The sequence below is a fragment of the Cryptomeria japonica genome, chromosome 8, assembly GCF_030272615.1.
Source record: "Cryptomeria japonica chromosome 8, Sugi_1.0, whole genome shotgun sequence".
Taxonomy (NCBI): Eukaryota; Viridiplantae; Streptophyta; class Pinopsida; order Cupressales; family Cupressaceae; genus Cryptomeria; species Cryptomeria japonica.
The window spans coordinates 702,827,567-702,971,745 of NC_081412.1; the positions used below are offsets into that span (position 1 = coordinate 702,827,567).

Here is a 144,179-nt window from a genome sequence, read left to right on the forward strand (position 1 = left end):
TAAAAATTAAATATATAACATTTAACTATATAATATTATAATATCAAAATTTATTTAAAAAAAATAGAGCATGCTTATATCATATTATTTTATTTTATAATATTATAATAATTAATTAAATTATATTTCCGAATCTAAATTTAAATATTGAAAAGTATAAGAATATAAAATAGTGGTATTACAAACAATATTAACATTAATTGAAATATAAATTCAATATTAACAAATAATTTTTCAATTATAAAATTGAACATAAATATAGTTAATTCTTAAATAAAATAAATTAAAAAAATTAAAATTATAATTCAAATAAAAGATTAAAAATAAAATAAAATAAAATAAACAATATAAAAATTGATACAATTTACATTTTAGCTTTTACATTTAAAGTTATAAGTAATATCATAGTAAAAAAGTTAAAAAAAACATATTAATTTTTTTTAAAAAAAGTGCATGAGAAAATATTGGTTCATTTTGATTTATAGTAATAAAAATAGCCTCTAATGTTATCCAAAGCAAAAATAATTGAAAAAAGTGGGGAGACAGAAACATTAGTCTCGTAGGTGGGACTAATAATAATTTAAAATAAAGAATAAGCTAATAGTATAAAATTTGAAAATATAAGTTATTGTTATATTATTTCTATAAAATCCATTTTATCTCAAGGATAAAGATAAGAATGAATATAAAATAAAAATCAACATCATAATCTACAAAACATTAGAAAACCATCCTAATATTTTCCTTACTCACAATTGATTGACCACTCCTTTTTTTAAATGAAAAAAAAAACCACCAAAAAAAATATGGACTAATCAAAATAATAAAAAAAAGAGATAAATAATTTTAATATAAAATCAAAATCAAATAAGAAATGCATTGCATCATGTTTGACATATACTTACATAGTTAATCTTTGCAAAGTATGTTGTGGACGATTTAAGCTTTAACCAAATTACACTAGACGAGAGGATTTCTCCTCAAATTTTTTTAATAAAAAATTAAAAGATTCCATCTTTCACATCATACTAATAATATTATTCATAGTTATTATCTAATAAATAAAAAAATTTAATATTTAAAAAAACTTAAACAATATACATTAATAAAAAAATTGGTTAAACTTTTTAATTCTAATATCTAGAAAGAATATTTTTTAAAAAACATTAAAATAACTTAAAAAATATACATTTTTTTAATTCTAATATCAAGAAAGAAGACGTTTGAAAAAACTATTATAATTCCAAATCAGGAAAGTTCTTTTAATTGAGATAAATATTATCTTATTACAATCATTAAAATAATAAAAAGTATCATAGGACTGCATCGGCGGCATAACCATGCTGAGCATCTTAAACGCACAAATTGTTTGAATTTCCAAATCATTCTGAGAAATATTAGAACTGTTAAAATGAGTTGGTTGAGGAGGACAGGTCCCTCTGGGTTTTCATTTTATTCAACAGCTGAGGAAGTTACAGAAGGAATAGATGCCACAGGCTTAACAGCAATTGTTACAGGTATTTATTTTATTCTGTTTTTTGATCTTTAATACAACCTAGCAGTAATGAACCTATTAATTTAGGTCAATACTAAATAGTGTAATTTGGTTAAAGCTTAAATCAATAGTCCACAACTTTCCATGGACTTTCAAGTCTGACATCTCGGCTTAAATGAGATTGAGCTACTAAGCTTTGTCCACCGTGAGATCGTAAAATCAATCGACATCCATGAATCTTCTCAGCCATTAAAGCTCTATTAGCCTATTTGACAAAGTTTAATCCAGCTAAAGATTTTCTACCTCTATATCATGAGCATGATTAAGGATCTAAACCCCCTTGACTATTAGGAGAAAGCTTTTCCACCATTTCTTGGAAATCAGATTGAACGACTAAGGAAATTTCTGAGTTTTTTAAAGCCTAACTCTATAAAAGCTTAAGCTAATTAAAGCTAATTACATGACGCTTTATAAACAAGGGAAAAAGCTTTTATTTATAGTTATATTATCTTGGAAGCTCGTAATTTAAGGGAATTCTTATTTTTAATCTTTCAGCTTTACAGAAAAAGAAATACATGCCACCGAATTTTGGTACTCAAAAAGCTTATAAAAGTAGCACATAAGAAACAAAGGAGGTCTTCTAGGAGTCTTTCGAATGAAAGGTTTTTTTTGGTTAAGAGATTGATATGCTAAGGTTCTTGGATTCCTCGCTTGCTGTTTTGTTCTATATTTTCCCACTAACCCTCACTATACCTTATTTTGCATTCAAGTTTTTCAAGGCCTATTGTCGAAGCCATTTATTCTGTTTGGATTAAAATTTGATGATTGTGAATTTTTGCCTTCATATTTGTATTTCCTGAGTATTTGTGGCCAAAGTGGCGCATATTGTAAAACTTGATGCCCTTTTAAGGCTTTATTGTATTCAAAATTCCCCTTTTACTGATGAACAATGCAGGCATAAATATTGTAGAAACAAGTCATTTTGTTCACTAGAGTAACTGCAAAATGTAAAATAAATTATTAATGTTCTTTATTGGGTCTCTTACAATGTATTATGCAAATGCTTATAAAGCATTGCATTCCCGTACAATTTCCCCAAACTACCTCATAGGAAATTGTTAGCCCCATTTTTAAACTTGCAAAATTTTAAACTTTCATGCCAAACTCCTCATATAATGGAGATTATTGTCATATATTTTCATGGATATGTCATGCATAAGCATTTTTAAGGAGGCTCTCAAACATATAACAACAAGTACCAAATGAAGCGGTTCTTAAAACTTGCCTCTGCCACTTCGCATAATTACCCAAGCCGTCCAAGTTGCCAATGAAATAAAGAAGTTAAAGATGATTGATGTCTTCATAGTGATTATTGGTAAGTAGTTGAAGGTAGAACTTTTCGTCAAATTGCATATCAAAATGATATTTATCGGTTAGTTCACAAAGTTTCCAAAGTATTTAAGACTGATTCACTCCGCTTAGTTCTTCACTTGTCCGTGAGTTGTTTCAGTTTTGAAAGAGCCCGATAAGGATGCCAAAAGAGTCCACCATTGGCAACTTGCAGCACTTTCACAAACGGCCGATAAGCTAAAAACCAATCCAAAATCTAAGTCACTCCATCATTGGCATTTATCGGCAACTTATCTTTTTCTTTCTCATCAGTAAGTTGTGGCTTTGGACCAAGTCACCGATACAAGGATGTATATAAAAAAAAGATCATTTAAAGCCTTCATGATGATTCAGTGAGTTGTTCGTGATTGCAAAACACCGACGCCTCTTCTTAGAGTTAGTTGCTATAACTAATTCTTGAACCGTTTGTAAACTCCATACACATGGTTCTTATTAGCATCCTCTCATTGCATACACACTTTCAGGTTAGGTGATGCAAATCAGTTAGAAAGGCTTGAGAAACTTTTGAGGCAAATGCATGCATTTGGCGGGTGTAAAGTCAAATTCCACAACCACTGCTGGCATTCTCCTTGCCCGCACAAAAATGGAAGATTCAAAACGGTGTATGGACATGCATCAAGATATATTGGTATCGAGATTTTTGTCAGATTATATGGTTGGAAATGATATCATAGACATGTATGCAAAATGTGTAACCGTGGACAAGGCACCAAGGTTATCATCAAATGTTTTAGTCGCTATTACCCTGACCAACATGAATGCAAAATGTGGAATGATATACGTGCAGCTAAAGTGATTGGCCGAGCTCCTCAAAGGGATGTGATTTCAAGGAATGAAATAAAAAGGTTGCAGAACGTGTATACAGAATGTGTCAAGAATTGTGGTCTCACAAAATGTACGATTTCATCTTACGCATGACAGATTTAGTGAGATAGATTTGAAAATTTTTGTTTGCCAGCATTCTTCATTCATGCATCAAAGTTCTTGAGGATATTATTAAGAGGTTTGATCAGACTTGTGGTGGTTGTGTGGACATAATCTTCTTTTATTCCCAACAACACTATGGTATGCAGTTGGAACATCATACACGAAGAGAACTATTAGCAATAAAGACTTGACATCTTGATGGATTGGAATTCATTACTCAAAGGTGCAAGTGTGGGAAAGTTTATGATAGTCAAACAATATCCTAACAATTGGATCATCTCATGATACAAGCTCCAATGTGCTAGCTTTCAAATGTGTAGCTTATGGTGCTTTCAAAGGAAGAAAAAAGAGGATTGAAGGTTGTGGACGTATTGGTATTGTTGGCTTGGATGTTTCAATATGTGAAGACACTTTGTAGTGCAATCAAAGAGCTTTTTCATTCTTATGAAAAGGTTCAAGATTATTTGCTCATAGAGTTGATGATGAAATGGTTATAAAGACAAAAGTTGCAGATGAAGACATGGAGGCCACCTCGACAAAATCGATATCGAGTTCTTTTTTCAATGTAATGGGTTTCAAATTGCCTTTTGAAAAAAGTGATTTATGTCACCAATTGTAATTAAAGTTAGCTTTTTGGCTTACTTTTGTAAAAGTTAGGTAAATCCTAACTTGTCTTCAAAGGTAGTTATTCTAAGTGTTGATTTAGGTAGTTTTCCTAAGTTGGTTGTCCTAAGTCTTTATCCTAAGTGGCTATTTAGGAAGTTATTCTAAGTAGTTACACAAAGTGGTTAGATTAAGTGGTTACAAGGTAGTTATTCTCTCAAGCCTATAAATACAAGGCTTTGGCATTGTAAAAGGGAAGACTTTTTATAGAGGGGAAACTTTGCTGAAATTTTAGGAGAAACTTGTAATGACATTTTGATTTGCACTATGTATAGAAAGGATTTTGGACTTGTATATTTCCAAAAGGATAATGAAGAATACATCTTAGTTTGTGTGTTCTAAATGTATTCATGTGTTATCATTGTTGATTTCTCGTATTTCAAATTGTTAGTCTTTTTATGCATATGTGATTTGTACAATTGATGTGATGATACACAAGCAACCTTTGGTATCTTAGTTTGAATGTGTTGAAGTATCTTATCTCTGCGTATGTCAAGATTTGTCATTCTTCTTTGTCGTCATCTCATGGCTAAACATATTATGTTATAAACTCCCCTTGTAATTTGTTACAAATGTTGAGAAATCTCAGTTGATGTTCGTATGTCTATTTTTTGGGTTTCTATCTTTAATTTCTCTTTAGTTTTATGTTTTCTCCTTTATGTACTTTCAAGTTAAAAGTACACAAAAATCCCCAAAACCCCCCATCATACGATGGAGCTGCCCCTCTCAAACGCAAAGGAAGATTGCAGTTTGATTGCAATCTCTCCAACTATTGGAACGGTTGTCACTGTTCTTTGGGCAAACAGGGTCAATTTTGAAGGAGAATTCACAGTGACAAATCTGTTTACCAACAGAAATTAACTCCTAACAAATAACATAAAAATATTCAAACATTTAACACTAAGTCACTAAGTGACTTTATTACAAAATGTAAACCTTAATTTTCCAACATCCTCCCTAAAGTTTACATTAAAAAGCAAAAATAAAATAAAATAAAGAATGGAAAAACTACACAGACCCACTGTAGCAGTCCATTTGGAAATCTGCGGAAGTCTTTTTAGATAGACTGGTTGTGGTGGTGGTGCTTGAGAAAGAGGCACTCCTGGATGAAGTACTAACAGGTTTGTAGGAGTTGGAACTGGATTCATGACTGGGGTGTGATGTGCCAACACATGATGGATTCCTTGAATTTGATTCGGCATAACAGCATGTCCCAAGTGGTTAAGTGGTTGCATGTCCCAAGTGGTTGAGTGGTCCAACAGTGTTCATTCCCAAATCAGTGTTTACCTCGACTGCTTCCACAAATGCAGCTTTCTAAATCAGTTGGGGCTGGGTTAGCCCTCTTCACGAACATGGATGTGAGACTATCCAAAGCTGCATAATAAACATTTCTTGCCACAACATCATTTAAATGTAAACCTTAATTTTTCAACATCTTCCCTAAGTTTACATTAAAAAAGCAAAAAACAAAAATAAAGAATGGAAAAACTACACAAATCCACTGTAGCAGTCCATTTGGAAATCTGTGGAAGTCTTTGTAGATGCTGTTGCATTTTGAAGATAGACTGGTTATGGTGGTGGTGCTTGAGAAAGACACACTCCTGAATGAAGTACTAACTGGTTTGTAGGAGTTGGAACTGGATTCAACACATGATTGATTCCTTGAATTTGATTTGGCATAACAACATGTCCCAAGTGGTTGAGTGGTTGCATGTTTGTTGATGTGTATTTTGTACACGACCTAACACAGAATAAAATACCCATAGGTATCTTATCCTCTCTTGAATAAAGCCTCCGAATGCTGAAGATGTCGCGAAAAGGATCAATCGGGATGACTTCAAGGTTCTTCGTTGTAGGATCTGTACGTGTGGATAAGCACCAGTGGTCGTTGCGTATGCTGTTTCTTCAAGGGGCCTTATGTACTTTCAGAGAAAGCTTGTTCGTATTACTCTCTTTTCAACTGCAGGAACATGATTTTCCTAACACTAATAGATTTTCAAAAAATGTCAAAAGATAAGGGTTTCAAGGAAGGAATGCCAATCTAATCCTAAGAATGACTCAATGAAGACTCGGTTGGGTAAGATTCTACCAATTTCAGTATCGCCAAGAAATTACAACTCTACTGGAATTGATGCGATCTTCTAAGGGGATTCAATAGTTTAAATCATCAAGGATATAGATACTATCATAGAGATACATATCAATACTTCTAGGAATGATTGAATTCTTAATCAATCTCAAGGTTTCCAGTTGACCACACAAGGCGTCCTTACAATCAATAAGAAGCTAGTGGTTTGGAATGTGAATCTTACCAAAGATCAAGCACAACACTTAGTCTTTCAAACTTAAACTTAAATTCTATTTCAATTGAGAGTGATTCAAGACGATAAACAATCATGAAGATAGCCACAAGTATTGCAATAAAACATCATAACTTCAATATTTTATTGCTCTCAAAGCCAAATGGACAACAATTGTTCAAAATTCTTTCTTCACTACTCAATCTTGCTACACAATAACTTTTTCTCTAAGCTCTCTCTCTTTCTCTAACTTTTCTAACTGTTCAAAATGAAATGAGTGAGGGTATATATAGCATCCTCAAATACAATGAATGGCCCAGATCAAAAAAAGATCAATGGTTGAGATTTTGACACCCAAACCCTAATTAGGGTTTGTTACAAAAAAGTCCCCATTTAGATAAACATCACTAATCCATAGCCAATAAAGAATTGGCACAAAAATCGAGGAGACATAGACCAATAGGAATTAAGCTGCCACATCATCTTATAACAACTTTTCATCTAGAATGTCGTTCCCTTTCCTATGCTCTTTCTTAACATATTCAATGAATCTTGACACAATTCCCTCAATCTCAGCAATGGGAATCTTAGGAAGATTCTTCATTTGTTCTTCCAAGTGAAGGACTTGATCAAAAGCAGTGAGAAGAGCTGTCTACCATCCAGGTTCAAGTTCTTTGGTCTTCTCAATCAGGAACATAGTAGTGTACATCTGATCTCGTTGCTTATCTGTGATGATGTTCTCCTCTTTGCAAAAGATGACCTTGACTCTCTCCTCCAATTCTTGGATGTCCACATCTGTCTCAATCTCGATCCGCCTGTCAAGAATGGTACACAATACCTCAAACACCTTATCTTGAATTGGATGAATGATACTTTCAACTTGATTGCATCTGGTGTTGATGTCTTCAAAAAGGACCTCTTTCATCTGGAGCAGAGCTGACCACTGTAGGAGGTTATGGGTTCCTCCATCCGTTATCTTTTCTTGTGCCAGAATCCGCCTTGGTGTTTGTCTTATCACTTGTAGGACAGGAATGATAACATCTCTAGTGTGAGTGAATGTAGCTACAGTTATCATTAGATTATGGATAATCTCAAGGACCTGGATAGCTCGATGAACTATCTTCATCATTCTTGTTGCAAATTCAACGGCTACCGTGTGGGATTTATCAATCCAAGAGCTCATAAGCTGAACCAAGCTCTTCACCCTTTCTGCCTCGCCTACTGATTCAAGAGGGAGTGCTTGTAAAGGAGATACTGCTGGATCCTGACGTCTCAAGGGCTGATTAAGGTGACTAAAATAGTTCCTCCAAGCACTGACCTCCCTTTCAAGCTTCTTATTCTTTTCCATTTCTTCCTTGAGTTTATCTTTAAGTGCTTCAAATGAATCAGTTGCTTCTTCCATCGCTTGTTCAGAGGTAAGTGGACCAAGCTCAAATGTGTCTAAGTCATACTCATCTGCAAGAATTTCATCCTCATATTTATCCACCACTGGTGTAGCTACCTGCACTTTCCTGGATCCCGTCTCATCTCTAATTACCTTAGACATCTTTGTGGCCTTCCTCTTCTCCATTACCTCATGAGAACTTCCTATAAGGCTTTCCAAGTCAAACACATCTTCCTCCTCTTCAACCACAACTACCCTTGTCAACCTCCCTTTCAGCCAATCAGGAATGGCAGATCTTGTTTCCCTCACTTGTATTTCTTTAGGTAGTGGCCTGTCTTCTCGGAAAGGAGATGTTGCTTCATCATCATTCTTTTCTTCGTGTTGCTCATTAGCATCAACTTGGGGAGATTGACTTGATGATTGTTGAGGTGTCTGTCCTTTCTCTTGCTTATCATTCTGTACCATGGATTCCATAGACTCATCGACTTCATATACTATCTGCCTCTGATCTTCCCCTTGACTCACCTCCTTTTCATGCCTGGAAGATGTGCTTGGTGGGTGGTCAGGGTTTGTTTTCTGCTTCTTCTTGGAAGGTTCTTTCTTTCCTCTTTGAGCCTTTGGAATGAGAAGTATTCTCACTCACACTTGATTCTCCTTCTTCTGGTCTTGCCTCCAAAGTAAATGTCATTGATACATTCTGCTCCTTCAACTTTTGATGCTGTACATCCACCCATCTGCGAGTGCAAGATAAAATGGGAGCCATCAAAGCTCTCAAGTCTAAAACCTCGGGCTCATTCCAATCTATCTTCACTTCTTTGTCTTCTTTCTCATAGGACGACTGGAGGTATCTACCATTATCTTGGGCTTGATCGGCTACTCTATAAACTTTGCATTTCTTGATGAGATCTAAGGGTAGCCTGGAATGCATCTTCCTTTTAACTTCTAAATCACCTGGGAGATTCATCCAAAAGTCCTCCACCTGAAACTCATGCTTGTACTTCCTGCCGACAGTCTCTTCCATATAACCATGAGGATCAAAATTCTCTCGCGAGGCAAAGGATGTGAATGAGTATAAGGATAATTACTTCTCTGCATCTTCCGCGGCTTGAGTATTAGGACACACCTCAACTGAGTTCCCTAGTATGATGGGCACGGGAATCCCATTTCCATGCTTGTGTCTGGATGCCTTCGCATAAGCTGCCAACTGTCTAGTCACCTCAAGTAGTACTATCCTGTCTGTTGGATATCTTGGCAACATGTAAGGTGGTGAAGGACACCCGTGAACTCTGATGTATGTGAACTTTTGAAACTGGATGAACCAAGCGCCATACTTCCTCACAAGGTCTTGTGCATCCAGAGACAGTCGATTGTGAATTCCTCCTTGCAATATCCTGGTAATGTTCATTGTGAAGGTGTTATTGACTAACTTGTAGTCACTCCTAGGGGGATGATGCAGATGAACATAAGAATCCCAAACCCTTATTTCTTCGGGTCCTCTTCCAATCACTCCTCTGTGAGGTAGCCCTACATATTCGAAACTCCTGATCAAGGCATATATAACATATGAGCTCATGTGGAATGATTTGGTGGGTCTTAGCCTTCTCAACTGTACGTCTAGACAATTGCTAATGATTCTGGCCCAATGAAGCATTCCTTTTCCTTGAACTATCACTTGTATGAAGAAGGACATCCACTTTTCGAAGAAAAAGGTTTGAGAAGCACCTGTAACCCGATTGAGCAAAGTTATCAAGTCTCTGTATTCTTCCTGAAAGTCGATCCTATTTGGTGTATTGGGAATCTTGTTCAGACGAGGCCGACTTTTGAGCAACCAATTCTTATTAATGAAGTTCAAACAAGACTCAGGATCATCTTCATAGATCGACCTTGCTCCTTCTAAGCTTTTGTAAATCATGTCTTTATGGTCCGGAAGATGAAGAGCTTCGCCTATAGCTTCCTCTGAAAGGTAGGCTAAGATGTTCCCGTCCTTGGTTACAATCGTCCTTGACTGTGAGTCATAGTGGCGGGCACACTCGATCATCAGCTCATGACACTTGACCGCGGGAGGGAAACCTGCCGCCTTGATGATGCCACTCTCGATTATCCTCCTTGCAACAGGTGATGGCTTGCCAATGTAGGGGGCCTCTCAAAACTTCTTCACATTGAAGTTTCCTAAGTTGGTGTCTCCGACATTATTCCACTTGGACACGATCCTGGTCTCCAATTTGTCACTCCTCTTATCTTCCTTGATGAGAGCCTGCCGACTGGTGGATCCTCCGGCTTTGGGAGTTGTCATTCGATGCCTACACAAAAGATTAAAGTTATTCTTTGAGCATCATACCTTAAAGCATAGAACTTAAGACCTTCCAAGGGAATAGTTCAAAACATTAATTTGAAAATGACATGATAACTCAAGAATTATGAATTTTCAAATTATGAATGAAAATCAGATTGCACAAGACTTAGATTTTCAAAGGATTGCTATGAAATCAAAATAAGTCTTGAATAGAAACTTCAAAAGGATTCTTCATACCTTCTCCTTTGAAAGCCTAACTATGAACCTTGAAAAATGAAGAAAGAAGATCAGACTTTGCTGGATGAGGATTGAATTGCTGGCCTTCTTGGATGAATTATGTCTTGATCAACCTTCAAAAGGACGTCACCTTCACTAGCCTTCAACACTTAGTAAATTCTGGAAATTTAGCCTCCAACACTTAGCAAATTCTGGAAATTTAGCCTCCAATCTGCTGGGATTCGCTCGTCTAATCTGCTCCTCAAAATTCGCATAAGAGGTAATGAATGAATGATTTGAATTTTAAAACAACACTCCTCCTTTATATAGGGCGCTCACCCTAATTAAGCATAAGGCCGACCTAGCAAATAAGTGATAAAATGAGATAAAATCCCTTTTAAAAGGGGACTGACTTGCTTGTAAAAGCAAATAAATGTATTTGAGCGCTCACCTTTATTTTTTCATTTTTGAATTAATTTCAAAGCTTTAAGGGTGGATTTTTACATTTATTTTAACGCTTGAAAATTAATCAATTCAATTACAAAGGCCTCAAATTATGCGAACTTAATTTAACCTCCCCAAATGACTTAATTTTAGCAAATTTGGTGAAAATTTGGGAATATGGAGGTTTGATTGAGGCTTAATGGAGTTTCCTTTCTCCGTGGGCTTTGAAATATTCAATAGTGATGAAGGTCTAGGTTCACTTCAAGACCTGTTTGAACCCATCTAGGCTTGTTCACTCGATCAAATTGAAATTTTCTCATCCTACATTTTTGCAAATTTCCATGACTTTGTCTTCACAATTTTGCAATCTGCCTTAGACTTAATCAACCAAGGTTGAATGATAGGCTTTTGATGATTTCGCCCTGGACCCTCTGGAAGGGTCAGGAGCGATTTTTCAATTTAAGACTTGAATACCTCATTCCCTTCACTTCAAAATCTCCCGGAAGGCAAGCTTATGTTTGTTTTGGCCTAATCAAGGTCTTGCATTTCAATTTTTTATCATTTCTTATGAGTAATTAGGTGAAAATGTAAATTTCGCCCTGGACCCTCTGGAAGGGTCAGGAGCGATTTTTACATTTTAGGCCAAAATTCAGTTTAATTTGATCGTTAAACTCCTCCAAGGTAATCTCTAGAGTTTATTTCTCTCCATCAGTGGGTTAGCTCATCAAAATTTTGAAGGAAATATTGCATTTTCAAGAATTTCGCCCTGGACCCTCTGGAAGGGTCAGGAGCGAAATTCTCTCCTGGGCTCAAAATTCTCATTATTATAAGTCCAAAACCTCACCAAGGCATTCCAAATGGCATCTTTCACTGAGGTCCAGGCTTAGTCTCACTCAAATCTTGGAGAAAAGGATGGATTTAGGGTTTTTCGCCCTGGACCCTCTGGAAGGGTCAGGAGCGATTTTTCTTGTTTAGGCTTACTCCTTCATCATTTTAACTCCAATCCACCTCACAAGGTTAGGCAATGATCCTCTTCATTCACTTCATGCATGCTTGGTTTGTTATTGCAAGGCAAAATAGGTGTTTGGAGGATTTTCGCCCTGGACCCTCTGGAAGGGTCAGGAGCGACTTTCCCTCTCTGACCTAGAATCATCAACTTTTGAAACAAACAATTACTCATCAATGGTCTTAAAGGTCATTTCCACCTTGGTGTATCCTTGCCTTAGCACAAACTTAAAAGGAATGTGTTGATTTTATGATTTTTGCCCTGGACCCTCTGGAAGGGTCAGGAGCAAATTTTGAGTTTTAGGCCTATTCCTTCATGCTTTTTAACTTCAAATCACTTCTAAGGCATAGAACATCATGCCTCTCTCCCATCCAAGTCCTGAAAACCAAAATTTTATCTTGAAATGCAAGGAAAATAGGAGGAATTGGAAATTTCGCCCTGGACCCTCTGGAAGGGTCAAGAGCAATTTTTTGTCTTGGCATCGAAATTCTCATCCTTAGCAATCCAATTCGACTTTAAGGCAATTCAAACGTCTTCTTATACCCATGCCTAAGCTTAGCTTTGCCCAAACTTTGGAAGAAAAGACAGGTTTTAGGATTTTCGCCCTGGACCCTCTGGAAGGGTTAGGAGCGAAAATCCTTTTCTAGGCTTGGTTGCTTCCTCTTGACCATCTCAATTATCTTCAAAGGGCAAAACATACCTTCTCACACCCATTCAAGCCATAAAATCTAAAAAGTTGCCTTGTCTTTGCAAGAACACAGGGGTTTTTAGGAATTTCGCTCTGGACCCTTTGGAAGGGTCAGGAGCGAAATTCACCTTTGGGCTCAATTCCTTCACCTTTTGACGATTTCTTCCAATCTCAACTTAATCCCAGGGGCAATTCCTTCTATATTTCATCTTATCCCCTACTTGACTTAGCAAAATTTGATAGCAAAAAGTGTTTTTGAGAAAATTCGCTCTGGACCCTTTGGAAGGGTCAGGAGTGATTTTCACCATTTTGACCAAAATCCTTCATCTTTTCACCTTAAAACTTCTTTGCTTAGTGGGATTTCATCTTTTATTGCCTTAAGAACAAGGTTTCCATGTCCAAGAAAGGTTAAAAATGAGTTTATAAGGAATTTCGCTTTGGACCCTTTGGAAGGGTCAGGAGTGAAATTGCCTTTCTTGGCTAAAATCTCCATCACTCAATGCTATCGAACACTTCTCAAAGCAAGATCATGCCCATTCCTCTTTTCAACATGCTTTGGCCATCAGAATTTGGTCAAGTAAGGAAAGAAATGAGGTCTAGGAGGATTTTCGCCCTAGACCCTCTGAAAGGGTCAGGAGCGATTTTCACCTTCTTGGCTAAAATCCTTCATTTTCATCACTTCTAAACACGCCTAAGGGTTCCAACATGCTCATTCTTCCTTTCATCATGCCCTTTGACACTTCAATTCAACCAAACCAAGCAAGAAATACCTCCTATAAAGTTTTTCGCCCTGGACCCTCTGGAAGGGTCAGGAGCGAATTCCTCAATTTAGGCTCAATCCAATCATCATTTCAAGTTGATTTTACCTCTCAGGAAAAAGACACCACTCCTCCTTCATCCATGCCAAGCTTGACTAGATTTTTGCAAAAAATAGAAGGATTTGATAATTTTCACCCTGGACCCTCTGGAAGGGTCAGGAGCGAATTCCCTCTTTTGGGCAAAATCCTTCATTCTTCAAAGTTGAAACTTCTTCAGGAGGCAAAAGGGAGTTGTTCTTGTTTCACTCATGCCCAAAACTTGACCTTTTTCATTGCAACATGGGAGCTATTGAGAATTTCGCTCTGGACCCTTTGGAAGGTTCAGGAGCGAAATTCACCTTTCTTGTCCAAAAATCTTCATTTTGCACGCTTCCAAATCTTCAAATGTATCAAATGATGTCCAATCTTTCCCCCAAGATACCCTGCACACCACAATTTAGCCAAAGTCAGTGAAAATAAGCTCAAATAAAATTTTCGCCCTGGACCCTTTGGAAGGGTCAGGGGCAAAATCTCCATTCCAAGCCAAATTGCTCAATTTTCAAGATTGAAACCATCTCACAAGGCAAAGTTAGATCGTTTTCTAGGCTAGGAACATGATTACAAGTCTACTCAAAGCAAGGAATAGTATTTAGGATGAAATTCGCTCTAGACCCTTTGGAAGGGTCAGGAGCGAAAATCCTCTTTCAGGCATCATCTTGCTTTCCAAAATCAATCAAATCCCTCTCCAGGCAAAGTTATTTCAATTCATCCTCAAACATGCAAAAACTTAGCCAAAATTGTGAAGGAAATCCAGTCTTCAAAGATTTTCGCTCTGGACCCTCTGGAAGGGTCAGGAGCGAATTTGACATTTCTAGGCTAGATATTACCTTAATTTGCTTCACCCTTCATCTAACTTGATCAACCCAATTCCTTATCCTCACTAGCTTAGCTCAGCTGACTTAGATAGGTAAACAAACAGGACCTTGACAAGCAAAACCCTCTTTCAATCTAGACCCGACCTGACATGAGACCTACTCACCCTGAAAGGCATGTTTCATTCTGGCGATCTTGAGGCTTCAGGCAGACGACTAACAACCTCCTAAACTAGACTAGACTTAGCTTGAAAGAAACCCTAAAACGAGCTTCCAAGGTTTAGCCCTAATCTAGCCAGCCCAGGTAGACCACTCACTCACTCAAAATCCTAAAAGCAGAGAGAAAACAAGCAAAGAGAAAACAAAACCAAAGGCAAAAAGAGGGGCTCCCCTTTCTAATGGGGCGATGTGTGAAATGGTCACAACAATGTCCCAAGTGGTTGAGTGGTCCAACGCTGTTCATTCCCAAATCAATGTTAACCTTGATTGCTTCTGCAAATGCAGTTTTCTAAATCAGTTGGGGCTGGTTAGCCCTCTTCACGAACATGGATGTGAGACTATCCAAAGCTGCATAATAAACATGTCTTGCCACAACATCGTTTAAGTTGTATGGGTCACACAATCTCGTATAGGCCTTTTTATGGGTCACCTTTAGAAACCTATTGTTGAAGGTGTTGATTGGTTCATGCTTTTGTCTTTTTACCTCAACAAATTGTTTGTACAATTCCGACAGGATGATTGCAATTCTGAATTTCATCAAGAAGGTGTCCTTTAATTCTTGCGAATTGTGGATTGAGTTGACTGGCAAATTGATGAACCAGTAAAATGCTTCTTCCCCCAAAGAATATGGAAATAGCCTGCAACCTACATCCTCATGCTCAATCCTCCTATTTTGAAGAGTGTCCTCAAAATTTTTGATGTGCTCATCTGCAGTCCGATTCACATCATTGAGTTGAAACTTGGAGCAGAAATGCTCTGGATTGTTGGACATGTCATGATAATCAGTAAATGTAACCAGAGGAGAGGCATTATTGGGGCGCCAATTTTGAGCCATTGCGACATTTGCTTGATTTGGTACAACTGCTTGAACTGGATTTTGTTGAATACTTGGCTGGACTGCCACTTGAATTGGATTTTGGGGTGGTGGAGTTTGGAACAAACTTGAGTTATCTTCTCCACTTGACGATTCTTCGATTGATATTTCTTTACTTGATGAGGCTTCTTTCTTGTTGCGCCTTGGCTTGGAAGAAAACTCTAATTCCACAAGTTCTTTTGATGGTCTTGGAGTGGATCTTAGAATTCTGTGATGCTTTTCCGGCGAAAATGAAATGATATTATCCAACACGGCCCTCCTTCTAGTACTAATTCTGTTGATGTGTGTTTTGTGCCACTCTCCAACACAGAATAAAATACTAAGTATTCTATCTTCTCTTGAATAAGGAAATCTCAAATGCTAAAGATATGATCAAATAAGGTTACACCAAGGTTCCTATTGTTAGGTCTTGGCGATGCAAATTGACTCAGTGAAATGATATGATTTGCTGCTCTCACAAAGGGACTTACACAATTGTTTGGGATTTTATCAATTCTCTCCCATGGATAACTTTAGCAAATTCTTGACCTCAAGACCTTTAAGAATGTAAGATTTTGCAATGGTGTTCTTCAAACTAATCCTAAGAAAGACTTTGAAACAAAATACAAAATGATAAGGGTTTAGGAATCTAATCTACTTATAACAATGCAAGAAATGATTGTTGACTTAGTGAAACCAAACCAAACTTTGCTTCGCCATGAGGAAACAACTACACAAAGATGATGCAATCTCTAAAGGTATGCAAATGATTTTCAAATCACTTATACACATCAACACCATAACATGCGAATCAATGAGCATAAAGCAATTGAAGTTAACCTTCTAAAGTGAGTTCGGACTAACCATGCATTGCAATTTGCAATCAACAAACTGCAAATGGCATGAACATAAAGGGTTTCACCATGAATCAACAACAATGTTTTCTATTCAATTATTTAACTCAATTCAACTAATCTAAACTAATGAGAAGTAGGAAACCATGCTAACATTCAAAACAACACAAGTTCTCACCAAACTTCAATGAGTTCGTATTTATTTTGGCAGTATTTCGGCAACAATGTCACAAAAGTCTCTCTTACAAATGAAATGAGCAAGCCTTATATAGACTTCTTATTACAAACCAAGGGCCCAGATTGATTCTAAATCAATGGCCAAGACTAAACAATAAAACCCTAAGGTGGGGTTAGTTATAACTAACACCTCGACTACCACCTTTTTATAACTTTTGACCAATGAAAAATAAGATATCCTTAATGACACAATGAGCAAGGAACAAGAGAAAACAAGAAAATTCCATGTCTTCTAGGATTGTAACAAATCATCCTCTAGGATTGCATGCCCATTGTTTCTTTCTTTGATAGCAAATTCAATGAACCTAGACATTATGATTTTAAGTTCATCCATTGGTGGACTTGGCGTAGCCTCCACCTTGTATTCAATGATCGCCAAGTTAGGTATACATGTTGTAAAATTCTTTTCCCATTCTGATCCTTGTTCTTGAAAATTAATCATGAACAATAAATGAGGCAGCATCTTCCAAATGATTCTCTGAAATGGAACCTACGGCTTTGAAGAAGACACTTTTCATTTTATCTTTCAGAAGGTCCTCATTCATATCTCCATCATCATTCACTTGTCCAAACATTACTTTCATGGAAATAAGGATTCTATCTTGGATGTCCTTGACCATTCTCCTTAGTTGAACACAATCATCCTTTTCCTTCTCAATGATTTGTTTATACAAAATTAATGGACAATACCAATGGTGGAAGTTGAATGCTTGATTCATCTCTATCACATTTCCATCCACCAAAGTTTTCTTGGGAATTTTCATTAACGCATGCAAACGTGGAATGGACTTTTCTTGAACAACCTGAAATTCTTTACATAATGCAATTATAACTTGAATTTTGTCAAGGATAGTTACAACTCTTTCATATATTTGTACCAGTTCTTCCATGAACTAATTTGCTCTACTCAAAACACTTCCAATCCATCCTTTTGCTGCTTGAGCTGTCAACTTCCTTCCTTCCAAGTCTTCAACTGATTCCTTTGAAAGTACAACATCAATTGTTTCTTCAGCTTGCTGAATTGGATTCATCAAGTGCTGTATGTATTTTTTCAATCCCTTTACTTCTGCTTGTAGCTGATTCTTCTTCTCTTCTTCCTTTCTCAATCTTTGCTTGATTGCCTTGATGAAATCCTCTAATTCTTCAACCTTCTGTTCTTTTGTTGTTGGTCCCAAATCAAATGTCATTACTTCATATTCTTCTAGAGTAATATTTTCTTTTGCTTTATCAACCTTTGGAATTGCAACTTGCATTGTGCGAAATCCAGAACTTTCCTTTGTAATCTTGGAGTATTTCTTTGCTTTCTTCTTTTCTATGGATTTACTTCCATAGTTTAAAAACTCGTGGACTCGCCACGGACTCGCGAGTCCAATGGCGCCATGAGTTGACTCGCCATGGACTCGTGAGGCGAGTCTTGGCGATTCTTTTAGAAAGACTTGCGCGAGTCTTTCGCTTGGACTCGCGAGTCTTTTGGCTAGACTCGTGCAACCCAGAAAACACTTCAAAAAATTATCTAAATTTTTTTTTTCCAAGTGAGTCTCATTCTCCTCATCAGAGTATATACATGAAATATAACATTTAAGTATAAGTGGCATTTCTCTTATACTTTAAGTTATATTTCATGTATATATTGGCAGGATGTTTGAGAGTGGTTTCAGATCTCTAGGAATTATAATGCAAATTCTAGGTTTTAGATCATCTTTTAAATTTTCAGACTTAGTCAAATTTCAGTAATCAGTAGGCTCCTATTAGCATTCTCTCGCCCTCTCTATCTCACTCACTTTATTTGCCCCGAATTTTAGACCTATCTATCTCCCTATCACTCTTTCTCTATCCCCTCTCTCTACCACTCTCTATCTCAGTCTCTCCTCTCTCGCCCAAGATCTAGACCTATCATTATATGTAATTTTGTAAACATTTATAAACTTATGCTGCTATTATACATTTTAAAGTTTGAAACTATGAGTATGAATGATGAAATTTCAAATATTGAGTGTTTGGAGATCATATGACATGTGTAATGTTTCAATTATGGCTCTTCTGTTCTCTAAATGCATTAATTTTTTATGTTTTTTTGTAAAACTACGGTTTTTTTTTTGCTGAGTCCTTGCTGCGTCTTTCGCGAGTCTTTCACGAGTCCGAGTCCGAGTCCAATTTTTTGGTTTGCCAAGTCCGTGGCGAGTCTGAGTTTTAAAACTTTGGATTTACCTATCCAACCTAGAAAATCCTCCAAGTCATTAGTTGGATCATTTTCTACTGTAGACTTCTTCTTCATTTGATTCTTCAACCATGTAGGAGCTCGACATCTTCATCTAACTCTTCATGTTCTTGGAATCCTTGAAGTGCTGATATTATCCCATCATTGAGCCCTTTATTGGAAAAACCCATGTCCGGATCTCCTATGACATCCTCAATCAGTATTGTGCCTGGTTTCATAGACTGATTATCAAGAAGACTCTCCATGCCTTGAGAAGGATTTGCCTTTTGGTTCCTTTGTTGTATAGACTCCAAGGATTCGCTTGCATTGACCATTTTGAATACTTGGATCTAATCTGATTTCTTTTGGCGGCTCATTCTCAGCAATGGATATTACATTCTTGTCCATGGAGAAGGCAACTTCCTGCACTGGAGAAGTAGTAGTTGATGAGTGAGTCATGCTTGACTTATGCCTCTTAGGTTGTGTCTCTTCATTAGGAACTTCCTTTCTTTTTGTCTTCTTGGCTTGTGAACTCTCAGATGTGTTCTTCCCTTTCTTGTGACTTTCACCTTCTTGTCCACTCCTATCTTCCTTGATCCTGATTTCTTGTTGTTCTGCAGTCATTTCATCATCAAAAGACAATGACTCCAAATTTCCCATCAAGTCATAAGTTAAAGGGATATTCCATTCTTTCAACTTACTAACTTGTTGATCCATCCATCTTCTTGTATTTGTCATGACTGGTCTCATTAACACATTAAGATCTGCTATTTCAGCTTCAGTCCAATTAGGTAAGGGAAGAGGTTTACCCTTTTCTTCTTGAAAGTGACGTTGAACATAACTTCCATCATTGTCAACCTGATCCGGCCCAGAGAATGACTGACAAAATCTATTCGTCATTGATAGTTTGGAACACATTTTCTTTCTGATCTCAAAATCATCTACCACATTTGCCCAATAATCTTCAAGGTGTACCTGTTGTGACCATTTTACAACATGACCCCATCAAAATGGGGACCCCCTCTTTGCTTCGAGTCCTAGAGTCCTTTAGCATGTCATCTCTTGCAAATTTGAGTGAGTAGGGTCGATGTCGTCATCAATCTGATTGATCGGGACTTATGGTGGCAACATATCAAATAGATGGTGTCAAGTGAGGTGTCAATTGAGCATGACAAGCGAGGAGGTGTGATAGATGCATCCCTTGGATGAAGTTTCACCGATTATACAAGAATTCCTTGTCATCCAAGAGGGTTGATTGCACTTTGTTGAAAGGCAGGTCACATAGGGCAAAATTTGACAAGTATATGAAAATTTCCTTTGCTCCCTGGCAGGAGTGATGTGACTTCCTTTTCTCCCTCATTGGAGCAAACTTCCTTCCCTTGCCACCTAGGGGGCCCAAGATGCCTTGAATTGCAATATAGAACCTTGGTCAAGCAATGATTTGATTTTCAACCAGCAACCTGAAAATTTGGCTAAGTATGTGCAAATTTCCTTTGCTCCTCCAAGGGAGCGAACTTGCTTCCTTTGCCAATGGAAGGGAGCGGTATGACTTCCATGACATGCTTCAAGGCGATTTGATGGACATGAACGAATGGAGGAACAAATCTAAAGCCTTCACCTTGCATGCAACCTCGTTTTTGCTCATTGAAAGGATCAAATTGATGAAGAACAGCTAGAGATAGCAAACTTAATGCACTTCCATTGCTCCCTTGAAGGGAGCGATTTCACTTCCTTTGCCAATGGAAGGGAGCGATTTCACTTCCTTTGCCAATGGAAAGGAGCGAAATGACCTCTAAGGCATTCTTTGAGGATAATTTGATGAATTTACATGCATGGAGAGCAAAACCTAAAGGCATGAATTGATTGAAAGGGGCAAATTGATGAAAAGTTACTAAAAGCAAGCTGGATGGCGAATTCAATACACTTCCCTTGCCATTGGAAGGGAGCGAACTTGCTTCCTTTGCCATTGGAAGGGAGAGAACTTGCTTCCCTTTCCAATGGAAGGGAGCGAACATCCTATGATCACGCCCAGCAGCATAAACAAACACACTTTGGCGCCAAAATTGGAATTTCAAAGGGAAAATGTCTAAATACCAATCAAGTCGGCCATCTTGAAAAGATAACATCAATTTTATTTTGAAATAATGAAGTCGGCCTTTAACCCAAGAGACACATCTTTTCTTTCCAAGGCCTATAAAGGTTAAGTCAAAATCACTCATTTAATCACAATTACAAAGCAAATTCTCCTTTTAAATAGCAGAGCAGTGAGTTTTAAGAGCAGAAGCAGTGATATAATCAGCAAAAGCGAACTTCATCACAAAGATAGTGAATTCAGTCACCAAAAGGAGCAAATTTTATCAAAGCAACAGTGAATTTCATCAGAAGTAGAACGAATTTCACCAAGTGGAAAGCAAATTCATTCATCTACCTTCAACATCAGTCAAGTTCACAAGCATTATCAGACATATTTTTGGATTAGGAGCATCAAATCAAGGTCAGAATTGTCCAGAACAGAGGTAAGTATAATGTGCAGATTGATAAAAAGTGATTTGCAGATCTGATCTATGTTGAGTTTTGATCATTTCATGTCGTAAATTCAGTAGGAAAAGTGTAGACAAGCATACTGAAAATAAGGAAAGTAGTAATACTAAATCATTCATTTTCAGATTTGCCTAGGTTTGGCATAGATCTTAGTCAATGTTAAAGACATTAATTATCATCCCTAAATACACATAGGCATTGAATCAATAGTTTGCATGCACTTCACCATAACCCTAACTTAGACAATTCTCTTAGGTGAAGAATGGCAGCGCCAAAAACTAGTGGATCCTACACACGTCAAGCACTTATCAAGGAAGATCAAAAGGGTGAAGTGCTGGAGATTAAGATCACCTCTTGTTGGAGCAACATGGGGGATACCAATCTTGGAAAATTTGATTTCAAGAGATTATGAAGCTCATCATATACAAGCAAGGCCACAACGACAACAAAGAAGATGATGGACAGTGGAATCATCAAAGCGGCTGGCTTCCCTCCTGCCGTCCTATGTTATGAATTGATGGTCGAATGTGCCAAGCACTATGATTTCCACACAAGGACTATAGTGGCACTCGATGGAAGAGTGCTTGCCTACCTTTCAGAAGCAGCTATCTGTGAAGCTTTCCACCTACCTGAGCCAAAAGACATGATCTAGAGAAGCTGTAATATCCCTTGTCTAATCTGACCCTGTTTTGCTTATTTGAACCCCAAGGAGTATTGTCAAACACTTGGCATACAATGTTTGAAGCCGCTGTAGTGAATTCTTTATTTGTCTTCTTTGGGTTTGTAGGCTGCAAATGAAGTTATGGAAAGCTTCTAACAATGCAAAGTTGTTATAGAAATGATATACTAGCTGTTTTAGACCTTTACACACACATGTAATGACTGAAATTAACTAGTACAGCTAGTTGACATTAAGACAAACACTTGTCATGCATCCCAATGTATACCTACAGCCATTAGGCATTTAAGCAAACAATTGGCATGAAAGCTAAGTGGCTGATCAATGTTGAATGTTACCATGAATGTGGAATATGCAACTTATATCTCCATTAAACATATGCAACCTCCAAGTATTTCATGATATAATCATAATAGAAAATGATGCAATGAAGTAATGATTTTCTAATACAATGACCATAGATAGAAAACTTGGAATTTCAATGGCTGCCTTGATATATTGGTTTGATTCTCCTCATACGCAAAGCCCTTGTCAAATATATATAGCTGTTCAACCTTTCTAAATCCCCTTCTATAGAATTCAAACTACTGTAGCGCACTGTTCATGGCACTGTAGCGCACTGTTCATGCGCACTGTAGTCTCTTTCAATTTGCAAACAAAATCTGAAATAAACCCTCCAATCAGCTCAATATTAACTTCTGAATGAAGCCAACTCTCACAAGCATAATCAGATGATATTGCACACCCTCTATATGTTGTTACAATGAAGAAGCCACGCTCTCCAATGCCGACAAGCCTTGAATCCTGCAGAAAATCCTGCAGAAACCCTTGGTATTCTACACTTCAATGCTCTAGAGAAACTTCAATCAAAAACTCCAATCACACATAATCAATCCCCTTCTCTTCTTTTCAAAAGCCTTATATATATTTCCCATGAAGGTTCAATTTTCTCCAATAAGGCATTAAATCAATGAATGATATTAAATGACATTTAATGATATAATATTTTCACTTTGTCATTTAATATTTCACCTTGGTAAAATAGCCACAATTAATTAATTAAATGGTCCCCTTTAATGATACTTGGACCCTTACTTAAGTTATAATATAAAATTATATTATAACTTAATAATATAAGCTCAAAACTTTAATGTTTATTTAAACTAAATAAACATTAATATCTCCATTAATACTCAACATTTTTAAACGCCGTCTGAGCTGGGAGCTGACATGATGAAGCTGCATATGACCATACCCTTTACTAAAAATAGAAGGGGTCCATCTCTAACATCTCAAACTTACTATAAATAGTAAGTATAGCAAATGAAGTCCAAATGATACCAAACGAAAGCCAGATCGAAACACACTAAACTTTGGAGCTGATACAAGCCTCAAGAGACCCTCTATCCATACTCATTAGCCTAAGAGGGTCAGAATGATAGGCTAATCACCAAAATACCATGTCCGCTAAAATGGGGACATTACATAGAAGTAGCTAAGGCAGTTTATGAGGATGATCTGGAAACATGTCTGAGAATCATCAACAAGTATTGGCTATTGAAGAGTAGAGTCGGCAAGAGCAAGATGCCGGGAAGGTTACATAGAGTTGATTTCAAGGACGAATTCAGAGATTTCATCACTCTACTCAATCGAATCGTAGGTGCACCTCAAGCATTCTACTTTGAGAATTGGATGTTCTTCTTCATAGAGACAATCACCCATGGCAAGGATACAATCAATTGGGCAAGACTTATTAGCAATAGCCTAGATGTACAATTGAGAAGGCTCATCCGTAGTAGGACATTCTAATTTCTATATGAGCTCCTATGTCATATACTCTTTTGCTAGGAATTATGAGTATGCCGGATTGGTGTATAGGGGCATAGTTGGAAGGGGACCAAGAGAAATAAGAGCTTGTGAGTCATATACACAGCTATACCATCCAACTAAGCAACAATATAGAAGAGTCAATGATGCCTTCACTATGCATATCACAAGGACTTTACAAGGTGGAATTCATCAATGGTTGTCTTCGGAAGCACAAGCATTGATCAAGCAATTTGGTGCCTGGTTCATTCAATTTCCGAAGTTTACCTACATAAGGATGCCCTTCCCTCCTTATATGTTGCCATGCTATCCGACAGATAGGTTAGTGCTACTTGAGATGGAAAGGCAGTTGGCGGCATATGTCGAGGCACAAAGGCATAAACATGGGCCCACCATTGCTTTCCCCATTTCACTTGGAAATTCAATAGAAGTTTGCCCTTTTCTACTTGCAGTTGACAATGCCGAAGAAGAATTATCTCTCTATTCGCTCACACCATTTGATCCTAGGGATAACTTTAATCCTTACGATAATATAAAGGGGAGTTGCTAGGAAGAAATACAAGCATATATGGTAGTTGGAGGACTTTTGGATGAATGCTCAAAATGATTTTGAAGTGAAAAGAAGGATGCACTATAGGCTACCTCTTGACTTCATTCGGAAGTGCAAAGTCTTTAGTGTTGCTGATCAAGCGCAAGATAGCGGCAAGTGTCTCCAACCCACCTACGAAAAGGAAGACAAGGAAATAAAGATCAATTGGGTTGAGATGGAGGTCATAGATTTGAAAGACGATGAAGCAAGTCTTGGCCTATACACGCTAGTGGGTAGATGTCCAGCATTAGAAGTTGAAAGAACAAAATGTACAATTAACATTCAACTTAGAAGGAAATGTAGAACCGTTAGAAGATAATGAAGAAGATGCAAGTGCAAGAAGAAGCGCTTCTCGATCAACCCACTCCAAAGGTTCCAAAAGAAAGGAAGATCATGAAGAAAGAGAGTCATCAAGAAAGAAACACAAGTCAAATTCCGGTCATCCTTCTACTAGTACTTCTTCTAGGCATGAGGAACAGATGAATCCAAATGAAGGCCATGAGAACCAAGGACTTGATAAGGACTTGAGTCATGAGGTGAATGAATCCATGGGATCCACAGTTCAGAATGACAAAAGTGAAAGGCGAGATAAAGGAAAGCTATCACAAGGTCAAGAAGATCTTGCTCCTCACATACACATAGGTGATGAAGATGAAGGAGCAGATAGCGATGAGACAACTTCCCCTCCTAGAGATGAGCAATTGCTTGAGGAAATACAAGTGGGAGAAGGAAGATCATCTATCCATGCATGGCTTAGATAGAGGCTTGCCAGAGAAGTGATAGCAGTGGATGAAGAACCAGTAGGTGACTTGGGTAGTCTCCTAAACTGGACTCAAGAAATCACTGAGAGGAAGAAAGCAACCCGAATGTCTTAAGTGATAAGGGGTGATACAGGTTCTCAAAAGATACAAATCGCCACTCCCATGGTTGATAAATTTGAAGGTGATATCACAACAGAGGAGTATGATGTGGAAACTATTGATTTGGGTCAGCCTACCACTGAGCAAGCATTGGGTGATATGAATGACTCAATAAAAACAGTTCACGACATGCTTAAGATGGAAGTAGAAAAGAATAAGAAACTGGAAAAAGAAATAAGTGCATGGAGAAATTACTTCCAGCAATTCAAGGAACCATTGAGGCAACATTATCCATCAGTTAGACCACCACCATTGCTTCCTTTAGAATCAATGGATCATGTGGAGAAGATAAAGAATTCAACACAACTAATGGATACATGGATAGACAAATCTTTCAAGATAGCTAACAGATTTGTAAGAGACATGATGAAGACACTTGATAGAGTTACAAAGGTTCTTGGGAAAACTCAAGCTCTCATGGAAGCATTTGATACGTTTGTCTACACTAGAGACATCACTATCCCAGCCTTGCAAGAAATGAGGAAGACATCTAGGCAAGTTTTGGTGCAAGAAGGGATAATGAAGGATGGGCCATCACTGAGCTTTCTACACTGGGGAAGCTTGCTTCGTATGAGGAAGGTCATTTTTGGAGATATCAACAATGGATGCAGTCAAGTTGATGAAGCTATCCACCTCATTCATGATAAGATTGTGGAACTGGTACAGATCATTCTTGAAAAGAAGATAGATGCTGGGATGCACATAGACACTAGTGAGTTGGAGGAAAGAATAAAGGTCATCTTCCATGGAATGGATGGGTTGATCACATAGAAACAATTAGATGCTATACATGCACTCATGGTACTTCTTAGCAAGACAAGAGCTCTTGAGCCTGGATGGGATACTACCATCGCTACAATGTTTGAAGAAGTCATCCATGTAGAAGAACAATTGAAGAACTTGCCAACAGCTCCAACAATTGAGATTGAATGTATAATGACCAAGTTCATTGAATATGCTAGAAAGGAAAAGGAAAAAGGGAACAAAATTGTAGATGACAGCTGGATGTGATCCTATGTGGCAATTCATTTTCTTATTGGGGGATGTGTCTTTTGTACATGACCAAACACAGAATAAAATACCTAAAGGGTACCTTATCCTCTCTTGAACAAAGTTTCCCGACTGCTGAAGATCTCGCCGAAGGATCAGTCGGAGTAACTCCAAGGTTCTAATATGTTGGTTCTCTACGTGTGGATAAGCTCTTTGCGGTACGATGTGATTTTGCTGGAATCACAAGGGGACTTACATTCGATGACATGAACGTCTGATTTGCTGGAATCACAAGTCCTATTTACTAACTGGAAGATAAAGAAATGGCAAAAGATACAAGGTTCAGGAAGTCTACTCTACGACCTAGAATGCGAGAAGATGAATGAATGACTAGGTAGAGTCCTACTGGGTTGGGTCTCACCATTAGGTTGAACAATTCAACACCAACTTAGTGCGATCTTCTAAGGGATGTTTCAAATATGTCCAAATCGTACACCATCAGATATTGATGACCATTCAAGATAATGTGTGAACAACAGAGGTGTTATGACTCGGGATTAAGCTCGTTCTATGCCAGTTGACCACACAAGGTGCTCTTACAGTCAGCAAAAGGCTAGTGGTTTGGACTAGGTGGATTCCATGCGAGTGCATTCAATAACTTCTTTCATTCAATTTAATTATCTATCATCTAAAATGAAGATTCAACAAGAGACCATGCATATTGCAAAGAAACAACACACTTCACCACAACTTCAATGAAAATGGAGTTTATTTACAATCAATTGCAACAATTTCTTGCCTTGTCCTCCTAATCTACTCTAATTGCTATTCTATCAGTTGACTACTCACTATTTCTAACTATTCCCCGACTATTAACCTTTACAAATGAGGAGCCAGGACTTTATATAGAGAGCCCTTTACAAATTGACGGCTCTGATTGACTTAGAACCAATGGCTAGGATTGCAAGATAGAAACCCTAATTAGGGTTTGTTACAACAAACTTCCTCTAGCCAATTAGAAAATTACATTCCCGGAGCGAGGACCAATAAGAAGCAAGGGTAGGTACACCGAAGTTTGTGCCGCCTATGATAAATTAGGTACATTGAATCTGGTCATGCTGAGGTGGACCAATCCGACCGGAGGAATGATGACTAGAATGCCACCTTGTCTAATGCTTGTGACTTGGTTGATCCTTTTCTGTCTCTGACGTGATGAATGATGTACTTCATTTGCTTGATGAGGCTTCCTTATTGTCATGTCTTCCTTCTCCAGTAGCATATCTCGCCTTGAAGTGCTGGCAAAGCCTTTCTTTGTCATCTTGTGGTAGAATGAGGTCTTGAGGCTAACTTGAATTCCTTGAACACCCCTAGTCTTCCAACGCTTCAAAGCACCTTGAATCCTCCCTTTTTGTATGTGGAACATCTTTGATGATGATGGATTGGAAGAGGTCGTCCTTGTCCTGGCCTGGTCTTCTTTCATCTACAAAACAAACCATAAGATGATTAAGGACACATAATAAATTCATTCTAACATAGCATTTTCTACCTTAAATCATCAACAAGAAGACATCAAAATGAAGTTTGCTCAGGATTCTCCCCAAGGACAAGCCCTATAAGAATTTCGCTCTGGACCCTTTGGAAGGGTCAAGAGCGGAATTTGCATTCCTGGCCGATTTAGACATCATTTGATCATTTCATAATCTTAGGCCTAGCCTTCAAACTTCTTCTCATCATAATCTCACAACTAGCCCATTGCCTAGCTCAAACAAGGTGAAAAATAGGAGTTTCAAAGGATTTCGCCCTGGACCCTCTGGAAGGGTCAGGAACCAAATTTGCATTTTAGGACAAAATCTTCACAACTTGCTCAAATGCATGTCTAAGGATCCCTTTAATCTCAACCAACATCAAGCTTGATGCAAAATTGGAGAAAAATGGAGTTTTTGACGATTTCGCTCTGGACCCTTTGGAAGGGTCAGGAGCGAATTCATTCTTTAGCTCAAAATCCTTACCTCTTGGACTCATAACCTATTCATACACATGCCTATGGCCATCTTTAAGTCCAATTCACCTTGATCACTGTCCTGGCCTAGCACAAACTTGAAGGAAAAAATGACATTTTGAGAATTTCGCTTTGGACCCTTTGGAAGGGTCAGGAGCGAAATTCAAATTTTAAGCTTGATCCTTCATTTCCTTTTCTTCAATTCATCTTGCAAGGCAAGAATACCTCACTCCACCTTCAACCATGCCACAAGAATCAATGTTTGGCTTCACCCAATGAGAAAATGGTGGATTTGAAGAATTTCGCTCTGGACCCTTTGGAAGGGTCAGGAGCGAAATTCATGTTTTGCTTGTCTTCTCCTACCTAGCTCCATTCTTTTCACTTTGTTTTCCCTTGACTGCCTCATTTGAATTCATTTCTCAACCTGACAACATTTGCTTGATCTCCAAAAGGCTTGAAAAGGAAAATTCGCTCAAAATCATGGCCAGGGACAGGACCTATCCAGGATTTCGCTCTGGACCCTTTGGAAGGGTCAGGAGAGAAATCCTTGTCCTAGCTTAGAATCTTCATTTTTGGAGGCAAGAATCTATTCAAAGGCAATCCTAAGGGCTTCTCTCACCTTGGTCTAGGCCTGGCTTGGCACAAAATCTGGAGGATAAGATGGTTTTTAGTATTTTCGCTTTGGACCCTTTGGAAGGGTTAGGAGCGAAAATCTTGTTTTGAGCTTATTTCCTCATTCTTTCAACCTTAATCAACTTCAAAAGGCAAGGACACACCTTCTCACTTCCATCCATGCCATAAAAACCAAAGACTTGACTTGCTTTGAAGGGAAAAAAGGTGATTTTAAGAATTTTGCTCTGGACCCTTTGGAAGGGTCAGGAGCGAAATTCATGTTTTTGCTCAATTCCTTCAAGTTTATTGATCACTAGCAACTCCAAGTTATTCCTCAGGACATATCCAATCCTATCTCACCTTGACCCACACTTGACTTGGCACAAAATTGAGGGAAAAGAGTGGTTTTGGGAAATTTCGCTCTGGACCCTTTGGAAGGGTTAGGAGTGAAATTTCAACTCTAGGCTTGACTCTTCATCTTTTCAACTCCAATCTGACTCTTCATCTTTTCAACTCCAATCTTCTTTGCAAGGTAAAAATACGCCACTCTTCGCTCAAGGAACAAGGTTTGTGGCGTAAACATGGAAGCAAAAGAGGTTTATCAAGAATTTCGCTCTGGACCCTTTGGAAGGGTCAGGAGCGAAATTCTTGTTCTAGGCAAAATCTTCATCTTTCAATGTGTCCAACTACCTCTCAAGGCAAGAACATACCAATCTACCCTCCAACATGCCTTGGACTCCAACGCCTAGCCAAAACAAGGAAGCAAATGAGAGTTATAAGGATTTTCGCTCTGGACCCTTTGGAAGGGTCAAGAGCGAAATTCCAGTTTTAGGACAAAATCCTTCACATTTTTACATCCCATCACTTCAAAAGGCAAAGACATGTTAATCCACTTCCAAATATGTCCAAGGAACTAGAATGTCGGTCTAAACAAGGAGGAAAATGAGGTTTATGGGGAATTTCGCTCTGGACCCTTTGGAAGGGTTAGGAGCTAAAATTTCCATTCTTGGACAAAACCCTCACTTTTCAATACTTTCAATCACTTCCATAGGCAAGAACATGACCAATTTACCAAGCTTGGTGAGTGAATATCCTCTTTGAAGGTCCGAGTTAGGTCAAGTTGGTGAGTGATGAAGTCTGGAATGTCATCCTGATCTTCAAATGCCCTGAAATTTGGCTGTCTGGAAGGGTTAGGAGCGAAATTTGACATTTTGGTCTCTCCGTTAGGATTCATATATGGAATATAACATTTAAGTATAAGAAAGACTTATACTTTAAGTTATATTCCATATATACTGTCAGGATGTTTGAGAGTGGTTTCGGACCTCCAGGAGTTATAATGTGAAATCTAGTTTTTGGAGGATTCTTCAATTTTCCAGACTTTGTCAAATTTCAGGATCAGGAAGACATTCCAGACAGCCAAATTTCAGGGCATTTGAAGATCAGGATGACATTCCAGACTTCATCTCTCACCAACTTGACCTAACTCGGACCTTCAAAGAGGATATTCACTCACCAAGCTTCATTGAAGGGTCAGGAGCGAAATTTGACATTTTGGTCTCTCCGTTAGGATTCATATATGGAATATAACATTTAAGTATAAGTGACATTTCCTTATATATCTTTCTTCTTTCTTATATTTTAAGTTATATTCCATAAATATTGTCAGGATGTTTGAGAGTGGTTTCGGACCTCCAGGAGTTATAATGCAAAATCTAGTTTTCGGAGGATTCTTCAATTTTCCAGACTTAGTCAAATTTCAGGATCAGGATGACATTCCAGACAACCAAATTTCAGGACATTTGGAGATCAGGATGACATTCCAGACTTCATCACTCACCAATTTGACTTAACTCAGATCTTCAAGGATGATATTCACTCACCAAGCCTCATTGACCTCCTCAAACAAGACACAATTAGCAACAAGAGCAAAACTTTGTCCTAAGGAAGACTTTCAAAGAAACCCTAATTTTGGGGCCCTGCGGACTCACCCTGGCTCAAGCAGAGCCTGCTATCTTAGTGATCCCCCTGGCGACACTCAAAATGCAAAGGCTAACAAACAAAACCCTAAAAACCTAGAAAGCAAACCCCAGAAAGCAAAAAAAAGTAGGGGTCCCCATTTGCAATGGGGCGATGTGTGAATACGTCACAACATGATGCTTCCTCGTTATTTGTGCCAATTGATGTCACTTCCTCATTGTCTGATATTTTTGATGATGTTTATCTAGATAGGTTTTTTGAGTGAATTAAACCCTAATTAGGGTTTAGGTGGTGAAAACTTGGCCCTTGATCCTCATTCAATCTTGGCCAGTCATTGTATTTGGGAGTGCTATATAAACTCCACTCATTTTGTTTGTAGTTTGTACTCATTAGAGATATAGAGAATAATAGATGATAAGAGGACTTGAAGAATTGTTGCTATTTTACTATTCAATTAATAAAGACATTGAATTTGTGGTGTTTCTATTCAATCCTTGAAGCTTTTTTCATGGTTATTCATCTTCTCAAATCAAGCTTAGAAGTGACTTTAAGTATTTAAGTTGAATGGTAGCATGTCGTGTTGATTTATGGTGAAACTCCTAATCCATACCACTAGCAGTTTGTTGATTGCAAATTCGCCTTGTGTGGTCAACAGGAATCCTTGAAAGCACTTTAGTTCAATTGTTACTCAATCATTGAAATGCGTTTGATTAATGGTGTCTATGTTTGGTAATGAACAGAAAATCATCCAATATCCTTAGAAGATTTCATAAGCCTTTGTGGAGTTGTTGTTGAATGTCTAAGCAAAGACTAATTGAGTTTCACTAAAGTCATCCTTCATTCTGGCATTCTTAGGTGTAGCGTAGCATTTCTCAACCCTCATATTTTGCACTTTTTTTATCAAAGCAATAGAAGTAATAGTAAGTAAAAGAGCTTCATTGCACATCACTTGAATATCATTTCTTGAAAGCTAGACATTCATCCCTAAGAAGTACGTAAGGCCCCTTGAAGTAACAACAATCACAACGACCAACTGTGCTTATCAACAAGTCGTGACTTGACATTAGGAACTATTATCACAAAAGCTCGCACCCTTGCTAAGCTATCAACTCAGCAACCTTGTGAAACATGGAAACAACCCCGAAGTGTGGGACCTTGCGCGAGGGGGTTGAATCTCCGGAGAAGGCCGACTTTTTTCTCAATCCGATGCAGGTGTTGAACCAACTCAACACTTCAAAACTTACTCCTAGGCCTATCCTAACAATTTTGCAGAGGTAAAGGGAAGAGAGAATTGCTTGAATTAAAAGGAGGTGATGCACCAAGAAGAGATTGTTTCTCTCCCTACCGAAATGGCACAAAGAACCAACTAAAAAACCCAAGAGATGCACAACTTCAATTGCATAAGTGACCCAAATGCATGCATAGAGGTTAGAATTTGCTAAGTGTCAAGAGGGTAGAAGGATTCCCACAAGTCACACTCAGAAAACAAGTTAACACAGCTTAGATGGAGAGAAAAGCCACAAGACATACACCTATAATGAAGGTAAGAAATCATAAACAACATACATAGGTTAGGAGGCAAGAATGGTGATTTTCAATTAATCATAAGGCCAAAAGCCAATCTTACAGTTGCAGAAATGCAAAAAATAATTACAAGTCTTTAAGAGAAGAGAAGAGCATAAGAAAGCTCAAGCCAACAGGGAGAGAACCCTTTACAATGAGGCTTAACAACCTTTATATAGAAAAATGGGTTACAATGGTGATCATGACCCCTGCATGTCAGTCTGGAAGTGCAGGGAAGTGCATGCACTTGACTTGTACATGCAAGCAAACTAGCCATACCCATAAAGAGCAATCCTGAGAAGGTGGATTGACTAACCTTCCAAAGTTAGACATGACATAAGTCACCAAGCATGGCCTCGTACCTCCTTGATGGAAATCCTGCCAAAAACACTTAATGCTCCCTTGTGGCTCCACAAAAGAAAGTGCACAAGTCACCAAAACTATCGGAGCATTTAAAGCCTTGAGTGCTGATCATGCCATCCGGAAGTGTCGCTAGTCGGAAGGAAGCCCAGAGACTTCGGAAGCTCGGACTCCCAAAGTGAGGAAGACAAGGGAAGGAGCAAGGAACTTTCGAACCTTGGGGTTCCAAAGTTCCGGCGAGCTTCAGGAGGCTAAGGAAAGAACTCTAGAACCTTGGGGTTCCAGAGTTCCGGGAAAACTAGAGAGAGAAGGCAAAAGGAGAAGGAACTTCGGAACCTTGGGGTTCCGAAGTTCCAGAGAGAAGAAGGGAAAGCGAGGAAGGGGACTTCGGAACCTTGGGGTTCCGGAGTTCCGAAGAAAGGAAGGAAGAAGGGCTAGGAGGGAACTTCGGAACATCGGGGTTCCGAAGTTTCGGGGAATTGCATCAAAGGAGCTTCCGAACCTCGGGGTTCCGGAGTTCCGAAGAGGGAAGGAGAAAAGAGACAAGGAACTTCGTAACCTCGGGGTTCCCGAGAACTGGAGAAAAGATAAGGGAAGGAAGGGAACTTCGAAACCTCGGGGTTCTGGAGTTCCGGAGAAGGAAAGAAAGCGGCTAAGGCAAAGAACTTCGGAACCTCGGGGTTTCGGAGTTCCGGGGAAGAAGAAAAGGCCAAGGGAGGAACTTCCTCCGAACAAGGCAACACTTCACACTTCATGATTCTTCTCTCCCTGATCAATTGGGGCCGTGCTGGTCCATGGAACATATCTCTGATCAGTTCTCACTGATGGACCAAGGGTGTCATAGAATGACAAGAGGAACCTTGGAGTCTTCCACTTGATCACATAGTTTAGCATTTGGGAGGACTTTATTCAAGAGAGGATAAGATACTTTTGGGTATTTTGTTCTGTGTTTGATTGTTCCTAAAAAACACATCAACAATACCTTGTGCTTGTATTTTCTTCTATTGACTCTCCTAATATTGTGATAAGGATCTGTTGACGTGTTTTTTATGATGGCGTCCAACACAAAATAAAGTTGCCCAACGCTCACTTCACTCTCTCTTGATCAAAGTACGATTGCATGCTGATATTGTAGGAAGATCAGACAAATCGACTCCAAGGTTCCTTTATGCTACGGGTGTGACTCAGTTGGCGGATGTGATTGCTGGTAATCCAAGGGGCCTTACGTATGTTGGAGAAATTTATGTAAGCTCAAGACTTTGTTGACACAGATGATTTGCAATGAAGTTCTAAGTTTTAGATTTTCGGATTATGAAATATGCCGAAAGTAAATAGGAATAAGGTAGAGGGGAACTAAACTAAAGGTAATCTAATCCTAGAAACAAGGAGACAGGACAAACTTGTGCAAAATCCAACCGCGCTTCGCTTCGCCAACAAAGCACAACTTACACGAAGGCGGTGCAATCTTCAGGGGGAGTGCTAAAGATTTTCAAATCGTCAAAAGAAACCATTAGATAGAACAATCTCTTCTAACAATCGAAGTTGAACATACACTTATAACGAGGCTCAGACTAACTTTGCACGGTATGCAACAATCAGCTGCACACCAAAAGTATGAGCACGAATTTGGCAACAAGCGATCCTATCAAATCTAGTTCATTTAATTGCATGAAAACAAATCTAATCTATGAAGAGAACGAGACCATGCGAGTTCCAAAACAACACAAGAACACACCAACAATTGAACAATGTATTGTGTTTGCTTCAAAAACTCTTAGCAACAATCTCTGACGATAGTCTCTCCTGATTACAAATGAGGGGGTCACCCCCTTATATAGGCCTCAAGCCCAGATTACATGCAAAACCCTAATTAGGGTTTGCCCAAAAGATTCTCCACACATGATGCAACAAGGTGGGAATCTGCATTAAATAACCTATTATGCTCACTTACAATAAATTTAAAAGGGCTTAAAATAGCGCCCATGATGATGATCATGCCCGGAATATAACTAACATCGTCATAAATGCCCATCACTCTCCAAGCGACGGCGGCATGCAAGAAGAATTCGTCATAAAACCATTATGAGAGGACGACATGCAAGAAGATTCCCTTATCCTGTGGTGGCTTGCGTTGACCGGTCCCGCGCCTAGTCAATGTTCTCTTCAGCCATAAATAGGCCATCATGGTTCAGTCAAAAGACTTTCGTCCAAAAACAGACAACCATTATCTCGCTCATTAATGGCGTAAGTAATGAACCTACCGACGACGGCTTCCAATTCTCCGATGGAGACACTTGGCACATTCTCGATGTTGAATTTCATCAAGGCAATCTCCTCTTTGCTTCTGGAAAAGAAACCTTCCCAATCTGCCATGGCCTCCTGTGTTTTCTTCATCATACCGGAGAATGAAGAAACATTTGCAAAATGTTCCTTGGGAAACGAACCGACGAAGAAGAAATCATGTAACTGGTGTTAGATTTTGCCAAGATCAAGAGCTCAATGAAATGTACAAAATAGAGACACAATATAGGACAAGAATAAACTGTATTCTCATCAATAGAAAATGATCAATAATAATGATTCAATAGTTACATACAATGAATAGAGGCCTGCTTATATAGGCAAGGCCATATGGATGTATGAGCACACAAATATGACATGTGGCTCAATGAGAAACAAGGGTAGGTAGGAAATAGGTGTGGGTAGGTAGGAGAAATAATATAATATTCCACATGAGGTGGATCACCCACCGAAGGTGGAATTATCACTCCACTATAAGTGGATATGATAGTGTAATAACAAGATCAACACCATAAAAGGTGGAATTTCTCCTACACACACTATCCCAATGTGGCACAAACACCCAAGTGTCTCATATCCAAACTACTATGAAATGCATTATCCTAAGTAAACTTAAGTAAGTGTAATAATATCCATGATGAATAATTATTTACACCAACAACTGGGATTTCAAGGAATTCACTGTTGTTCCCCCATCGCTGAGTTTCCTTGAAAATAAAGCTTCCATGGCACTGAGGATTTCTTCCTGTATCCCTCTGATGGATTCCTTCAAGGTGATGGAATCAATGCTGAATTTGTCAAGGGTGTTCTTCCCTGAACAGATGGCGTAGAACCATCGGGGAAAGTCGTAGGCTTCATTCTCCTGGATTACTTCCCTGTCTACTAGTGTTTGCCTTGGAGTCCTCATCAGAGCCCTGAGTCGAGAAATGGTTAAGTCTTGGTAGACATCAACATCTTCCCATAGTCCTTCCGCCGTTTCCAACCTACTTAGGAGGGCCACGAACCTCGAATGGAGCTGAGCTAGATCTTCTACAAATTTCCTTGCCTCAGCATAAACATCCTCTACCCATTCTCGGGAATTCTGTGCCATTGCCTTTGTAAGTTCCGCATCATCAATTACTTCCTTGGGAAGGAAGGGAGGGGGAGTGGATGAAGGACTTGCTTCCCAGAGGGGTTTCTTGAAACTCCTGACATACTCGCATAGAAGTTCATTTTCCTCCTTCAACCGCTTACACTGTGCTTTTGACTTCAGCAATTTCTCCTTCATGGCAAAGGAAGAATCGTCGGAATCTCCCATTACTTGACCGGTGGAAGCATGGCCAAGATCCACCTGTCTGATGACGTAATCTTCTTGCCTGATCTCACTCCTATCCTTATCCACTGTAGGTTCAGCAATGTGCAAGGTCCGGGCTCCGGATTCTTCCCTGACTACCTTGGAAAACTTCTGGGGGGCCTTTCTTTCCGGTGGCTGATCCATCCTCTTCAATAATTCTTCTAATTCCTGAGCAGGATTGGGCTCCCCTCCTGCTTCATTTCCCAATCTGCTATCAACCAATCCGGCGCGGGGATGGAATGGCTGTAATCCTCTGCATGCTCCCGTTCTTGAGATTCCTCTTCCATTTCGCCAAGGATAGTCTCTATGAAATTATCCTGACGAACTTCTTCCAGGTGCAGGGAAACCTCTTGCCTCTGACTTCTTGGCTGATGACGGCCCTGTGAAGCATTGATACATATCAGGTGCTGGAACGTTTCCTGGAAGTGGGCCTGCAGGATGTGGGAACATTTCTACTTCTTGTTCGCTCGCGGAGCTGACTGGTGAATGTTCCCTTCCTGTCCTCGTTCTCTTTTGTGGAGGCTCCTCCTGCTGGGCTTCCTGCTGAACCTCACGCGAGATTTCCTGTTGGGCATCCTTCGTCTTTGTTATCCTTGGCCTCTTTGGGGCACTTTTTCCTTTGTCTATCCGGGCCTCTCTTCTTGCCTGACCCTGTGAAGAGTCTTCAGTTGGCTCGCTGTGAGAATCCAGATTTCCCATCAGCTGGTATGTCAGAGGGACATGGTTTTCAACCAACTTTCTTGTCTGCCTGTCAATCCAATGCTTAGTGAATTTTAGCACTGGCCTAGCCAAAATGTTCAGATCATCTACCTCAGGCTCTGACCAATTTGGCAACAGGATAGGTTGATCTTCTATCCTCTTGAATTCGGGCTGCATCAAATCTGAGTCTTCCTTCACCTGGTCTGGCACCTGATGGATCTCACTTATTCTGATGGTGTTGAGGGGTAGTCTGGAGTGCATTCTTCTTTGGATCTCAAAGTCATCCTCGACACCGACCAAATAATCCTCCAAGTGAAATCTATGTATGAATTTGACACTGGCAACCTTCCTGATCTGGCTGTAAGGATCATATTGGGCCTTGGAAGTGTAAAATGGTAGTCGGTAGAATGCCAACCCGCTTGCTGCACTTTCAGGGGCCTCCAATCCTAGGCATATCTCCATGAAATCCCCCAAGACAACTGGAAATTCAATAGATTGCTTCTTCTTCTTCTTCTACAGCTGATCGTAGGCAGTTGATTGCCTCATGAGCTCGAGCAATATAAGCTTATCTGACGGATATCTAGGCAATTTGTAAGATTGGAAGGAGAAACCCTGTGTCCTGATGTAGGTGAACTTGGGGAACTGCAGGAACGCGGCGCCATACTTTTGGACCAAAGCACTTGCTTGCAGAGACAACCTCATGTGCAACTTATTTTGCATAAGTCGTGTCAGGTACATGGTGAAGGTGTCATTCGCCAACTTGTAAGAATTCACGTTGTGGAGATGTAGCTAAGGATAACATTCATGCACCTTTAGCTGAGTTGGCCCGCTGCCCATGATTCCTCTTGCTGGCAGCCCATCGAATCCACCCGTTCGTGCCAGCATATAGAATAGGTAGGAACTCATGAAAAAGGACTGAGACTTTTTCTCCTGCAGGTTCTTCAATTGTTCGTGCAAGTAGTGGCTGATCAATCTAGCCTAGTCAATCAATGTATTATAATTCACGATCTCGCCAATGTAGAAGAACATCCAAGGCTCGAAGTTCACCGTGTGTGAGCATCCCATTACTCTGCTCAGCATTTTTATCATGTCCACATATTCCTGCTTGAACTCGAAGATTGTGAGAGTTTTGGGCATCTTGGAAACGTGTACTCTAGGTTTCAGCAACCATTGCTTGTTGATCAAATCAGCACACCTGGTGGGGCCTGCTTCATAGACTGCTTGGGCTCCACTGCTGGTCCTGTATGTCATGGAGTAATGTGAAGGGATTCCGAAGGCTTCACCAATCGCCTCTGGAGTCAATGTTGCCAGTAACTTGCCGTCTGTCGTTGAGATCATCTTCTGCTCCAGATTGTAACGTGCTGCACATTCCAAGACTAGATCTGGGCATTGAATGGCGGGAGGAAAGGCAGCTGCTGCAACTATTCCACTTCTCACAATCTTGACAGCTGTTGGAGATGGATTGTGTGCTGCAGTTCGGAACATTCTTATCTTGAATGCAGCCCAGTTGAACATGCCGAAGTTGGTATCACTGATCTCTTCCCATCTTGAATTCAATCGAGAATGGGGAAGAAAACCCTTCGTCTCTGCTTTGATCATTGCCTGCCTGGAGATAGTAGCTGTCCTGCTAGGTTCCGTCATCTTGGGAATACTTCAAAATGATGAAATAGAGACTAAGTATAAAAAACTTTTCACTTCTTCACTCTTCCTTTCCTGAATCTCGCACGTGAAAAATGAAATGTTTTTTCCAACTTATATAGAATTCTCAAGAGGCATCAAATTAGTAACTGTATTTATGGCGTGTCATACTTTCCTTAATCACTACGACATGGAAGGTAGTTTCCCATGCATGTGAGTTCCAATTTAGAACCTTCCTTAAATGCTCCCAGTCATTCGTCATACTTGGAAGATTCCTCCTGCCAACTCGTTGATTCCATACTTTCCAATTTTGGAGGGAGATTGCAAGATTTTTCTCGGGATTTGCTCAATTCCACTTCAACTTGTCATCTCGTGCCGTCGAAGGAACTTTCCCGGCTTTTCTCCATATCCCTATTTTTTAGGGATCTTCCTCAATTTTAGGAGTCAGGTTCATTGGATGGGGAATTTCGTCCCGATTTGGAATCTATAAAAATTTCCATATTTGGCTGGGATTTGATGTCTAAAAATAGCATAATTGAAAATTTGCCCGAGGGGAATTTTTGCTTTTTATTCTTCCTTGACTCCTTGGAATCCGTGCCTTAGGCAAAATTTCAAATTTTCTATTTGGGTGAAATTTTACCATGCCAAGGATTCATGAATTTTCCACTTGTGAATGCCTTCATGGATTCAACGCCCCAGATCAGACCTGGGCGCATTTTGGCTCTGTCCATGGAGAGGCGGAAAATTGTACTTATTAATGCCGTCTTGATTTCAGCGCCCCAGGTCTAACCTGGGCACATTTTTGCCATGTCCATGGAGAGGCGGAAAATTGCTCTTGTGAATGACTCCTTGGTTTCAGCGCCCCAGGCTTGACCTGGGCGCATTTTTGCCATGTCCATGGAGAGGCGGAAAATTGCTCTTGTGAATGACTCCTTGGTTTCAGCGCCCCAGACTTGGCTTGGGCGCATTTTCACCCTGTCCATGGAGAGGCAGAAAATTGTACTTATGAATGCCTTCTTGATTTCAGCGCCCCAGGGCTGACCTGGGCGCATTTTCACCCTGTCCGTGGAGAGGTGGATTTTCTCGCTTGTGAATGACTTCTAGACTTGGCCTATTTTGACCTTCTGTGCTTTTGGAGTGTTTTCCTGAGCTTTCCATTTTAAGCATGGATTTCCAGCACTTGACCCATTTCTGGCCACCTTTGTCTGCTATCTGACTTTCCGGAAATAGAAATGCTTGTGAATGCCTGATCCTTGTCGCTCTGGCTGATTGACCCTGCCTGTAATAACTTTCCAAAAATAGAAACTTTCTAGGTGTCAGCGTTAGATCCTTGAACCGGGTGCAATAATGACTTACTATAAATAGAAACTTACTAAAAATAGAAATTGCTAAAAATATTAAGTTTGATTTTTGGCAAAATGGCGACATTCTGGGACTCGAAAAAATCCCTAAAATCTAGGGACTTTCAAAAAATAGAAAGTTGTTCCGTTTGTGCTCAAATTTTGCTGGGAGGTGCCTTGAAGGGTCCTGACTCTAGTCTAATGCTCAGTTTTCCCGAAACCCTAACAGGAACCCCTAAAATCTAGGACAAAAGGCAAAACCCTAGAAAAAGAACAAAACAGGCTTTAGACCTCACAGAACTCGCTTGACATAGAAGCAAATTAGCACTAACTGACCCCGAATATCCCAGTAGGAGGGATTGAAGAGATTGCCACTAACACACACAAAAACAGAAGCCAAACGACCAAAAGGGCCTAAAAGCAAAGGGGGGGTCCCTATCTGGGATGGGGTGATGTGTGATTAGGTCACAACAGGATCAAAATTCATTCTTGACGTGCAGGTCTCAAGAGAGTAAAATTGCAACTCCTCATCTGATTTTTCGACTACCTGAATTGAAGGACACATTTCAATTGAATTTCCAAGAGTGATTGGAAAGGTTACCCCAGCCTTGTGCTTGTTCTTCATAATCTTGCTATACATGGAAACCTGCCTTGTAACTTCTAACAATACCATCTTGTCGGTTGGATACCTTGGAAGCTTATAAGGATGGGATAAAAATCCTTGCAATTTGATGTAAGTGAACTTGGGAAACTGGATAAACCATGAACCATACCTTTTCACCAACTCCTTGGCTTCTTGTTACAATCTCTTATGGGTGCCCCCTTGTAGGATTCTAACAATGTACATTGAGAAGGCATCATTCACCCTTCTAAAATGAGCAATATTATGAAGGTGTAATTGAGGATAACATTCATACATTTTTATTTTTTTTCACCATTCCCAACTTGCCCTTTATATGTTAATCCTCCATATCTATAACTCCTTGCCAACATGTAGACAACATATGAGCTCATATAAAAAGATCGGGAACGTTCTAACTTAATTGGTCATATAGATTGTCATTGATTATTTTGGCATGGACAACATATGAGCTCATATAAAAAGATCGGGAACGTTCTAACTTAATTGGTCATACAGATTGTCATTGATTATTTTGGCCCAATTGATCATCTTCACTCCGGATGAAACTTTTTGAATATAGTAAAACATCCATGGCTTGAAATTAGAAGCTTGAGGGCATCCCATGAATCTATTCAACAAAGTAACAAGATCTCCATACTCCTCCTTGAAGTCTGAGCTGTTAAGTCTCTTCGGCATCTTGGAATAATGAGGTCTTGGTTTCAACAACCAAGTACTATTGATGATTTCTACAGAAGCATCAAGTCCATCATTGTACATCTTCAATGCTTCTTCCTTTGTCTTGGAGATTGGGGAATTGTACATTGGAATATTAAATGCTTTTGCAATAGCCTCCTCCGCAAGATAAGCCAATATTCTGCCATTAGGAGCTATTACATGTCTTTCCTTAGGATCATAATGCTTAGCGCATTCCACCATCAACTCACTACACTACATCGTAGGAAGGAAACCAATAGCTTGTACAATTCCATTTCGAATCATCTTCCTAGCTATCTTTGATGGATTGTGTCCATACATTCATCCTTTGAATTTCTCCATATCTATGTGTCCAAGGTTTGTGTCTCCAACCTTCCTCCATCGTGAAATGATCTTCGACTCTGGAAGCACTCCTTTGAAATTGTTCTTCATTTGAGCTTGCCTTGACATACCTGTTGATGTGTATTTTGTACACGACCAAACACAGAATAAAATACCCAGAGGTATCTTATCCTCTCTTGAATAAAGTCTCCGAATGCTGAAGATGTCGCGAAAAGGATCAATTGGGATGACTTCAAGGTTCTTTTTTGTAGGATCTCTACGTGTGGATAAGCACCAGTGGTCGTTGTGTTTGCTATTTCTTCAAGGGGCCTTATGCACTTCCAGAGAAAGCTTGTCTGTGCTACTGCCTTTCAAATGAGGGAATAGGATTTTCCTAACACTAATAGATTTTCAAAAAATGTCAAAAGATAAGGGTTTCGGGGAATAGAGACTTAAACTGATCCTAAGAATGACTCAATGAAGGTTAGATTTGATAAGATTCTACCAATTTCAGTATCGCCAAGAAATTACAACTCTACTGGAATTGATGCGATCTTCTAAGGGGATTCAATAACTTTCAAATCATCAAGGATATAGATACTATCATAGAGATACATATCAATACTTCCAATAATGATTGAATTCTTAATCAATCTTAATGTTTCCAGTTGACCACACAAGGCATCCTCACAATCAGTAAGAAGCTAGTGGTTTGGAATGTGAATCTTATCAAAGATTAAGCACAACAATTCGTCCTTCAAACTTAAAATTTAAATGCTATTTCAACTGAGAGTGATTCAAGAAGATAAACAATCATAAAGATAGCCACAAGTATTGCAATAAAATACCATAACTTCAATATTTTATTGATCTCATAACCAAATGGACAACAATTGTTCAAATTTCTCTCTTCACTACTCAATTTTGCTACAACAATAACATATTTCTCTCCAACTTTCTAACTTTCTAAACTCTAAACTCTCTCTCTAACTAACCCCTTAAAATGAAATGAGTGAGGGCATATATAGCATCCTCAAATACAATGAATGGCCCGGATCAAAAGAAGATTAACGGTTGAGATTTTGACACCTAAACCCTAATTAGGGTTTGTTACAAAAAAGTCCCCATTTAGATAAACATTACTAATCCATAGCCAATAAAAAATTGGCACAAATACCGAGGAGACATAGACCAATAGGAATTAAGTTGCCACATCATCCTATAACAACTTTTCATCTAGAATTTTGTTCCCTTTCCTATGCTCTTTCTTACCATATTCAATGAATCTGGACACAATTCCCTCAATCCCAGCAATGGGAATCTCAAGAAGATTCTTCATTCGTTCTTCCAAGTGAAGGACTTGGTCAAAAGCAGTGAGAAGAGTCGTCTCCCATCCAAGTTCAAATTCTTTGGTCTTCTCAATCAGGAACATAGTAGTATACATTTGATCTCGTTGCTTTTCTGTGATGATGTTCTCCTTCTTGCAAAAGATGACCTTGATTCTATCCTCCAACTCTTGAATGTCCACTTCTGTCTCAACTTCAATTCGTCGATCAAGGATGGTACACAACACCTCAAATACCTTGTCTTGGACTGGCTGGATGGCGCCTTCAACTTGACTGCATCTTGCATTGACATCTTCAAAAAGGACTTCCTTCATTTGGAGCAAAGTTGACCACTGTAGGAGATTATGAGTTCCTCCTTCCATTATCTTTTCTTGTGCTAGAATCTGTCTTGGTGCTCCTCTTATCACTTGCAAGACTGGAATGATAACATCTCTAGTGTGAGTGAATGCGTCTACAGTTATCATCAGATTATGGATGATCTCAAGGACTTGGATAGATTGATTAACTGTCTTCATCATCTTTGTTGCAAATTCAATAGCTACTTTGTAAGATTCATCAATCCAAGAACTCATAAGTTGAACCAAGCTTTTCACCCTTTCTGCCTCACCTACTGATTCAAGAGGGAGTGCATGTAAAGGAGATATTGCTGGATCCTGACGTCTCAAGGGCTGATTAAGATGACTAAAATAGTTCCTCCAAGCACTGACCTCTCTCTCAATCTTCTTATTCTTTTCCATTTCTTCTTTAAGTTTGTCTTTAAGTGCTTCGAATGAATCAGTTGCTTCTTCCATTGCTTGCTCGGAGGTAAGTGGACCAAGCTCAAATGTTTCTAGATCATATTCTTCTGCTAGAATCTCATCCTCATATTTGTCCACCACTGGTGTAGCTATCTGCACTTTTTTGGATCCTGTCTCATCTCTAATTACCTCAGACATCTTTGTGGCCTTCTTCTTCTCTATTATTTCATGAGAATTTCCTATAAGGCTCTCCAAGTCAAACACATCTTCTTCATCTTCAACCACAACTACCCTTGTCAGTCTCTCTTTCAACCAATCAGGAATGGCAGATCTTGTTTCCCTCACTTGTATTTCTTTAGGTAGTGGTTTATCTTCCCGGAAAGGAGATGTTGCTTTATCATCATTCTTTTCTTCATGTTGCTCATTAGCACCAACTTGGGGAGATTGACTTGATGAATGTTGAGGTGTCTGTCCTTTCTCTTGTTTATCATTCTGTACCATGGATTCCATAGACTCATCAATTTCATATACTATGTGCCTCTGATCTTCCCCTTGACTTGCTTCCTTTTCATGCCTAGAAGATGTGCTTGGTGGGCGATCAAGATTCGTTTTCTGCTTCTTCTTGGAAGGTTCTCTCTTCTCAGGTCCTTCTTTCCTCTTTGAGCTTTTGGAATGAGAAGTATTCTCACTCACACTTGCTTCTGCTTCTTCTGGTCTTGCTTCCAAGGTGAATGTCATAGATACATTCTGCTCCTTCAACTTTTGATACTGTACATCTACCCATCTGCGAGTGCAGGATAAAACGGGAGCCATCAAAGCTCTCAAATCTAAAACCTCAAGGTCATTCCAATCTATCTTCACCTCTTTGTCTTCCTTCTGATAGGATGATTGGAGGTATCTACCATTATCCTGGGCTTGATCGGCTACTCTATAAATTTTGCATTTCTTGATGAGATCCAAAGGCAACCTGGAATGCATCTTTCTTTTGACCTCGACATCATCTTGGACATTCATCCAAAAGTCCTCCACCTGAGATTCATGCTTGTTCTTCTTCCCAACTGTTTCTTCTATATGACCATGAGGGTCAAAATTCTCTCTTGAGGCAAAGGATGTGAATGAGTATAAAGATAATTCCTTCTCTGCATCTTCCGCAGCTTGAGTATTAGGACATACTTCAACTGAGTTCCCTAGTATGATGGGCATGGGAATTCCATTTCCATGCTTGTGTCTGGATGCCTTCGCATAAGCAGCCAATTGTCTAGTCACCTCAAGTAGTACTATCTTGTTTGTTGGATATCTTGGCAACATGTAGGGAGGTGAAGGACACCCATGAACTCTGATGTATGTGAATTTTGGAAACTGAATGAACCATGCACCATGCTTCTTCACAAGCTCTTGTGCATCCATAGACAGTCGATTGTGAATCCCACCTTGCAATATCCTGGTAATATTCATCGTGAAGGTATCATTGACTAACTTGTAGTCACTTCTAGGCGGATGATGCAGTTGAACATAAGAATCACAAACTCTTATTTCTCCGGGTCCTCTTCCAACAATTCCTTCCAACAATTCCTTTGTGAGGTAGTCCTGCATACTCAAAACCTCTGATCAAGGCATATACAACATATGAACTCATGTGGAATGATTTGGTAGGCCTTAGTTTTCTCAACTGCACGTCTAGACTGTTGCTAATGATTCTAGCCCAATTGAGCATTCCCTTTCCTTGGACAATCGGTTGTATGAAGAAGAACATCCATTTATCAAAGAAGAAAGCTTGAGAAGCACCCGTGACCCGATTAAGCAAGGTTATCAAATCCTTGAACTCTTCTTGGAAGTCGATTCTGTGTGGTGTATTTGGAATCTTGTTCAGGCGAGGTCTGCTCTTGAGTAGCCAATTCTTGTCGATGAAGTTCAGGCAGGAATCAGGATCATCCTCATAGATCGACCTAGCTCCTTCTAGACTTTTGTAGACCATGTCTTTGTGTTCCGGGAGATGAAAAATCTCACTTATAGCTTCCTCCGAAAGATAGGCCAAGATAGTTCCATCATCGGCCACGATCGTTCTTGAGTGTGAATCATAGTGCCGGGCGCACTCGATCATCAACTCATGACATTTGACTGCGGGAGGGAAACCTGCAACTTTGATGATGCCACTCTCAATTATCTTCTTTGCAATAGGTGATGGCTTTTTGATGTAAGGGGCCTCTCGAAACTTCCTCACATTGAAGTTTCCTAGGTTGGTGTCTCCGACATTACTCCACTTGGACACGATCTTGGTCTCCAATTCGTCATTCCTTTGATCTTCCTTGATGAGATCCTGGTGAGTAGTAGAGCCTCCGGCCTTGGGGGTTGTCATTTGATGCCTACACAAAAACTTAAAATTAGTCCTTGAGCATAATATCTTAAAGCATAGGATCTAAGACCTTTCAAGGGAATAATTTAGACATTAATTTGAAAATGACCTGATAAATCCAAGAATTATAAACTTTCAAATTAATTATGAATGAAATCAGATTTTACAAGACTTGAATTTTAAAAGATTGCTATGAAATCAAAATAAGTCTTGAATAAGAACTTCAAAAAAATTGATTCTTCATACCTTTTCTTTGAATGCTTAACTATCAACCTTGGAAAAATGAAGAAAGAAGATCAGATTTTGCTGGATAAGGATTGAAATTTGGTCTCCCTTTGGATGAATTATGCCTCAATTAACCTTCAAAAGAACTTCGCCTTCCACTAGCCTCCAACCACTTAGCAAATTCTGGAAATTAGCCTCCAATTTAGCAAGAAATTCGCCTCCAATCTGGTATAATTCGCTCCTCCAATCTGCTCTTGAAATTCGCATGAGAAGAATAATGAATGAATGATTTGAAAATGCTACAACAGTCCTCTCTTATATAGGGCGCTCACCCTAATTAATCATGAGGCCAACCTAGGTTTTTAGCAATAAAACAAATAAAATCCCCTTTAGAAGGAGGCCGACTTGCTTATAGAAGCAAAGAAATGGATTTTGAGCGCTCCCCTTCATTTTTAAAATTTTTAAATTAATTTTAAGGCTTGAAAGGTGTTCTTTTTCATTTGTTTTAAGGCTTAAAATTAATTGATTTAATTACAAATGCCTTAATTCATGTGAATTTGATCTAAAGTTATTGAATCCCCTTAGAAGATCGCATCAATTCCAGTAGAGTTGTAATTTCTTGGCGATACTGAAATTGGTAGAATCTTATCAAGTCTAGCCTTCATTTAGTCATTCTTAGGATTAGTTTAAGTCTCTATTCCCCGAAACCCTTATCTTTTGACATTTTTTGAAAATCTGTTAGTGTTAGGAAAATCCTGTTCCCTCATTTGAAAGGAAGTAGCACGGACAAGCTTTCTCTGAAAGTGCGTAAGGCTCCTTGAAGAAACAGCAAACACAATGACCACTGGTGCTTATCCACACGTAGAGATCCTACAAAAAAGAACCTTGAAGTCATCCCGATTGATCCTTTTCGCGACATCTTCAGCATTCAGAGACTTTATTCAAGAGAGGATAAGATACCTCTGGGTATTTTATTCTGTGTTTGGTCGTGTACAAAATACACATCAACAGAATTGGCGCTAGAAGGAGGGCACTTTCTTATACAAAAGTTTGATTATCAAGAGGAACAGTACACTATCCAGAAAATTGAATTTTTTTTTTTTTTTTTTTCAACATGAGCATGTATCACGATGGTGTTGCCACATGAAGGACTGAATGAGGTAGTGCAACCTAATTTGGAAATAGGCAACATTCAAGAGGACATTATTTCAGGATTGAATGACCTAGCGTGGAACTTAAGGAGAAGTGAAGCCGAGTATAATAGGGTCAGAATCATTTTGGAACAAGAAGCAGACAGAGCTGAAGAGCGCTAAAGAGCTGCCGCCCGAGAACTTTGCAACCAAAGGAACCTGCAGTAATCTCCATTAAACAGATCTTCACACTGGATCGTATTGGTTCTTTCTCGCCCGAAAAACACCAAAGAATATTGAGGTCTACACCAGGCACCAAAAATCTGACTAAACTTCAGTTCACTTCAAGGTCGAAGTGGGCCAAAAGAGAAGATACTCCAAGGGAATCTGAATCAAGATTAGAAGGCACTTCTGAGTTATTACAAGCTCCATCTCTTCAAGAACAAGTACAAGCAGCAATTCACACAAGTATCCAGACAATTTTTCAACTAGCAAGCCAGGTCGGATCATCAAGTTCTCAATCAAGTTTCCAACCTCCAGTAAGCACGATGGCTCACAATGCTCCTCCTCCTCCTCTTGCTGCTCATGTACTCAATGGCGCTACATGGATGATCAATAATCCATCACCATTAGAATTTGCAATCTATCATGATATGCCAAAGAATCCTGAGAATTTCTGTCCCAAATTCAATGCCAGCGATTTCAATCGCACAGCAGAGGATCGTATCAAGATGTTCGAAGATCTTCTTCGTAACAGGCGAGTTGAATATGGAGATGTAGCATGTAGGCTCTTTCCCTACTCGTTAGGAGAAGAGGCATACTTTTGGTTCATTCACCTACCAACAGGGTCAGTCAGGAACTTTATTCAAGAGAGGATAAGATACCTCTGGGTATTTTATTCTGTGTTTGGTCGTGTACAAAATACACATCAACAATACCTCCGGTCTTTACACCCGACACCTACTCCTGGAAAGAAAACATAATGTGAATTGTGATTATGAATGGATCTTGTTGATGTGTTTTTTATGCACATGCGAACACAGAATAAAATACCGAAGTATCTTATCCTCTCTTGAACAAAGTTCCTGATTGCTGAAGATCTCGCTGAAGGATCAGTCGAAGTAACTTTAAGGTTCTGTTATGTAGGATCTCTATGTGTGGATAAGCTCTTTGTGGTATGATGTGATTTTGTTGGAATCACAAGGGGACTTACGCTTGATGACCTAAACGTCTGATTTGCTGGAATCACAGGATTTCACTAGCCTAGATTTTTGAAAAGAAGGAAAAAAGGATGAGGGCGAGGGAAGGATCTAATTCTGACACTAAGAATGTAGGAGCAATGAATAACCTTTGGTGAAATTCTAACTAAGTCTTGTTTCGACATCCCAGGACCATCTCCACAAGGTTAGTGCGATCTTCGGAGGAAAACTTTATGATGTTTAGATCATCGCTATAAGCATAGACACCATCGGGTTGATGCATATCAGTGAAGAAGCAACAATTGAAGTTAAGCTTAAGCTGAATGATTCCAGTTGATTGCACAAGGCAAGTCTGCAATCAGCAAACTGCTAATAGTATATATATGCAAATTTCACCATCAATCAAACACATTTCTTCCACTCATCTAATAACATGAAATCAAATCTGAGAAGTATAAAGACCATGCAAATTGTTGAATCGACCCATAGATTTCACCATTTCTTCAATGAAATTTTACAAGTCTTTTACAACAATATCTTGGCAACAATCTTTGCCTTCTCTTTCTATTCTACTCTAATTGCTATACTATTAACTGACTTATTCACTATTTCTAACTATTCACCTTCTAACTCCTGACTAACTATTAGCCTTTACAAATGAGGAGCCAGGGCTTATATAGTGCCCACAATACAATTCAATGGCTTAGATCAATTTGAGATCAATGGCCAAGATTTTACAATGAAACCCTAATTAGTGTTTGTCACAACAAACTTAATTCTGACCAATGAAATAATTGCATTATTTGGACACATGTCTTCTCTGGAATAATCGACCAATGGATAACCAGAGTAGGTACATCGAAGTTTGTGCCATTTTGATGAGTCATGTACATTGAATCTGGACACGCTGAGGTGGACCAATCCGACTGGAGGAGTGATGACTGGGATGCCACCTTGTCTGACACTTGTAACTTGGTAGATATTCAATTTGATGTTGCTGAGAAGCTAGCTTTAATTAACTCTTCTGAAACTGTCTGCTTCTTCAACGAACCCTTGCTTTAACTTCCTTTGTCTTTGACGTGCAGGATGGATGATGTACCTTTCCTTGGAATGCTGGACTGGAGAAGGTCGTCCTTATCTATGCTGGACTGGAGAAGGTCGTCCTTGTTGATGCTTGATCTTCTTTCATCTGCAAAAACAAATCAAAAGATGATTAAGGACATAATAGATTCATTTCAACATAATATTTCACACCTTAAATCATCAACAAGAAGATATCAAATGAAGTTTGCTTAAAATTCTTTCCAAGGACAGGCTCCCTAAGAATTTCGCCCTGGACCCTTTGAAATGGTCAGGAGCGAATTTTGCATTCCTGGCTCAAATTCTTCTCACCTTGTGATCATACTTGCTTAGATACATGCCCAAGGATGTCCTCATTCTCAACCAACACCAAGCTTGATGTAAATTTGGGGCAAAAATGGAGGTTTTAAGAATTTTGCTCTGGACCCTTTGGAAGGGTTAGGAGCGAAATTCACCTCTCAGGCCAATTTTCCAATCTCCTTCACTTCAATTCATCAAAATTCGATCAGTTTGAACCCACTTCTCAACTTACTAGCATTGGTTTGATCTTCACAAGGCGAAAAAGGTCAATTTTGCCCAACAACCTAGCCAGGGACAGGACCTATCCAGAATTTCGCTCTGGACCCTTGGGAAGGGTCAGGAGCGAAATTCTCTCTTGAGCTCAAAATTCACATTTTTTGAAGGTCCAAATCTCTCCAAGGCATTCTAAATAGCTTCTTTCACTGTAATCCAGGCCTAGTTTTACTCAAATCTTGAAGGAAAAGGTATCTTTAGTGTTTTTCGCTCTGGACCCTTTGGAAGGGTCAAGAGCGAATTTCTTTGCTTGTAGCTCATTTTTCATCATTCCAACTTCAATCCACGTCACAAGGCTAGGAAATAGTTCTCTTCTTTCACCCAATCCAAGTTTGATTTGTTTTTGCAAGGCAAAATAGGAGATTTTAGGATTTTCGCTTTGGACCCTTTGGAAGGGTCAGGAGCGAATTTCCTCTTCTGGCCTAAAATCATCACTTCTAGAGACAACCATCGACTTAAGGGCAATCACAAGGGCATCTTTTACCTTGGTCTAGGCATAGCTTAGCATAAATTTGAAAGGAATAGGTAGATTTTAGGATTTTCGCTCTGGACCCTTTGGAAGGGTCAGGAGCGAAAATCATGATTTGGGCTTGATTCTTCCTTTTTCCAACTCAAAATCACCTCAAGAGGTAACTAAACATCATCCTTCACCCAAGGGATAAGGTCTTAAGCCAAAACAAGGTCAAAAGAATAGGCTTGCTAGGAATTTCGCTCCGGACCCTTTGGAAGGGTCAGGAGCGAAATTCACCTTCTTGGCTAGAATCCTTTATTTTTTCAAAGCTTTCAAACATTTCCAATGTTCAAACATGTCTACTCTTCCCTTTAAAATGCCTTGCAAATCAAAATTTGGTCAAATAAGGCCAGAAATGAGTCTTAGGTTGATTTTCGCTCTGGACCCTTTGGAAGGGTCAGGAGCGAAAATCTTGATTTAGGCTTTAATTGCTCATTTTTCGAGCTTCAATCTTCTCTTGGAGGCAAATATAGATTGTTTTCCACTTGAGGAACCAGGTTTTGAGCCCATTCAAGGTAGCAAATGAGGATTATGAAGAATTTCGCTCTGGACCCTTGGGAAGGGTTAGGAGCGAAATTCCTATTTTTGGACAAGATCCTCACTTTTTAAAACACTTCTCAAGGCAAGAACACATCAAGACTCACACACAAAGCCTAATAAACCAACGCCCATCCAAAACAAGGAAGGAAAATGAGAGTTATAAGGATTTTCGCTTTGGACCCTTTGGAAGGGTCAGGAGCGAAATTCCTCTCTCCCAGGCTAAAATCCATCATCCCAAGGTCTAAAATCTCCTCTCCAAGGCAAAGTTGCATCAAACCTTCTCAATTAAGCCTAAAAAGTCTACAAACTTGGTCAAGCTAAGGAGAAAAATAGAGGAAATAAGAATTTCGCTCTGGATCCTTTGGAAGGGTCAGGAGCGAAATTCACCTTAGGCCATGATCCTGACTTCATTTTTTCGCATTTCTTCATTCAAACAAGTGCTTTTGCCTTCATTCAAGCCTAGGAATGCATTAGTTCTAGGTTTTGGTCAAAGTAGAATGTCTTATGGAGAATTTCGCTTTGGACCCTTTGGAAGGGTCAGGAGCGAAATTCGCTTTGGACCCTTTGAAAGGGTCAGGAGCGAAATTTGACATTTTGGACTCTCCGTCAGGATCATTTTATGGAATATAACATTTAAGTATAAGTGATACTTTAAGTTATTTTCCATATATACTTTTAGGATGTTTGAGAGTGGTTTCGGACCTCCAAGAGTTATATTGCAAAAGCTAGTTTTTGGAGGATTCTTCAGTTTTCCAGACTTAGTCAAATTTCAGGATCAGGACATTCCAGACAGTGCCAAATTTTAGGATCAGGGCATTCCAAACTTAGCCAAATTTCAGGGCATTTGAAGATCAGGATGACATTCTAGACTTCATCACTCACCAACTTGACCTAGCTCGGACCTTCAAGGATGATATTCACTCACCAAGCAAGACACAAGTAGCAACAAGAGCAAAACCAGGCCCTAAGGAAGACTCTCAAAGAAACCCTTTTTCTGGGGCCCTATGGACTCACCCTGGTTCAAGCAAAGCCTATAATCCAACGATCCCCTCGACAACACTCATCCTGCAAAGGCTAACAGACAAAACCCTTAAAGACCTAGAAAACAAACCCTAGAAAGCAAAAAGCAGGGGTCCCCATTTGCAATGGGGCGATGTGTGAATATGTCACAACAGATCCTAAGGTCAAATGCAAGAAGATCACGATAAGAAAGTGAAATTTCAAAATCTTGCATTTGTAATTTATCTTGGAGAATTTTAAAATAAATTCATTACAATCATTCTCCAAAGGAAAATTGTGAAACAAATTTTATCCTTAAACTAGAAACTCGTGGATTTTCAAAATATCCTAAATAATTCTCAAGAAATGCTTCAAAAACCCCCCTCTGATCTTCACCTCTTGGATAAAACTTTCCAGAAAATTAATGTTCAATGAATTCTGATTATTTTTTCTTTAAAAAATCTGGAAATTCACACCCTTGACTTAGAAATTTCTGCAGTGATGACGATTCTCATCACCCTCAAATCTGGAAATGCTTGATTAGTGAAGGGATTCGCACAGGTCTGTATGTAATTTTCTTGAATTTTTTGCAAGAATTACTTCCCTAAGCTACTTCTGTTTTGTTATTTAAATCTGCTTGTAATGTCCCCTCCTTAGCCAGTTCTATTTACAGGGTTAGTCTATTATCAGGTCCTCGTAGACTAACAGGTTGGATAGAGGACTCAAGCATGTTGGTCTTCACAAAAATCTGTCAGGAGGTTTACTTCTTGATTTGCCAGAGCATTAAGCTAATTACTCTAGTTAAGCTACATTGAATTTCATAACCTCTCCTTGGGTCACTTAAAACACACTTATAATATAAAGTTTTTACTTTCCTAAGTACCTATTCCTAGTGAGAGAGTGAAAGGGGAAGTGAGAGATAAAAGGTTGGTTTAAGTGGAAATGCATATAACATAAAGTGAGTGCTCCTAAGTGGAAGAATTATGTGGGAAAAGTAATCATTACTTAATTCAGAAAATCTTATTGAGGTGTTAGGGTTTCAGCCCTAATTAGGGTGTAGCTTTGGAGAATAATAAAAGGGAAAACTTGGAAGTTAAGAGGTTATGTTGGATATTATTCTCATTCTCGCCTCCCTAGAGGATCTTGTGTGACCTTAGGGTTTTGAGGAGTTTGGAGATGGAAACCTCCATTGTTTGCACATTTGTAGTTATGAGAGACCAGCCAAGGGTGTGAAGAGAAACTCCATCTTCAAGGGTTTCCATTGAGCATCAAAGTTGGATAATTTTTTGTAGCAAATCTGAAGCCTCCTACTTTCTTGTGTGTATGTCCGTACATTTTGGATTGGAAAGGCTTGGTAAATACATTTTTTTGGATCATCTTTGCATAGGACTGTATTGACATATGGAGACAAACTATTTGAAGATCTTGCTGCAGTTTGGAAGGGTTTCCTGGACCAGTTGAAGAGTTTTTGACAACGGCTGTAGTAAGGTGGCTTCTTGACAGGCCGACCCCCTCTTCAGCTCTCTTGAAGGTCATTTCAATCTCTAACTCCACTCTAGTCAGCTATCTACTATCGTACTATCATCTCCAACACAGCAGATCAGTCCATAAGGGTTGCAGCAATAAAAAAGGGTTCAGAACTCGTAAAATTAGACCCACATCAGGCCGTACCAGCTGTGGGAAGTGAAGTCTTTAAGCATCCAAACGTTGAAGGTTGGTCGTATCAAGTTTTCCCAATATAAGCACCTACACCAGACCCCCATGTGACAGCAGTTTGGAGAGGAAGGAAGCAGATTTCTAATCACTGTGAATCATTTTCTGAGTGTGCACCTTGGTTGTGTGCTACCTTCAGAGTTTAACTCATTCACTTCTCAAGCTACTAGGTATGTTTGGTAGTGATTTAAAGACATTGTTTGCTCCGTAATAGCACTCTTATCATAAGATTTATGCACTCATCTACAATAGAAATCTGATAAAAATAATAAGCTTGATTGTGATTTCCAAATCAGTTTTCAGTTTACTTCATTGTTACTAGAAGAAAGCATTCGTCTTTTCTCTTTCAAAATTTCAAAACAAATAAAAAACACATCTTCTGCAACTTTTGTCTAGTTCTGAAAGACCACCAAAAAAAGGAAAATATTGTTTATTAAATTAAAAATTACAAGCAGGTTACTCAGAGGCAGATTCTAGTGTTCCACCCAGGGTGGGACATTACACTACTCCTTAATTGCCCTTAAATCTGCTGTAATTCACTTCTAAGCCTGCCCCTTATTCACTGATTACAGCCTTGAATTTGCTCCCTATTTGATTTGCTGGAGTTTGCTTCTATCTCTGCTTGTAAATTTGCTTTGAATGATATGAAAATGACTTCCCCCTCCTTGCATTAATAGGCACTCAAGAGGCAATTAGATCTCCTTGATAGAGGTTGGCCTATTAAGGATATTATTGTTTTTTTTTTAATTTCCAAATCCTCTTCTTCAAGTCGGCCATCTTTCTTTACAGTTTTGCATTTAAAATTGAATTTCTTTTGGAGGGAAAATTTATTGTTTCTTCCTAGGTCGGCTTTCATCATCTTTACACATTTGCACTTGAAGGCCTATATAAATAAGTTGAGCGCTCACATTCTTGGTAGAAAGCTGACTTTGTCTTATATTAATTCCATGCGAATTTTCAGCCTTGCTCAAGGAATTCCAAGTGGATTTTCACCTTATACAAGGATTGCTGGGCGGAATTTAGCCTTGCACAAGGATTCCTAGGTGGGATTTTGACCTAGACATAGTTTCCTAGGCGGGATTTTACCTTGTATGTGGATTTCCTAGTGGAAATCCACCTTGTGCTTGGATTTCCCCATTTTTTTCCATGGAAAATAAATCCTTTCCTTCATTGAATTTTTGAAAAAATTCCCTGTTAATTATTAAAGTATTATTCACCTTATGTTTTATTTAATGGTCAATATTGTAATCTATTGTAAATAGCTGTTTCTATTTCTATTTCCTACTATTGCTCGTTTCTTTTTAGAAACTTGCCTCTATAATTGCTTATATGTACAATTGTACATTTTGGTCAATTTATTAACGCAATTACCATTTACATGGTATGAGAGCAGTTCAAAGAGAATTTTTTTTGATTTGTTGCACAAATCAATGAGTTTCTTAAATTTCTTCTTTCAGTTTGTGTTTTACGCATGGGCGAATTTTTTTATGGTGTGATCACATTTGAAGTTGGGTTGCGATCTCTGTTTGTATGTGGGTGAAGTTTTTATGTGATCTTTGTTTCTGCGCAACCCACTTTGCGTTGGTTGCCTTTGTGCATGATGGTCTGTGCGGGCCTTTCTGTTTTTTGTGTTCGTTTTTCCTCTGCATGCTTGTCACATCTACATGCCTTTTTTTGCGATTTATTTCGCTATTAGTTCACGGTGTGCTTGTCGTGTGGGGTCTTCATCTGTTCCTGTGCGCACGTTCTCCCTCTCCCGTGACTCTTTGTTCGTGAAGTGATCGGTTCGTGAGGAGGTGTTTGCTCTGCGTCACGCTCATGCATGCTACTCCTTTTTTTTGTGATCTTCTCGTCTGTGCCTGCAACTCGTGTAGTTAGCTGTTCTTATCTCACGTGGCAGATTGAATCGCTAGGTCCTGAATACTGCGTCACGCGATATTTGCGTCTATCACAAATTTCTTCCTTTATGATTGCGCATCATGCTCGCGATTTTTGATAAATTACGCGCTACTAGTTGTTTGTGTAAAGCCCGTGCTCATTCCTTCGGCCTGCGTGTACAACTTCTGTGGTGTTGGTGATCTTCAATTCAAACTTTCAGCCTCATTGGGATCTACGCCTCTTGTCTTAGAACTCTACCTATCACTTGTCGTGGCTTCGCGAATTCACGTGTGACCTCCTTTCTCAATATTCGTTCCTTCACTAGGTCAACCAACTTTGACCTCTGTTTTCGTGATGGCATCTCTGACGAATATTCTACTCGAGGGGAGTCAAAAATTCAACAGCAGAAACTACAATACCTGGAAGTAGCAGATGCTCATAATTTTTGAGTATTGTGTCATTGATCAATTGGTTCTTGGAAAGACCACCCATCCTCCTGCAACAGGTCTTGATCAAGACAAGTTTGATGAGCAGAACCATGAAGCTGTCATGCTCATCAAGCTATCAGTGATTGGCGATCAGCTTCCTCAATTTTCGATCGACAAAACAGTTGCCGAGATATGGGAGCATCTGAAGGCACTACATGAGATGCCTTATAAGAGTAGAGCGTTCTTTATGAAGAGTATGCTCTTCTCTATAGTCATGGATGAGAGAAAATCCCTTCAGGATCATCTCAATCAAATCAAGGACATTCGTGATCAGTTAGAAGCCATTGGGCGGAATATGGAGGAAGAGGATATGGTAGTCATCACATTGAAAAGTCTGCCGAAGTCCTATGAGCATTTTGTCAGTACATTCAACATCACTTCAATTGGTGTTGATCTCAAATTCCCTGATGTTTGCACCAAACTTCTGCTGCAGGATCGGTGGAAGCAATAGTTCGGTAGCAGTACCAGCTCATCCTCTACAGAACAAGCTTTCACAGCCAAATCCTTTCATAAGGATGAAGGCGAATCTCAATCTTCTCAATCTTCTCAGCAAAAGAATTCTGCTCCATCATCAGAAGGATCGAAGAAGAAGAATATTCAGTGCAACTACTGCCACAAATATGGTCACATGAAGCTCAAGTGTCGTAAATGTGTGTGTTGATGTATTTTTTTATGCACATGCAAACACAAAATAAAATACCCAAAAGTATCTTATCCTCTCTTGATCAGAGTCTCTCAAATGCTGAAGATTTGCATAAGGATCATTTGAGACAACTCCAAGGTTCCTAATATGTCGGGTCACGACGTGTGGATAAGCTCAATGGTTGATGTGATTATGCTGGAATCACAAGGGCACTTACATTGAATTGTTGAATGCTTGAATCATTGGAACTTAGATTCTAACTATTCACTAGGAGAATAAAAAAAAGAGCAAAAGAAATGGGTTTAGGAAGTCTAGGCTACTCCTAAGAATGCAAGAGATGATGGATGATTAGGTGAAATTTGCATCAACGAACAACTCTACAAGGCTTAGTGCGATCTTCTAAGGAAGGTAAAAAAAATGATGTTCGAATCACTATCAATAACAAAGATACCATCAAGGTGATGCATATCAAGGTATGAATAGCAATTGAAGTTAAGCTCATTCAAAGGTTCCAATTGACCACACAAGGTGCACTTACAATCAGCAAGAGGCTAGTGGTATGGATTAGGAGTTTCACCATTGATCATGCACAAAGATCTTCCATTCGTCAAAATAACATGAAAATAAATTGAGAAGTAGAGACCATGCAAGTTGTTGAAGTAACAAATCAAATCATCATAACTTCAATGAAATCAATTGTACTTTACAACAAGGTTTTGGCAACAATCTTTGCCTTCTACTGATCTAACTTCTATTCTAATTGCTAACTTCTAACACTTATCAACTATTCACTATTTCTCTACTACTTGCTATTCACTATTCTATTCCCCTTTTCAAATGAGAAGCTTGAGCCTTATATAGAGAGCTCATTACAATTCAAAGGCTCAGATCGATTTGAGATCAATGGCCATGATTACAAGATGAAACCCTGAGGGTTTGTTATAACAAACTCCATTTTGGCCAATGAAATAATTACAACCCTTGGACACATGTCCTCTTTAGAATATCCGACCAATATATAGTGGGGGTAGGTACATCGGAGTTTGTGCCCCCATGGATGAGCTTGGTTCGTTGCATCTGGACATGTTGACGTAGAATTCTTCTGGTTGGTGGAGTAGTGACTGGGATGCCACCTCAATCTGCACTTGTAGCTTTGATTCAGCATGAAGGAATGTTGAGCAATGTCTCTTGATACTCAACATTATCCAATTTGCTCAATGTGTTGATGATGAGAAGCAGTTAGGATCTAACAAACTTTGATTAACTCTTCTGAAACTATCTGTTTCTTTGATCATGTTCGATGTAGACTGTGTGATGTTCTTGATTGATCCTCCTTTGTTCATGATACACTTGACGAATGGTGCACTTGGTGGGATTAGATTCCTCAATGTACTGGCTTTGATTCTTGGATTCCCGAAGGGAATTCAAGATTGTAAAACAATCTTTCATCATGTCATGTTCCAATGTCTTGATTTCCTCGTGTTGCGATGATATCTTGAAGGTCTCTGAACTTGTCTTGATAAACCAACTTCTTCATGTCGCCAGGATGCAATGAAAGTTGTTTTGAATGTATTATACTCCTCTTCTTGTCACCATTTTTCATCATAACCTCACTAAGTCGACTTGATATTATTGTTTGCATGATGATGTTTAAGAGGTCGGCATTTATCATGCTCATTGGCATGTTTTGATAGGAGGCGACTTTTTTGACCCCCTTTGCAACTCATGGTGTGAGTGGCCAAATTGGAGACCATTGCAATTAATGTCTTAGGTGGTAATCTTAGTGACCTTTGCAAGTAACCACCTTGGCGGAAATTTAAAGGGGCATTGCAACTTCATATCTCGTCGGCATTTGGAGACATCATTGCAAGTTGACATCAAATCGGATTTTTGGAGTAATTGCAACTCAACATCTAGGCGGCAAATTAGGACCCCATTGCAATTCAATCATCAAGTCGAAATTCTCAGTGACCATTGCACCATTTGATCTTAGTAATGTTTATCAACACCTTTGCATCTTCAATATTTGGTCGGGTTTTTGAATGAGCTTTGCATCATTGATTTCTTGGTGCAAGTATAAATGATCATTGCAACTCTTTCCTTGGCGGCAATTTGAGACCTCATTGTAACTTAGCATGCTGGCGGAAATTTGAGGGGTCATTGCAACTTATCCAGCAAGGCGGATATTAGAGGGAGCATTGCAAGTCAGCATCATGGGTGGCTTTTCAAGGCACCATTGCATGTAATGGTCAAGGCGGCATTTCAAGACCCCATTGCATCTTGGACCCTTGGCGGCATTTTGAGGTAGCATTGCAACTTAGCATCTTGGCTCAAATTTGAATGACCTTTGCAATTCCTAAACTCGGTGGCTTTTGGAATGACCATTGCAAGTTTGAGAGGTGGCGGCATTTGGAGGTAGCTTTGCAAGTCAATCACCTAGTCGGAATTCTAACTCACCTTTGCAAGTTAAGATCTTGGCGGCTTCTTGGAGGACCATTGCAAGTCTTCCACTTGATCGGATTTTCAAGAAGCCTTTGCAACACTTGATTGAATTCGGTTCTTGAAGATAGCTTTTCAATCTTGTTTGGAATCTGATTTTAGAGAGACCTATGTAACTTTTGATGTGATCGGTTTTCTGAGCCAGCTTTGCACCTCATGGTGTGATCAGTCATTTTGGCCTCCTTTGCAAACCATAACTTGGATCGGTTAAATCATCTATCTTTGCAACTTTCTATACTTGTCTTCTTGGATCCGATTTGACTACTTGTAGGTCTGATTTTGTATCTCCTCAAGATCTGATTGCTATGCTTACTTCTGATTCCGAGCATTAATCCCTTCCATCTGATCAAATATTGTTTGCCTTTCTTCACCAAGACTGATCGGGATTTTGCTCTCCATTTGTATTCTTTGCCAAGACTGATCGGTATTTTTTTGTGTTCATTTGTACAAAGTCAAAGCATTCTTATCCTTGCATAAACAAAATCTTCACTCCAAGATAGGTGATCAGAGCTTCATTTGTATTTGAGGATTTGATTGATCAAATTTTGCTTGCCTTCACTTGCACAAACAAATGAACTTGATCACTCATTTGTTTTGTTCAGATCTTTGATCTTGATTGCTGGAGGCGTCTCTCAATCTGCACTGTTTGATGTTTGAAATGAATGACCTATCCTCCCCTTTCATAGCTTTCCATCCTTCTATCAAACTTTGATCTTGCCCAAACTTGCTGGTTGTTGTTGTTGCTCCATGTCTGATAATGTAATGGAATTCCTTCAAAATATGCCCCTTTTGCTTTTACCTGCGAGACAAATAAGATGATAGTAAACATCATAAAATATATATTATCTTTACCTTTCCTTCATCTCTTAGGTGCTCAAATGATGTTTTTAGTTCTGACAGATCATTCCCTCGGTCTATTTCACTGTGCCTTGATGCATTGACCAGAACTCTAATTGCTTGGATGATGTTTTGAAACTGAAATGGAATGCCTTCTTTATATGGGCGTTGGATGTTAGAGGCCTTTTTCACTCTATCCTCATTTAAGTGACATGTCTTTGTTCAAAGGCCAGCTCCCTATTTTTCTTGGTGCCACACATAGCATTATGCCTCATCGTGGCTTATGCTGGGGATATTAGGGGTCAAAGGGAGTGATGAGGTGGCTGCTCCTAAAAAAAAATAAAAATAAATAATATGCCTTAAAAAACTTGTACCTTCTTTCCTAAATTAAGTTTTGGTGTGCCCAAGCAATGATGTGGCAAAGGCATGTGAAAACTTTTAAAATTTCCATCTCAGATTTTGTGGGGCCCAGCAGGAGAGTCCTTAAAAAACTTATTTAATTCTCTATTTTGAGTTTAAAGTGGGGCCCAACATGTGTGACATGGGAGAAGAGAAATGTGAGGTTTTGTGGGGAAGGTAAGAGTGAGTGGTACGGTGGGGTAGGGAGATATAAGGGGTAATGGAAGGAATTAGGATATGGGAATTAAGTGGAACGAGAGGTATAAGGGGTAGTAAAAAAGGTAACGGGTGTGAGGTGTAGGTTGGGATGGGGATAGGATAGGGGTAGGATAGGGGTAGGCTAGGATGAGGATAGATGATAGGGTGGAAAGGGAGTGTGGGTAGGTTAAGAGGTATGAGATATAGGTTAGGAAACGTAGGGAATGGAGGGGAAAGAGGTAGAAGAAAGGTAGGATGTGGGGTGAAGCTTAGAGGAAGGTAGGGTGAATGGAAGGTGATGGGAGTGAAGGGTAGGAGGTGTAGGTTAGGAAAATGGGAGTTGGGGAATGAAGGTAGATGAGGATAGAGAAATGAAAGGGAGGATAGGATGGGAAGGGTAGTGGTATAAGATGGTTAATAATGAAGGATGTAGGGGAATGTAAGGGATAGTTAGGATGGGATATAGGTAGGGTGGAGAGGAAGGTGAGGGTGCATGAAAAGAAATGGAAGGAGATGGGAGTGAGAGAGGGAAGGTGGGAATGGAAGGAAATGGAATGGTGAAATGGTGATGGCAATGGCGAGGAATGGAAATGGGTGTGATTGGGTTTGGGCGCCCACTGACAATGCTGGGAGAAGTGGAAGTGATTATGCCTTGGCTGGGCAAAGGGAGTGTTGAACCAAACTTCATCCTTAAGAGGGAAACTTGATCAGCTGCCTGAGCAACTACAAATAAGAGGCTAATAGCAAAGACTCGACAATGACCAACAACTAAGCTAAGACAACCAACTTAGAAAGCGAAAAAGAGTGGGGGTTCCCATTTGCGATGGGGCGATGTGTGAATACGTCACAGCAGCGTGGCTGCACAATCCAAGCAAGGTGGTTCACAACCAAAGGCAAACGTAGTGGAGCACATTGAGCAGAATGAGTCTGCCTTTTATGCCTTCATGGCTAAAAGACTTGCAAACCATGTGAAGTCTTTTGCCTGGTACATTGATTCAGGTGCCTCTCACCACTTCACTCATTGCCGAGATTGGTTCATTGAGCTTCAACCTTTCTTAGATTTTGTTATTTTTGGAGGGGAAGAGTACATTGTTGTCCGAAAGGGCAGTGAGAAGATTCAGTCTGGAGGGAGGAAATTGATTTTCCTCAATTTGTACTATGTTCTAGGAATGGAATTCAACCTTCTCTTAGTCAGTCAGATACTGAGACATTCACCTTGGCTCGACGTGACCTTTAGTTCACATCAGTGCAGTATCATTGATCAGGAGACTCAGTCTACTATTGTCGTAGGTCTTGAGGATCATGGTCTATTTAGACTAGTTGACTCTGGTGATTCTCAAGAGCTTGCCATGGCAGCCAAGCGCTCCGCTATTAGTACCCTTTGGCATCAACGATATGGGCACTTAAATGTGCACTATCTTTCTCAGCTTGTTCGAGAATGTAATGTCCTCTTTTTGAGATGAGATGGTTTATGATTGGATTAGCCTATTATTGGCCCTCGTAGGCTGATGAGGATGGTTAGAGGGTCTTTTGAGGGTTGTGTCATCTCCAGTGCTCAGAGTTTTATAGATTTGGCCTTCGTTCGACTTCATTTGTACTCCGTTTGCTCTAATTACTATTTACAGTAAGTCAAAAGTATTAGTGATGGACCCTTTCTATTTTTAGAAAGTGTATTTGGTCACATGGGGAATTATGAGGAGAGACTCCTCTTTCAGACGACATGTTAAAATGTTGTGTACTTAGGAAGATATTAATATTTTTGTGGCCAACTTAATATTAATTCATTAAATGGCTAAATATAAAGTTATAAATTAACTTTATAAAAAATCACTTAAGAGGGTCTAGATGTCATGAAGAGGGTGCCAAAATATTTTTTAAATTAAGAGCTCTTTTCCCTAAGTTTGGATGAGATATTAAAGGAAACACATTTATATTATTTTATATCATTTAATGGCTTAATTGGAGAAAATCGAACATGCTTGGAGAAGGCTTATAAATCCATAGAAGTTCGAACTAGAGGGATTATTCTTGGCATTTTGTTTGATGAATTTTATTCTGGAGAGCAGCAGAAACGAGGGTTTCTCAGTTGCAGCAAACAGGGTGTTGGAGAACAAAAAATCTTCAGTGTTACAGCCTTATGAGTTGGTGAAATATCCTGTGAGTTTGGCATTTAGGAGAGCTTCATTCAGAAGTTCTAATTGGGCATATTGAGGAGATTATTTAGAGGGTGTCAGTGCATAATTCATTCAAAGGAATTCAAGGACAAGTGCAGATCATTCTCAGGGGTTTATTTAATTGTTTGCACTCTTAGTTGAGAGGGATAGCTTGCTTTTTTATTAGCAGCCATAACAACAGCCAAGGCGGTCAGCATATATTGGGTGAATCTTGTCAAGAAGGCATTAAAAAATTTCCAGAATATTCTAGGAAGGTGTTGTGATGTATTCACACATCGCCCCATTGCAAATGGGGACCCCTACCTTTTTGCTTTCTAGGGTCAGTTTAGTTTGCTTGGTTGCCTGGTGTTGGCTATTAGTCTTTGCATTGAAGGGTCGCCAGGGGGCTCATTAGGATAGCAGACTCTGCTTGAGTCAGGTGGATCTACTCAAGAGGTCAGGTCAATTGAGTGATTAGGGGTAATTTAGATAATTCCTAGGGTGTTTTTTGTATACTATCTGGTCGCACTTCAAGTTGCTAAATCAAACCTTGGTTGAATACATAATGTCATCCTGATCCTCAAATTTCCTGAAATTTGGCTAAGTCTAGAATGTCATCCTGATCTTGAAATTTGACTAAGTCTGGAAAATTGAAGAATCCTCCAAAAACTAGATTTTGCATTGTAACTCCTGGAGGTCCGAAACCGCTCTCAAACATCCTGACTATATATATGGAATATAACTTAAAGTATAAGTGACATTTCCTTATATCTTTTCACTTATACTTAAATGTTATATTCCATTTATGAATCCTGACGGAGAGGCTAAAATGTGAAATTTCGCTCGTGACCCTTCCAAAGGGTCCAGAGCGAAATTTCACAAGGGACCCAAGATTTCACCTAAGTCAAAGAGTGGTTGAGCGAATTGGCTAGGATATGGAAGGATATGCATCAAGGGGTGAGTCTAGGGCAAAGTCAAGTCAATTTCAAGGGGAATTATGCCTAGAATATGAATTTCGCTCCTGACCCTTCCAAAGGGTCCAGAGCGAAATTCTCTATAAGATACTCCATCTTGACCAAGATTATGAGCTAACCCATTCCCAGGGTGGAGTAAAGGAAAAACGCTTGTTTGAAGTGAAGAAATGTGAAAATGAAATCAGGATTTGGGCACAAGGAAGAATTTCGCTCCTGACCCTTCCAAAGGGTCCAGAGTGGAATTCATATAAAACCCTATTTTTTCACAAAATCTTGGGCTAGATGTCAACTTGAAGAGCAAATTCACATGATCATGATGGAAGGAAGCCTAACAAACTATGTCCAAGGCATGAAAAGGAGAAAATAAGTGAGAAATTAGCTCAAAATGAGAATTTCGCTCCTGACCCTTCCAAAGGGTCCAGAGCGAAATCCTCATTTGACCCTCTATCTTGGCTAAGACATTGGAAAGACCTTGTTTTGAACTAAGTAGGTGGCAAATTCACTTGAATGTGGCGAGAGGAGGGTGAGTTTGATCAAGTTTTAAGATGGATTGGATGAAAGAGGTGTGAAATCAACCAAGATTGTGAATTTCGCTCCTGACCCTTCCAAAGGGTCCAAAGCAAAATTCTTAGAAGACACCTTTTTTCTTCCTTGTTTGCACGGAAAACCTTGTTCCTTGGACATGGTGGGGGTAGATTCATATGTTCTATCCTTAGGAAGTAATTGAAAGCATTGAAAAGTGAGGATTTTGTCCAAGATTGTGAATTTCGCTCCTGACCCTTCCAAAGGGTCCAGAGCAAAATTCTTTATAGGCCTCATTTGCTTCCTTGCTTAAACTACCAACCTTGTTCCTTGGGCATATTTGGAAGTAGATTGACATGTCTTTGCCTTTTGAAGTGATGGAATGTGAAGGATTTTAGCCTAAAAACTAGAATTTCGCTCCTGACCCTTCCAAAGGGTCCAGAGTGAAATTCCCAAAATTTACCTTTTTCTCTCAATTTTGTGTCAAGCCAAGTGTGGATCAAAATTGAAGATGTCCTTAAGCATGGCTTTGAGTTGCTTGTGATCGCCAAATGTGAAGGAATTGAGCCAAAACTAGAATTTCGCTCCTGACCCTTCCAAAGGGTCCAGAGCGAAATTCTTGAAGAACTCCTATTTTTCCTTGGAGAAGGTCAAATCCTTAGTTTTTATGGCGTGGATGGGAGTGGAGTGATGTGTCCTTGCCTTTTGAGGTGGATTGGGGTTGATGAAGAAATGAGCTCAAAACAAGAATTCCGCTCCTGACCCTTCCAAAGGGTCCAGAGCGAAATTCCCAAAATCCCTCTTTCTTCCATTTTTGTGTCAAGACAAACCTTGATCAAGGTGAAATGAGCTTGGAAAGACCCCTAGGCATGCCTTTGAATGGATTGTGGCCACCAATGATCAAGATTTTGAGCTAGAACAAGGATTTCACTCCTGACCCTTCCAAAGGGTCCAGGGCAAAATCTTAAATAGGTCCTGTCCCTGGCCATGGTTTTTAGCGAAATTCTCCTTTTAGGCCTTCTTGAGGTCAAACAAGTCTTGTCTTCGTGAAAGGGGGATCCAAAAGGGAGAGTCAAAGGAAAGTAAGGTATGAAGAATGAAACTAGGTGAAGGAAAACAAGCAAATCAAGAATTTCGCTCCTGACCCTTCCAAAGGGTCGAGAGTGAAATTTCCAAAATCACCTAGTTTGCCCATGATTGAGATTGAGAGATGGATTCCTAGACCTTGGTGGAGAGAAGACTAGCATGTGCTTTTCCTGGGGGGCAATTTGGAGTAAGGAAATGATAGATTTTGTCCTAGAATGCAAATTTCGCTCTTGACCCTTCCAAAGGGTCCAGTGCGAAATCCTTAAAAACTCTATTTTGCTCCAATTTTGCATGAAACCTAGTGTTGATTGAGATTAAAGGCATCCTTAGACATGCATTTGAGCAAGTTGTGGTCACAAAATGTGAAGATTTTGTCCTAAAATGCAAATTTCACTCCTGACCCTTCTGAAGGGTCCAGAGCAAAATTCCTTATAGGTCCTGTCCTTGGCCAAGGTCCAAAGCAAAATCCTCTTTTATGGTTTTTTGTTGGGTTCAAATCAATGATGTCTTCAGGAGAAAGCGATTCAAAGGTCAAGTCAATGAAGTGCAAGGCTAAAGGAATGTGATTTGAGCCAAGAATGCAAATTTCGCTCTTGACCCTTCCAAAGGGTCCAAAGCGAAATTTTTATAGGGCCTCTCCCTGGGAAGGATCTTGAGTGAACTTCATTTTGATGTCTTCTTGTTGATGTTTTAAGGTAGAAAATGCTATGTTGAATGAATTTATTATGTGTCCTTAATCACCTTTTGGTTTGTTTTGCAGATGGAAGAAGATCAAGACAAGGATGACTTGTTCCAGTCCATCATCATCAAGGACATTCCAAAGGCATAAAGGTGGACTCAAGGTGTTTTTTAAGCATTGGAAGACTACATGTGTTCAAGGAGTTGCCAGCTACCTCCAAAACCTTCACTTCGCCACACTAAGGAACCACAAGATGACAAAGAAAGGCTTCGCCAGCACTTCAAGGCAAGGTATGCTACCGGAGCAGGAAGACTTGACAATAAGAAAGCCTCATCAAGCACTTGGGAGTAAAAGAGGTACATCATTCATCACATCAAGGATAAAGGAGGATTAACCAAGACATAGACGTCAGACAAGGTAGCATCCCAGTCTCCGCTCCTGCAGTCGGATTGGTCCACCTCAGCATGTCCAGATTCAATGTACCTGACTCATCGGAGGCGGCACAAACTTCGGTGTACTGTTGTGACGTTTTCACACATCGCCCCATTGCAAATGGGGACCCTTGCTTTTTTGCTTTTTAGGGTTTGTTTTCTGGGTTTTTTTTAGGGTTTTGTCAGTTGGCCTTTGCATTTTGAGTGCTGTCGGGGAGATCAATAGGATACCAAGTCCGGCTTGAGTGATGTCCTGATCCTGAAATTTGGCTAAGTCTGAAAGTCCTGATCCTGAAATTTGACTAAGTCTGGAAACTGAAAAACCTCCAAAAACTAGATTTTGCTATATAACTCCTGGAGGTCTGAAACCACTCTCAAACATCCTGAAAGTATATATGGAATATAACTTAAAGTATAAGAAATTATACTTAAATGTTATATTCCATAAAAATTATCCTGATAGAGAGTTCAAAAAGTCAAATTTCGCCCTTGTCCTTCACTGAGGATCCAGAGCGAAAAGCGCTCCTGTCCCTCTCCAAGGGTCCAAGGCGAGGTGCTCCTGTCCCTCACCAAGGGTCCAGAGCGAAAAGGCTTAGTGGAGTCATTCCTGACCTTGTTTCGACAAATTGAAGCATCAAAGGCATGATGGAGGACAAAATGAACATGATATAGCGTCCAGACTTGATCAAAGACAATGAAATGATGGAGTATTTGTCTAGAAAGGTAAAAGCGCTCCTGTCCCTCTCCAAGGGACCAGAGCGATTTTCTTTATATACACATTTTTAGACCTTTCTTAGACATGAACTCTTATTCATGGCGTGTAACAAGATGATATCTTCCTTAGCCAAGACATTTCATGGTGAAAAGTGAAGCATTTTGGCCTAGAAGACAAAATTCGCTCCTGTCCCTCACTGAAGGACCAGAGCTTGAATTTCAAATTTGCACTGTTCTTGCAGGATCAAGACAATTTTATGATTTGAAGAGACCAAGGAAAGCAAGATTTATCCATTGAATATAATTTGGAAGGCTAACAAAGGACGGATAAGCTTGGATTTGCAAAATCGCTCCTGTCCCTCACTGAAGGATCGGAGCTTGAATTCCAAATTTGCATTATCCTTGCCAGATTTAAGTGATTTCGCGATTTGAAGAGGTCAAGGGAAGTATGTTTTGCCCGTTGAATATAACTTGAGTGGGCCACAAAGGAGAGAATCAACCCAAGTTGCAATAGGCGCTCCTGTCCCTGTCCAAGGGACCAGAGCAAAATCTTCAACAATGCCTAATTGCTTAACGTTTGAAATACTATTTCTTGTTTCCAGGACTCAAGATGGAATGGGGAATCATGTTTTATGCCTCGAGGGTCATTGGAAGTTGATGTGATCATGAATTTGTGCAATAAACCAAAAGGCGCTCCTGTCCTTCACTGAAGGACCAAGGCGATTTTCATAAAATTAACAAATTCCCTCCAGAATCACGCCAAGGCAAGAATGTGCAAAGTGAGAAATATCTTTCGAAAGACGATGAACAAGGAATTGCCCCCAAGAATTGACAATCTTAGGCTCAAATGTAAAAATCGCTCCTGTCCTTCACTGAAGGACTAGGGCAAAAAACTTTGGAGAGTCAATTTTGCCTTGCAAAAAACGAGTTGAACATGCACTGAAGGGACGAAAGGGATCATTGCTAGCCTCACAACGTGAATTGGCAATTAAAAAATGAAAGATTGAGGACAAAAGTGAAAAGGCGCTCCTGTCCCTCTCCAAGGGACTAGAGCGAAGTTATTGACATTCATTATTTTTGCCTTATTCCAACGTTAATATCCTCCGAATCGCATTAGATGCCAAATTGCTAACTTTGAAATATTTGAAAAAATTAATTAAATTGGCATTTAATAAATTAATTTTGGGCCTCAAAAAAATCGAATTTCTATTATAAAGGCATTTAAAATTAATTTTTTATTAAATTAAAATTAAAAAAGAGAGTGCTTGGGGTATCATTTTCATTATTTTATTAAGTCGGCCTTTTCCTTTTTAATTTTATTTATTTTTTGGGCCTATTTTCATCAAGTCGGCCTATGGGGAGGTGAAATGGTGAACGCTCTATATATTTGGGGTGTGTTTTTCATTTTTCAAATCATTCATTCATTGTTTCAAGTGCGATTTGGAGGGGCAAAGAAGAAGTGCGAAAGCTGGCCTATTTGGAGCGAATTTTCCTCAAGTGTTGAAGACTAAAGGTGGTGGAGTTGATGCTTGTGAAGACTAAAGGAGGCGCATTTTGCTAAAGGGAGTCTTGATCTACATTTTGCCTAGCGAATTCTCCTATTTTTGCATCATTTTTTTAGAATTAATTCCCAAGTGGAGGTATGGTGTAATCACCTTGACACCATTTTTGAAGATTTAAATTTTGCTTTGAAAATCCTAAATGAGGAAATGATAACTCAAGATTTATCATGAAGTTTCCTAAATTAGAATCTTGAATCCTAATTTCTACACTTAAAGATATATTATTAATTGTGAAATGTTGTGTAGGTATCAAGATGGCGACTCCCAAGCTTGAAAGATCTACAAGTCGGCAGGTTCTCATCAAGGACGATCAAGCAAGGAGAAGGGCGATTTCCTCCAGTCTAGCATAGTCGAGGACGACCTTCTTCGATCCAACATCATCAAGATAAGGGCAACCTCTTCCAATCCAGTATTCCAAGGCGAGGTACATCATCATCCTGCAAATCAAGGACACAAGAAGTCGGAGCAAAGGGTTCGTTGAAGAAGCAGATAGTTCCAGATGAATTAATTAAAGCTGGCTTCTCAACAACATCAAGTTGAATATCTACCAAGTTACAAGTGTCAGATGAGGTGGCATCCTAGTCATCACTTCTCTAGTCAGTGTGGTCCACCTCAGCATGTCCAGATTCAATGTACCTAACTCATGGAAGGTGGCACAAACTCCGATGTACCTACCCCGGCTATCTATTGGTCGAATTTTTCAGAGAGGACATGTGTCCAATCAATACAATTATTTCATTGGTCAAGCATTAAATGTTATGTAATGGTTGTAACAAACCCTAATTAGGGTTTTTATTATTGAATGTTGGCCATTGATCTCAAATCGATCTAAGCCATCGAATTGTATTGAGGGCACTATATAAGCCCTGGCATTTCATTTGTAGAGGCAGTTAGAATATAGTTAGAAGCAGTTAGAAGACAGATAGAGAGTAGTTAGAAGGTGATTAGCTAGTTGATAGAATAGCAATTAGAGTAGAATAGGAGGACAAGGCAAGAAATTGTTGCCATTGATTGTAAACAAACTCCATTTTCATTGAAGTAATGGTGAAGTATGTCGTTTCTTGCAATATGCATGGTTTCTTGTTGAATCTTCAATCCTAGATGGTAAATGATTAGATGAATGGAAGAAATGTGCTTGATTGATGGTGAAGTTCGTATATCCATACTACTAGCAGTTTGTTGATTGCAGACTTGCCTTGCGTAGTCAACTGGAATCGTTCAGCTTAAGCTCAACTTCAATTGTCGCTTCTTCATTGATATGCATCAACCTGATGGTGTCTATGCCTGTAGTGATGATTTGAACATCATAAAGCTTTCCTTCGAAGATCGCACTAACCTTGTGGAGATGGTCCTGCGATGTCAAAACAAGACTTAGTTAGAATTTCATCAAAGATCATTCATTGCTCCTACATTCTTAGTATTAGGATTAGATCCTTTCCTCACCCTCATCTTTTTTCCTTTTTTTTTCAAATCTAAGGCAGTAAAATCCTGTGTTCCAGCAATATTCAAAGTAGATCAGACGTTCAATCATCAAATGTAAGTCCCCTTGTGATTCCAGCAAAATCACATCATACCACAAAGAGCTTATCCACACGTAGAGACCCTACATCAAAGAACCTTGAAGTCATCCCGATTGAACCTTTTCGCGACATCTTTAGCATTCAGAGGCTTTATTCAAGAGAGGATAAGGTACCCTTGGGTATTTTATTCTGTGTTTGATAGTGTACAAAATACACGTCAACATGTACCTACCCCTACTTCCTATTGGTCCTCACTCTTGGAATGTAATTTTCTCATTGGCTAAGGAAGTTTGTTGTAACAAACCCTAATTAGGGTTTCTATTCTTTAATCCTAGCCATTGATTCTAAGTCAATCAGAGCCATCAATTTGTAAAGGGCTCTCTCTATAAAGCCCTGGCTCTTCATTTGTAAAGGTTAATAATAGTTAATAGTTAGGAGTTAGCAAAAAGAGAGAGTCAATAATTAGTAGCTCAATAGTAGATAGCATTTTAGAGTAGAGTAGAAAGAGAAGGCAAAGATTGTTGCCAAGATATTGTTGCAAAAGACATGTAAAGTTCATTGAAGGAATGGTGAATTCTATGTGTCGATTTTACAATTTGCATGGTCTCTATACTTCTCAAGTTTAATTTCATGTTATTAGATGAATGGAATAAATTTGTATGATCAAGGGTGAAATTTGTATATCCATACTACTAGCGGTTTGTTGATTGCAAACTTGCCTTGCGTAGTCAACAGGAATCATTCAACTTAAGCTTAACTTCAATTATCGCTCCTTCATTGATATGCATCAACCTGACGGTGTTTATGCTTGTAGCAGTGATTTGAACATCATAAAGCTATCCTTAGAAGATTGCACTAACCTTGTGGAGATGATCCTAGCATGTCAAAGCAAGACTTAGTTAAAGTTTCATCAAAGGTCATCCATTGCTCCTACATTCTTAGTTTTAGAATTAGATCCTTCTCCAACCCTTATCCTTTTTTCCTTTTTTCAAAACCAAGGACTAGTAAAGTCTCATGTCCCAGTGATATCCAAAGCAAATCAGATGCTCAGGTCATCGAATGTAAGTCCCCTTGTGATTCCAGCAAAATCACATCATACCGCAAGAGCTTATCCACACGTAGAGACCCTACATATTAGAACCTTGGAGTTGCTCCGATTGATCCTTCAGCGAGATCTTCAACAGTCGGAGAAACTTTGTTCAAGAGAGGATAATATACCTTGGTATTTTATTCTGTGTGTGATGTCCTCGATATAATTAAATAATAAATCTAGTTATTTTGTTGTAAGGCCCCAAATTTAATAACAAATCTTTCTGGCCCTTTTATTTAATTAGATTAGACAAGTTTTGGTTGGTCGTGTCGACCCTTTTGTAACCTTTCGGGAAGTTTCTTGGAGCCCATATATATGGCCGTGTTAGTCATTGTTGTAGGTATGGGAATTTTTGGTATCTTTTCTCTATTGTGCGAATTCCTGTTGGAGTTTTGTTATCTGCCATTTCGGAGGTGAAAGACCCTCCCTACTTGGTATTTACAGTTTCGGTGAGGTTCACCTCTCACCCTATTCTGTCATTGTACTCGTTCCGGATTTGGCAAATCTTGAATTTTATCATTGTTTACTTTCTCCGCGTCTCTGTTAATCTGGTTTACATGCATAAGGAGGACTCCTAATATTCAGAATCCATTACTCCGGAAGGTCACCACACAATCGCTGAAGCTCACCGTACCTCTACATCTTCACAGCCACACACCGTACTACCACCCCTCCCCTTCTCACCACCGTACAACTTTCTTTGGCCCCACCGTACACCTCCCTCACCACCGTACGACCTCATGTGGCCACACCGTACACCCTCCTCACCACCGTACGACACTTTGGGCTCCACCGTATGACCGCTTGACATCATCGTACGGCTATTATACCATACGCCTCCCCTCACTCCATCGTACGACATTTACACCCTACGCTGTGCTCTCCATCCCCTACCGTACGGTCTTCCTCTCCCACCGTACGTCTACCCAGTCACCGCACGGGTGTCCCCTTCCACCGTACGGTTGATCTGCATCGTACAGGTTTGGAGCATTACAGTGGTATCAGAGCTTCTGATCTTGCCAGCTTGTCGTGTCGTGGATGCAAGTGTACACCAGGAGGAGGTACCTTTCAGTCGATCGAATGGGGGAACCACAGGATCCTACAAGAGAAGTCATGGTACTATTAAGGGAGCTAACGAAAAGCCAAGCTCAGCTCAATGAAACCCTAACCAGAGGAGAGCAGCGACAACAAATCATGGAGGAAACCTTACGACAATTGGACTTGGGAAAAAGAAATGGAGATCAGAATGGACAGGGCGATGATTCGGTCATGGGAATGTCAAACATCCAATGCTCACATTCACGGCCGCTGATGCCGACTTTTCCTCAAAAATCAGAAGCACCACGGGGGGAGCAAGAACTCACCTTTCAGGAGATGCAAGCACAACTGAGTCAAGATTGGAGGGATGCAAATCTCGAGGGGGGCATATCCTTCAAGGATTATGTGGAGCGCCGGATGAAAGACTCGGGCGACAGAAGTGGGGGGCCATTATGGACACTATAATAATGACATCAAGTGGAAGGTCGGTAAGATCAACCTGTCATGCTTTGATGGGGCCGGAGCGACCTCGACACGTGCCTGGGTTCAAAAAGCAGATACTTACTTCCAACTTAACTCGATGCCTGAGGATGAAGCTATCAAGTTTGCAGCACTCCACCTAGAAGGGGTCGCGCATGAATGGTGGCATCATGGAATGATCACTCTTGGCTAGGACCAGATAACTTCCTATGTCGAATTCACAGAGAAGCTCATAGATCGATTTGATGGGAAGGATCGAGAACTCAATTTCAAGGAGTTGGCGCAACTAAAGCAGTCGGGATCTGTGGACAGTTACATCACAGAATTCCAGAGACTATCTGTGTTGGTGATTGACATTTCAGAGCGAAGATTGGTGGTCTTGTTCATAGATGGATTGATGGAACCACTGAAAGGTTGGGTGAAAGGGTTCAACCCCAACACGCTCACGAAAGCAATAAAAAAGGCCCCTAACATGGCAACATCTTCCTTTTCTAGAAGTTTTGCACATACCAAACCACCTTTCGTTCCGAGGGAAAAGGATAATAAACCCTATCCGAAGGGGTCATCGCTAGATGAAGCCACAAGACAGGAACTCAGAAGGAAGAAGTTGTGTTTCACCTGCAAGGAACCATGGGAACCAGGACACCGATGTTTGGGCAAAGGAAAGATTCACTATATTGAAGTGATGTTCGATGGGGAAGAGGAGCATGAAGAAAGCGAAACCCAAAGGGAAGAATCGGCTGAAGAAACCAGCCTGGCGGAGAGAATCTCCACATTGGTACGGAGGGGGGGCATCATTGCCACACTGGCGGGTACCCCGAGGTGCAGTGTATTTAGAGTACGTGGTACACTCCAAGGGCAACGAGTTCTTGTTATGCTCGACAATGGAGCCTCGCTCAACTTCATAAACTTGTCACTCATCAACCGTAGGGGCTTGTGTATGAAGGAACATGAAGGGTTCGATGTCAAGGTAGCAGGAGCCAATCTCCTATCATGCACTCACCTGGTTCTGCAACTGAGTATCACCATGGGAAATTACACGGTGATTGATGATTTCTTTGTTGTGGATCTGGATGACACGGATGTAATATTGGGCATTCAATGGATGGAGACCCTCGACCAGTACACACAGAGCTTCAAAAGGATGGAGTTCTCATTTGAGGTGGATAGCAGGAAGGTAGTTCTCAGGGGAATGTCGAATGGTGGCCCGAGGGAGATTTCTGCCAAAAGGATGGGAGCCATCTTCAGACATGATGAAGTAGTTTGGGCAACACATTGCTTGATCTCAACAAAACCTGTGAAAGGGCAACCGACGTACTATCAGGATAGGGAACTTCAGTCGGTTCTGGATGAGCATAGTTTGGTCTTCGCTGATATTCCACTTGGTATACCCCCACACCGAGGGTTTGAGCACACCATTGAGTTGGAGGAGGGAGCAAAACCCGTTATCACCACACCCTATCGCCACCCGAAGAAGTTCAAAGATGAGATAGAGAAAACGATCCAAGAACTCCTCGATAAGGGATGGATCCGGCCCAGTTCTAGCCCCTTTGCGTCCTCGGTGGTACTAATGAAGAAGGACGGGACTCTCAGAATGTGTGTCGATTATCATGCACTAAACAAGAAGACTATCAAAAATAGGTACCCCATTCCCAAGACCGATGAGTTATTGGACGGACTACATGGCGCAATCTATTTCTCCAAGATTGATCTCCGTTTTGGCTACCATAAGATCCGAATGAGGGAACAAGATGTGGAAAAGACGGCCTTTCATTGCCATTACGGACACTATGAGTTCTTGGTCATGCCATTTGGATTAACCAATGCTCTGGCCACTTTTCAGTCCTGCATGAACCACATCTTCAACAAGCAATTGCGTAAGTTCCTATTGGTATTCTTCGATGACATACTCATCTACAACAAGACCTGGAAGGAACATATGGGGCATTTGGATGAAGTATTGGGGATTATGGAATCACAATCACTGTATGCCAAAAGGTCCGAATGTGAATTTGGAATGACCGAGGTCCTGTACTTGGGTCACGTCATCAGTGCCCGGGGGTAACAAGATCACCAGGAGAAGATTCAGGCCATTTTGGTTTGGCCTCCACCCAAGACTCTCTCGGAGCTGTGCGGATTTTTTGGTTTGTGCAGTTATTAAAGAAGGTTTGTGAAAGGATTTTCACAGCTTGGGGCACCATTGACAGATCTGACAAAGAAAGGATCCTTCCATTGGAATGCGTAGGCGCAACAGACCTTCGACAAATTAAAAGAAGTTATGAGTATGTGTCCGGTTCTGGCACTACCAGACTTCACTCGCCCTTTCATCCTCGAGTGTGATGCCTCGAGTGAAGGCATTGGAGCGGTGTTGATGCAAGACCGTCATCCCATTGCGTTCGAGAGCCGGAAGCTCTCGGGAGTTGAGTAGTTATATTCCATCTACGACAAGGAGATGATCGCCATCATACACGCTCTAACGAAGTTTCGACAATACCTCGTTGGAGCAAAGTTTGTTGTGCGAATAGACCACAATAGCTTGCGATACTTCTTGGAGCAGAGGGATCTGAATGAACGACAATAGAAATGGGTGAGCAAAGTCCAGGCATTTGATTTCGACATTGAATATGTGAAGGGAAAGAATAACGTGGTCGTTGATGCCCTGTCAAGAAGGCCTGCCATATGTTCTTTATCTCAAATTTCGACGGACTGGAAGGAATACTTGTTGCTTGAATACTCTAAGAACACTTTTGCCTGCTAATTGATGGATGGTCAAGTGCAGGATGACCGATACAAGCTGGTTGATGACATCATTTATTACAAGGACAAAATTTATCTGGTACCCGAATCCAAGATGAAGGAAAAGGTTCAAAAGGAATTGCACGACTCTCCCTTGGCTGGACACCCGGGATACTCGAAAATCTACAGACAGATCAGTGAAAGGTTTTCCTGGAAGGGGCTTAAGGATGACGTCCTGCAGTATGTATGGGAATGCTCCACCTGTCAGCAGAACAAATCTGAGCATACCCTACCCACCGGACTTCTGCAACCATTGCCAATTCCCGACCAGAAATGGGATAGCATCTTGGATTTCATTACGGGACTCCCCAGAGTGCAAGGAAAGGATTGCATTTTTGTCATAGTTGATCGATTGACCAAGTATGCACATTTTTTTGCCATCTCCACAGGATGTCGAGCAGTCCAAGTAGCCGAGTTGTTCTTTCGTGAGGTGTTCCGCCTACATGGCTTACCGCGAAACGTAGTTAGTGACAGGGATAGCCGTTTTTTGAGTACCTTCTGGATGGAGTTATTTCGGTTGGCTGGAACTGAGCTGTCGCCCAGCACGAGCTACCATCCGCAGACAGACGGACAGATCGAGATTGTGAACAAATGGCTGAAGGGTTATCTCAGGAATTACGTCTCAGCACAACATAAGGCTTGGGTTCGCTGGTTACATTTGGGTGAACACTGTTACAACACCACTTATCACATGTCGATAGGCATGCCACCTTTCAAAGCACTATACGGTTATGAACCGTCTTCATTTGTTGACCTGGCATTGGGAGATAGTCGTGCACCGATGGCCAAAGATTGGCTTTAGGAGAGTTTAGACATCCTGACGTCTCTCAAAGACAACCTACAAAGGGCTCAGAACCAACAAAAGATGTATGCGGACCGACACCGGATTGAGCGGAATTTTGAGGTTGGTGATCTGGTTTATCTCCGACTTCAACCATACAGACAATCCTCCTTGAAGACAAGTGGTAAGGAGAAGCGGAAGCCGCGTTTCTATGGACCCTACAGGGTGGTTCGGAGAGTGGATGAAGTTGCCTACGAATTGGAGCTTTCGGAGGGGAGTTGGATTCACGATGTTTTTCACGTATCATGTTTGAAGGTCGTCGGGCAGCGCATCACAGTGTCCAGGGATCTGCCACCCATCGATGAAGAAGGGAAACTAATTCTGGAGCCGGCGGAGATCGTTGAAGTCAGAGAAAAGAGGTTGATAACACGCACAGTCAAAGAGTTCCTTATACGTTGGAAGAATCTACCCATCGAGGATGCCACCGGGGAAGGCGAGCAAATTCTTGAACATCCAAGTCTGCAATTGCTTGAGGGCAAGCAATTTTTGGCCCGGGAGGACTGTGATGTCTCCGATATAATTAAATAATAAATCTAGTTATTTTGTTGTAAGGCCCCAAATTTAATAACAAATCTTTCGGGCCCTTTTATTTAATTAGATTAGACAAGTTTTGGTTGGTCGTGTCGGCCCGTTTGTAACTCTTCGGGAAGTTTCCTGGAGCCCATATATATGGCCGTGTTAGTCACTCTTGTAGGTATGGGAATTTTTGGTATCTTTTCTCTATTGTGCGAATTCTTGTTGGAGTTCTGTTATCCGCCATTTTGGAGGTGAAAGACCCTCCCTATTTGGTATTTACAGTTTCGGTGAGGTTCACCTCTCACCCTATTTTGTCATTGTACTCGTTCCGGATCTGGCAAATCTTGAATTTTATCATTGTTTAATTTCTCTGCGTCTCTGTTAATCTGGTTTACATGCATAAGGAGGACTCCTAATATTCAGAATCCATTACCTCGGAAGGTCACCACACAATCGCTGAAGCTCACTGTACGTCTGCATCTTCACAGCCACACACCGTACTACCACCCCTCCCCTCCTCACCACCGTACAACTTTCTTTGGCCCCACCATACACCTCCCTCACCACCATACGACCTCCTGTGGCCGCACCGTACACCCTCCTCACCACCGTACGACCCTTTGGGCTCCACCATACGACCACTTGACATCATCATATGACTATTATACTGTATGACTCTCCTCACTCCACTGTACGTTATTTACACCGTACGCCGTGCTCTCCATCCCCTACCGTACGGTCTTCCTCTCCCACCGTATGTCCACCCAGTCACCGCACGGGTGTCCCCTTCCACCGTACAGTTTATCTGCACCGTATAGGTCTAGAACATTACACTGTGTTCGCATGTACATGAAAAACACATCAACAGAAGGACGCCTCACTGTGGAGAAGCCTGCCATGCCATTATTTTAGTCAAATCTTCATCAAACTTGCTGGTTCGAACTGTTTTGGATGCTTTTTGGACTCCAGCAGCCATTGTTGTCTCTATTTTCGGGTATGATTGTAATGTGCAAGTTATTCTGAAAGGACTAATAAATTTATAATTCTATTGCAGCCGAATTTCATACTAGTACTCTGATCATTAGAGTGTTCTTAGAATGCATGCCAATTGTTTGACAAAATGACCATTGGTTGTAGGTGTGCATTTTACTTGTAAAATTCATTTATATGCATTCGGAAAGTCAAAGGAAAGGTATTTTTGCATCCAGCTCATTGCTTAGACATTGTAGTGTTAATTGCAAGCATTCAAATTGTATTCAATGTCCATTTAAGCAAGCAAATCAGACTTAAAACTTCAGACCAGCGCACATAGAGGTTGCATAAAAAGTGTTTGACGAAATTCCTACAAGGTTTAGACAGCAAATTCATACCTGGATAACTAAGGGTCTCTTACAGAGAAGATCTTGTCATTGGATTACCGGAGATCCAGACCCAGAGCCTTAGAGTTTGCGGAGCATGTCAGGCTGGGAAGCAGCATTGGACTCCATTTTCGGATGGTGACTCTTGGAGGGCTTCTAAGGTATTACAATTGGTCCATGCTGATATCTGTGGGCTGATGACTACTCCTTCTGTTATTGGGTCCAAGTTTTTCTTACTTTTGTTGATGATTTCAATCGTAAAATGTGGGTGTTTTCCTTGAGCAGAAATCAGAGGTATTTGTTTTGTTTCAAAAGTTCAAAGCCTTAGTAGAAAAAGAGTCTAGTGAACATATGATTACTCTTAGGTCAGATAATGGGGGGGAGTTTTGTTCTTTTGCTTTCTCTCATTTCTATGAACAACATGGCATTAATTCCCAACTCAACACCGTACACCCCTCAACAAAATGGTGTCATTGAGCAGCAAAATCGCATGATAACCGAAATGGCCTAGTCTATGCTCGAACACAATAGTGTTTCCAAGAAATTTTGGACTGAAGCAATTAACACTGTTGTCTATCTTCTGAATCGGTCTCCTACTGTGGCTGTGAAGAGGAAGACTCCGGAAGAGGCCTAGTTAGGCCGCAAGCCTAGAATGAGTCATCTAAAAGTTTTTGGTTCCACTACTTTTGCCTGGATCCTTGATGCTAAATGCACCAAGTTGGATGCCAAGAGCCAGAAACTTATGCTAGCCAGCTACAATGATAATCACAAGGCCTACCAACTGATTGACATCGAGATAGATCATCTCATCTTTAGTTGTGATGTGGTTTTTGATGAGGAACGAGGGCTGTTTCAACTCTCTCCTCCACTTTTGGATCTAGAGGATCAACCTTTCAAGGCTCAAGACTTGGGTGTTCGTCTTCGTTAGGACTACTAGATAGGAGGGCTCTAGCTATTCTAGTTCTTGTACTGGTTCCTTCTCTTGTAGGGTCACCTAGACAAGCAACTGCACCACGTGACTTTCCTCAATATTCATCTGATCTTCTGTTTGATGAACCTGATCCTATTGCACCTCTTGCATCTGATGTTGGCACTTCTACTCTCTGGCCTAAATGGTGGGCTAAAACGATTGGTAGTCTTCATGATGATGAGCTCATTGAGGGTAGAACAACTCGAAATAAGAGCAAATATCCTAATTTTGTTAGTTTTTCTCTTATGGCCAATATTCATAGTATGTATGAGCCTCAGACATACACAGAGGTGAAAGGGATACTTGAATGGGAACAAGCCATGACAATTGAGCATCATAATTTGCTGAAGAATAACACTTGGGTTCTATCAAATCTTTCCTCTAGGGAAGAAACCCATTGGGTGCAAATGGGTCTACAAGGTAAAATACAAGGCTGATGGTACTTTGGATAAGTACAAGGTTTGTCTCGTTGCCAAAGGCTTCTCTTAGTGTGAAGGAATTGATTACGAGGAGACCTTTGCTCCAACAGCAAAGATGAGCACCATCGGATTAGTCTTAGCCATGGCAACTCAATTTGGCTGGAGGTTCCATCAGATGGATGTAAAGAGTGTCTTCCTGAATGATTTGTTACAGGAAGAAGTCTACATGACATAGCCTCTTGGATTCAAGCTTGCTGGAAAAGAACACCAGGTGCTCAAACTGGTGAAAGCACTCTATAGCTTGAAATGGGCTCCTTGGGCATGGTACATGAAAATTGATATGTACCTCACAGATTAGGGTTTCTCGAGGAGTCCTTTTGACTCAAATTTGTGTGTCAAGACTACTAGTAGTGATATCATCCTTCTGGTCATATATGTTGATGATCTGATAATCACTGGCAGTTTGACATCTTTGATTTAGGGAATCAAGTAGAGTTTGTGCCAGTTGTTTGACATGATCGACCTTGGGCTTTTGCACTACTGCCTAGGTGTCAAGGTATGGCAGCAGCATCACAGCATCTTCATTTCTTAGTGTAAGTATGTGAGGGCTCTACTAGACAAGTTCATAATGTAGGACTGCAAACCTGCATCTACACCTATGGAGAAAGGCCTGAAGTTGTTGGCCAAATTTGATTCTCTAGTGGAGAATGAATTTGCATTCAGGAAACTAGTGGGTAGTTTGATATCCTCTATGGACGAACCAAAGATCCCAGACTCATCGACTTCACAGATTCGGATTGGGCATGCTCTGTTGACGATAGAAAGTCCACATCTAGGTATGTCTTCAGTTTGGGCACCGGTGCAGTCACTTGGACCAGTAAGAAGTAGCAGGTAATAGCTCTTTCCTTGATGAAAGCTGAATATCGAGGAACAGTCAAAGCAACTTGTGAGGCAGTTTGGCTTGAAGGATGCTTCCAGACATCCAGATGTCTCAAGCAGGTCCTTCACCCCTCTTCTGTGACAATCAAGGGGTGCTCAAACTCGCCAAAAATATGGTCTTCCATGAGCGTACCAAGCATGTTGAGCTACATTGTCGCTTCATCCGTAAGCTTGTTGAAGATGGATCCGTGTATATGCAGTATGTTCCTATTGAGGACCAGACTGTAGATATTCTCACCGAGTCTCTAAATCCGGATAAGTTTGTTAAGTTTAGAGGGCAGCTTGATGTAGTTGATAGATTGACCATTAAGGGAGGGTATTAAAGTATTATTCACCTTATGCTTTATTTAATGGTCAATATTGTAATCTATTGTAAATAGTTGTTTCTATTTCTGTTTCTTGCTGTCAGTCATTTGTTTTTAGAAATTTGCCTCTATAATTGCCTAGATGCATAATTGTACATTTTGCTCAATATATTAACACAATTACCATTTACATTAATATCTCCATTCCTTGGAGAATTTCCTGTTTTTATTTACATTCCCAAGAATAAAATTCCTCTTTCATCTCTTATTTCAACTTAGAAATTTATCCATAATCTTCATTCTTTCATTTAAACTTAGGATTTGTCCTTCATTCTAGGTCCACATCATGGAAAGTTTCTTCTTCATTCCTTCATTTTCAAACTTCGAGTTATGTGTTGTCACTTCTCCAAATCAGAACTTCATAATCTTCATCCTCGACGTTCTCTTTTACTCAAGAGTTCATTTCACAATTTCGTTCCTTGATCGATTTCAAAACTTAACTAAACCAAACCCCTCTTAATCTTAGTATAAAGACCTTGAAACTATTGCTGAATCCTAAGCTAAACTAAGCAAACACCTAAGACCTAAGTTACCATGTTCGCTGAATTTTTGACTTGAGGTTCAAAAATTGGCGAACCTATAAAAAATTAATAAAATTCATGAAAATTCGCATGACATAAAGGTTAGCATTTTTTTTTTGATATTTTCGCCAAGGTTTTGATGCATTTCGCAGGGGTTTGACGGTTGTGACCTCTGCTCATTGCCGACTACTCCTTGCACAGCAGACCGCCATCGAAGTTGAGGTTTTTGTTCTTTGTCCGTCGACTTAAGTAGCCCGTTCGTGCCCCATAGACTGCCATTGACTGAATATGGGCATTGTTCGTGCCCCGCAAACTGCCATTGAAGCACTTTTGTGCTTTGTGGGTGAGTCGCCGCTGTTTCCCTGTAATGTTCTATTTATCGCCGACTATGCCTTTAGCATAAAATTTCCTATTAATTTTAGTTTTGTTTCTTAGGTTTTTTTTTTCCTTTATGATTCCATAGTAAATTTATTTTATTTTAAATTACTTATTGATATTTAATAGAGTAAAGATTTCATATTAAATTTATGTTATTTTAATTTACTTATTAATATCGAATAGTTTTAGATTTATTTATTTTTTATTATTTTATATATTTAAAAATAATAATAATTTATTTTTATTTATATTAAATAAAAAATTACATTATTAAAAAATAATAATAATTTATATAAGCCGAATTAATGTCGAATTTTTTGTTCGAATTTTTTGTCCTTGCTGAATTTCATCCGAATCTTATAGTTGCCGAACTCGAACTCAAATTTGAATGCAGTGACTTAGCCTAAGACTAACAACTAAGCAAACCAAAAAAAGGGGTCCCCATTTGCAATGGGGCGATATGTGAAAAGGTCACAACAATTAGCACAAACTAATTCATTCACACACATACACATACAATGTACATATATGTATGTATGCATGCTGCACGCACACACACACACTGCCATCCTCAGCTATCCCATGGCATCCCCAAAAAATGCACCCCTGGACTGCCATTTCCTATTCCTAAAATGTTTCCCACCTTCTCCTGCCATCCCAATCCCTAAAATGCTGTGGAACATAGTTAAACTCTGCTCTTTGTGCACACACACACACTTTTCCGTCCTCTGCCATCCCTTACCATCCCCCAAAAATAGACCCCTGGACTACTGTTTCCCATCCCCAGAACGTGTCCCACCTTACCCTGCCATCCTCATCTACCTAACACTGTAATATAGTTAAACTCTGCTTTGAGATAACTTTTAAAATCTGTTGCCCCAATGGTGTTGCTTGCAATTTTTTTTTCTCTTAAACATAAGGTTCATGCTAAGGTATTTTCCCATAAGGTGTAACTTCTCTTGGGAAAAGTTATAATAATCCATAATATTACAGAGCAAAAGTAAAATTGGCTAGATGCAAAAAATCTTGTTGATTTTTAATTGAATTATTAATTTGATTCTATTGAATGTGAAAATAAATATCTTTTAAGTATGGATCTTCCACCATTTATTTATTAAGTTTCATCATCTGACAATGTCTTTGCAGGTGCTTCACGTGGAATAGGCACTGAGACAGCCCGCGTTCTTGCACTACGAGGTGCTCATGTGGTTTTGGCTGTCAGAAATGTTGATGCTGGTAATACCATTAAAGAATCTATTATTAAGCAAACTGGCAATACTAAAGTGGATGTTCTGGAGCTAGATCTTAGCTCGATCTCATCAGTTCAAAATTTTGTTTCCAACTTCAAATCTTTGAATCTTCCTGTGAACATTTTAGTGTAAGCTCTTCTCATTTTTTAAATATAGCAGTCTGTTTGACTGGTAAATTTGTTCTTTGATTACTCAAGACTTTTCCTAATACCATTTCTAATAGATCATATAGTTTTGAGGGAGGATGCGGATCAAGAATTATGGTGCAAACTTCTTAGCTTCCACATTAAAACTGATTTTTTCTTTGCTTTTTCTTTGAAGAAACAATGCAGGAGTAATGGCATGTCCTTTTCAGCTTTCTCAAGATGGCATAGAATTACAGTTTGGTACAAATCATATTGGTAAGTCATATATACCCCTTAGTCTGCAAAAATCATAAATGTAATCCCTATATTGATCAGTAAATATCTAGATGAGAATTTTATAGAGTTGAGAATCCAATTTGATAGAGCTTGGATTGCAGATTTCTGGTGGCTGTGATGGTTTGTTTAATGTCTGCGAAATTGTTGAGCTGTTGAATATGGTTTATTGGTTCACAGTTATTCAAATAACATTTTTTTCTATGGAACTGGCTTTTCGCAAATTGTATTTTAATCTTGCACTTTATATGTCCAGCAACACCTCTATTCACCATTTTTTGTTTTAGTTTTTAGTTTTTACGTGCATTCTGATGGTAAGTAGATAGTTCCTAAAATTTCTCTATGATGGCTGAGGTCTAATTTTAAATATACCATACTAAAAATTCTATCAGTTTAATGTGAATTCGTTGAAGTATATGTGACTTTGAAGAGATGCTCATCAGTGAAATAACGTTTTCTTGAAGTACAAAAGTAATTTAACTTATTTAGTATGTGTGTATTTTGTAATGTGAAACATATCCTTTTCGTTTATATTCTTTTATTAGATTGATTCCTTCAAGAATAGGAACACTTTCTGATCGTAAAGATATGCTCCATCTTATTCTAACATGCATGTTAAAGTTTGAGAGGTAAAAGGACTTTGGATTTCAAAACGACAGTTTCTATGTGGGGACATTTTGTGCCTTTTAAGGTTAATTTCAAAAATTTTCAAATTACTAAAAGTTTTAATGTGTGACATGTGATATAATTAAAGTATGCATTTCACAACACTTGTTTGCAGGCCATTTTCTTCTGACAAATCTTTTATTGGAGAATATGAAATCTACTGCTCGTGAATCAGGCATTGAAGGGAGAATTGTTAATGTTTCTTCAGAAGGGCATAAGTTGACTTATTCAGAAGGCATCCGTTTTGATAAGATAAATGATAAATCAGGGTAAGCAATAGTCAATGAGCTGCATGAGAAAATTATGTATCTGCTACTATAGAATGCTCATTTCTCTTTAATTTCAAGCTTTGTTTGCATGCAAAGGATTTTCTTTCTTGTGTATAAAAAAGGCAATGCTAGATAAGCTGCACAAGAAAATCATAGATCCACTCCTATAGAAATTAATTTTCACTTTCAAACTGTGTGCATTCAAAGGACCTTCTTTCTTGTGTATAAGAAAATAAATTGCATGGTTATAATGCATTTGCACATACTACAAACACATGCATGGGATACTACATTATTCATTCTATACTGCTATTATTTGGTGAATTGGAGAGACTTACATGTATTTCAATTACAGGTACTATGCATTCCTAGCATATGGGCAGTCAAAGCTTGCTAATATTTTGCATGCAAAGGAGCTTGCAAGAAAGTTTCAGGTATATTTTTTTTATAAACGTTAATATACAAAAATCTTGATGCCAAGGTTTCTTGTTTTTGGGACTGAAGTAATATAAGTTTTAAACATTGTAAAAGGGGCTTTAACATTGTCATATTTGTAAAACATTGGAAAATTATATAATATATTATAAAGGTTTGACTTGTGAATTTAAATTGGATTGTAGGGAAAATACTTCTTTTTCTTTCCACATAGTTTCTTTAGATTTGTGTAAGCATTTCTACTTGGCTTTTACATTACTAACACATCTTTAATGTTCTTTTCAGGAAGAAGGTGCTAGTGTGACTGCTAATTCAGTTCATCCAGGACCCATACCTACAAATCTTACGCGATATTCAAAATTTCTGGGTAAATATAACAAATCAGTATAATATTAGCTTTTACTTTTTGTAAACTTAATCAACTACAATAATCATAACCTGTCATAACCCCATTCAATTGCTTAAGGAAATCGACCAAGAAGAAGGCTATCATCCTAAGGCCTAGCAATTCGAGGACATTACACACATTAAATAATTATGATGAACGCTATCGCTGACCAAGAAGGGAGAAATCAGATTGACCAAGAAGAAGGCTATCATCCTAAAGCCTGGCAATTCGAGGACATTACACACATTAAATAATTAAGATGAAGGCTATCGCTGACCAAGAAGGGAGAAATCAGATTGATCAAAGTTAATTAGTTCTCAATTTTGTCGTTAGCAAAAGATCTGATTAGGTGGAACACCGTGGAAGACATGATTAATTAAGTTGTTTACAAAAGACATGGTTGTGGGAGATACAACTCCTCATATCACGCCCCTTCGTGGGATATAAGAGGAGGATCATGGATTCTTAAGAGGGGAGGTAGACTTGTTTTTTTATATATCTTCACTTCAGATTTGCAGCACTCAAGGAGAGCCATAGAGCAGCCAAGTAAAGGTGGTAATTGCCCACCTGATTACAAGGCTAAGGCTGCATGAACCAAGAGTGTAAGGATCACAGATAGCATCCAGATCGCATGATTGCAAATATATAATCCAATAAGGGCGATTCATATACAATTACTATTCTCATACAATAGGATCTATACCGCTCAAATCACATGATCATAAGACAGCATTCAGAAATGGTGATAAGATCCATATAAAGATCAGAAATTCCATTATTTCGTATACAATTCAGGAACCCAGTCTGCCATAATATTCACCATTCGGCAGGGATCTTATTCATTTGTGAGGAGTCCCAACTGATTCTCTTCTTGACTGGCAATTGGAATCTATAACAGAGATCAGATCAGACTTTTCTTGGGAACTAAATATTAGTATTTATATCAGATTTTTCTTTTGTAAGTTTAGTTATATTAACATCTAATGGTTTGATGACTCATTGCTTTGGCACTTGTTTATCTAATTAGAGTCACTCTTGAAGTATCCAAGTATTGTAGAAAACCTTCATGTCAACCCCTAACTATACAATCCTAAGCAAGACCTCAAAAACTATAATCATATTTCATGTTTTGCTTAGGTTGTCTTAGTTTAGCAATAGTTTCCTAATTTTAGCCTCTTACTTGAGAGAGGATGCAATGCAATTTCCAGGTTGTGTCCAGGCATGAATTCCATAGTGAGGGTTTGAGGTAAGAAATGGATGAAAAGAGTGAAACCAAGAGTATCAGTTGTTTACCTTGTATTTCTGGAAGGAAATTCAAAGATAAAATCTTCATATGAGGGAGTCCGCCTCTCCATACTTCCATCCATCCACTTCCATCCCCTCCATCTCACATCTATATCCTTTACACCTTCCCCAGCGGCAGCATCCTTCATGCCTCTCTCTCCTCCCTTCTCCCTTTCTTTCATCTTTCTATCCTTCCTTCCTATCATCTATCCTTTCATCCATCATCCATCTTCCTTCTTACCTTCACCTACCTTCCCCTTCACCTTCCTCTACCCCTTATACCTCCCACATCCTCCTTTACCTTCCTTTCATTTTCACCTCCCAACTTACCTTTCTTTCATCTTCTAACCTTCATTTCTCAATTCCCTTACCCCTTGCTTCCCTTAGCATACCCCCCAATCCCATCCTAGCCTACCCTTCTACTACCCATTGCCAACTCCTTCACTACCCTTCATCCTACAGCGACCTTCCTTATCACCCTCCAAACCCCGACATCATAACCTTACTTCCCTTGCCACCGCGGCACGTCCTTTTGTAACATCCTGTACCCCTCTCTCCCGCACGACACTTCATTTCTTTGCATCCCACATACCCCTTGCCACCGCGACATATCTCCTCCAACATCCTTTGCTTTCTTTTCATCCCCGACACCATATTCTTCACCCTCTCCACTACCACGACATGTGCTTTCTCATTTTAAGCACCCAATAAGCTTGGAAAAAGATTGTCAGCGCCAGCAAGGATATAGAGGGCCCACTTGATATTTTAATTCAAAATTTCAAGGCAAACACAAAGTTGGCTGCTATACATAGAGAAACAAAATTCTAAGCTACGAAAAGGCATGAAATAGAAAGAACAAGTTGGCCTTTAACTTGGAATTATCAAATGAAAAAATTAAAAAATCTAAAGGCTAAGTCGGCCTTGTCATGGTGATAAAGGGCGTGACTATTTGACCTTTAAGGCATACATATGACAATCAGCAGAAGCTTTTCAAAAAGACAGTGAACCTGTTATTCATAAGGAGGCAGCGATATTCTTCACAAGGACAACAAACTCCATTGTCAATAGTCAGTGTTAACCAGTCCTAAATTCAGACTTGGGATTTTGTTTTCCAATTGAAAAAGTCATTTCCAGGCCTGAAGTGAGAGTGTTTCAAAGTAAGTTTCAAAGTTATTTTCGAGATTTAAAGCCTTACTTCCAGTTTGAAATCAAATTCTGAGTTTGAAGTACTGTTTCTAGACTTGTATATGTTGGGAAATCAAATGTTACTGTTCACATTGGTTAGAGAATTAATGTGTGCTAAAATAAAAAGTGAGTTGTTATCACAACTCACATAATTATTATGGGTATTGCATTTGTTATAATTTGGTTATGAGTTGTTAAAACAACTCATCTATGTAAACGGAGTTGTTATAGGAGGTATAACAACTCTCACGTAATATAGGATATGAAGAATCATATAAATATGTATTGAATGAGAATGTGTGCAAAAGAGAAAAATAATATTATTGTGTAAAGAATTTTCATTGTTTGGTTTCTATGATTTCTCATTTTTCTGAGATGGTATTAGAGCTATTTTTGGGTTGATGAGATTGTCTCCAACCCCATTGTGTGGAATTCATCTATTGTACTATGTATTATTTATATTTTATTTGTTTTTCTTTCTAGAGTCAAGCACCTTAGTAGTAGCAATCTGCTTTCTCCATAGTTAGCCAGAGGAGGGATAGATTAGTTCAAGGATGATATAAGTGACAGATACAACGGGTGCATTGAAGAATAGCTATCTGTCTATGCTTAAAGTATTGAACACTATAGAAGTGATTAGGTGACATTTAACATGTCTGCGTGGAGTTCGGCATGTCATTCTAGCGAAGGATTTCATCCTTCCAAACAATTCTCTTTCAAAATGAACTTTAGTAGTGCATGACCTGCCAACAAGTATTTCCATAGTTGGCCGCCCCATTTAGACAGGTTTAGGATAGTAAACCCCTGCGCAAGTCTCTCAGCTCTGTTCAATGTGGACAATAGCTTGAGTCTCGATCCTGCTCGGCGTGGTTGCTGGCACATGCACTGGTACGCGATTTGGTTGGCTCCGCATATTCTTCTCACATCGGCTCGCACCATACATGATTTCTGATCTTGATATCGGCCTTCTCTCAAGGGAGTTTGCAGCATTGACCAAAATCCTGATCCTCACCATGAAGTAATTTGCAAACCCATCGCGGGGACCTTTGTTTGGTTCAGTGTCAATTTAAAGGTTTGTGCCATTCGATTGCAAAGTGAAGGTTTTCCTCTACTTGCTCATCCTCATTTTGGCCAAGGAGTTGATAATTCAAGGCACGAATTGTGATGGCAAGGCTCCGTTGACTTTGAAAGAATTCAAGATGACGATGTTGAGCTCAGTATAATCAGATTTAACTGGCATTTTTCATACATTTAATTTTTGACCGAGTTCCCATTCAATGCCTTACAATCTTGGACTAGTGGAAGGTTTTTCATAGACTGGCAGAGCTGTACCTATTTTCATGATTTGCGCATCATCCCTAGTGTTGTGGATTTGCTTGTTTTGAGATTTTGGTAATCTGATCAGTCTTTCTAATATAGTAACTTAAAATGAATTATTAGTTCACAAGGAGATATTTTGTTGTCATAAAGTATTATCAAGGCGTGTCATTTTATTTAGAATTGGGGTTGTTCATGGGTCATTATACAATGAAAAGGTATCATTGTTTCAATTGTAATTGGAGGCATTGTCATTTGTATGCGACGTCCATATTGAGGGGGGACTTTTTAAAATTGTTCTTCAAAGTCGAATTTGCTAAGTAGGTAGCAATTCCACCAGAGGATGGAGGTCAATTAGCGACCTCTCGTCAGTCACCAATGACGGGGCCTCACATCAGGTGTGGTGACATTGTTTTTCAGTTGTGTATTTGCTTCCAGTTGCAAATGGTGTGGTGTGTGCTTTGGATTTTTGGTTTTCTACTTGATGTAGTGTGTTGGATGCTAGAAGGGCAATTATATAGGAAAGAAGCTAATGTTAGTGATCCTCTAACTATGGAGATCCTTTGACTGCCATACTTCTTTAGAAGATGATTGACTAGTTAATACGTTCGCTAGCAATTATGATCATGTGCAGCAAGATCCAGACATTGGTATGCAGTTTTATGTGATTTGTTTTCTTTTTAGTGCTCTTGTGTGGTGTGAATAAGTGAAATTTCACATCGTGGGGGGGGGGGGACATAACATCAATGTTCCATTTCCATTTCAAGCTAAATCGGCTAAAGTCAATGGCAACTTCTAGTGGCAATGGTAGTTTCCTATGTTGTTTGCGATTAGGTGGCAATGGTCGACAACAATTACTGCAATTGAGATCAACATTTGGTTCTCATAGATGTAATGTGAAATTGTTCCATGTTTTGTTTTGTGTGAGTTGCATTTCTTATATCTTCCCTTGATGTTGGAGAAATATAAGCACCAGTGTAAGTCAGTTCATGGATCTTGAAAGGGTATGTGGGAGGATCCAAAAAACCACACGAGGTGGATAGATGGTGGAGGTTTTTGTTCATGTCAAGGTTTATGGTAAGCCTGTTTAAAACCATGGGAGGAGAGAGCCTTTCTTTGAATCAAGGTCATGAGTCAGCTAGACATGCCACAGGGGTGTACATACTGCAGATGTAGGGTGTGAGTTCTTACCATGTTCACAGTAAGGGGGGAATGGTGGGAAATTAAATTTTAGTGTTCACATTGGTTAGAGAATTAATGTGTGCTAAAATAAAAGTGAGTTGTTACATAGTTATTATGGTCATTGCATTTTTTATAATTTGGTTATGAGTTGTTAAAACAACTCATCTATGTAAAGGGAGTTGTTATAGGAGGTATAACCTGTAATATAGGATATGAAGAATCATATAAATATGTATTGAATGAGAATGTGTGCAACAGAGAAAAATAATATTATTTTGTGTAAAGAATTTTCATTGTTTGGTTTCTATGGTTCCTCATTTTTCTGATAGTATAAACATTCTTAGGGGAGCTTGTTCTAGTGTTTCACAATGATCATCAATATGAATTTGAATATAAATTCTCAGTTCTGGTCATAAATATTTTGATGTTTCACAATCATAATTTAAGCCATGTCTTCTTTGTCTTTTAGAATTAATGTAAGGAGAGATACATGAAGAACACTCCAACATTCATCATCATCGCAAGATAAGGATCACACTCATGAACTAAGGGAGGATCCGACATATATATATATATATATATATATATCACAAAAGTCTACATCAAAAAAAAACATGGAAAGAGGACTTCATTATTTGAGGGAAGCACCAAAGGGAAGGCACTATAAGGCAAGGGTGGGGGTCATGGACATCAAGGATGAGATCATCCTCAGGGAATAAAGATCAACATCATGAAGGATCAACATAGAGGAGTTCAAAAGGATGAATAATGAAGCACAAGATTCACAAGAGCAAGCATAAAAATGCACTAGCTAAAAAGAGAAAATTTTCACAATCTTGAATTTCCTTCGGAAATCTAAGAGCCATTGATAGTATAGCCAAAAATCTAATCAAAGTTGAAGGATCAACTTGAGTAAAGTCATCATCAATGCAATTTGATCAAGCTTGGATAATGGTGAGATGATCAAGGAGAGATATGCCTCCACCTACCTTTGTGATGAGTTCCAAAGATCAGCTAGCTGACGTTGTGCCCAGTCATCACTTATCCAATCATATTATTAGGATGAGGCGTCCAAGTTCAATGCACCTGACTCATCCATCAAGGAGAAACTTCCACATGTAGGCACAAACTTCAATGTACCTACCCTCACCATTCATTGGTCAATTATTCAAAAAAGGACATGTGTCCTATACATGTAATTTTATCATTGGTCAAGCATTAATGCTTTGTAATGGTTTTAACAAACCCTAATTAGGGTTTATATCTTTCGATCTTGGCCATTGATTATGATTCGATCTTGGTCCTTCATTGTAGTAAGAGCACTATATAAGGTTCCATTCTTTCATTTGTAAAGGTTAATAGTGAATAGATCAGTAGCAAATAATAAGAGCAGTAAGTTAGAAGTAGAGTAGAAGGCAGAAATTGTTGCCAAGTTTGTAAATAAACATCCTTTTCATTGAAGTTATGGTGGAACAGTGCGCATGAACAGTGCGCTACAGTGCCGTGAACAGTGCGCTACAGTAGTTTGAGTTCTATAGAAGGGGATTTAGAAAGGTTGAACAGCTATACATATTTGACAAGGGATTTGCATATGAGGAGAATCAAACCAATATATCAAGGCAGCCATTGAAATACCAGGTTTTCTATCTATGGTCATTGTATTAGAAAATCATTACTTAATTGCATCATTTTCTATTATGATTATATCATGAAATACTTGGAGGTTGCATATGTTTAATGGAGATATAATTTGCATATTCCACATTCATGGTAACATTCAACATTGATCAGCCACTTAGCTTTCACGCCAATTGTTTGCTTAAATGCCTAATGGCTGTAGGTATACATTGGGATGCATGACAAGTGTTTGTCTTAATGTCAACGAGCTGTACTAGTTAATTTCAGTCATTACATATGTGTGGAAAGGTCTAAAACAGCTAGTATATCATTTCTATAACAACTTTGCATTGTTAGAAGCTTTCCATAACTTCATTTGCAGCCTACAAACCCAAAGAAGACAAATAAAGAATTCACTACAGCGGCTTCAAACATTGTATGCCAAGTGTTTGACAATATTCCTTGGGGTTCAAATAAGCAAAACAGGGTCAGATTAGCCAAGGGATATTACAGTGGTATCAGAGCGGTTTCTTGCCAACCTGTTGGGTAAATTGATTCAGGTAGTTAATCATGGTTACTTCGGGTACCCAGAATCAGTGGGACCAGAATAGGAAGCAAGTGTATTCCTCATTGGAAAAGTTAAAACAAAACCAGAAGAAGCTAGATGAATTGATTTCACACCCTGCAAAACTTGATAGAATTGCTCAGTATATGACATCTATTTTTAAGGATAAAAAGGTGAAACTTGAAGAGAATGTGGTGATTATTGGCACTCAAGAAGTTGTTAACAGTCATGATAACAAGTCTGATTTTCATGACAGCAGCCTTGCACTTGAGCGTAATGATGATTTGAAAGTCATGGAAAGTTCAGAAAGTGTTGTGGGAGTGACCTTGAGTATTGGCACTCGTGATACAAATGTCAAGAATGAGGATTGCATGGGAATTTTGGCTCATAAGAGTTCTGATCTACATGACAGCAGTGATGAAATTTTGCATCAGCATGAGAGAGCAGTGACTACACATGTGCAAGATGCTTCTATTGAGTTGCCGCATGAAGGTACTCGAGATTTGGGTACTAATGGGGTAATGTGTGATGTGGATTCATGTCATTTAGAGTCTGATTTTTCAGATCAGACTTTACAAAACAAGTTTGAAGATTCATGCTTTGGCATAGGATCCCAGAATCATAAGTTGGATGGCCATGTAGTTACATTGGAAATGGAAGTGTGTGAAGATATTGTCATAACAACAACTTCTACCTTGCCAGTTGAGCCATCCTACGAGGTACATAGCAGCAGTACCTTAGATATTGATGTGTGCACAATTGATTGCACACATGATGTTGTTGATCACGAGGTGAGTGATGTTGATTCAGTTTCATACTATAGTGTAGATTTGGGTGGAAAGAATGAGTCACAGGGGTATCATCATCTGGCTGGGCAGTTGAAGGTTAATGATGATATGATTGCTACAGCTTTGGAGCATTTTGATGTCACTCGACAAATGTTGGCGACCTTTGGTTGGAGTACTCCTGAGACATATGAGCACAGTGATAGTAGCCTTTTCCTAGCAGAGTTCCATGCACTCCGAGCAGCTATTGGGATAATGAAACAGAATTACTTGCAGTTACTTGCTGATAGGGATTATCTTCTCGAGTGGGATTGCACTTGCTACGATGCACTAAAGGGAAAGGAGGAGGAGGTTGATGAGCTCACCCATGAGCTTGAGGTGACTATGGACTCGTTGGAGAGCGCTCAGTCAGCCCTTCGTGAGTCACAGTCACAGGTTGAGGAACTTACCGTGGCGTTGAGTTTAGCACAGTCTTCACCATCTGTGGATACAGTTGAGTTTCCTATAGCATCACTTGGTGATGAGTTTACACCCATGGGTTGTAGTGATGGGTATGTTGAGGATGTTGTTACATCCGTCACTGATGCAGGTATAGGTGACTTAGCTGGGATGAGTATTTGGGTTGAGAGTAGCAGAGAACCACTTGTTGCATCAGGTTCTCCCGAGGTTAGTGCTATGACAAATGATACAGGTCAGATTGTTGATAGCTCTTGTGTGGCGGTGGTGGACTCTCCAGAGAGTTGTGTGTTAGTACGCGACGTTACTCCATCCACTTCACATGGAACTCGCATAGTGTCATCTGGTTGGGATTATGGCTCTCATGTAGATTTGTTTCCCTCTCCTCGAAGCAAATTTGTTACTTCATCCCATACAGCTGATTTTGGACGCCAGCTTGTTGTTTCTCAGAGTTAGAGTGATCAGCTGCAGGTCTTAGAGGATAAGGTTGACTCAGCCTTATATTGTTTTTACTGCACAGATTCATTTATTGAGTACCTTCTTGAGAGTCCTGAGTTTCGAGAGGGTCCGTTTGGAGCCACCAAGGATACTCTCATCCGAGGTTCTCTCGCCATCAAGCGTGGTGTGGGAGTAATTATTGATACTCTGACTACAATGCTTCCTAATAGAGATTTTGTGATTGGGTTTGCAGAGAGGGTTACCAGAGCCCCTACCTAATCAAGTGTTTGGGGTCAGAGATTGGAGCCATCTCATGATTCCAGTATTGTTAGAGATGAGCCCTTGACCGAGGTTGGAGCGTTTTATCGCAACTACATAGTGAGGAGTGCTCATCACTTTTCTTTTGATCCACACGTGGAGGACTTGATGATGCATCGATGTGGATTGGCTTCAGGATTATACCATCCATTGTGGGATGGAGAGTTACCATTTTCAGTAGATGGAATTAGCAGATGCAAGTACCCGACTCAGTTGATTATTTGTGGCTACTTGCTCGAGCAGTGTTCAGTTTCCCATCATGTTGATGTGTATCTGGAGGAGATTGTTACTCCTATGACACAGAGGCTATCTTTGGATACATGGCTTCAAAGAGACTATGGTGACAATGGGCATGATGGTTTAGTTGGATATCACATCCATGAGGGTTTAGCAGAGGTTGTGGAGAGATGTTGCATAGCAGATGTTTCCAGGTACTCCTATCTTCACAGTACAGATGGATGTGTGTATAGATTGCACTGGGATCCAGGTGATGACAGAGTTAGTGTTGCAGTTTGGATAGGTCTCATGGGTTGGCTTCACCACATCTCGCATGGTGAAGTGGCGATCAGTGTTGAGCAGCGAAAGTCTGAGGGAGATTTACATGGCAGATTTCTACCCTGGATTTGGAATCTAGGTATACTATGTGGGACACTAGTGAGTATGTTGAGGGATCCTTTGTGTGCATTTGAGTTCCGGTTGAAGTTCCCTGTTTTGGGAAGCAAACATTGTCAGTTTTCAGAGTTGCTTCCACTTGATGTTCATGTTCTTGTGACACCTGCTGTTGAGGTTGATTTAGTTTGGCAGGTCTTGTTAGTTGCGCCCTTGGTGTGGGCATTACAGGAGTTGCTTGGTAATACCAGGGACATTACACAGGTCTTCATTTGGGATCCAGGTGGAGGAGTTTCTTTGCAGTCGATTTTGCTTGGGGACAAGCAATTTCAGGAGGGGCGGACTGTAATGTCCCCATTTTAGCAGACTTGGATTTTGTGAGATTAGCCTATTATCCTAACCCTCGTAGGCTAATGTGTTGGATAGAGGGTCTTTTGAGGATTGGTATCATCTCTAGTGTTCAGAGTCGTTTGGCATCATTCGGACCTCATTTGCTCTACTTCCTATTTTTAGTAAGTCTTGGGATGTTAGAGATGGACCCCTGCTATTTTTAGTAAAGGGGGTATGGTCATATGCAGCTTCATCATGTCAGCTCCCAGTTCAGACGGCGTTCAAAAATGTTGAATATTAATGGAGATATTAATGTTTATTTAGTTTAAATAAACATTAATGTTTTGAGCTTATATTATTAAGTTATAATATAATTTTATATTATAACTTAAGTAAGGGTCCAAGTATCATTAAAGGGGGCCATTTAATTAATTAATTGTGGCTCTTTTACCAAGGTGAAATATTAAATGACAAAGTGAAAATATTATATCATTAAATGTCATTTAATATCATTAATTGATTTAATGCCTTATTGGAGAAAATCAAACCTTCATGGGAAATATATATAAGGCTTTTGAAAAGAAGAGAAGGGGGATTGATTATGTGATTGGAGTTTTTGATTGAAGTTTTTCTGGAGCATTGAAGTGTAGAATACCAAGGGTTTCTGCAGGATTCAAGGCTTGTTGGCATTGGAGAGCCTGGCTTCTTCATTGTAACAGCATATAGAGGGTGTGCAATATCATCTGATTATGCTTGTGAGAATTGGCTTCATTCAGAAGTCAATATTGAGCTGATTGGAGGGTTTATTTCAGAGTTTGTTTGCAGATTGAAAAAGACTACAGTGCGCTACAGTGCCATGAACAGTGCGCATGAACAGTGCGCTACAGTGCCGTGAACAGTGCGCTACAGTAGTTTGAGTTCTATAGAAGGGGATTTAGAAAGGTTGAACAGCTATATATATTTGACAAGGGATTCGCATATGAGGAGAATCAAACCAATATATCAAGGCAGCCATTGAAATACCAGGTTTTCTATCTATGGTCATTGTATTAGAAAATCATTACTTCATTGCATCATTTTCTATTATGATTATATCATGAAATACTTGGAGGTTGCATATGTTTAATGGAGATATAATTTGCATATTCCACATTCATGGTAACATTCAACATTGATCAGCCACTTAGCTTTCATGCCAATTGTTTGCTTAAATGCCTAATGGCTGTAGGTATACATTGGGATGCATGACAAGTGTTTGTCTTAATGTCAACTAGCTGTACTAGTTAATTTCAGTCATTAAATATGTGTGGAAAGGTCTAAAACAGCTAGTATATCATTTCTATAACAACTTTGCATTGTTAGAAGCTTTCCATAACTTCATTTGCAGCCTACAAACCTAAAGAAGACAAATAAAGAATTCACTACAGCGGCTTCAAACATTGTATGCCAAGTGTTTGACAATATTCCTTGGGGTTCAAATAAGCGAAACAGGGTCAGATTAGCCAAGGGATATTACATGGAATTTGTTGTTTCTTCTACAATTCCATGGTTTCTTGTTTGATCCTCATGTTAGATAATGATAATTAGATGGATGGAAGATCTTTGTGCATGATTGATGGTGAAGCTCCTATGTTCATACTACTACTATTTCATTGATTGTGAAGTATCTTGCATAGTCAACTGAACTCATTTATCCACGCTTAACTTCAATTGCTACTTCTTCATTGATATGCATCATCTTGATGGTGTCTATGTTCGTGGTGGTGATTTGAACATCATATGCTTACCTTAGGAGATCGCACTAAACTTTGTGGAGTTGTTGCTTCGCATGGCAAAGCAAAGTCTAGTTGAGTTTCACCAAAGATTGTCCATTGCTCTTGCATTCCTAGGATTAGACTAGTTTCCTAAACCTTTCATCCTTTTTCTCTTTTTCCAAGAAAAGCAAATTTTCACATTCCAACAATATTCAAGCATTCAAGCATTCAAGGTAAGTCCATCTTGTGATTCCAGCAATATCACATTAAACAACCGAGTCTATCCAAGAGCACGTCAAAACTTGACATTCGGAGCCTTGGAGTCTTCCAAGTTGATCATCAAGTTTAGCATTTGGGAAAATTTTGTTCAAGAGAGGATAGAATACTTAGTATTTTATTTTGTGTTGCATGAAGTCATAAAACAATCGTCAACACTACCAGCCTTTGGGTAAATGACAAAAAACTTGATTAATCATGGTAGCAAAAGATATCAAACCATTGGCAAAATCGCTATATGAAGCAAGCAACAAGCTTATCACCCACTTGCAATCAAGGGATGATATCCTTAACAAGCTTAAATTGGTAGAAGAATGTTTGATACACATTAAAGTGTTAAATATAGCCCTAACTCCTACAATGACCACCTTGAAATGACGCAAATGAGGCATCATGATGAGGAAATCAAATTGTTGGTTACCTCTTGTTTAAGTAACGTAATGAGAATTTTGGTACCTCTAGTTCCTTATGATGACGACACAATGAAAGAAGTATTGCACTTGATTGTAGATAGTTTCCATGACCTAGATGACATCAACGGTACACATTACTCAAGATGGGTGACCATCTTGAAGATATTTGCGGAAATTAAGACGAGTAACCTTCTTGTGGACTTAGGGTTGCAAGACTTGATCCACAACATGTTCCATCATTTCTTCGATACGGTCAACAATGTACATGATAAAGATGTTTTTGCAGCCATGAAAGATATTATGGTCCTCACTATCAAAGAGAGCGATATTATCTCCCGACCCATCATGTCTATGCCATGGACAATTTGGAAACAAGAATGGACTCTCTCTTTGTCTGCATATACATTGTTCCACTATGTGTTCACACAATGTGACTAAAAATTAAAACCTCACTTGAATAAAGAAGAGCAAGAGAAAATCAATTCAGAAAATGAGTGGGAAGAAGTTCCTTTAGTTGTACATACAGAAAATGATTGCAAAGAAATACAAGACGTGGTCATTGTTCATAAGGAGGAATATGAATCTTCATACATTTCTTCTATCACAAATGAAATGGGTAGTTGAATTCATGAGGGTCATGAGGCAGCCACTAATGAGGAGTTGATGCATGAGGAGCAAACTAAAAATGATAATTACTTCACATCTGCTATAAATGACAACTTTTTTCATTTCAACGATATAGGAGGTTTTTGGTTTGATTATCAAGAAGAGCGTATGAAGAAAAATGCATGTGAAATTCCTTTTGAACATGAGGTTGCTCTTACTCCCTCTCAAGGATCATGCATTGAGGATGGCATTGAAGAGATTAAATCTGTTGAAGATAAATTAGGTTGTTGTTTGTAACTAAAAAGTAAAAACAAGAAAGGAAAAACAAGAAAGACAAGTAGTTTTATTGTTGATGACCATTTCTAAGCAATGCTATTATTCACTTTCCAAGTGGCAATTTTCCATGAGAGGGTAGTGTTGTGAGGTACTCACACATCGCCCCATTGCAAATGGGGACCCCCACTTTTTTGCTTTTTGAGTTGGTCGTCTTAGCTTAGTTGGTAATCGTGTCTTTGCTATTAGCCTTTGCATTAGAGATGTATAGGTGCTCAAATGGCTAGGAGGTCAGGTCAGTTAAGTGATTAGGGGTTATTTAGATCATTCCTAGGGTTTTTGTGTACTATCAGATCTATACTTAAATGTTATATTCCATATATGAATCTTGACGAATAGACTAACTTGTCAAACAACTTCATGACTTGACCAAGAGGAGCGAAGTTCTTACTTCGGGAGTTGCAAGTGGTGAGCGAAGTTGATAACTTCGGGAGTTGCAAGAGATGAGCAAAGTTCTTACTTCGGGAGTTGCAAGAGATGAGCGAAGTTCTTACTTCGGGAGTTGCAAGAGGTGAGCGAAGTTGATAGCTTTGGGAGTTGCAAGAGGTGAGCGAAATTGATAACTTCGGTAGTTGGGGAATAGAGCGAACTTCATGATCTCACCAAGGAGAGCGAACTTCATGATCTCATCAAGGAGAGCGAATTTCATTTATGAACAAACACAAGCATGAGCGAAATTGAATAGGAGAAGAAGGATGAGTGCCTTAAGAAGACACAATGTCAAATGAACTTCATGATCTCATCAAGAGGAGCGAAGTAGAGCGATTTTATAACTTCAGCTTAAAGGAGATCGGAGCGAACTTCAGGTTCAAAGGTTTTGGAGTGAAATCATTGCTTCATGAGTTGCACTTCTCAAGCGAATTTCACAAGTTGATGGATAAGAGTGAGATTCAACATCTTCATGACTTAAGCCTTTGAAGCGAAATTCATATTTCATGAATTGAATGATTAAAGCGAAGTTCCTAACGTCATGAACTGCTGTTTTGGAGTGAAGTTCCTAATTTCATGAACTGCTGTTTTGGAGCAAAGTTGAACTTCATGTTGGAGCCCTTTGGAGCAAACTTCATGTTGGAGGCTTTTAGAGCGAAGTTCCTAACTTCATGACTTTGCATAGTGGAGCGGATTGCCTACTTCATGAGTTGGGATGTTAGAGCAAACTTCACGATTTACTATTTTGGAGCAAACTTCAGGTCTGAGATAACTTCAGGAGTTCATCTTTAGGAGCGAAATTCCCTACTTCAGCAGTTGCAAACCTCAAGCGAAATTTTTACTTCATGCTAAGACACATTGGAGCGAAGTTCTTACTTCAGGAGTTGAGTGATAGGAGTGAAGTTCATACTTCAGGTTTGAAGCTTTTGGAGCGAAGTTCAGGTTCAAGATGTTTGAAGCGAAGTTTGCAACTTCATGTTTAAGTGATTAAGAGCGAACTTCATGTCTAGAGGGAATGGAGTGGATTTCACACAAGCACAATGAACTTCGTGAGTTTGAGATCACGAGCGAATTTCATAATTTGTAGAGGAAGAACAATTTGATGAGCAAGATAAGAGAAACAAACTTCAGGTGCACCCCCTTTTGAGCGGATTTTGCAACTTCATGAGCTGCTGGTTTGAAGAGATTTTACTACTTCATGAGTTGTAGGATGGGAGTGAACTTTATAAGTTCAAGGTTTGGAGCGAATTTTCTACAATGGTTAACTTGATGACTTAGAAGATTGGAGCGAATTTCACGAATAAGCAAGGTGATTGAAACAAGTTGCAAGTACTCCATCTAGAGCAATCTTCATCTTCAAGCCTACACAAGCAAATCTCGACTTCATGAACTTCACAAGTTCAACATGCAAGAGTAAGCTTTATGATGACCTACATGAACAAACTTCACAATTTGAAGGGTATGAGCGAAGTTCAAGAAAATGAAGAAGATTAAGGTGAGGGAAACTTAATGAACATCACAGATGGGATACATTTCAAGAGCTCCTCTCCAAGAATGAAAAACCAACTTCAAGTGTTGATTCATGATGGCGAATTCTCTTTATATGCTCTTATTAAGCTTATATATTAAGAGTATTTGATGCTTGCTTGTTTGTTTTGCAGGAAATGAAGAAGGAAATAAGAGTATCAAACAAGAAGCATTCACTTGCGCAAAGACATGATCTACAACATCAACGACATGAAAGAAGTCACAAGAGAAGGAATTCCGAAGGAGAGATACAAAGATGACATCAAAAGTTCATTCTAAGGCATTCCAATAGATAATTTCAGAAGAGTTAATCAAAGTTTGCCTCTCATCATCGTCATCCCTTTAAGTAAACTAGATAATCTTGAGTATCAAGAGATATCTCTCAACATTCCTTCATGATGATGAATTAAATCAAGTCCACGAAGTGCAAGTTGGAGGTTGCATCCTAGTCATCATCCCAGTCACTATTTCTCTAGCCAGAAAGGTCCACCTCAGCATGTCTTGATTCAGTGAACCAAGCTCACCCATGGATGCACAAACTCCGAGGCACCTACCCTTGATATCTATTGGTCCACACTTAATGTAATTTTCTCATCGGCTAAGGAGAGTTTGTTGTAACAAACCCTAATTAGGGTTTTCATTGTAAAATCCTGACCATTGATGGAGAATCAATCATGGCCATTTGTTGTAAAAAATCTCTGTATAAAAGCTCAGATGCTTCATTTGTAAAGGTTGATAGCTAATAGTGAGAGAATAATTGGAGAATAGCTAGTAGTAAGTAGAATAGCAATTAGAGTAGATTAAGAGAAGGAAGAATTGTTTGTATGACTTGTAAATGAGATACTTTTTTCATTGAAGTTATGGTGAAATTTGTTATTTCAACAAGCCTTATGGTTCTACTTCTCAATTTGTTTTCATGTTGATTAGATTGAATGGAAGAAGCTGTTGAATGTATTCATGTGGAATCCGCCTAATCCATACCACTAGCCTCTTGCTGCTTGTAAGTGCGCCTTGTGTGGTCAACTGGAATGATATGAGCTTAACTCTGAATCTTCCTACACTCATCGCTTATGCATTAACTTGAATGGTGATCAATGTTTGATGATATTGATTCAAACATCCTTGAAACATGCTTAGGAGATTGCATTGAGCTTGTGTCAAATTGTTCAGTTTGATGGCGAGACCTCGTTTAGTAGGATTCCATCGAGTCATTCATCTATATTCCTAAATTCTAGGGCTTAGAATAGACTCTCTCAACCCTTTCTCTTTTGCTCTTTTTTTATCTTCCAATTGAGTAGAGAGGACCTTAGTTCCAGCAAATCAAGCATTCAGGCATTCGAATGTAAGTCCCCTTGTTATTCCAACATAATCACATCAAATCAATGAGCTTATCCACATGTAGTGACCCTACATTCATGAACCTTGGAGTCTTCTCAAGTGATCCTTAAGCTAAACTTCAGCATCCGAGAGATTTTGTTCAAGAGGATAAGATACTTATGGTATTTTATTCTGTGTTCACATGTGCGTAAAAAACACATCAACAGGTGGCATTCAAACAAAGGGAGATGTTGAGATTCATTAGAGGTGGATCAATTCTTTTGAGGGAACCAAGAAGTGTCAGTTAAAAAAAGCATTTGGGATAGCAAGCCTTAGAGGCTGAGAAGACTGTTGGTATGGTTGTTTTAGGACACCATTTATCTTTTGTGACTACTAAATATAGCTGCAAGTAGAACACTCACTCTTTGTAGATGGAATTTGCTCTCCAAACTTGCATATGGGAGCTTGACAAAGCCCTGTAGTGTACAACATCTACAGTTTGATTACCTTGTGGTGGAATTATTATCAAAGGCCACAAATCTGCAATCAATGACATAGAAGTGTAGTATCTTTTATGATTTTGAAGTGGGTTGTCATAGAATTGGAAATTTTGGATTGTTTTCTCTTAGAATAATTTATAGTTTCTAATTTGTTAAAGTGAAGAATTCATTTGCACTCTTGGACTTGTTGAATCATTTCCAAGGCGAATATTGTGACTTTTAAACCAATGTTGTCTCTTTGCTATGGTCAATGTTCTAAACAAGAGGAAATTTATTGTCTCAATCCCTAATATTTTTTTTGCACAGTGCAAATGTAATATAGAAAGTAATGTTTGTTGAACACACAAATACACTGAGAAGGGGAGGTTGAATCAGTGTATGCATTAACAATACTAAAAACACTTTTTAGCTCTCACAAGTAATTAACCATATAATGCAGAAGAGTGAGAAGATCAATAACACAACACAACACCAAGATATACGTGGAAAACCCAAGATGGGAAAAACCACGGTGAGAAAACGCTGCTTGGAGCTACTGTCCAAGTCCAGCCTCACAAATGTATCAACTGATTACAATTTAATTTGAAGGCACCAACCTTTAGGAGACACCAATCCCCCAAATTTTATGGACACCAATCCAAAGGAGCACCAACTCCTACAGTTTATGGACACTGTTAATGTTTGTAGCGTTAGTCTAATGATCATTTAGAATACATATAATATATGTTGATTAATAATAATATATTATTATGTTATATTATTATATTATTATTAATCATATAAAATTTAATATTTAATATTAATCTATTATATTATTCTAAATTAATAATTGATTGATGAAACATTATAATATTGATTAAATTATTATAATTAAAGGAGAGACATGTCCGTTCAAGGACATGCCTCTCCAAAGGAATATATATAGTATAATGTTATTCAATTTGAGAACACATAGAATTCCAAGAATGCAAGTATAAGATTGAATCAGATATATACATTAAAATACATCCAATAAAACCTGGGAAAATCAACATGGTATCAGAGCTCAGGCTTGTAAAGTTTAATTTGGAGGTTGGAGAGGGTTGGAGAATTCAGTTTTTTTAGAATTTTCAGTCTGAAATATGCCATTGTATGGCCCTTGGTTGGCCTCAAAATGAGGACTATAATATATGGATGGAAAGATCTGTGTTTCTAGTTTTCAAATATGTTTATCTCATCAAATTTGATTCAGTTTTGTGCAAGATATGACAACTTTGGTGCAGGTCACTTGAAACCCTACCTAGGGTTAGTAGTTTTGGGAAAAATGTCATAACTTTTGTTTTAACTGTTGGATCTCGCTATAACTTGGAAGAAATGTTGGTAATTAGCTTTTCTAACATCTCACCGAAGAGATTGGATAAATTTGGTAAATTGCAAAAGTTATTAAAGACTGTGTTTGGCAGATCATAATGAAAGTGTTGATCAAAATTATGAAAATGTTTTACATCATTCAAAGGGAATTATGATGAGAGATGATTCATGTGTGATATTTCTTATATGGGCTCACCTTATGAAAGGAAATGTTTTAAACTTAAGGACGAAAGCACAATAAAATTGAATTAAAGGGAGAAATAAATTGATGCTCATAAACGAATTGATGATTGAGACCAGATGCAGAGGGAGTCTGACATTTCAAAAGAGGACAAGAGGTTGATACAAGAACTTGAGCTTCAGAGGGAGAAGATGGTTTAGTCAACTTGTGACAATTTCGATCATAGTGATTGAGAGGGATTTTCACTATTGAAGGTGAAACACTTATGAGGTAAATAATGCTAAAACACATGTATGCAAGTTAGAGAAAGCACTGTATGGACTAAAACAAGCTCCCAGAGCATGGTATGAAAGAATTGACAGTTATTTATTAGAGATAGGTTTCTCTAAGAACATTGCTGATCCAAATCTGTATTTCAAAATAATCAAAGGTGAAATGTTGATACTCATATTATATGTAGATGACTTATTAATTACAGGTGAAGATCATCTCATTGCAAAATGCAAACAAGAACTAGCTTCAGAGTTTGAGATGAAGGATTTAGGTCTACTCCATTATTTCCTTGGATTAGAAGTATGGCAAAAACCAGATGGTATTTATGTAAATCAAGGTGAATACACCATTGACATTCTGAAGAGATTTGGAATGATGAATTGTAAGCCAATGTCATCTCCTATGGAAACAAACCTACATAAACTAAAAGAAGCTATAGCAGATTCCAAATTTGCAGATCCAACATTATACAGACAGATTATTGGATCATTAATGTACCTAGTCAATACTAGACCTGATATATGTTATGCAGTAAATGCACTCAACCAACACATGATTGAACCCAAAGAAATACATTTGGTTGCAGTAAAGCATATATTGAGATATCTTCAAGGTACCTTGGACTATGGACTGCATTATGAACACACTGCATTGAACCTACATGGATACTCTGATTTAGACTAGGCTGGAAGCGTGATAGACAAGAAGAGCACTTCAGGATGCTGTTTCAGCTTGGGATCAGCTATGGTATCTTGTATCTGCAAAAAACAATCATCCGTAGCTCAGAGCTCCACAGAAGCTGAATATATAGCTGCATCCATGGCAGCTAAGGAAGCCATATGGTTGAGGAAATTGATAGTAGGACTGTTTGGTGAAAGTCTGAAGCCTACTATCATTCATTGTGACAATCAGAGCTGCATTAAACTTTCAGTGAATCCAATTTTCCATGATAGATCCAAGCACATTGAGATCCCATATCACTATGTAAGAGACATGACAGAGAGAAAGGTAATAAGACTGGAATATGTCAATACAGGAGATCAGACAGCTGACATTCTCACCAAACCCCTAGCAAGAGTGAAAATTGATCACTTCAGGAGGTATCTTGGTATGGTTAAAATGTAATTGATGTCTAAAATTATGTAAACTTCTTGGTCATATACTTGAGTATATGAATTATGTAACCTTTCCCTGTGTTCATTCCTAAAGGATGACGATTCTTTAGTTAATGAACACTTGTATTTTAACATTGTAAGGTGATGATCTTATAAATGTTTGAAAGATCATATAAACTGAAAATCAGACAATTTGAATATCAGTAATATGATAAGTTATAGTAGACATTATGTAAGTGGATTAATGTTAGTGCACATACTATAACAAGGATATCAAAGTGAGTATATCCTTAGTATCACAGGCTGATACTTATAACAAGGATATCAAAGTGAGTATATCCTTAGTATCACAGGCTAATACTTAAAACATGGATATCAAAGTGAGTATATCCTTAGAATCACAGGCTGATTCTTCACACCTAGGTGATGTAATTATCATGAGATTAGTGTTGAGCTAAATTAAGTTTTAGGTCTATACTCCTAAGACTAAGAGGGAGTGTTAAATTTAGTCTCAGTCGTAACTCTAAAATCGTAATCTGTTTTAGTGCCCAGAAAATTCGATTTTATACTTGCGATTTAATTTAGTATTAAACTAACATACTAGTTTGTTATTGTTATGTTTGGTTTAAGTAATCCCGCCGGTGTAGAAGGATTGTGGCTCCACACAGGAGTCACGACCCTATGTGGAACCACATGGTTCCATATAGGATCGCGACCCCCTGTGGAAGCACGATCCAATGAAGACAAATGATATATATCCGCCACCCTTGTTGAATAAAATTACATACGATACATGTGGTGAACGTAGAAGATATAATTGCTTGGTCTTCGCATCTGCAGAGGCAAACTGATAAGAGCTTGTGGATAGAATCGTCAATTGAGGCAATACACGTGAGAGCTCATGGATAGAATCACCGACTGAGGCAATCCACATAAGAGCTTGTGGATAGAATCGCCGACTGAGGCAATTCACGTGAGAGCTCATGGATAGAATCGCTGACTGAGGAAATCCACATAAGAGCTTGTGGATAGAATCGCCGACTGAGGCAATCCACGTGAGAGCTCATGGATAGAATCACCGATTGAGGCAATCCACGTAAGAGCTTGTGGATAGAATCGCCAATTGAGGCGATTCATGTGAGAGCTCATGGATAGAATCACCAACTGAGGCAATCCACACAAGAGCTTATGGATAGAATTGCCGACAGAGGCAATCCACGCAAGATCTTGTGAATAGAATCGCCGACGGAGGCAAATTCACACCTTGAGACTATGGTCCCCTGTGATGAGCATCATATGGTTGATGCAAATACTCCCAATATCATGAGATGATATTTTTGAGTTATGGTGAATATCATGTGCCTTGATATTCTTGTTTATACCATACTTCCTGATATCATAGTGAGATAATATTTTCTCTATTCCATAATTAATCTAGACTTAATGCATTTGCATTGATTTTATCTTCCCTAGCTAAGAGGGAGTGTTAATTATGTTTTGTGTAGCTATGGTGAGGGCCATAAGTGTTGACATGGGAGATCACTACTCATTATGTCTGATCATCCTCCCTAGCTAAGAGGGAGTGTTAATGTTTGTAGCATCAGTCTAATGATCATTTAGAATACATATAATATATGTTGATTAATAATAATATATTATTATGTTATATTATTATATTATTATTAATCATATAAAATTTAATATTTAATATTAATCTATTATATTATTCTAAATTAATAATTGATTGATGAAACATTATAATATTGATTAAATTATTATAATTAAAGGAGAGACATGTCCGTTCAAGGACATGCCTCTCCAAAGGAATATATATATATATATATATATATATATAGTATAATGTTATTCAATTTGAGAACACATAGAATTCCAAGAATGCAAGTATCAGATTGAATCAGATATATACATTAAAATACATCCAATAAAACCTGGGAAAATCAACAGACACCAATCCAATGGAGCACCAACCCCTACAATTTATGGACATCAATCCAAAGGAGCACCAACCCCCTTACAATCTCTTGATTTGAAGGCACCAACTCCTACAGTTTATGGGCACCAATCCAAAGGAGCACCAACCTCTATAGTTTATGGACACCAATCCAAAGCAGCACCAACCCCCTTACAATCACTTCATTTGAAGACACCAACCTTTAGGAGACACCAATCCCCTACACTAACATACAAGACTACAATCTTGTTTTAATACAATGAATAAATATGAAGCTCTATAGTTCTACTCTACCTCTTCAGAAGTTTGGTTCACACTCTTTCAGCTCTGCAACTCACTCTCTTCTCAGTATAGCATACATACTAGCTGTGCCTATTTACATCCTATTTGTATGCTCTGTTTTCACCTCCATAAGGTTGGCTAAAACATAGCTCATCAGAGATCAAACAAAAAGTAGTTTGCATCATTATTATACAACATGATCTGTACAACTTTCTATGCTGCATTAGGATGGTTCATTCAATTAGTTTTCATTATGTTCTTATCATCATAGCATAGATAATCTACCCAATTTTGTAACTGTCCAATTGCATTCAATAAATAGCTGTCTAAGTCGACTTGTGCATGTTCCCAGAATGCTTTGTTATTGCGCCAAAATAAGTTCTTTTAGATCTTTAAATCTGGAACATTGATTCTCATAATTTGACCAAAAAGATTTGGTCGTTGCCATCGTAGCGATTCCACATGCCACATCACATTACTGTCGACACAATCTTCTCGGGTCTTTACTATGTCACGTCAGAGATTAATTGTCAAGGGCATGTGGCAATGGGTTGCAACAACGCGACATGACATCAACATACATCATCAAACCTTGCGAGCCAATGCTTCCTTCACTTCTTTGGACACATGGTGGCTGATTGATTCATCACAAACCTTTCCTGGTGACATCACTTCTCCATGTGACATTGCGCTCTCTTCTATCCTTCTAGCTCTATGGACGCCAACACAACACGTGGTAGTCTCTCGCCACATCGCGGGCTAACATTCTACTGTTACCTCCAAGCCGCAAGGATGCGGCTCAACTTTTGTTGTGACAGTTTATGGTTGATCGGAACATCGCAGCCTCCTCTGGCGGTCAATCTAAACCGTTGCGATCACAGCATCACAACCTTTGTCGGCAGTTTGTCTTGACCGCTGTGATCTTGCACCTGACACTTCATGTTAACTCCCACGGTTCCATCACAATGTCACAACCTTCACCTGACAGTCTGTCCTGACCGTTGCGATCTTGCACCTAACACTACCTAACACCTCTACGCGCATATCAAGCTAAGGGAAAAAAGCATGTGTGCCATTGCACACTTAACCAATACTCATTAGTCTATATAGATACTCAATATTGCGCTGCACTAACAATGTGGGATAAATAGTCAAAACCATTACATGCATAATCTGTTTCTTCCATGCACAATCAGTCTGCTCTGCCTGAAGGTCTCAAAGACATCTCTGTCATGTCGGCCCATCTCAGTATTGATCCCTTCCGTCAATACATATTCTTTTGACATCATGTTTGTCTTCTTTGTCCAAATGCAACTTCCATGCTTTCTTCAACTTGCCCTCAGACTGTTCGACATAAACACGAACACGGGTCTCATACACATCCACTCTATCAACTTAGATTGCATCATCTCTGTGACACTCATCTTTTCTATCAACAAGGCAATATGTTGACATCAATGACAATCCAATGCCAAAAATCTCCCCCTTTGGCATTGATGTCAACTACATTCATCTTCTCCCCCTTTGACAACAATGGCAAAGGGTGTACCTGCAATTTCAAGCTCCCTTTCTCCCCCATGTCTTCATGTGCGAATCTTTTTGTACTTCATCTCCATGGAGTACAATAGGTTCAGGGATGTAGTTGAAAACAATGCAGTCCCCGTAATTGAATATATTGGTCTTTTGCAAATACTCTATGCACACAACTCATTGTGCAAGACTCTAGCTCTGTATGTTGCAATTTCTCTACACTTTGCAACTTCACTCTCAGGGCAATCTACAACTTTCTCAACCACCTTCAATTAAACTACTTGCAGTCCATTCTACTAGTCTTTGTCATAGGCTCTCGTTACTTATTCTTTTCAAAAAATGGGGGTAAAAGATATTATCATGTTTCGCTCCCGTAAAGTTCTGCATTTGCTTAAGATCTAGGGGATATTGTTTGTACATGGAGTGCACAATGCACATTCGTAGTTTCATCCTTCTTACTTTTCTCATCATCTTGGTTCTGTTTTCTTCTCCAAACTTTCTTAGGTTCTTTGTTTTGCTTAATTTGAGTGCCTTCCTTTTTGTTGTATCTAGATGAATTCATCAAATTACTTCTGCAAAACTGTGCTCTATGCTCAAAGTTATGACATGCATAACACATAATGTTTGCATCACATTGAGGAATAGAGTGGTTTTTGTTAGACTGATAGGGTTTCCTTGTCCAATCCACATTTTTGTGACCAACCAAAGGAACAAAAGAATTTCTTGACAATTCAAGGACACTTCTATTTTTGTTCCATGCATGATTATATCTTGCATGGATTCTACATTCTCTTTCTTGGTGACCAAAATTGTTACATTTGTGACAAACCATATTCATATTTCTAGAGAATGTAACTTGACCCCTCTTAGACCCTTTTCTACATTCTTGCTTTATGCCCACAACCTTTGCATGAATAACAATAACCAGAGAAGGAACGATTGTACCTTACTGAATGATTTTGCTGAACAGGTGGAGATCTTGTGGACTTGTTGACCCTACTTCTTATTTCTCTGTTGAAGACCTTGAACTGTCCACTATCAGCAGTCTTATTATTTGATTTCTTCTTGTCTTCATTCTTAGGGGCAATAACATGATAACTTAGATCTATCTTCTTTCTAGGAGTTTCTCTGACCTTAAAGCACTGCCCTTTTCCATCTGTCTTTGTTGACACAAAATTTATTTCACGTTTTGACAACTCTCCAGCTGTGGAACTTTGCACTACCTCATATCCTAAACTAGTAGAATCTTTGGAATGCTTTTGCTTATTCAACATGTCATTTAGTACATTGGTGCTACTTTCACACTTCATCCTCAACTTGAGATCTTCCTTGCATCTCTCATGCTCTTTCCTAAGATTTGCTATTTCATCTTCTAGCTTCTGACACTCTTTTTCTTTTGCATCAGTCTTTGACTTCAGCACCTCACTACTCCTTCTGGCTTCTCCTAATTGAATTGCCAAGGTAGTGATGTTTTGATCTGATTCTTCAAATTTCTTGTTCAACCGATCTTGTTCTTTTAGGGTAGAGTTCTTGCATCTTGCATGTTCTTTCTTTAATCTACCAATTTCTTCAAGAACACAAATCAACTCTCCTTCAAGGTCCACCTCAACATCCTCTTCACTTTCTTCATCACTGTCAAATAAGTTCTGATTTCTGGATTGAGCTCCACTATCACACTTTGATGTTTTCTCCTCATTTTGGATCTCTTGAGCCATGAATAGATGAGTTGCTTTTTCATCTCTACCGCAGCTACAATCTGATCCACTTTCATCATCTTTATATTTACCAAATCCTTTCTTCATCTTCCTTACAAAATTTGATTCAGCAGTACCGGGTTCTTCTTCATAGATTTTTCTCAACTTGTCCCATATATCCTTTGTAGACTTACTGTTCATGACTCTCAAAGACTATGAATTAGACAACCCACTAATAATAGCATTCTTAGCTTCAACATTACACTCATATTCCTCTTTAGCATCAAGATTAGTAGGAGTAGGAGGAATAGTATAATAATTTTTGAGAGCCATCCAAACATTATAACCTAAGGAGGACAAATAGGTTTCCATTCTTATGCTCCAAAAGGCATAGTTAGTGCCATCAAACATTGAAACTTTAATGAGGAGGACTCATTCCTAGCCATTGTGTTCACAAACCAGAATCTGCATTGAGCTGTTAAGCCGGTACCAAGGAACTGAGCTTTGATACCAATTGTTGAACACACAAATACACTAAGAAGGGGGGGGGGGGGTTGAATCGGTGTATGCGTTAACAATACTAAAAACACTTTTTCATTTCTCACAAGTAATTAACCATATAATGCAGAAGAGTGAGAAGATCAATAACACAACACACAACACTAGGATATACGTGGAAAACCCAAGATGGGAAAAACCTCGGTGAGAAAATGTTGCTTGGAGCTACTATCCAAGTCCAACCTCACAAATGTATCAACTAATTACAATTGATTTGAAGGCACCAACCTTCAGGAGACACCAATCCAAAGGAGCACCAACTCCTACAGTCTATGGATACCAATCCAAAGGAGAATCAACCCCTATAGTTTATGGACACCAATCCAAAGGAGCACCAACCTATTGATGTGTATTTTGTACACGACCAAATATAGAATAAAATACCCAGAGGTATCTTATCCTCTCTTGAGTAAAGTCTCTGAATGCTGAAGATATCGCAAAAAGGATCAATCATTTCAAGGTTCTGCTTTGTAGGATCTCTACTTGCGGATAAGCACCAGTGGTCGTTGTGTTTGCTGTTTCTTCAAGGGGCCTTATGTACTTTCAAAGAAAGCTTGTCCGTGTTACTATCTTTCCAAATGAGGGAACAGGATTTTCCTAATACTAACAGATTTTCAAAAAGATCAAAAGATAAGGGTTTCGGGGAAGAGATACTTGAACTAATCCTAAGAATGACTTGATGAAGGCTGGTCTTGATAAGATTCTACCAATTTCAGTATCGCCAAAGGATTACAACTCCACTGGAATTGGTGCGATCTTCTAAGGGTATTCACGATTTTCAAATTACCAATGAGATAGATACTATCCAGGAGATACGTACCAATACTTCCAATGATAATTGAACTCTTAATCAATTTCAATGTTTCCAGTTGACCACACAAGGTGTTCTTACAATCAGTAAGAAGCTAGTGGTTTGGAATATGAGTCTTATCAAAGATCAGGCACACCATTCGTCCTTCAAACTTAAAATCTAAATGATATTTCTACTAGGAGTGATTCAAAAAGATAAACAACCATGAAGATAGCCACAAGGATTGCAACAAAACACCATAACTTCAATATTTCATTGATCTCATAGCCAAATAACAACAATTGTTCAACTTTCTCTCTTCACTACTCAAATTTGCAACTAACAAAATTAAACTTATTTCTCTCCAACTTTCTAACTTTTTTCTCTCTGTCTCTAACCCCTAAAAATGAAATGAGTGAGGGCATATATAGCATCCTCAAATACAATGAATGGCCCGGATCAATTTGAGATCAATGGTCGAGATTTTACAATGAAAACCCTAATTAGGGTTTGTTACAACAAACTCAATTCTAGCCAATGAAATAACTGCATTATTTGGACACATGTCTTCTCTGGACTATTCGACCAATGGAGAACTGGGGTAGGTACATCGAAGTTTGTGCCATCTCCCATGAGTCAGGTATGTTGAATCTGGACACGCCGAGGTGGACCAATCCGACTGGAGGAGTGATGTCTGGGATGCCACCTTGTTCGACACTTGGTTGGTGTTCAATTTGATGATGTTTAGAAGCTAACTTTAATTAACTCTTCTGAACCTATTGGCTTCTTCAACGGACCCTTGCTTTAACCTCGTTTGTCTTTGATGTGCAGGATGGATGGTGTACCTTTCCTTCAAATGCTGGACTGGAAAAGGTCGTCCTTGATGATGCTGGGCTGGAGAAGGCCGTCCTTGATGATGCTGGACTGAAGAAGGTCGTCCTTGTTTTGGTCTGGTCCTGTGGAGGTCGTTATTTGATACCTACACAAAAGTTTAAAGTTAGGGTTTGAGCATAATATCTTAAGGTATAGGATTCAAGACCTTTCAAGGGAATAATTTAGATATTAATTTGAAACTGACATGATAAATCCAAGAATTATGAATTTTCAAATTAATTATGAATGGAAATCAGATTTTACAGAACTTAGATTTTTAAAGATTGCTATGGAAATCAAAATAAACCTTGAATGAAAACTTCAAAAATCTGATTCTTCATACCTTCTCTTTGAATGCTTAACTATCAACCTTGGAAAATGAATAAAAGGAGATCAGAATTTGCTGGATAAGGACTGAATTTCTGGTCTTCCTTTGGATGAACTATGCTTCAATCAGCCTTCAAAAAACTTCGCCTTTCACTAACCTCCAAACACTTAGCAAATTCTGGAAATTATCCTCCAACTTAGCAAGAAATTCGCCTCCAAATCAGGTAGAATTCGCTCCTCTAATCTGCTCTTCAAATTCGCATGAGAAGAATTGAATGAATGATTTACATTTGCTACAATAAATCTCCCTTATATAGGGCGCTCACCCTAATTCTCCATGAGGTCGACTTAGCAAATTAGCAATAAAATAAATCAAAATCCCTTTCAAAGGATGGCCGACTTGCTTAAAAAACAAAACAAAATAATAGGCTTGAGCGCTCACCTTAATTTTTAAAATTTAAAACTAATTTCAAGGCTTGAAAGGTGAATTTTTTATTTATTTTAAGGCTTAAAAATTAATTAATTAAATTGCAAATGCCTTAATTCATGTGAACTTGATTTAGCTTCCCAAATGTCTTGAAATTGGCGAATTTAATGAAAATTATGGGTTAGCTTAGGAATGTCAAGGTTTGATCAAGGCTTAATAAAGCTTCTTTCCTCCTTAGGCATCAAAATATCCAAAGTGATGGTTTGAACCCCTTATCTCGACTTGCTCACTTCATAAATCAAAATCTTCACAACCTAGATTTGCAAATTCCGATGTCCTTGTCTTCACAATCTTGTAACTTGCCTTTGACTCAATCTAACAAGGTTGAATGATAGGCTTTTTGATGATTTCGCCCTGGACCCTTTGGAAGGGTCAGGAGCAATTTTTCTAATTAGGACTTGAGTACCTTGTTTTCTTGACTCCAAAATCTTCTGGAAGGCGAGCTCATGTTTGTTTTGACCTAATCAAAGTCTTGCATTTCAAATTTTAGCATTTCACATGAGTAAATTAGGTGAAAAATGTGAATTTCGCCTTGGACCCTTTGGAAGGGTCAGGAGCGATTTTCTCTTTTTAGGTCAAAATTCACCTTAGTTTGATCATTGACCTCCTCCAAGACAATTTCCAGGATCTATTCATCTCACCTACTGAGTTGACTCATCAATATTTTGGAGGAAATACCACCCTTTTGGGAATTTCGCTCTGGACCCTTTGGAAGGGTCAGGAGCGAAATTCACTTCTCAGGTCAATTTTCTAGTCTCCTTCACTTCAATTCATCAAAACTTGCTCAGTTTGAATCCCCTTCTCAACTTGCTATCATTGATTTGATCTTCACAAGGCGAAAAAGGTCAATTTTGTTCAGCAACCTAGCCAGGGTCAGGACCTATCTTGAATTTCGCTCTGGACCCTTTGGAAGGGTCAGGAGCGAAATTCTCTCTTGAGCTCAAAATTCACATTTTTTGAAGGTCCAAATTTTTCCAAGGCATTCTAAATGGCTTCTTTCATTGTAGTCCAGGCCTAGCTTTACTTAAATTTTGGAGGAAAAGGTGACTTTAGGGTTTTTCGCCCTGGACCCTTTGGAAGGGTCAGGAGCGATTTTCTTTGCTTGGGCTTACTCGTCCATCATTTTATCTTGATTCCACCACTCAAGGCTAGGAAATAGTCCTCTTCTTTCACCCAATCCAAGTTTGATTTGTTTTTGCAAGGCAAAATAGGGAATTTTAGGATTTTCGCTTTGGACCCTTTGGAAGGGTCAGGAGCGAAAATCTTCCTCTGACCTAGAATCATCACTTTTGGAAGCCAACATCAACTCAAAGGTGGTCTCAAGGGCAATTTCTACCTTGGTCTAGTCTTGTCTTAGCATAAACTTGAAAGGAATACATAGGTTTTAGGATTTTCGCTCTGGACCCTTTGGAAGGGTCAGGAGCGAAAATCAGGTTTTAGGGCAATTTTCCCATCCTTTCATCTTCAAATCACCTCCAAGGCATAGAACATCTTGCCTCACTCCTCTCCAAGTCATGAAAACCAAAATCTTGTTTTAAATTGCAAGGAAAAAAGGAGAATTTAGAAATTTCGCTCTAGACTCTTTGGAAGGGTCAGGAGCGAAATTTTTATTAGGCTTCAAAAATTTCCTTCTTAGCAACCAAAATCCACTCTAAGGCAAACCGAATGCCTTCTCACACCCTTGTCTAAGTTTAGTTTTGTCCAAAATTTGGAAGAAAAGATGACTTTGAGGATTTTCGCTCTGGACCCTTTGGAAGGGTCAGGAGCGAAAATCTCTTCTAGGCTCAATTCCTTCATCTTTCATGATTTCTTGCAACTTCAAGTCACTCCCAGGGGCAATTCCTTCTTGATTTTACCTTATCCCACACTTGACTTAGCAAAACTTTGATAGCAAAAAGAAGTTTTGAGAAAATTCGCTCTGGACCCTTTGGAAGGGTCAGGAGTGAAATTCTCAATCTTGACCAAAAATCTTCATTTTTTCAACTTGAAACTTCTTTGCAAGGTAGGATTTCATGTTTCATTGTGCCAGGATAAAGTTTCATGTCCAAGAAAGGCTAAAAACAGGTTTACAAGGAATTTCGCTTTGGACCCTTTGGAAGCGTCAGGAGCGAAATTTCCTTTCTTGGCCAGAATCCTTCATTTTCACAACTTCTAAACATGCCCAAGGATTTCAATATGTTCATTCTTCCTTTCATCATGTCTTGGACACCTGAATTTGACCAAACCAAGCAAAAAATGTCTCTTATAGAGATTCACTCTGGACCCTTTGGAAGGGTCAGGAGCGAAATTCTCCATTTGGGCTAAATCCTTCATTTTTTCAGTTCAAAACAACCTCAAGAGGCAAAAGCAAGTTATTCTTCTTCCATCCATGTCAAAAAACTTGACCTTCTTCAATGCAAAATAAGAGCCTTTGGGAATTTCGCTCTGGACCCTTTGGAAGGGTCAGGAGCGAAATTTCCCTTCTTGTCCAAAATTCTTCATTTTCTCATGCTTTCAAATCTTCAAAGGTGACAAGAATGTCCAACCTTCCTTCCAAGATACCTTGCACATCAAAATTTAGCCAAAGTTAGGGAGAAATGAGCTTTAAGAAGATTTTCGCTCTGGACCCTCTGGAAGGGTCAGGAGCGAAAATCTCATTCTAGACCATATTGCTCACTTTCAAGTTTCAAACCACCTCATAAGGCAAAGTTAGGTCATTTTCCAAGCTAGGAACAAGGTTGCAAGTCTATCCAAAGCAAGAAATAGGGTTTATGATGAATTTCGCTCTGGACCCTTTGGAAGGGTCAGGAGTGAAATTCTCCTTTAGGCAACAATCTTGTTCTTCAAAAATCAATCAACTCCATCCCCAGGCAAAACATATCAATTCACCCTCAAACATGCCCTAGAAAACAACACTTAGCCAAAAATGAGAAGAAAAGGAGGTCTACAATGATTTTCGCTCTGGACCCTTTGGAAGGGTTAGGAGCGAAATTGATATTCAAGGCTAGGTCTTACCTCAGTTTACTTCATTCTTCATCAATCTTGATCAAATCAACTCCCTTGTTTCACTGACTCTGCTCAACTGACTCAGACCGGGAAACAAACAGGACCCTAACAAGAAAACCTTCAATCTAGACCTAACTTGACCTGAGACCTGTTCACCCTGCTCCTTGATCTAACCAACTTGACTCTCCTGAAAGGCATGCTTCATTATGGCAAACTTGAGGTTCCAGGCAGACGACTAATGACCTCCCAAAACTAGGCTAGACTCCACTTGAAAGAAACCCTAAAACGAGCCCTCAAAGATTAACCCTAAACTAGCCAGCCCAGACAACCACTCACTCACTCAAAACCCAGCAAGCAGAGAGAAAAACCAACTAAGGGAAAGCAAAACCCTAAGAAAAAGAGGGGGTCCCCATTCTGATGGGGCGATGTGTGAAATGGTCACAACACAACCCCATTACAATCACTTGATTTGAAGGCACCAACCTTCAAGAGACACCAATCCCCTAGACTAACATACAAGACTACAATCTTGATGTATTACAATGAATAAATATGAACCTCTATAGTTCTGCTCTGCCTCTTCAAAAGTTTGGTTCACACTCTTTCAGCTCTGCAACTCACTCTCTTCTCAGTCCAGCATACATACTAATTGTGCCGATTTACATCCTATTTGTATGCTTTGTTTTCACCTCCATAAGGTCAGCCAAAACATAGCTCATCATAGATCAAACAAAAAGTATTTTGCATCGTTATCATACAACATGATCTATACAACTTTCTATTTTATATTAGGATCGTTCATTTAGTTGGTTTTCATTCTGTTCTTATAATCATAACATAGAGAATCTACCCCATTTTGTAATTGTCCAATTGTATTCAATAAATAGCTGTCCAAGTCGACTTGTGCAAGTTCCCAAAATGCTTTGTTATCGTGCCAAAACAACTTCTTCTAGATCTTTAAATTTGGACCATTGATTCTCATAATTTGACCAAAAAGATTTGGTCATTGTTGCCACCTTGGCGGTTCCACGTGCCACATCACATTACTGTCAACACAATCTCCCTCGGTCTTTATCTATGTCATGTCGGAGATTAATTGTCAGGGACATGCTGCAATGGGTCGCAACAACACGACATGACATCAACATACATCATCAAACCTTGCGAGCCAGCGCTTTCTTCACTTATTTGGACACATGGAAGCTGATCGCTTCATTGCACGCCTTTCCTGGTGCCATCACTTCTCCATGCGACACTGTGCTCTCTTCTATCCTTCTAGCTCTGTGGACCTCGACACAACACGTGGCAGTCTCTTGCCACATCACGGGCTAACATTCTACTGTTACCCCCAAGTTGTGAGGATGCGACTCAACTTTTGCTGTGACAGTTTATGGTTGATCACAACATCACAGCCTCCTTTGGCAGTCAACCTAAACCGCTGCGATCATGCGCCTGATAGTTCATCGCAGCATCGCAACCTTAGTTGGCGGTTTGTCCTAACCGCTGCGATCTTTTGCCTAACACTTCGTGTTAACTCCCACGGTTCCATCGCAACATCGCAACCTTCATCTGATGGTTTGTCCTGACCACTGCGATCTTGCACCTAACACTTCTTAACACCTCTACGCGCGTTCCAAGATGAGGGAAAAAATCATGTGTGCCATTGCACACTTAACCAATACTCATCGGTCTATATAGATACTCAATATTGCGCTGTACTAACAATGTGGGATAAATAGTCAAAACCATTACACACAGTCTGTTTCTTTTGCGCACGATCTGTTTGCTTTGCCCGAAGGTCTCAAAGACATCCCTGTCATGTCAACCCATCTCAGAACCGATCCCTTTCGTCAGTGCATATTCTTTTGACATCATGTTTGTCTTCTCTGTCCAAATGCAACCTCCATGCTTTCTTCAATCTGCTCTTAGATTGTTCGACATAAACACGAACACGGCTCTCATACACATCCACTCTGTCAACTTAGACTGCATCATCTCTGTCAAGATGCACTTCATCTCTATGACACTCATCTTTTCTATCAACAAGGCAATATGTTGACATCAATGACAATCCAATGCCAACAATGTTAATATACTAAGGTAATCTTAAATGTAAAAAGTAATCTTAAAAAGCTATTATAAACGTCTCACTAGCAATGCATAAATATGATACTAATACAATTCTTTGCACCAAATTAGTTCCCAAAATCTAAATCCTAGTTGAATTGATCGGCTGACTGTTATACTACCATTCCAAAAAGCAAAACCATCTTGTAACTGGTATATGTCATGCTGGTCTTGAATGTTTTAACTTTTAAAGAAAAAACAACAGATGAAGAAATTAAATTTGGTAAAAGAAACATGAAATCTCATGCATATGAGTGTCAAATTTTTTCAATGCATTCACTTACATGTTCCAGTTATTCAGAAAAATGTTCTTATTATTTTGCAGGATTTCTTGTAGTACTTGCTAAATCTCTTTTCAAGAACATTCCACAGGTAAAAAATTATAGAGACTAGTATGTTTTTTTTGGTTCTCAAGCAAAATTTCGATTTTTAGGCATGCAAAGCTAATTACACTGAAATACCTTTTGTATGCCATCCTTTCAATACTAGGGAGCATCAACTACATGTTATGTGGCTTTGCATCCCCAGCTTAAGGGAGTCAGTGGGAAGTATTTTTGTGATAACAATGAAATTGCCCCAAGCAAACATGCCACAGATCAGGAATTGGCAAGGAAGTTGTGGGAGGTCAGTGAGAAGATGGTTTCATAATCTATCTCCGTGCTTTTAGCAAGATCACATTTTACAGAAAATTATTATATCAAAGATAGTGAAGTCTCTTGTCCTGAAATATCCCTTTTATAAATGGTGTATTCATTCAGTTGGTCCTTATCTCACTTGGATAAACCAAAAATTTATTCTTTTCTGTACTGAATGTAGTCTATAGAGAATATGCAAGTTTAGTGTAGGTGTGATGTTAATTTAGTAAAATGTTATTATATAAGCCTTAAGGATCTCGTTATGGCATAAACTGGATAATTTTTGCCCAGAAATATTTTAAAATTGGATTTTCCAATCAGCGAATGTTTCAAAAAATTTCAACAAAATAAAATGCGCCTTAAGTTGTTGTACTCGTTAAAATACACCTATATTAACAGTATATGCTATGCTTTTTTTTCCTTCCAAACCATCCTGTAATACATAATATTTCTTACTTTCAAAACTGGAATAATTATCAGCTGTTCTGTACTTGTCAACACCTAAGGACATAGCTTTTGACATGAAAGATAATAATTTGCATCAATAACATGACAACGAAGAGTTGATCTTTGGCTACAATCATGATTGAAAGCAAAGCTTTCTAAGGCTACCAAAATTGGTACCAACAATTATTACCATAGTTTTGTGGCAATTATGTGTGAGATTTTGATCAATAAAAAGTATTAATGTCTTTAATTTATTACTAGCACTTGCATTGTTAGGAGGTGCAATGGGTGCGTCAGTAGAGAAACCTGAAGAACATCTTGGTCAATGAGAATTTAGGTCACGAGTTTTCAGACTTCAGACTACCAAATATGTATAAAAAGAGTGCAACTTTCAAAGATGTGCAAATACTGTGGGAGTGGTTTGAAATCAATTCCATCATCACAAAGACAAACATGTATTGCTTTACAACAGATTCATGCTAGATGGTGGGAAACAGGAATTTGACTATGTCCAATCTTGTCAAGCAAGGCACCATATCGAAATGGATACAAAGCAAGGAACTGTGAAGATTGCATTTGAATGCCAGTCTTTTTTGTTCCCCACTTATAATATAATTCCAACATGAAATTCTATACATATAGACACTCATAAAAATTAAATGTGAGATTCTGAAAGGGCTAAAATTCTTGTACACAAATATAAGGTAGATTTTTGAAAGATCTGAATCCTTGTATAAAGATAGAGGAACAAATACAACAATGAAGTCTAAAATGCAACAGCACAGTAACAAGGAACAACTCCTCTAAGGTTGTCAACGAGCAACTAGACTTAAGAGTAACTACTCAAAGACAACTCATAAATTTGAGACAAAAATCAAACTGCACAAGACAAACCACCTATATTAAAACAAAGGAAACTAGCAAACTCAAAACTAGACAGACAACTTAAAGCCAAGGAGTTCCATAGAGCCCTGAACTCAATCAGCAGCTCAATTTTCTGAATTAGAAGATATTACAGAGTAATGAGATATTTATATTTGATTGTAGGACTGTTGGAAACCAAATTATAATCGTTCCACTGGCAAAGAAAAAGATGAAAAAAACAGGAAACGCAGAAACGTTAACAAGCCGTAAGCTCCAAGATACACAGTAACATGTGATTGTGTACACCTCACTCCTCAACAAGTTGACAGTTCCAATGAAGTGCCCACAGCATTGCATTTTGTCTGTCTGATCAGGGCTTTTGAAAATTTGCAGGAATTAATCTCTGGTGAGCTTTGGTCAACTTCAGCAAGTATATATATTTTTATTTGGTATATTATGAGAAGCAATAAAGATATTCCAAGTACAAAACACTATCATTAGTTATTAGATGAGTCAAATTAACATGGATTTTATGAATAAATGAAGTGAGTCGTCTAAATGGAGGGGTAAGTGCTAACAAGTTTCATGAAAGATGAGTAATTAGATATATCATGAATCGACATATTTGTGGAGTAGAGTAATTAGATATATCATGAATTGACATATTTGTGGAGTATGGAGTATTATTCACTTATAAAATTATATGATCTTCAAACGTCAATAATTAAGATGTAAGATTTTTAATATATATGAATGAACATAAATTAAGAAAATGGTTGATTATAAATTATGATTATTATGGTATTAGAAATGATATACAAAGGGAATCAATCAAATATTAAATCCTAGATAAAAATGAAAGTTTAAAGAAAAATCTTTGTGAAAGGAAAAATTAGAACAAAACTAAAAAAATAGAAATCTTACTCTGAAAAATAGGGGAAGAGCATCAACTACCATTCATGTTTTAATAACCGTTCACTCCTTGCACACCCAACCCCCCAATTGCTAATTAAAAAAAAAACAAAAAACAAATAACTAAAAGCCAATTAATAAATTTCACATGTACCAATAGATGCTCATTTTTTAGCTTTTTTTTGGACCATAATTGGCCAATTTGTGCACATTTATTGCTACCCATAGCGCATGACTACTGAGGCATTTGTGCATAAGTATTGGCAATTTTAAGTGCATAGTTATTGGGACATCTTTAAGTAGGTATCAGGGGACACTTTGAAATATGTACTTTTTGACCCTTGCATGCATAATGGATCCCACAACATGCATCATTATTACCTAGAAGCCAAAACAATGGCTATAAGCAGTTAAGTGGCATGTGGAGAGAACAAAAAAAAACGTCAAAATTGAATGTATCATTTGAATTTGTGGGTGTGCGAAGTTAGCTATAATGACTATTGGTACGCTTCCCCTAGGCATGGAGTTACAAGTTCATCAAAATGTAGGAAACAAAAATGTTCTACACATCTATTTAGGGATAATAAATGAATAAATTAATTAATTATCAAAAGACTTCAGATAAAATGATATGACAAATTATGAGAGGAGAGGACTTTGCTGATTTTGGTTATCTATAGAGAGTGTTCACTATTTTGATTATAACTTTTTAATTGCAATTTAATATTGCTTAAAACTAGTCACATTGAAAGACAACAACGAAATGTGAATTGAGTTATCCATTGTATGGAGAGGCATAATTGCTTCACAATCTAATTGTAAATACAATGATTATCTTTTAATGACATGATAACATCTCAAGTAAAAACAAATCTTTGATACTTAATAAAAAATTTGCTTGCTTGATGAATATTTGAATAAGGAAATTAATACATATTAGATCTAAAAATTGGGACAAAATCACACCTATAATTCAATCTTTAGAAACAAAATGATAAATATAATCTAGTTCAAGATTAAATTAATATATATTAGGTCTAAAACATTTTAAATTAAAAATCTTAAATATCAAAATATAAAATTTAAATATAAAATAAGTGAATAGTCAACACAATTAAATCATATACCAAAATTATATATCAAAAGTTTCAACCCAACATAATATAAATAAATTAAAAAATATAAATATATCCTTTAAAAAACAATGGAATGAAGAAACTAATTACAAATAAAAATAATTCAAACATCATGGATTTTAAAAGATAAATGCTAAGAGGCCCTAAGGTTATCTCTATTAACATATTTTAAGTGTTAATTTATTGAAACTGTAATTATAATCAATCATAATAGTCCAATGCTAGTTTAAAGCATTTGATTATACATTGGAAGAAGTTTACCATTATTATTTAGTAGTTGATAAAAAACAAGCTAAATTCAAAAGGCTACAAGGTCCCTAATAAAAAACAAGAAACAAAAAACACATGGATTCCAAAGCAAATAGAAAAAATAATTCATCCCAAATTAGTATCCAAATCCACTCTTCCAAACGTTTTTTGCACTTTTAAGTCCAATACCCCATCTAAGAATCTCCCATCTTCCAAACCTATTTTTTGCCCCTATTTCCCAAAATCCACCATCCTAAGTCCTCCATCATCTCTTGAACTCATTTTGGGCCCCTATGTCCAAGATCCACTTCCACTCCATCTAAATCTCAAAATTTAAAATCCACTTCTACTCCACAACTCCACCACCTCTTAAGGTGTGATGTTGATCATAACAATATTCCCATTCACTAATTCACAAGTCTTTCACCACCCCATGCATTATGCAATATCCATTCTCCATCTCATCCCTTTCATGCAAGCTTTCACATTAATCCCTATCTCTCTCCATCTCCCCATCTATTTCATCTCCCTTTCCATCATTCTACCAAAGTTTATGAGCATACCTCAAATCATCATGGTTCATCATAGCTATTCTTTAAGGGATGCCACTCATGGAAATAGACACTTGAATCCTTCCCTCATCCCCCTATTACCCATCCACTATCTTTCACACTCGCTTATCCATATCCTTCTCCATCCATACTATTCAAAAGATTAAAAAAAATAAGAAATGAAAAAATAATGAAAAAAGTAAAGAGAAATAACGCAACCAATAGTGGAATTTTTTTATGGTGCCTTGGACAAGTATAATAATTAAAAACATGTCAAATAATGTGTAATATATAATCCCTCATTCTCTTGCACTCTACACTTGAGAGAAAGCTCCATCCATACCATCCCATATCCTTCATCCAATCACCTCCCATTTGCATCCATCCCAATCCTACTTTCTTCTTTTCATTATATGCAATCTATCCTCCTTTCCCATCTTTGATTTTGGTAGGGCCAAGGGAAAAATATTCATCATGTGCTCCAGATATTATAAGTCACACTTTCTCTACATTTTATCCAAACTACTCATCTTCCATACATGAATATTTTACCATATCCTCTCATCAATTGCTATACATTTACCATGGGACATCTCATTCCTTTACAACATAGTTCTTAGAGACACATCCTCCTATCCTTAATCTAACATTCCTCCTTTCTCCTATCCTCCACTAATAATCATCCTACCTCCTACTCCTATCTTTCTTTTATCCTTATCCTCCTATCCTCCATCCGTTTAATCCATCTATCTCCTATCTAAGCATTCCATCTATCTTTCCATCCTTTGTGGTCATCGCTTATCATTGGTTCCAAACCATCCTTATTGTCTTCATAGCACTATAATACTATCTACATATCCTTTTGCACTCCAAATCTCCATCCAATATTTGTCCTATCTCCTACCCCCTATCCTCATCCTCTTACTGCCATCCAATTGGCCCCCATCTCCTATCCCTATAATCTTACCTTCTATCACATTGTATTGCGTGAAATTTGACTCTTACAAAGGGAGATTTTTTTTTTTTTTGGTGAGTAAATCCATACCATTTATTGGGACGAATCAACAACTTTAACACTATTAAAATTGTTTTGATTTTTTTTGTGTGCATATTATTCAATTGAATAGGAAATTACAATTTTTTTTGGAAACCTTTGCACTGGACACTATCATGTCATGCAAGCATCCTCATGTCATGTATCACCTAGTCCATGCATGTGACAAAAGTTACATTCGAATCCCTAAGAAGTGCTTGCACATATACAATGCAAGAAAAAACTTTAAAAAGTGAATATTCCTAGAAATAAAAAAATAGTTAAACTCAATTATTTAAACATTAAAATGGAAATGTAAAATTATAAGAAGAGAGTTCAAAAAATATATCTCCTAATGATGTATCCTCTCTAATGAAAACTTGCAACCAAGGAAGAAGTAAAAATATTTATGGGTGGCTATTTGAGGGGCTTGCTTTAACCAAATTGTTATTTTGGTCTTTTGATCTCCACAACAACCAAGATTTTGATAAATTCTATTAGATGGAAATGTAAATGTTGCCAAGAAGTTATGCTAGCAAAACAACTTCCTACACTAATGTTGAGAGGAGGGTAACGCAAAACTTTTGCAAATCTTTACAATAGTTATAGAAATTTAACATAAATAACATGCACACCACGACACAATGAAATATGTGGGGAAAACCCTTTCAGGTGAAAATTCCCACACTCCAAAAGCCTCCCAATACATTATTCAGAAATCAACAACATAGTACAATATACTTGTAGAGAGAGCTTCTCACAGGAGTATGAACGATAGAGATCTAGAGGCAACTCAACAACTATCAAATTCTCATAATAAATCACAATACATAGCTGTAATACAATCCCTCATAATATAGGGTTGCCTTCTAAGGCAAATAAAGCACACAAAATATTCACCATTAGATCTATGACCTAATTATAGACGATCAAGATTTACAACTATAAATTATACACTAAATATGATCAAACCCCCATAGTTGGGGGCAAGCTCTCGAACCCCCATCACTCACATATCAACAAATACCTTTATTTTCCTAATAAATGCTTTGAAATGAAAATATTATTTACTATGCTATAGAAATAATAAATACCCTATGACAACACTTGAGATCTTTTAAATGAAAATAAGAGATGATAAAAATAAGGAGAAAGGAAACGATAACATAAGAACAAAATCACCTAAAAAAATGTTCTTGCCTCAATCTTATTGTTCTTCATAGTGTCATGAAAATGACAATAAAAAATTCCTAAGAAGATCACATGTATAGCATTGGTATAGCTTGTTGGTATCAAAATGGTAGAATTTTCTTCTAAATTATATAGATTAAGAGTAGAGAATGAAAATCAATTTGATAGAGCCAAAAGAGGCCATTTTGAATTCTACCATGTGGTCGAAATGCATACAATAGCATTACTTCTTGAATTTTCAGTGGGAAGGTAAGACTCTACAATTAGTGGAACCACAAATTTTTGGGATATGTTAGTGCATCATGTGGATGTTCATGCATTGCACTCTCATTTTAGAAAATTTTGATTTTGAACACTTGAATTATCATGTAAATGCCACAAATGTATAGTTCAAGTGCTAACATTTTGTAATTGAATTTTCTATTAGAGGGCTATAGTGAGGACACAATGCAATTTGAAATTGGAAGGGTATGCAATTTTCAACACTATACTCATGATTTTCCCTATCTAAGAATTCCCTCATATCTTTTCACCCTTCCCCAAAACCTTTCTTCTCTCTTGTCATTGGTTCTCACCCATTCCATTGTCATCTCCATCATTGCCATTCTATTCCCTTCTCTGCAATTCTCCATTCAATCCTATTTAATCCAATCCATTTATCCTCCCTCCAACCCTCCAATCTGAACATCCCAAAGTAAACCATCCAAATAAAATAAATATTAATATTAATGCATGCAGTCCAATCATCCAAACTAACACATCATTTAAAATCATACATCGATTATGATCCAAACCAATTGATAATCCATTGATCCACTTCAATCAAATTATTGTAATACAGATATATCATTCCCAATTCTTATGAAGTTCTTATTACTAACAAACCAATCCTTAGGCTATGATTTTTTTCTTATAGTTAACATGTTTATCCTTATCCTTATTAATCAATCATTCAATTAATGTTTAGCCTCACTAGGGACATAATTCTAGTTTGTTTTTAGTTTGTGTGCATGCTTATTTGTTGCTTTTGTGTGATCATTATTCATGTCTATTAAGTTCTTTACACCATATGTGATAGGAACATCATGCTATCTCATATCATGATTCCCTAAGGTATATGTTTGCATAAGAAATTTTGATCACGTACTTGACACATCATAACCCTATTCCTTATACCTTTGTTCATACTGTGAAGTATAATATCAAATCAAAATTTCTTACACCATTGCAACATTAATCTCATCCTCCCCTCCATCTCTCTATCCCCTTAATATTTCCACCTTTTTATCCTATCCTATCCATTGCTCTCCCTAACTTTTCTATCCTTTTTCTACCCTTCTCTATTAGTACTATGATTTGTTTCAAGAGCACACCCATGTACTTCAAAACCACTTGTCCTCTTGAGGGGCCATACCAAACTCTCTTCTCATCATCCCCCATCATCCTTTCTATGAATGAGCCATCTTGCCACTAGTCCTTATCCATTTCTAGCCACTATTTTTTAATCTTCTTTGATATGATGTCATTTCTTCTAATTGCTACACCATATCAAAAAGAGGCAAAATGTAGACACCCCAAATGTTAAAATAGATAGCATCGATCGGATGAACCAAATGTCTAATTGACCTTACGGCCTTAGACATTTGTCTTGTATTTATTCGTAAATCTATCCTTATTATTATGATCACATATAGATAGACATTTATCTATGTAACTATTTATTTATTGACCGGTTAATATTATGATTAATGTTATAATCAATATTATGAATAATTAGTAACAACCTTGTGTTACTAATTATTCATAATATTAATCATATAATTTCATTTTTGACATTTTTCGATTATTGTAAATGGTCATATTTCACTATCCGTTTGGTTGACCGATCATGTGTTATAAGAACCTGACGAGATTATTGTGGGTTAAGCATTAGTTGATGGCTGATGGCATGACTCCACATAGGAGTCACGACTCCTTGAGGAATCATGTCGGTTCCACAAGGAGTCGTGACTCCTTTGTGGATCGACCATTGTGTATAAATGATATGTCGTCGATAGAAGCCGAAGTTAGATGATATATACATTGCAGATTGACTTTTCATCACAGTTGAAACTAGAGACAATCGTGGAGGTGATAATACTTGTATGTTAATTAAGTACAACCGTGGAGGTGATAATACTTGTATTTGAATTACGGTTTACATTGTAATCTGCAACAACTCAGATTAAATACGAAGTTGTTGATAACAAGTGTAGTCGGTATCGTGAGGAAATACAGGTAACAGTCAATATTGTTGTGATAGCATACATCAACGATCTGCAATACTATAAGCTATTATATTATTCAGAATATTGTGTGATATTCATTATTATAATTTAAAATTACTTATAGATAAATCTGATTCACTTCAACATGGTATCAGAGCGAGCATAAGAAAAAAGACCAGATCAGATTTATATAGGTGAGACTACGCTTTATATATTTTTGAATTCTTCAACTCTCTTCTTCGCTTCAAAATGGTGAATGGTGTTAGATTTGAGGATTGACTTGAAGGGGCTTCCAAATTTGTATCTTGGAAGTTTAGGACCATGCTTGCTTTAAGTGAAAATGAATTAGATGGATTTGTGAAGAAAGCCATACTGGAACCAGAAGAAGAAGATGAAAAACTTCAATGGATGAGAAAGAACAATAAAGCCATGAAGATGTTAGTTGACTCAGTGAAAGATCGTATTGTGCCAATTATCTCCAAGATGGAGACTGCCTATGACATTTTCAAATCATTAGAGAACATGTATGAAATAAACAACTCAAGCCGAGCTCTTGCTCTTAAGCAACAACTCCATCATGTCAAAATGACAAAAGACAAACTCATCACCTCATACTTCATGAGGATTACTGAATTGAAAGATCAACTCTCTAATATAGGTCACACAATAGAGAGAAAATAGTTAACCATGCTGGCATTAAATGGTCTCCCCTCCTAATGGGAGACATTTATTCAAGGGATAAGTGCAAGATCAAAACTTCTTCAGTTTGATCGATTAAAGCAAGATTGCATTCAAGAAGAGTCGAGATTGGTAATAAGAGGCATTGGCCAAAGCTCTATAAATGAATATATTCATGTTCTTGCTGCACACTCCTCAAAGAAGAAGGGTAAGAAAGGACACTCCAAAAGAAAGAAAGATGAGGAATCAAACGGCGCTCTTACACACAAAAGAAGGAAGGACATTTCAGAAATCCAATGCTTTAGATGTGACAAATATGGTCACTATGCGATGCAATGTCCAACCAGGACTATGCCTCAAGATTCCATTGCAGATGTTGGTGAAACTCTTCCACAAAAGGATTCAGATGGATTCATATTCTAACTTGAAAGAGATAAGTTTTTTTTATGGTTGAATAATGTACATGAATTCCATATCTAGTTATTATTTCATGCAATTACATTATGCATTTATTTTGTGAATCAACATTGTCAACAAATGTTTGTTTACGTCAAGTTGCAACGGGATATCTTATTTACTATGAGAAACTTGTCCCTTTCATATAGGACACCTTTAGAACCACAGGCTATTGGTTTTTCAGGCTATAGTGTTTTCAGTGGAGATTTTGAGATCTTACATTTCCATTTTTTTTATATTTACCTGCTAAAGTGCATTAGTCCATTGGAGGTAATTATTGAGGCATTTGTACAAGGGATGATGACATCTAGGGTTACGATGCAAAGTTGAGACAAGAGGGCTCTCCAAGTGAGAATGAGCATATTGCTAGGGGATTTTTCTGTAAATCTCAAGACGGTCATATTCCTGTCTAGGGCTCGATCTTATGACTATTGTTCCATTGTGATTTTGGATCTTGCACTTTCAGACATATGAGAATCATACTAGGAAATGAGAGTATCTTGAAGCAAGACATCTTCTATTATTAGGTTTGTTGGGACTCATTAAATTTGAGTCAAGTTTTGAGCCCCATTTCAAAATTTTGTTATTGCATTTTCAGAAAGGCACCTAATCTCATTCAGATGGCCGAGTTAGAAAGGGGGTAGAATGGAGCCAATTGATTTTCGAAGGGTAAGGCTTGGGAAGTGTGTCCTACACTTTTCATTTAGCTAATGAAGTGTTGTGCAACTTTCAGTTTTCAGTTTGGATCAATTTATCAGGTACCCGTTTCAAGGGGTGAGCTGAAAGTGCATTTTAGGCACATTTGCAGATTTTATTAAGTGGCCTACTTTGAGTGCTTATATCTTTTTCCCTATTGATCTTCATGTTAAAATTCAAAATGGATTAAACTCTATTCATAAAAGTGTGCCTCTGTGCAAAATTTCAAGTCTCTAGCAATTCATTTGCTCAGTTTAGCAAGCTCAATCTGTTGGCAGTTTGTGTTGTTTGACAAGTCCCTGTTTCGACAGCTAGTCGGAGCCCTATTTTGCATAAGCGTAAAAGTTGCCTTGGTGAATGTCATGCCAGAATGTTTATTCCGGGCTATTGTTAGTATGAACGACAAGCTACGTTTTCAGTTTCAAGCTCCTGCCAATCCGTTTAATCGGTTTTCAAAAGGGTTTCTTGAGCCATCTATTTCAGTGATCCATACTTTCATTGCTATATCAGTTAATGAAGCTATTTTCATGAGCACACCATTTGCACCTAATCGTCCTTTTGGTCAAACTAAGAATTCAAAGATTTGATATGTACTTCAAGGTACCTATGTCTCAGATTTGAAGGTCTATGGAGGTCGTTTGATATTTTTAAGAAAGACATCATGAGTTGCCTACACATTGACTTCATTAGGTCCGCAGTGCCGACAAAGCCAGTTGGTCATTTTTGACCATTAATATCTCTTCACTCGGGTTTCATCTTGAAAAACTGTTTGGTAGAGTTCATGCTTGTATATCAAAGTACATGCTTGTCAGATGGCGAGGTCCAGAAAGGTGTTTTGACTGGTTTGAAAATTACGCCTTCGCGATTAAATGCGAAAATGTGACGTAGGCACCTGAAAATCGCAAAACTTAGTTTAATGGTCCAAAAATGGTGCCGATCGTTTCCAGAGGTATGTTTAGGGTTTGTGAGGCATTTCAAAGGTTAGTTGCATGAAAACGAAATTTTTTTTAGCCGGACCCACTTTGGGGCCTGGCCTGGCTCATGCCCGTGCATTAATTTTTTATGGCGAAAATGTTTTTAGTACATGACTTTTGATTCATCAGATATAGGATTACATAGTATTGTTACTATAAATTCTTGTAGAATATATAGAAATGTGGAAAGACTTTAGAAACTTTCAAGCAACAGCTGGCAGAACTACTTTGGTTACTTTTTCTCTCTTCCCTTAGTTATCTCATCGATGAAATGGGGTGTAGCTGCTGGAAGAAAAACTATGCTGTCTACAACAATCCTGCTATTGATTATATTTGGTCCATTGAAGGCAGCTACTTATTTGTGTTGGCATTTTTGTTGTTTATGTTGTGATTGTCATTGATGGACACACACTTGTATTGAGATCCCCTTTATGTGTATGAGCTTGTGCTCAACCGGTATTTGTTCCAACTAGTATGTTGTTTACTAGTCTTTAGACTCGTGTTGATTTTGCAGAATGTGTTTCTTGGTCTGAAGCGACATGTCGACCCCAAGCGGTTCGTAGATCCCAAGTGGCACGAGGGAGCAAAGCGGCACAACACATTCTCACCAGTCTTCATTTTTGACAAACTGGCAACCGGTATTTTGTATGAACCGGTAATACTCTGTGATGAGTTACCAATCCACCGACTGTTTGATGGTGCCGACACATTGACGGTGCTTTTTGTGTCATGTTACTGAGTACGTCTAGATGCATTGAACCTAGGAAATTGTAATGTAATCCTATTGGACCGACATGAAATCAGATTCCTTTAAAAGGACATCATGTCTAGGGTTTTAAGTAGTTGTTGAAAGGGTTAATGTGGTGCTAGGGTTTTAAGGTGGAGGTTGAGAACGATCTTATCTGAGAAGATCAAGCTGTAACTGTGAGAGAGATAGAGAAGATTGAAGTAATGCTGGAATGCATTAGCTATGAGCAATACTGGATCTAACCAAACAGTTTGTGCTATCAGATAGATCAAACACTTGTTGATTACTCACATCTTTGACAAGTCTATAGCCCTTAACCGGGTAGGCCTCAAAGCCTTTGTAAAATCCTCTAACAAGGTAGTCTTTAATCGGACTTATCTCCTAACAGAGATTGAGATTCCTAACAGGATCTATTCTAGTGAAGAACATTGTAAGACCTTAACCGGTCTAACCTTAACCGGTTTGGTTTCTATTCTGCAGATAGTGACTTGTGAGTTCCATCTCACCGTGGTTTTTCCCAGTTGGGTTTCCACGTCAAATATCTTGTGTTATGGTTGTATTGCTTTTGTGGGTGAATGCTTTATTCGCATTTTGGTTTGCATGTGTGGTAACCGGTCTGATTGTTAGACTGCTTTACCGGTTTATCTTTAGACTGTGTAAGTGTTTTAGTGCATTGATTTCTGGCATACTAATTCACCCCCCTCTTAGTATTCATCAATTTGCTAGTGCATGGATCTGTTGGTTTTGCTACGAGTGCTTTGTGGAGGTTTGCTTCTATTAAATTGTGGAACATTTGTATTCCCGCTTCATGTCCTTTATGCTATATTTATAAGGCTCCTTGGCATAAAGACTTCCATGTCACTTCCTAGATGGCTAGAGAGGGCTCTCTAAAGAGCTTGCTTATGCATGTGGCATTTTCTGCCTGGTAAAAGAATTGTTGGAAATATGCAAACAAATCCAGATGCTGTCCAGAAACCACATGGAACCAATTTCGTTGAATAGAGCAATTCATGAAAATACATACAATTCAGATCCTCCTTGCTGTGGCACGTAGCTAGTAAAGGGGCTTTTTAAAAAAAGCTTCAAGATTTGCAATTGGCAGGCTAAAAGCCAAAATCCTCTCGTGCGTGCTATCCAAGAGGCAATGTGCAGTAGGCAGCAATATGGAAATGGTGGAAAAGGTATTGGAGATGGCTTGGATGAGGAAACAACAGAAATTTCAAACCGAATACAAAGCTGCCAGTCCTCCCTCTTCCCACGCATGGTATTGGTTGCAAAAGTTTTCAATGCAAATGCAATATGGCAGGTGTAGCCCAAACTCCATTGCTTTGGCCAGTCCTCCCTGCGTAAAGGCTGTTTGGAGGCCACATTAAATATGCAGCAAATGAAATTGGCATGTGCACCAATTACCCCCTGTGTGATCAGAAAATCTCCAAGTCAAATGAAAATGGAAGGTGTAAAGCCAATGTCCATGACCTTGCCAACATCTTTCCATTCCGTGGCAATGGAGGAAGGCAATAAATAAAAGGAAGCCTTTAAGTGAATGCAAACATGCCATTAAAAGTCTCAAAAAACCTTTAGAAAAGTAGTCCAGGCATAGAGGCAATATCCCACATTCGCTGGAGAATGAAAAGATTTGATATTTATAACCAAAGCTCCACACTACCATAGTGTCAAAGCCTTGGAGGCTTTTGACGGATGGTGCCGATTGGGTGCCCAAGTGGACCCCACGCGTGTGGGCATTCTTTCTGAGGTGACCAGAAGGTTGACAAGTGGCGATCAGGTAAGATCGACAATCGGCGTTGATTCGCAAGCCAAAGATGCTCGCCAGAACCAGTGAGTAGACAGGTTCCATGAAGATTGATAGTCGGTGTTGATTCACAAGCCAAAGATGCTCGCTAGTTAAATCTCGCGAAATGGTGAAAAGTTCAGGAAAGGGTGAGAGTTAAAGATCATTCTTTTTTGCAGAGAACGAATGGCTTAACTAGTGAGCAGACAGGTTCCATGAAGATCGATAGTCGGCGTTGATTTGCAAGCCAAAGATGCTCGCCAGTTAAACCCTGCGATATGGCAAAAAGTTCACGAAAGGGCGAGAGTTAAAGATTGTGCTTTTTTGCAGAGAATGGACAGCTTAACTAGTGAGCAGACAAGTTCCATGAAGATCGACAGTCGGAGTTGAATCGCAAGCCAAAGATGCTCGCCAGAACTAGTGAGCAGATAGGTTCCATGAAGATCGATAGTTGACGTTGATTCACAAGCCAAAGATGCTCGCCAGTTAAACCTTGCGAAATGGCAAAAAGTTTAGGCAAGGGTGAGAGTTAAAGATCATGCTTTTTTGCAGAGAACGAAAGACTTAACCGGTGAGCAGACAGGTTCCATGAAGATCGATAGTCGGCGTTGATTCGCAAGACAAAGATGCTCGCCAGAACTAGTTAGCAGACATGTTCCATGAAGATCGATAGTCGACGTTGATTCACAAGCCAAAGATGCTCGCTAGTTAAACCCTGCGAAATGGCAAAAAGTTCAGGAAAGGGCGAGAGTTAAAGATCGAGCATGTTCCAAGGAGATCAACGACACACATGATTTCAGAGCTTGAAGATGCACGTTCATTACCCATTGCGAAGCAGCAAAAGATGACATGGCGTACAAGTGGCAGGTCCAAGTGGAGGTCCAGCTCACGGGTCCTGCTGAGGTGGCAATGAGGTGGCGACAAGTAGGCAGTCCAGTGGCGGTGATGAGGCGAACAAGTGGCAGATTGACGAGGTGTCATTTGAGGTGGCACCCAGTGTTGAAATGTGGCGACTGATCAGCAAAGTACTGTACACTCAACACGTATCCTCGTCGAGGTCCAGGGTCGGGTTGGGCCTCGGGCAAGGGTTCGGGAGCGGCAACCCCCGAGAAAAGCGGGGGTTCAGGGGTGGCAGCCCCCGAGAAATTTTTTTTTGCCGTTTTTCGTTGATGAAAACCGACATTGTAATAAAACCTTAAAAAAGCCAACTTTGTTTGTTGCCCTGAAAACGCATGTTATAAGCGACTGGGATGCTTAAGGCATTGTAAGGTTGATGTACTGTTTTTGTTGGATAATAAGAAAGATTGGACGGCTATGTATGGTGGACGTAACCCATTATGGGTGAACCATGTTAAATCTCTGTGTTATCTGTGTCCTGTTTTATTTCTTTACCTTTTGTATTTAAATCTGCATATAATTGTTAGTTCATATTTGCTTCGGATCTGCTTGAAACCCTAACAATTGGTATCAGAGCGAGGTTTTCTGTAAATTGGCAAGACTTTCAGATTTGAGTGGGAGCAATGGAGGATTCCAAATTCAAGGTCAAAAAGTTTAGCGGCCAGAATTATTAGTTATGGAAAATGCAGATGGAGGATTACTTGTATCAAAAGGATTTGTGGCGGCCATTGGAAAGAAAGGCAAAGAAACCGACCACAATATCAGATGAAGAGTGGGACATTTTAGATAGAAAGGCACTGGGATCCATTCGATTGTGCCTTGCATCATCTGTAGCATTCAATATAATAGAAGCAAAAATGACTATAGATTTTATGGCAACATTGGCTAAGTTGTATGAGAAACCCTCGGCTTCGAATAAGGTGTTTCTTATGAAGCGTTTGTTTAATTTGAAAATGAGTGAGGGAGGATTTGTAGTGGAGAACTTAAATGAATTTAATACAATTACCAGTCAATTGTCTTTGGTAAAAATTACCTTTGTAGAAGAGGTTAGGGCTCTCTTGATTTTATGTTCTTTGCCAGAAAGCTGGAATAGCTTGGTTATGGCTGTAAGTAACTCTGTCTCTAGTAAAAATACTTTGGTACTTGATGATATTGTTGGTGTTATCCTAAGTGAGGAAATGCGAAGAAAAAGCACAGGTGAGACTTCAACATCATCGGGTAGTGTTTTGAATGTGGAGAACAGAGGAAGATCAAAGGAAAGAGGAAAAGGCCTTGGGAATGAGAAGTCATGAGGGAAGTCAAAGAAAGGATGCTCTCAATCTAGAGGAAAGAAAGATTGCTGGTACTGCGGAAAGCCTGGTCATCTAAAGAAAGACTGTTGGTCTCGGAAAAACAAAGAAGGAGACAAAAATGAAAATGATAGTAAGGAAGCTAATATTGCAAGTAATACTTTACAAGATGCTTTAATCTTATGTTTGGATAATGTTAATGATTCTTGGGTAATAGATTTTGGGGCTTCATTTCATGCTACACCCCATAGAAAATATTTTCTAGATTATGTTCAAGGTGATTTTGGACAGGTATATTTGGGTGATGATGAGCCCTGTCAAATTGTTGGAAAAGGAAAGATAAAGATCAAGTTGCAGAATGATAATGACTGGTTTCTGTAGGAGGTAAGACATGTTCCTAATTTAAGAAGAAATTTAATTTCTGCAGGGCAACTAGGTAGTGAAGGTTGCATAGTTACCTTCTCAGATAGTATGTGGAAGGTCACTAAAGGATCATTAGTAGTAGCTAAAGGTGCGAAGGTAGGCACATTATATCTGTGTACTGGTAACACTTACTCTACCTTAGCTGCTACAGATAAAGTTACTGCAGGGACAACAACAATAAATGTTACAAGAACATATTCGATAATGTGGCACCATAGGCTTGGGCACATGAGTGAGAAAGGGATGAAAATCCTTCACTCCAAAAATCTATTACTAGGACTAAAGAAGATTGATTTAGAGTTCTGTGAAAACTGTGTTTATGGTAAACAGAAAAGAGTCAGATTTCTCAAGGTTGGGAAAGAGAAGAAGAGTGAGAAGTTAGAGCTTGTACATTCAGATGTATGGGGACCGGCTCAGGTATCATTTCTTGGTGGCTCTTGTTATTATGTAATTTTTATTGATGTCTCAACCAGAAAAACATGGGTATATTTCCTAAAACAAAAATCAGATGTTTTTGAAACTTTTAAGAAATGGAAAGCTTTGGTTGAGAATGAGACAGGAAAAAAGTTGAAGTGTCTCAGATCGGATAATGGAGGTGAGTATTGCAGCAAAGCATTTGAAGATTACTGTTCCTTAAATGAGATTCGAAAGCAGAAGACAGTTCCAGGAACTCCACAGGAAAATGGTGTGTCAGAGAGAATGAATAGGACCATCATGGAACGTGCGAGGAGCATGAGATTGCATGCTGGATTGCCCTTACATTTTTGGGCAGATGCTGTACATACTGGTGTCTATTTGATAAATAGAGGACCTTCAACCCCTTTGGATGGTGGTATTCCAGAGGAGGCATGGACTGGTAAAAAGGTAAATTATTCTTTTCTAAAAACTTTTGGTTGCGAAGCTTTTGTCCATGTTGATAAAGAAAACAAAACCAAGCTTGATGCTAAATCTCAGAAATGTACCTTCATTGGATATGGGATAGATGAATATGGCTATCGGTTATGGGATTTTGAAAATAAGAAAATAATTAGAAGTAGAGATGTTATATTCAATGAGAAAGTTATGTATAAAGAACAGATGTAGGAAAAGAAGCATGAACAGGACAAACAAGAATATGTGGTGTTGGATGAGATTCCTAAATATGAAATGCCACAGGTACCTGATGCTCAACAACAACAGATTGTCCCACAAACTCCTACAAGTGTTAGACATTCTACGAAGACAAGTAGACCCCCTGAAAGATTTTCTCCTTCTTTGTATTTTATTTTATTAACGGATTCTAGTGAACCAGAAGAATATGAAGAAGCAATGCAGGTGGACGCCAAACTACAATGGCAGCTAGGCATGAAAGAGGAGATGGACTCCTTGATGAAAAATAAGACTTGGGACTTAGTCCCTTTACCTGCAGAAAAAAGAGCCTTGCCTAACAAATGGGTTTATCGGCTGAAGGAGGAGGAAGGAGGTTAGAAAAGATATAAGGCCAGACTTGTGGTAAAAGGTTTTGCACATAAAAAGGGTATAGATTATGATGAAATATTTTCTCCAGTTGTAAAAATGACTTCAATTAGAACTGTACTTAGTCTTGTGGCTGCAGATGATTTACATCTTGAACAATTAGATGTCAAAACAGCTTTTCTCCATGGAGATTTGGAGGAGGAAATTTACATGTTACAACCACAGGGATATGAGGTCAAAGGTAAGGAGAACTTGGTGTGCAGGTTGAAGAAAAGTCTGTATGGCCTAAAGCAAGCACCTTGACAATGGTATTTAAAATTTGATAGTTTCATGGCTGAACACGGTTATCATAGATGTCATTCTAATCATTGTGTATATTTTAAGAGATTTGATAATGGCAGTTATATTATCCTGTTGCTTTATGTTGATGACATGCTTGTTGCTGGGTCTAACATGCAACATATAAATGATCTTAAACAGAAATTAGCCAGGTCATTTGCTATGAAGGATTTGGGTGCAGCTAAGCAAATTCTCGGTATGAGGATTACATGGGACAGGGAAAATAGAACCTTGAATTTGTCCCAAAGTGAGTATATAAAGAAGGTGTTGAAAATATTTAACATGCAGGATGCAAAAGCAGTTAGTCCACCTTTGGCTAGTCATTTCAAATTGACTAAGGAGATGTGCCCAAAGGCACAGGAAGAGGTTAATAAAATGTCTAACATCCTGTATTCATCAGCTGTTGGCAGTCTGATGTATGCAATGGTATGCACAAGGCTAGATATTGCACATGCAGTGGGAGTTGTGAGCAGGTTTATGAGTAATCCGGGTATGGAACATTGGAATGCTCTGAAATGGATTCTTCGGTATTTGAAAGGAACTACTACAAAGGCATTATGTTTCAAAGGATCTAATGCTGCTCTAAGTGGATTTGTTGACTCTGATCTGGCGGGTGATATTGATTCATGGAGGAGTACGACAGGGTATGTTTTTACTATAGGGGGAACTGCAGTCAGTTGGATTTCTAGGCTGCAAAAGGTTGTTGCACTTTCAACCACTGAAGCTGAGTATGTTGCTGTTACAGAAGCCAGCAAAGAGATGATTTGGTTGCAATGTTTTCTGAAGGAATTGGGTTAGACACAAGAGGATAGCCCATTGTATACTGATAGCCAGAGTGTCATTCATCTTGCAAAGAACTCTGCTTTGCAGTCAAGGACAAAGCACATTCAGCTCAGGTACCACTTCATCCAGACTGTTTTGGAGGAGGGTCAGTTACGGCTTGAGAAGATTCACACAAGTGAGAATCCTGCCGATATGTTCAGAAAGGCAGTTCCACATGAGAAGTTGCTTTCTTCATCAGTTTCTGTTGGTCTTCTTGATTGATAATTGTGAAATTTATACCAGTCAAATGCTAGTGTTTTATCCAGTGGATGTTGCATGTATAGTGGTGTCGTGTAGTATCAGTCTCCAAGTGGGAGATTGTTTGGTGTGGAGCCTGATTAGTCTCCAAGTGGGAGATTGTTGAAATGTGGTGACTGATCAGAAAATTTTTTTTGCCGTTTTTCGTTGATGAAAATTGACATTGTAATAAAACCTTAAAAAGGTCAACTTTGTTTGTTGCCCTAAAAATGCATGTTATAAGCGGCTGGGATGCTTAAGGCATTGTAAGGTTGATGTACTATTTTTGCTGGATAATAAGAAAGATTAGACGACTATGTATGGTGGACGTAACCCATTATGGGTGAACCACGTTAAATCTCTGTGTTATCTGTGTCCTGTTTTATTTCTTTACCTTTTGTATTTAAATCTGCATATAATTGTTAGTTCATATTTGCTTCGGATCTGCTTGAAACCCTAACACCCAGTGGACCTCATCAGCCAATCAGAGGCTGCCACATGGTAGGGCGTCAGGCCAAAAATGAGAGAAAAATCAAAATTAAATGATACAGTTTCAACTATAGAGAAATTCAAAAAATTTAAATGATGGATCCATATTCAAGATTAATTCGCCCAGAGGTCCATTTTTGCCCAAAATATCAAGTATTATATATCACCGGAAAGCTCTCAGGATAAGGAATCGAATCTTGTTGTTAATTTTAGCAAATTTGGGATATTTTGAGAGCAGTTTCCATGGGAAAGAGAAAGAAAATGAAATTCAGTTGAAAAAAGAGACACTTGGCAATTTCGATTGCAGACCTAATATTTTTTCCCTCCCCTTCTTATTCCAATTTCTTCTCAATTGTAAGGGTTCCAGAATTTTGGAGGAAGTGCTCTAGTTTTCATGGCTTCCAGCTCTGAATTGCTTGACCCAAATGTGTACAATTCTATGGATCTTTTCAGGGTATAGAGGTTACAGTGCAGTGTTGTAGATATGGTTTTTTAGTTGCAGGTCTTACTTGTGTCAGGCATGAGTAAATTTCCCATAATATTGTCTCTGTGCATTTATTTCATTGTTATGAATTAAATCCTCAAGGAGGCTATAATTTGTCATCTCAAGGAGATTGTATGATTGTTTGTAGGCATTCTTCCATGAAGAGTTTAAATTCTATAATTAGTCATAAACAATGGAATGTGTCCCAGATCTGATTATTTTGTGAATGAATTGAGTAATGCATTAGTATAAGGTATTAATGCAGGAATATGTTGTAAGGAAAACAAACTTGTAGCTATGGATGCACATTTGCAATTCTGTGTGTGACTCTGTTGCCCAATGAACAAGGCACTAGTCTTGCAGATTTGGGGATAGTTTCAGATTTACAAATTAAAGACAAATCTATTTCCCTTTATGTTGAGGGGTTTGTGTTGTATCCTTTCCAATCTCTGTTTCATCCATTATTTGTACAAGATCTAGCCAATTTGTATGTGTTATCTAATTTGTTGAGCTTGTGGAATGGTTTATCTGCTTCATTGATGCTGTCATGGTGAGTAAATGAGTTTGATTCAGTGCATCAAAAGGGTGCCCCCCCCTAGGTCTAGCAGAACCTGAAGTGCAGGAGGATCATTTAGGGTCCTATGTTATGTTGTCCAAGCCCTGATGTGTTTCATAGACTGAAATTGGCCATTTCATAGAAGGATTGCAGGTGAACTTGGGTTAATCAATTTTGATGAACAACAGGGTCCATGTGAGCAAGGGATGCTTCCATGACAGAAGGAGAAACTAAGAAGACATGATTCGATTGATATTCGAGAATCTTGGTCATATTGATTCAGAGGGAGTGGAATATGTTGAGATGATTCCTTTAGTGATTAGTCAAAAGATTATGATTCATGGGATGGAGTCTCATGTAGACTGAAAGGCCCTTTATGCTGACTCCTAAGTCATGATATTTATGGATAGATGAATACTTGATGAGCTTGGAATACACCAAGAGTGATGCAGACTCCAACCTTGTATTTCATGAAAGGTCAAAGCATGTGGAGGTCAAGTGGAAAGGTATGCTATTCAGTTAAGAAACATTAGTACTAATGAATTGAGGACAAACATTCTCACCAAGCCTCTCTCGAGAATAAAGTTTGTGTACTTTTGAGATAAGCTTGGTATGGTGGAAAATGTAGCCCTAGTTGAGATTGAGTCTCAACATAATTGATTTGGTTGTATTGTTTGTTATACTAATGTATTCTTTCTTATTATAAGATGTTTAAAGTGTAAATTCTTATTAATGCAACTTATTAATCTGATATGGTTCATGATTAATGTCATGTGTGTGGCTCCATGACAACATTGGTTTAGCTCTTGATGAGCTCCCGTGAACATTATTGTGAGGTGACGATCTCTCAATAATGAACACTTGTACATCTGATCATTATCATAAGGTGACGATCTTATGATATTGATTGATCACCATTATGATGGATATCATGGGACATGATATCTATGGACATGTCATAATGGTTTATGTCTCTGCAGTAATATCTATGGATAAGCCATACTGGTGGATATCATGAGATGTGGTATCCATGGAAAAGCCATAATGGTGGATATTACATAAAGAGATACTCATGGTGGATTTTCATGTGACGTGAAATCTGTGGTCATGCCATGAAGTAATATCTTTAGCTATACCATGATGGTGGATATCATGAGACATGATATCCATGGACAAGCCATAATGGTGGATATTACATTAAAAGAATTATAGTGGACATCATGTGACATGATATCTGTGGATATGCCATAACTCTTGATAACACAGTGAGGTGATATCTTTCTCTCACACAATAGATGAAGCTATTGTGTTCACAGTGAGGTGATATTTCTCTTTGTTCTAGATGAATCTATTGTGATCATAATAAGGTGTTGTAGGATAGAATATTATCCTCCCTTGCTAAGAGGGAGTGTTAAAATAGATAGCATGGGTTAGATGAACCAAATGTCTAATTGCCTTAGACATTTGTCTTGAATTTATTCGTAAATCTATCCTTATTATTCTGATCACATATAGATAGATATTTATCTATGTAACTATTTATTTATTCATCGGTTAATATTATGATTAATATTATAATCAATATTATGAATAATTAGTAACAACCTTGTGTTACTAATTATTCATAATATTAATTATATAACTTCATTTTTGACATTTCCATTATTGTAAATGGTCATATTTCACTATCCGTTTGGTTGACCGATCATGTGTTATAAGAACCCGATGCGATTATCGTGGGTTAAACATTAGTCGATAGAAGCAAAAGTTAGATGATATATACATTGCAGATTGTCTTTCCATCATAGTTGAAAATAGAGACAACCGTGGAGGTGATAATACTTGTATCTGAATTACGGTTTACAATGTAATTTGCAACAACTCAGATTAAATACGAAGTTGATAAAAATTGCAGTCGGTATCGTGAGGAAATACAGATAGCAGTCAATATTGTTGTGACAGCATACATCAACGATCTGCAATACTATAAGCTGTTATATTATTCAGAATATTGTGTGATCTTCATAATTATAATTTAAAATTACCTATAGATAAATCTGATCCACTTCAACACCAAATTCACCACTAACCCTCATCTTACTTATTTCTCCTTGATTAAACAATTATTCCCATAATTAATTAATTAAATAAATTATTTAATTAACTACTTTTTGCTACTAATTTTAACTTTTTTCACCAAGGTTAATTAATTAAACATTTAAATTAAATAACCTTAGATCCTAATTCTTTTGAATTAATTGATTACTCAATCGATGATTAATTAATTAGCTAATTAATCTTAGTAATTTTTCTTTTATTTTAATTCTTTAATCCATGGACTTTCAATCCTAGTTATCAAATATCCTCACATGGATTAAAATATAAATCCACCATTATGTTCTGTGTCCCCACTCTCTCCATACTCCCAAATGTTTGAACATGCTAACTCATCCTACTCTTCACTCATACATGTTTGAGTATGGTAACTCATCCCACTCTTTGCTCATGCATGTGCAAGCATGTTAACTCGGAGACATGCCAATCCTTTGCCTTGCCCCTTGATCTTTGATTCATCTCAACCTTAAATGTCTAATGTCCCCATTATAGCCAGTAGGTGTAAGGAAGTAAGTAGTGGAACAATTTCCTATACTAATCTTATGTGGAGGATAATGCAAAACTTTTACAGATCTTTAGAACAATTACAAAAAACTTAACATAAATAAACATAAATATCATGCACACTACAACACAACGATTTACATGGGGA

At 38.6% G+C, this 144,179-nt stretch overlaps 1 protein-coding gene across 1 annotated transcript; it reads left to right on the forward strand.

The window, feature by feature from the left end:
* Window positions 1-1,302: 1,302 nt before the first annotated feature.
* On the forward strand, window positions 1,303-120,802 carry LOC131064719 (short-chain dehydrogenase TIC 32, chloroplastic). The gene is made up of 8 exons (XM_057998964.2): window positions 1,303-1,517; window positions 83,730-83,961; window positions 84,155-84,234; window positions 85,034-85,187; window positions 85,543-85,621; window positions 85,908-85,989; window positions 120,121-120,167; window positions 120,285-120,802. The coding sequence occupies exons 1-8, from the start codon at window positions 1,412-1,414 to the stop codon at window positions 120,441-120,443; spliced, it is 939 nt and encodes a 312-aa protein (XP_057854947.2). The 5' UTR covers window positions 1,303-1,411; the 3' UTR covers window positions 120,444-120,802.
* Window positions 120,803-144,179: the final 23,377 nt, after the last annotated feature.

Coding starts and splice junctions, on each gene's coding strand:
- LOC131064719 (XM_057998964.2), top strand. CDS start 1,412: ATGAGTTGGTTGAGGAGGACAGGTCCCTCTGGGTTTTCATTTTATTCA. Junction 85,622..85,907: donor AGCTTGCAAGAAAGTTTCAG/GTATATTTTTTT, acceptor TGTTCTTTTCAG/GAAGAAGGTGCTAGTGTGAC. Junction 120,168..120,284: donor TTTTCAAGAACATTCCACAG/GTAAAAAATTAT, acceptor TTTCAATACTAG/GGAGCATCAACTACATGTTA.